The sequence below is a fragment of the Bufo gargarizans genome, chromosome 1, assembly GCF_014858855.1.
Source record: "Bufo gargarizans isolate SCDJY-AF-19 chromosome 1, ASM1485885v1, whole genome shotgun sequence".
NCBI lineage: Eukaryota > Metazoa > Chordata > Amphibia > Anura > Bufonidae > Bufo > Bufo gargarizans.
In genome coordinates, this window is record NC_058080.1 from 425446357 (window position 1) to 425590535 (window position 144179).

Sequence of the window (144179 nt, forward strand, 5' to 3'; positions counted from 1 at the left end):
AGGATTAGGACAAGCAGAAGGATATACATGTGCAGGAATTTTATATACACCTAGGTGATTTATCTGCCCAAGGGACAGGAGAGGAGCAGAAAGAGCTGGAGGACAGTCGCAAAGACGATGCAGGTAATTGTAGTCTATTGCAGCCAAGCAATAACCACAGTTTGCAGAGGCAAAGATAAAAGTAGATACAATTACATCTGACGTTGTATCAGACTGAGGGGACGGGCGAGGGGAAATGAAAAAAAAAAAAAAAAAAAAAAAGAGGAGCTTTCCATAAAAAAAATATATATATATTATATATAAATAGCAAAAAAAGGGGAGAATAAAGGATCCACGATTTCTTTCACCTGACGTTGGAGTGCTGCCTCATTTTTTTGCTATTTATATCTACGTATAGCCGTCTGAGCCTGCGGCTTTGAGGATTTTTTGCACCCGTTCTATTTTTTGTCTTGTGCTGCTGGTTTTCTCTTTTTTGGTATTTATAATATATATATATATATATATATATATATATATATATATATATATATATATATTAGAGGATGGAGCAACTTTGGTTTGGAGTGAATAGATTCGGACCCGAACTGAACTTTTTGAAAAATTCTGCGAATCCATAACAAACCATATCTTGGAAGATTCTGTCATCTCTAGACTACACCCTGCTACGCGAAGTAATAACTTCGGCTCATCAGAGCCAATACATTCTAATACTAAACGGAGCTCGCTCCGTGCAGTATTGAGATGAAGTTTTATGCAAATCGATTTTGGATGTTTCATTCGAAGTCAATTCGCTCATCCCTAACTGCCACCCGCCTGTTGCCTCTACTGCCATTACTACAATGGGGCTTCTTGGCCTATTGATATGTACATGTTACAATTTTAAAAGGATATGCATGCAACTGGGCCTTGCTATAACACCCTCCACACTCCCCACAGTCACTATTACTGCCACTGCTGCTGCAGCAACCCTCCCCACTCTGTCATGGGGCCACTATTAACACTGCTACTGCCACTGCTGGTACTGCCACACTCCCCACTCTGTCATGAGGTTGCCACTGTCACTGCTACTTCCACTTCTGCTGCCACCCTCCCCACTCTGTCATGGGGCAACTATTGTCACTGTTACTGCAACTGCTGCTGCCACCCTCCCCACTCTGTCCTGTGGGCACTATTATTACTGCTACTGCCACTGCTGGTACTGCCACACTCCCCACTCCACCATGGGGCCACCACTGTTAATGCTACTTCCACTGCTGGTACTTCCACCCTCCCCACTCTGTCATGGGGCGACTATTGTCATTGTTATTGCTACTACCAATACTGCTGCTGCTGGCCCAATCCCACTCTGTCATGGGGCCACTATTTTCACTGTTACTGCCACTGTTGCTGCTGCTGCCACCCTCCCCTCTCTGTCAGTTGTCAATACTTCCTACTACTTTTTATTAAACTTATTAGACACTTGGCCAGAACACAGGGATTGGGCCCTAAATTTGGTAAAAAAAAATACTGCATTATGCAGCTGTAACTTCCAAGCCTTCACACTTATATTGGGCCTCCAAATTGGAAGAATGAAGAATATGCCTTAGGTTTGGTTCACACCAGTGTTTCGCTGGTTTTCAGTCTTCCATCCTATGGATCTGCCTGCCTTTTCTTTAAAACTGAAACAAATTTTATTGACATTCGTTTGCTCTAATTCCCTCTGAAATCAGTTTTTATGCCAAATTTGAAAACCCTGGTTTTAAGCACATTGGCCTGGGTATACCTGATTTATAGCGATTCATGACAAATTTATTTGTAAAGAATCACATTTCTTGATCAAACTTCGGCGAAGCCGCTGAATCAAATTTTTTAAAACTTTGCTCATTTCGTCTTAAAGGGGTTGTCCGGGCTTTTACTATTGATGACGAGGGTGTCATGGTCTTACCTTCTTACTGTTCTCCTTCGTTTGACATGTGCTGGCGGCCATCTTGGTTTCTCGGTTTCTTGTAGCATCCCACCCTGCGGCTTCTCCTTCCCACTGGGAGGAGCTGGATGCCTAGCTCATATATATAGGAGGTCTGTGGCTTCAGTTCCTTGCTTGGTCCTCCTGTGTTCACATGCTTCTAAGACTGCTGCTGCTTCTGGTTCCTGATCCTGGCCTCGTCCGACTACCCCGCTGGTTCCTGATCCTGGCTTCGTCTGACTACCCTGCTGGTTCCTGATCCAGGCTTCGTCTGACTACCCTTCTGGTTCCTGACCTCTGTCTACGCAAGACCCTGCTTCGGTTTAGCCGTCCGTTTGGACTTTTGCTTACAGCTTGATTTTCAATAAAGCCTTCTTATTTCCACTTATCTCTTGTTGTACGTCTGGTTCATGGTTCCATGACATTAGGACCAAGCCATGAATTCTGACGGTACAGGGCCATCCTCGCTACCTATGCTGGTTGCCAGACTTGATCAGCAGGATCACCTGTTGGGTCGGTTCGCTGTGGCGTTGCAAACCCTGCTTGAACGCACGGCTCATTTCGCTTCCGTTGCCGATGGGTCGGTTGTCGCTCCTGGGCCCGCTCCTACTGCCGCTCCGGTTGTTGCGCCAGAGTCTACCCCGACACCTGTTGCTGCGCCTGCGGTGTCTCGGGGTATGACCGGTTCTGCCCCCCTTCCACAGCGCTTTGGGGGAGAGCCAACTCAGTGCCGAGGTTCCCCACTGGCTCTTGAGGCGATAGACGGCAGACCCCTTCTGCCGCCACACGTGACTCATGAGACCCTTCCAGTGGGGATAGCCATTGGTGCCGTTCACAGAGAGTCGGTCTGTCTCCAGGTGATTTCGTCTCCACACTACTCGGTGGTCTTGGGGTACCCCTGGCTCCAGAAGCATAATCCGACTTTCGATTGGAGATCGGCCGAGATCCTCTCGTGGTCACCGCAGTGTGGGGCTAGTTGCATCCATGGGCCTGTCAAGTTGCTGTGTACTTCCTCGGACTCTCTGTTGCCTCCTGAATACGAAGAGTACCGGGATGTATTCGATAAGGTGTGCGCGGTTGCCCTACCTCCGCACCGCCCATACGATTGTGCCATAGAGTTACAATCTGGTGCCGTTCCTCCTCGTGGCAAAGTCTATCCACTGTCGGTAGCGGAGAATGAGGCCATGGAGGAGTACGTGAGGGAGGCGCTTTCACGCGGACACATTCGCAAATCCTCGTCCCCGGCAGGGGCTGGATTTTTCTTTGTGAAAAAGAAGGGCGGTGAGTTGAGGCCTTGCATCGATTACAGGGGTCTCAATCGCATCACGATCAAGAACGCTTACCCGATACCCTTGATTTCCGAGCTGTTCGATCGCCTCAAAGGGGCCAGGGTCTTTACCAAACTCGACCTGAGGGCGGCATATAACCTGGTAAGGATCAAGGCGGGCGATGAGTGGAAGACCGCGTTTAACACCAGGACCGGTCATTATGAATCCTTGGTTATGCCCTTTGGGTTGTGCAATGCGCCCGCAGTCTTCCAGGAATTCATCAACGATGTTTTCCGTGACCTGTTGCAGCAGTGTGTGGTGGTCTATTTGGATGACATCTTGGTATATTCTGAATCCATGGAGGCCCACATTATGGATGTCAGACGAGTGTTGCAACGGTTACGAGAGAACAGGCTGTTCGGTAAGCTTGAGAAATGCGAATTTCACCGATCCCAGGTAACCTTCTTAGGTTACATCATTTCCGCTGAGGGGTTCTCCATGGATCCTGAGAAGGTTTCGGCTGTCTTACAGTGGCCCCAGCCCAGTGGTCTCCGTGCCCTGCAGCGCTTTTTGGGCTTCGCCAATTATTATCGGAAGTTCATCAGGGACTTTTCTATGCTAGCCAAGCCTCTCACGGATCTGACCAGGAAGGGCAGTAATTTCCAGGTCTGGCCGCTCGAGGCCATCCGAGCTTTTGAGGCTCTAAAGTCCGCCTTTGTGTCGGCTCCGATTCTGTCGCATCCCAACCCTGGGTTGCCCTTTGTCCTCGAGGTGGACGCGTCTGAGACGGGAGTAGGCGCCCTTCTGTCTCAGCGTAGAACACCAGAGGGTCCTCTGCTTCCTTGTGGGTTTTACTCCCGGAAACTGTCTTCCGCGGAGTGCAACTATCAGATTGGTGACAGGGAGTTATTGGCCATCGTGCAGGCCCTTAAAGAATGGAGGCACTTGCTCGAGGGTTCGGTGGTTCCGGTTCTCATCCTGACGGACCACAAGAATCTGACCTACCTTTCTGAGGCCAAGAGATTGACACCACGTCAGGCCAGATGGGCTCTGTTCTTGTCACGTTTTAATTACGTGGTCTCCTACCTACCCGGTTCCAAGAACATCAGAGCGGATGCCTTATCACGGCAGTACTCCGAGCTGTCCGGGGAGGAGTCGATTCCGACTTCGGTCATACCTCCGAATCAGATCCTGGCCGCCATTCGCACCAGCCTGACCTCTCCCCTGGGTGAGCAGATTTTGGCGGCTCAATCTGGTGCTCCCTCTGGGAGACCCAACGGCAGGTGTTTTGTGCCTGAGGAGTTGCGCACTCGGTTGTTGCGAACCTACCATAACTCCAAGGCCGCGGGGCATCCTGGAAAGAATCAGCTGTCCTGGGCTGTTTCACGTCTGTTCTGGTGGCCTTCTCTACGTTCCGACATCGCCGCATATGTAGCGGCATGCTCCGTTTGTGCCCAGAGTAAGTCCCCTCGGCACCTTCCGTTGGGCCTTTTGCAACCCATAGCCACTGGGGAGCGCCCATGGTCACACCTGGGGATGGATTTCATTGTGGACCTCCCTGCATCCCGAGGCCATACGGTCATTCTCATGATTGTGGATCGGTTTTCCAAAATGTGCCACTGTGTTCCTCTCAAGAAGTTACCCTCTGCACAAGAGTTGGCCACGATTTTCGCCAGGGAGGTCTTCCGGTTGCACGGTTTGCCCAAGGAGATTGTGTCGGATCGGGGGAGTCAGTTTGTGTCCAGGTTCTGGCGCGCCTTTTGCTCCCAGTTGGGGATTCATCTCTCTTTCTCCTCGGCCTACCACCCTCAGTCCAATGGGGCCGCAGAACGATCCAATCAGGCCTTGGAGCAATTCCTTCGTTGCTATGTCTCCGATCACCAAGACAATTGGGTTGACCTCCTGCCATGGGCTGAGTATGCCAGGAACACGGCGGTGAACTCTTCCTCTGGGACGTCTCCCTTCATGGCCAATTATGGGTTCCAACCTGCCGTGTTACCGGAGGTATTCTCTCCCCATGATATTCCGGCTGTGGAGTATCACCTTTCCGTCCTACGTGCTTCTTGGGTACAGATCCAGAGGTCCCTTGAGGTCTCTGCGCAGCGCCAGAGACTCCAGGCTGATCGCAGACGAGCGCCCGCTCCTTCCTACCAGGTCGGAGACCGTGTATGGTTGTCCACCCGCAACCTCAACCTTCGAGTGCCCACTCCCAAGCTGGCGCCTCGCTTTGTTGGTCCCTTCCGAGTGCTTCGCAGGGTAAACCCGGTAGCCTATGCCCTTGCGCTTCCTCCTGGCATGCGGAGCTCCAACGTGTTTCATGTCTCCCTGTTGAAGCCATTGGTGTGTAATCGTTTCACTTCCTCGGTTCCTCGGCCCCGTCCGGTCCAAGTGGGCAATCGTGAGGAATATGAGGTGAGCAATATCCTGGACTCACGCCTGGTCCGCGGTCGGTTGCAGTTTTTGGTCCATTGGCGTGGTTATGGTCCAGAGGAGCGTTCCTGGGTTCCCTCCGCAGATGTCCATGCTCCTGCTTTGCTCCGAGCCTTCCACGCACGCTTCCCTCAGAAACCGTTCCTTACTCCGCGGAGGAGGGGCCCTTGAGGGGGAGGTACTGTCATGGTCTTACCTTCTTACTGTTCTCCTTCGTTTGACATGTGCTGGCGGCCATCTTGGTTTCTCGGTTTCTTGTAGCATCCCACCCTGCGGCTTCTCCTTCCCACTGGGAGGAGCTGGATGCCTAGCTCATATATATAGGAGGTCTGTGGCTTCAGTTCCTTGCTTGGTCCTCCTGTGTTCACATGCTTCTAAGACTGCTGCTGCTTCTGGTTCCTGATCCTGGCCTCGTCCGACTACCCCGCTGGTTCCTGATCCTGGCTTCGTCTGACTACCCTGCTGGTTCCTGATCCAGGCTTCGTCTGACTACTCTTCTGGTTCCTGACCTCTGTCTACGCAAGACCCTGCTTCGGTTTAGCCGTCCGTTTGGACTTTTGCTTACAGCTTGATTTTCAATAAAGCCTTCTTATTTCCACTTATCTCTTGTTGTACGTCTGGTTCATGGTTCCATGACAGAGGGTTGAGCGAACCAGAACTGAAGTTCTGGTTCGGTGTTCGGGTGATTTTATTATTTTCCATGAACATAATAGACAGAATCTTTTATCTTCATTCAGCAGTACCTGTCGTGACATCACCGCCCTCGCCACGTGGTGAGCGCGGTGACGTCATCGCAGGTCCTTTTGTAGGTCCTGAAGAAAGAAGACCTGTGAGATCAAGGCTGCGCGATCAAGTGGATGAGGTGAGTTTTTTTATTATTTTTAACCCCTCCATGGCTTTTATTTAGCATTCTGTCTTAAGAATGCTATTATTTTCCGTTATAACCATGTTATAACGAAAAATAATAAAGTGACGTTCGAGTCCCCATTGACTTTAATGGGGTCCGAACGTCTACGGGTTCGCTCATCCCTATTGTTGTCCTATCCTCAGGATAGGTCATCAATATCATATTGGCGGGGGTCTGACACCCGGCACCCACGCCGATCAGCTGTATGAGGAGACGTGCAGTGTGCACGTGCTGTCTCCCTTCTCTCTTCCTGCTCTGCCTCTGCTTTGCCATAGACAGCAGCGGACAGGAAGAGAGAAAGGAGACAGCATGTGAGCACTGTGTGTGCCGTCTCTTTATACAGCTGATCGGCAGGGGTGCCGGGTGTCAGACCCCCACCGATCTGATTTTGATGACATATCTTAATAATAGCTCATCAGTAGTAAAAGTTTGGACAGCCCCTTTAAATATTGTTGAGTGAAGTGAAACATTTGAAGTGCGATTCGGTCTGAAGTTAATGCAAACTTCAATTTGCAATGAATCTGAATTTCCTCTACACTTATTACCCCATTCTGTTCCAGTGCTGCTGCTCCATTCCTCCCTGTTGCTGCAGCCATGATGTCATGTTTTAGATGCAACAAATTGCAACATGAGCATATCATGCACATACAGTATACTGCACAGGTCCACTGATGCCAGTAATTGTGGTCACATGTGGCAAACAGGTATTTCACCACCACAACCACGATAATAAAACATGGCAGGGAGAATGCAGTAACGATGCTGGAACAAAAGCGGTTTTGGATAGGGAGTATAATATTTTTTATTATTCGAGCAGCACCCCTACTTTGCATACAGTTAAAAATGGAGTTGCAAATTAAATAAAAATACAACCACATTGTTAAGTGTGCCTTTACCCCCTACAGGTTTGGGAATAACAGAACAAAAACATTGTTATTTTTTATTTGAATGTGCCATTAATTCCATGGCACTGTACATCAACAGGGATTACATATACTGTACTTAATAGTGTTGAAGTTGATGACGTGGAATTCGATCCAACTTTTAGGAAAATTTTTATTCGTCATGGATCCGAATTTCCTGGTGATTCGTATTGGATTTTTTTCTAAAATGGCTGCTGCACATGTTACAAAGTGAAAGTAAGAAGCCCACGATTTAGGGATCGCCCATAATGCCGCGCAGAAAGCCAATCAGCAGATAGCCAGCCCCTGTGATGTCACAACACTATAAAAAAAGCCTCATCTTTCCCGGTCTCTGCTATTTTCCAGTGAACTGACCATATGGACAGATGTGACAAGTGCAAGTGAAAGTAATTAGGAAAGATGTTATTTGAAAAATATTAGTTTTCAACAGTTCAGGGACAGCACTGAGATACTATAGTGAGATAATAGGGAGACTTTATCCATACTATAGAGAGAATGCAGCCACCAATAGCTTGGCTAATAGAGAAGCCACTCTATTACACCTTGCTGCACTAATTGGGGTTAAAAAGTGTTCTAATACTACTGATTTTAGGCTGTTCACATTATTTTATGCATATGTAATTCTGTTAATTCTTGGTTCTGTATTTGGGGTGAAAGAGCGGTTTGATACTAATGATTTTGGAGGTTCATTTATATATTTTACATAAGTAATTCTATTTATCCGTGATTCTTTAAATGGGGTAAAATTGTGGTCTGATACTACTGATTTTGGGTTGTTAACATTGTTATTTTACATAAGTAATTCCATTAAGTAATCCTTGATTCTGTAATTGGGATGAAATTGTGGACTTCAGATACTACAGATTTTGAGGTGTTTATGTTCTTTTAAGTAAATCTGCTCATCTTTGATTCTGTAATTGGGGTGAAATTGCAGCCTGGTAATACTGATTTTGGGGTGGTCACTTTCTTTTATACATAAGTAAATCCATTCATCCTTGAGAGCAATTGGGGTGAAATAATGGTCTGATACTACTGACTGACGATTTTAAAGGAGAGCGCTCTTTCACTCTATAGTAGAATGTTGGGCCACTGCATGGTTAAGTCCTTAAGGCTACTTTCACACTAGCGTTCGTCGGTCCGCTCGTGAGCTCCGTTTGAAGGGGCTCACGAGCAGACCTGAACGCTTCCGTCCAGCCCTGATGCAGTCTGAATGGATGCGGATCCGCTCAGACTGCATCAGTCTGGCGGCGTTCAGCCTCCGCTCCGCTTGCCTCCGCACGGACAGGCAGACAGCTGAACGCTGCTTGCAGCGTTCGGGTGTCCGCCTGGCCGTGCGGAGGCGTGCGGATCCGTCCAGACTTACAATGTAAGTCAATGGGGACGGATCCGTTTGAAGATGCCACAATATGGCTCAATCTTCAAGCGGATCCGTCCCCCATTGACTTTACATTGAAAGTCTGGACGGATCCGTCCGAGGCTATTTTCACACTTAGCTTTTATATGCCAATATAATGCAGACGGATCCGTTCTGAACGGAGCCTCCGTCTGCATTATTATGATCGGATCCGTTCAGAACGGATCCGATCGAACGCTAGTGTGAAAGTAGCCTCATACATGCTGCTAACTTTGACCTGTTCACACTTCAGTCTTTTGGTCAATTTTGGCCCCATAACTGACCAAACAAGTGAAGGGTGAACTGATCAGAGTGATATCTGTTACCCACCTGTCTTACTGAAACACAGCAAAATGGTCACTACCACAGCGGACTAGCTATGCATGTTTTTGCAACGCGCAGTGATGTACACCAATATACAGGCTCCCTGCAGCCAGGAAAAAGCTGATTTGTAACGTGCTGCGTCACAAATTAATCCAGAACTAATCAAATTTTTGGGGAAATAGCTGATTTGTAGCATGCCTCATCACAAATTAATTCCGATTTAAATCAAATTTTGGTAAAAATTCGGCGAAGCGTTGAAATCTAATTTTTGAAAACTTCACTCCTCTCTAATACTTATATAAAAATGACAAAAAGAAGAAAAATAGAATCTATTAATAGACTGGTACAGAGGGACAGATGACCCTACCCGTGAAAGCTAATAATTGACAAGAGAAGAAGGAGGAACACAGTAGGTGACGGTAAAAGCTGCTCATCTGGCTGTGTGGTAGCTGTATGTATATTACAGGTGGTAGGCTTTCCTGAAGAGGTCAGTTTTTAGGTTACTTTTGAAGGTTTGGATATTGGGGGTGAGTCTAATGTGCTGGGGTAGTGAGTTAAAGAGTAGGGGAGAGGCACATGAGAAATCTTGTTCGATTTGATTGTGTGAAGAATAGACAAGGGGAGAACAAAGAAGAAGGTCTTGTGAGAATCAGAGATTACGTGTGGGGATATATCTGGAAAGCAGGTCAGAGATGTAAAGAGGGGATAGATGGTGGACAGTCTTATATGTAGTTGTTAGTGTTTTAAGCTGAATTCTCTGGGAAATAGGAAGTCAGTGAACAGATTGGCAGAGGGGAGAGGCATGGGAGAAATTATTGGAGAGGTGGGTTAACCAGGCAGCAGAGTTTAGAATAGATTGGAGGGGTGCGTGAGTTCTAGATGGGAGGCCACAGAGGAGAATGTTGCAGTACCCCTGGCAGGAGATGATGAGCAGGGGCGAATTGGCCATAGACCTTACAAGGAAATTTCCCGGTGGGCCGATGCCCAGAGAGCTGCCTGAGCCCTCCTCACGGCCAGCCAGTGGAAGTTTTTGGGGATGTATTTTGTGATGGACTGTGATATTTGGCTTTGTTGGGGTGGTATAATGTGCCACAATATGGTATTGCTGGCCCTGCCTTCCATCAATTTAGACCTGACTACAAAATAGGGCCACTTTTAGCATTTTTACAGGTCCACTTTAACTTCCCAGTATGCCCCTGATGAAGAGGGCATGCATTAGTATTTTAGTTGACTCACGGGTGAGGATGGAGCAAATACAACAGATGTTCTTGTTGAAAACAGAAGGTGGAGGTAAGGGTTTGAATGTGTGGCTTGAGGGACCGTATAGGAATAAATGTTATCCCCAGGCAGCAGACCTGCGAGACTGGAGAAAGATGATGAATTCAGATTTCTCCATGTTGAGTTTTAAGAAGTAGGAGAAGAATGACGATATAGCTGACAGACACACTGCGATTCTGAATAGCAGGGAAAGTGACATCTGGGCCAGAGATATAGATTTGAGTTTCATCAGTATAGAGGTAGTATTGGAAGCTATGAGACTCTATAAGCTGTCCCAGACTAAATGTATAAATAAAGAAAAGTAGGGGACCAAGGACATCAACAGAGAGGGGCCATGATGAGGAGGTGGTATATGAGTGAAGGTTCTGTTATTGAGGTAGAAGATCCAGGAGAGGGCCAGGTCTTTGATGCCAAGGGAAGAGAGGGTAATAGGACAGAGTGGTTCAACAATGTCAAAGGACAGGTCAAGGAAAAAGAGCACATAGTATTGATATTTTAAAAAAACTGAATAAAGTAGTAGGGCACACCTCCACTTGATACCACACGGAGAGTTGGTATATAAAATATTTATTCCTGATTATTGTAATATATAATATTATTAAACACACTAAAATGACTACAAAAAAATCCTTAAAACATATAACATCCTTAAAACATCTGTCATCCAATAGTGGGTTAAATGGAATAAGAAGCAGTCTCTCTTAAGGGTTAATAGGCTCAGACAAAGTCTCTGGCAGGGGTAAAGAAATTAATCAAGTGAGATTGTTGAGAGGATAGTCACTTGAGTCATGTGTGGTTTTGATTACCACTTGCCAAAATCGCAACAGTGTCGCTGTAGTATCACTGCCTGCTTGCAGACATGAACCGGAATGATTTTACTCACTGTTTCAGGTGATACCAGTTTTGTTTTCTCACTCGTGGCGTCCCACGTATAGTGAAGATTTTGTAGGCTGCGGTGCGATGCGATTTGATGCGGTAATGGTGAGCAAACTTTCGGGATCCTCGGTGGTCGTATATCGCTGTGCTGTTCTGGAGATCGCCTGGTAACAGATATCTTCAGTGCGGTTTAGTTCAAGTCCGCAAGATTAGTTTACACCAGGGAAAGTGATCTTAACATAATGACAGCAAGTATCCAGCTTTTCTTTATAACAAAGCGAAAAATCACTGATCCCTTTCTTGAAGCGCTTTATATCCTCAGGTTCCGTGCTTTTTTCTCATGGGGTTAATTACCATACGCGTTTCTGAGTGAACTACAACTCCTTCTTCAGTGGTTGAATTTCCCATGGGAATGATCTGTCTTTATATACCTGGACAGGTGTGGTCTAAATCAATTAGCCACTGCTGTGTATCGGAAGTGACGTGGATTTCTTTTTAAAATTCATGAGGACAAACTCAGTTTTTTTTATTCATTTAAAAGACATTTATTTCTCATGTTAAAAATATATTAAATCGCTATAAATACATATGTTACCTAGTATTACCATTATGTAATATAGGACTAAAACTAGTGTCATAAATGTATCAGTCGGGACTGCATTTAACTATGTTTCTAAATACTTCTATGTGGACTGAGTTTACAATATATAAATTTCATCGTTGATGGTAATGTAGGGCAAACGATAGAGGCTGAGAGTGTGTATGATATTCGCAGTGCGGTACATCTGCGTTTTTTTTATTCATACTGCGTTTTCACTCCAGTTCACTTCTCTGTCCATATCGATATTGCTGTACATATATCAACTCTCATTTGGATTCTATAGTTGTATGTTAATTCTATATGATCCATACATATATGTAAAAGTATATAAAAATATATAAAAATATAAGAATATAAATATATAAAATATACAAAGATTATTATAATCAACTCTAATATATTTATTTTGTTAGAAATTAGCAGACATACTGAGAGAATTTATATTTCCCTCTTTTTATTCTTAATCCTTTCTAGACAGTAGCAAAGTTCGGAATGGAATACAGGGTGGGGAACGCAGTAGGGTATGGAGTGGGGGGGCCTCCCACCAGCGGAGGGCCCGGAGAACCTTAAAGGCTCATGGGTCCCCCCTGGTGAGGAGCCCCCCACCCCAGCAAATCACAAGAACCCATAATTTTCTATTTCTGCGTTCAATCCTGCCGGTAACAAGGTATTGAAATCGAAGATGTGTCTCGACTCAATCCTCGACATTTTTTTAATATGAGTTCCGCCCCTCCAATCTGAAAAAGTAAGTCCCTTTGGGTTCTGATTATGTACGGTTTTAAAATGGTTTGACAGAGTGTGTTTTTCATAGCCCTTCTTTATGTTTGAGATGTGTTCGGCTATCCGGACTTTGAGTTGTCTTTTAGTCCTCCCCACATATTGTCTTTTGCAGGGACATTGTATAATATAGACAACACTGTTAGAATTGCACGTGAGAAAATCTTTAATCGTGTGTTCATGAGTGTTTGTCATGGACTTTACTATAAGAGTTTTTTTGGGGAATGTAGTGTTTTTACAGCCCATTCATTTGCCGCACCGAAAAAAACCTGTGGTATTTGTCCATTTTTGTATGGATGAGTCTATTTTATTTTTATTAATTTTCGGAATTGTGGGTGCTACCATAAGTGCTAAATTAGGTGCTTTGGTGAAAGTGATCTGTGGAAATTGTGGAATTAAGTGTCCTATTACTTTGTCTTTATTTATAAAGTGCCAGTGCTTATTAATTATATATATCACTTTCTTATAGTGAGTATTAAAAGGTAAAATAATTCTTGTGTTTCCCTCTTCCTGTTCCTTTTTAGTTTTTATATAAAAAAAAGACTTACGATCCATTCGTCTAACTGTGTCTATAGCCGTCTCTAAAATTTCTACAGGGTATTGTTTCTCTAAAAACTGATCCTTCAAAGTAACAGCCTCTTCCTCAAAATCTTCTAGTTTTGAACAGTTTCTCCTAATCCGCCTGAACTGTCCTGTTGGTATATTTAGGAGCCATTGGGGTAAGTGACAGCTGTTGTATAAAATATAACTGTTCTTTGACGTTGGCTTGCGGTATGTATTACAGACTAATTTATTCTCCTCTATTTTAATTTGTAGGTCCAAAAATTCAACCATAGTTTGGCTAGTTTTTCCTGCAAACCGTAAGTTACAATCGTTTTTGTTAATGTCCTCCAAAAATATGGCCAATGATTCCTGGTTTCCTTTCCATATGAAGAGGACATCATCGATGTACCTCTTCCATAGCACCAGGTTTGTCCCCAGCTTGGGATCAATGGTTTTCCGTTCCCAATCCGCCATAAATAAGTTAGCGTAGCTGGGGGCAAACCTGGTGCCCATTGCAGTACCACAAATCTGCAGATATATATCTGAATTGAACCAAAAGTAATTGTGGTCCAGAATATATTGTGTGACTGTTTGTAGGTATTGAATCTGTTCCATGGGTAACTGGTTATTTTCTTGTAATTGCTGTCCCATGGCTTCTATACCCTGTTTGTGATTTATCACTGTATATAGGGACTGTACATCTAATGTCCCTATAATCCATTCAGGGTTGTACTGCAATTTTTCTATCGTTTGTATTATGGACGTTGTATCTTTTATATAGGACCTGATTGTTTTGACTGCCGGCTGTAGCAATTTGTCTATGTAATGTGAGAGGTTTGCTGTAAGCGAGCCTATACCGGAAATTATTGGCTGTCCTGGTGGATTGATAGGGCCCTTATGCAGTTTAGGAATGCAATAGAATACTGGCAATCTACATTGACTATTAGTAATATAATGGAATTCTTGCTGGGATAAAATTCCAGACCTCTGGCCTTCTTCGCATAAATTTATCAATTGTTTGTGGAACTCTGTGGTTGGGTCAGTACGTAAACGTTTATACGTAGTTGTATCGGACAATTGTCTGACACACTTCTGATTGTAATTATCCACATCCCACACTACTATCGCTCCACCCTTATCTGCTGGATGTATTATTATTTTATGATCTTTTTGCAATTGTTTTATTGCCTGCATCTCTGCTTTTGATAAATTATTTTCTCTATTACTACTTACTTTTATTTTTCTAATGTCGAATTCCACTGCTTGTCTAAAAGCTATCATTTCTTCACTGGTCTCTTGACGTGGGTATTTTACCGATTTGCTTTTTACATCTGTATCTACATATTTTCTTCCCCCTGTTGGGTTTAATCCGCTTGTTATAGGGTTTTTCATGAAATATTTCTTTAGGCATAGCTTCCTAATGTATTTTTCTATGCCTTTTAACGTATCGAATTTATTTAGTTGATTTGAAGGCGCAAAGTTAAGACCTTTATTTAATAAGTGAATCTGTGCAGGGGTAAGTGTGGACATGCTCAAATTTACAATTGCATCTGAATCTTTCAATTGTAATGGTGTTTGTGTTTTCTTCTGTTTGTGTCCTCTACATAATTTCCTTTTTCGTGTCTTGGTGGTTTGTATTGTTGTCTCTGTATGTTCTGAGGTTCCTCGTATCGTGTTCTCGATTGTGGGGTTTTGTATTGTTGGTGAGTCTTGTGATAGTGTTGGTCCCAACTTATATCCCTGTGTCTCAAATTGTATCGGTGTATTGGGGACTCTCCTCGTGTTGGGTATGCCTGTGGTGATCGTCTTGGTGTTTTCTGTTGTGATCTTACTTTGTGGTGGGGTGGGGTTTGGTCTAAAAAATGGTTCTCTGTGAATATTTTGTATCTATTAGAGGTTGGTATACTAAATTCTGCTGGGTCTATATTATGGGTTGTCTCTGGCTCTATAGTTGTCTTTGTGTATTGACTACTACTCTTTTTTTGCATTTGTTTGTTCGGCTCCTTTTTTGCATTCCGAATTTTCTTACTTTTTTTAGAGATTATATCGTATTCGCGTATTCGCGTTCCCCACCCTGTATTCCATTCCGAATTTTGCTACTGTCTAGAAAGGATTAAGAATAAAAAGAGGGAAACATAAATTCTCTCAGTATGTCTGCTAATTTCTAACAAAATAAATATATTAGAGTTGATTATAATAATCTTTGTATATTTTATATATTTATATTCTTATATTTTTATATATTTTTATATACTTTTACATATATGTATGGATCATATAGAATTAACATACAACTATAGAATCCAAATGAGAGTTGAAATATGTACAGCAATATTGATATGGACAGAGAAGTGAATTGGAGTGAAAACGCAGTATGAACAAAAAAAACGCAGATGTACCGCACTGCGAATATCATACACACTGTCAGCCTCTTTCGTCTGCCCTACATTACCATCAACAATGAAATTTATATATTGTAAACTCAGTCCACATAGAAGTATTTAGAAACATAGTTAAATGCAGTCCCGACTGATACATTTATGACACTAGTTTTAGTCCTATATTACATAATGGTAATACTAGGTAACATATGTATTTATAGCGATTTAATATATTTTTAACATGAGAAATAAATGTCTTTTAAATGAATAAAAAAAACTGAGTTTGTCCTCATGAATTTTAAAAAGAAATCCACGTCACTTCCGATACACAGCAGTGGCTAATTGATTTAGACCACACCTGTCCAGGTATATAAAGACAGATCATTCCCATGGGAAATTCAACCACTGAAGAAGGAGTTGTAGTTCACTCCGAAACACGTATGGTAATTAATCCCATGAGAAAAAAGCACGGAACGTGAGGATATAAAGCGCTTCAAGAAAGGGATCGGTGATTTTTCGCTTTGTTATAAAGAAAAGCTGGATACTTGCTGTCATTATGTTGAGATCACTTTCCCTGGTGTAAATTAATCTTGCAGACTTGAACTAAACCGCACTGAAGATATCTGTTACCAGGCGATCTCCAGAACAGCACAGCGATATACGACCACCGAGGATCCCGAAAGTTTGCTCACCATTACCGCATCAAATCGCATCGCACCGCAGCCTACAAAATCTTCACTATACGTGGGACGCCACGAGTGAGAAAACAAAACCGGTATCACCTGAAACAGTGAGTAAAATCATTCCGGTTCATGTCTGCAAGCAGGCAGTGATACTACAGCGACTCTGTTGCGATTTTGGCAAGTGGTAATCAAAACCACACATGACTCAAGTGACTATCCTCTCAACAATCTCACTTGATTAATTTCTTTAACCCTGCCAGAGACTTTGTCTGAGCCTATTAACCCTTAAGAGAGACTGCTTCTTATTCCATTTAACCCACTATTGGATGACAGATGTTTTAAGGATGTTATATGTTTTAAGGATTTTTTAGTAGTAATTTTAGTGTGTTTAATAATATTATATGTTACAATAAATCAGGAATAAATATTTTATATACCAACTCTCCGTGTGGTATCAAGTGGAGGTGTGCCCTACTACTTTATTCAGTTTTTTTCAATTGCTTTAGAGGGTTAGGTGAATCCTCTTGTAGGAGCACCCATACCACTCTTGAGCAGCTGGTGAGCCCTCTCTAATATTTGAGTATTGATATTTAGCTCTGGCAGCTAGCAGATCAAGGTTAGGGCAGTTACAGTCAAGGGATTGGGTCTAAAGCCATATTGCAGTGGATAAAAAAGTGTGTTGGATAAGAGGTAGGAAGACAATTCAAGATGGATATGTTGTTGTAGGACTTTTGATGCGAATGGGAGTAGTGAGATGGGGTGATAGCTGGATAAAAAGGATTGGCCCTGGGAAGGCTTCTTGATAATGAGAAGACACCAGTAGTTAGTGAAAGGTTGAAGAGGTGGGTTAGGGCAGAGTTAACTATAGTGGTGAGGTTGGGGATGAAGTGGGATGGGATTAGAGGCACAGGTGGTGAGGTGTGATTTGGAGATTAAGTTGGTGAGCTTTTCTTCTATGATGGTGGTAAACTGGGTTATGTAGGAAGAGCACTAAGCAGTTGTGTAGGAGGGTAGTGGGTGTTGTTACTTGAAGCTTTCTTGTATTTTGTCAATTTGTCTTTGAAATACCAGGCATGTACTGACCTGCTAAGACCAGGGGACTTCATCTGCCTGACATACACACATATTAAACATATATTGCAATCCAAAACATTTAGACAGATGGCTGGCTCTAATTAATCCTAACCATAATGACCTCTCTATGACACTTGAATGGCACTTCATGTTTGAAGACTAACTGACTCTGTGGTGTTAGATAGTGATGAGTGAAGCATTGGAAAATTTATATTTGGCTGCTTCACCGAATTTTATCCAAAAATTTGCTTTGTGATGAATCACAAAGCACATTTCTTTGTAAGTAGTGGGTGCGATGAAAGGGAGCTGCAATTGCGCCACTTCCCGTCATTGTATCCCTCAGATGCCGCGTTCATATATGATCGAGGCATCTGACAGTAAAAGCGCAGTGTAAAATTTATAGAACAATAAATTAAATCATACTTACCTCCTCCATTTGCTCACATCGGGCCAGCAGCCGCCATCTTAATTTAATAGATGTCATACGTCTCCACGCACAGGATTTTGTGCGCAATCTTCAATCAAGATAGCAGCAGCCGGCCTGTCGCAAGCAAATGGAGGAGGTATGATTTTTTATATATATATATATATATATATATATGTATATATATATATATTTTACACAATTTCGCGGTGAATCAAATTTATCTTGAAATTCGGATTGAATTCCACTTCGTCGGGTTCAATTCGTTCAACTTCACTTGTTTGCTAGGCCTTGTAAAAGAGCTATAATCCTTTTGTCTGTGTACCAACTTCTGCCTGTTTCCTGGATCCTGATTCTGTTACCTGACCTGACCCTGAGCTGCCTGCCCTGACTTCTGGACTGTTTCACGGACTTGAATGTACTCTGCCTGCTGTAACCGCCACCTGTTTTATGACTATGTGTACTGCCTGATCCCTCTACACTTGGTATCAGTGTCTCTAACCCCAGTGGGTCCGCAGTCAAAGATTCTAGGACCATTCCAAGAAGTAGAAGCTGGTTGGCTCCCCTACAGCGAAGACCAGATTCTATAATAGGGGGTAAAGGGTGAAACCCAGGAGACCACCATGATAATGCCCTCAGGACTAGCCAAAAGTCAAGCAGGTTTGTTGGCACAGTGGGTCCACACTCACTACCAATAACATTTATGATATGCTGTATGAAAACCAAGTACTGTACATTAATCACACAGTTGACAATAGTGTATATTAATAATGTGACATTAAAAATACACCTGTCAATTGTTTTATACAATCTGCTATGGATTCCATTATGTGTAATTGTTACTGACTTAACTTTAAGCAATACTTTAGTGCTTTTACAAATGCTTCAGAATTAGTCTATTCACAGCATATAAAATGTGACTTTATAAACCATAACGCAATAGATAGGGAAATTACCATTTCAGACACAAATGTAGCTAGGCATTGAAAATATAAAAGAACTTTGATATTCCATGAAGTGCAGTAAAATGTGTAATAAAAACAGTCAGTATCAGTAAACTAAATGAAGTGCATCTACTCTTACAGACATTTGTGTTATTAGCTAGGCTTTATAATTACTATGCAAATGAAGTAGTGAACTGTAGGCATAGAAGCCATGCAAAAGGAAATAATGTTTGCCACTTACACACAAATTGAAAACTTGACAAATCAGTTGCTTAATAAAAAAAATATATACAATAAGATTATATAATATATATATACACATACCTTGTACAAAATAGAGCAGCACTCCAAGATAAAAGTTAAAAAGCAAGGTTGTTTTATTCACCCAGGGGCGTAGCTATAGGGGGTGCAGAGGTAGCAGTCGCTACTGGGCCCAGGAGCCTGAGGGGGCCCAAAGACCTTTGTGGCACATAAGAAGACACTGGTATTATAGAAAGTGTATGCTGGTCAAGCAACACCTCTGGATGGAGGGAAGGGGTCATGTCAAGCATTTAGCAAGGGTGGGAGGAGCTGGTGGTGCCGTTTCAATGTTTGCCTCAGGCAGCGTGAAGGCAATGTACTCCCCTGCCCCTGGCCACCAAGCACTGAGGGGGAAAGGGGGGGGGCAAGCTGAACTCTTGCACCAGGCCCCATGAGCCTTTAGCTATGCCCTTGTATTTACCCAATGGTGTAGCGACATTTCGGCACTATCCAAGAGCTTTTCTCAAGCAATAATAAGAGGACAATGTGAACAATATATACCCAAATGTGATTACATCATAGTCTTACATGATCAACAGAATCCACAAAATTAACACTGTGTATAGTAAATGTCAAACCAAAAAATATAAAAAGTCTAAAATCACACGATTGTTGTGCCAAATACAAGAAATAATAAACATGATTGGTGAAAATACAATGCATGATTGTGTGTTATAACTTACTTGTGTGAAATCTAATTTATATCTGAGGTAAAGTGTATCAAGGGTTAATGAAATAAAGTGCACATGTGCAAGTGATAGAGTGTACTATTGCAGGGAAGTACAGGTGCTACATGTAAACACACTGACCAGACATATTGCGATCCCCATCACGCACTCATGGCGGCATTAGCGTGTAGTAAACTGCACAGCGCATGCTCCGGATTGTGTGTGCAACATCCAGGTCACTAAAATCATGTATACACTGTATATATGAATATATGTATGTATATACAGTATGTAATGCTCTTCTGAATGAATGGGCAACCAGCTGCATGCTGCTCCATAAGTACTTGTATCTCATGATTTGACTCAACTTTCCTGACTTGCTGTTCATTTTCCCAAGATATCAAAATTCATAAAACATCATATCTTCTAACATTTTGCCATCCATAAAAGCAACAATGTTATGCAAGTGGGTGTGGACCCACTGCGCCACTGACTGGGTATACTCCGGAGGGGTGTAACTAAGCAGCTACCTGGTATTCACTAGAGCCCCTGATAGTGGGGATAGGCTTGGGCCGTAGGGTAGCTGCCAGGTGCCACTCCAGAGTAGTCCCCAAGTCAGTGGCAGCTGACCAGGGGGTCAGAGTGCTCGGTACAAGCACCAAGGGGACGTACTAGGCCTGGAGGTATGGGTTAGGACAGGCGGCAATCAAGCAAAGTCAGCAAACAAGATTCGAGGTCAGGGGCAGGCGGCAAACAAGCAAAGTCCATAAACGAAGTCTGAGGTCAGAGGTAGGTGGCAGAAAGCAAAGTCCAGGAGTACAATAGCAGGATTCAGTACACAGGAAGGCAGACAAGATAAACACCTTTGCACAGGGACTAGACAGGCTAGACACTGAGGTTGCAGTAGGAAGTGCCTTTAAATACCTGCTGCAATCCAGCCATAGGCTGCGTGTGTGTGTTGCCTCTTAGGTCAAGAGAGACACACCCATGCAAGCTTCAACACTAATGCAAGTCTCCAGCAAGTCTCCAGCAGGAAGGCAGCTCTGGCATGGAACATACGTAGCAGAGTTAAGCAAGTTGCTGCCCATGTTTGTCAGCAGGACGACAGGAGGAAAAAGAGGGAGCCCGCCGCCCGTGCCTGTGATTAGGGGCAGTGGCGCCGGCACAGACTGTTGGCCTAACAGTACCCCCCCTTACGCCTCCTCTCCTCAGGGCTGGCCCTGGACAATAATTTTTTCAGAAGGAGAGGGGCATTGATGTTCTCTCTTCCCAAGATCTCTCCTCAGGACCAAACTTCTTCGAATCCACCAGAAACAGGGTCTTCCCTTTACTTTTCTTCATCCCCAGAATGGCCTTTACCTCGTAGACGTTTTCATCACTGACCGCAACAGGAGCAGAGACAGGTTTCTTGAAAAAACTGTTCAGGACGACGAGCTTCAGCAGGAAGACATGGAAGGAATTCGGTACCCGGAGGGAGGCTGGCAGCTAAATGAAGGAGGGTACTGGTACTTGTAGGAGGGTATTTTGAGCCGGATGTATTTGGAGGCGAGCCACACTTTATCACCAGGACGGAACTTAGGAGAATCTCTACGCTTTTTATCCGCGTACTCCTTCATGCGCACAGAAGCCTCTTTCAGAGCTTCCCTGGTCTCCTCCCAGATTTTTGATAATTCTCTTGAGGTAGCATCTGCAGCAGGGATACCGGAAAAAGAAGAGACCGGGAGGGGGATATTCGGCTGTTGGCCAAAACAATAAAAAATGGCGATTTCTTGGAAGACTCACTGACATGATTGTTGTATGAAAACTCAGCCCAAGGCAATAGTTCGGCCCAAATGTTGTGATAACTATTAGTGAAGTGGCGCAAAAAGTTAGTCAGAATTTGGTTAACACGTTCCACCTGACTATTGAACTGAGGGTGATACGCTAACGAGAAGTCCAGAGATACATTTAATAGCTTGCAGAGAGCTCTCCAGAATTTTGACGTGAACTGTACACCCCTATCGGACACAATACGTAGGGGAAAACCATGGAGACAAAAAATGTGTTTAATACATTTTTTCGTCAGCTGAGGAGCAGATGGAAGACCAGGCAGAGGGACAAAGTGTGCCATTTTGGAAAAACGATCCACCACTACCCAGATTACAGAACACCTAGAGGACAAGGGTAGATCAGTGATAAAGTCCATGGCTATCTGTTGCCAAGGTGCCTCAGGAACAGGTAGAGGAAGCAAGAGACCCACAGGACGTTGCTTGGAGGTTTTAGACTGTGCGCATGACGGACAGGCAACGACAAACTCTTGGATGTCTTGCCGCATGGATGGCCACCAGTACCGTTGAGTAACGAATTTGAAAGTCTTTCATTGTCCGGCATGACCTGCAATTTTAGAGGAATAACCCAGACTAGAACTTGCTTCATGAGGTTCTGTGCCACAAAAGTCTTTCCAGGCGGAATCTCAGACAACTTGACAGGACAAACAGCAATTTTTGTAGGGATCAATAATGTGTTGAGGCTCCTCCTCTCGATCAGTAGCATCAAAAGGACCTTGAGAGAGCATCTGCTTTGATATTCTTCTATGTGGCATGGAAATGAAAAACAAAACAAAACAAGCAAAGAATAAGGACCATCTGGCTTGACGAGGATTCAGTCTTTGTGCGGACTGCAAATAGGTTAGATTTTTGTGGTCGGTGTAAATCACCACAGGATGAGATACTCCCTCTAGAAGGTAACACCATTCTTCCAGTGCCATTTTGATGGCCAATAGCTCCCTGGCCCCAATAGAATAGTTGTGCTCAGGAGCAGAGAAGGCCCTGGAGAAGAAACCACAGGTTACCATCTTACCGTGAAGAGCTTTTTGTGAAAGCACCGTCCCCACTCCAAGAGACGATGCATCCACCTCCAGGTAGAATTGCTTGTTATCATCAGGGCGATGGAGAGACGGAGCAGTAGAAAAGGCTTGCTTCAAGGCTTGAAAGGCCGATTCAGCCTTAGCTGTCCAATTCTTAGGATTTGCTCCCTTACGGCTCAAGGCAGAGTTTGGAGCAGTCAAGGACGAGAAGTGCGGCACGAAGTGGCGATAGTAGTTGGCGAATCCCAGGAACCACTGGATTGCTTTTAAACCTGAGGGACGAGGCCACTTTAAAATTGCTGACAGCTTCTCGGGGTCCATCTGCAGGCCAGTATCGGATATTATGTATCCTAGGAATGGAAGGGAGGACTTCTCAAAGGTACATTTCTTGAATTTGGCGTACAGACAATTTTGTCTTAGTCTTTGAAGAACCAGACGAACCTGCTTCCGATGAGTAGCCAAATCTGGAGAAAAAAACAATGATATCATCTAGATACACCACAACACAAGAATATATCAAATCTCTAAAGATGTCATTCACAAATTCTTGGAACACTGCAGGGGCATTGCTTAGTCCAAAGGGCATCACCGGATATTCGTAGTGACCGTCACGAGTGTTGAAGGCGGTCTTCCACTCGTTCCCTTGACAAATTCAAATAAAGTTGTAGGCCCCACGCAGATCGAGTTTGGAGGTGAGGAGGTGATCAAACAACTCTGAGATAAGGGGAAGAGGATATCTATTCTTGACTGTGATTTTATTGAGGCCCCTGTAATCGATAATTTAATCAGACATGGCTTTAGTCTCTGCAGGTGACAGAGGATAAATGCGACCACGGGGAGGTGAAGAATCAGGAACCAGGTCAATAGAACAATCATAGGACCTGTGTGGAGGTAACATCTCAGCCTCCTTCTTATCAAAGACGTCGGCATAGGCATGGTATGCTGCAGGCATATTTTCAAGATTTGGTGGTACCCGGGGTAACCGAGCAGGCCGAACAGGAGAAAGACATTTTTCAAGGCAGTACTGTCCCCAACGAAGCACCTCTTCAGACTTCCAATCAAGAACAGGTTCATGGGTACGGAGCTATGGAAGCCCCAAAAGGAGAGAGTGAGAAAGACTTTGAAGAATCAGTAACAAAATCTCTTCTGTATGAAGAGCTCCCACCTGTAGTCTTACAGGTTCAGTACAAAATTGTACGCACTCAGATAGAGCCCTTCCATCGATGGATGACACCATTAATGGTCTCTGCAGGCGTTAGACTTGAATACGATATTGATCCACTATGGCTTGCTGCAGGAAGTTTCCTGCCGATCCAGAAGAGCCATCTTCGTGAGCCGATTATCTCCAAGCGACAAGGTTTCCGGCAGAGTCAGGGGAGGAGAGGAATTATTTTCACCTAGAGCTGCCTCTCCAATGGACCCTAGGCTCGGGAGTTTTCCAGGCTTCAGGGGACAAGCACGGAGAACATGATCAGAACCACCACAATAGAAACAAAGTCCTTTGGCACGGCGGTGATCACGGTCCTGTTAAGACAGCCTAACTCGGTCGACCTTCATGGGTTTAGGAACTGCAGATAACATGAAAGGCAGAGGGTTAGGAGCTTGCTGAAGAGATGTCAGATGACAAGGCTTCCCCTCACGTGCCACTTCTCTGGCACGTTCCTGGAACCGTAAGTCAATTGGAGCAGCCAGGGAAATGAGGTTATCCAGAGTGGAAGGAACATCCCGTCCAGCCAGCTCATCTTTAATTCTCCCACAGAGGCCTTCCGAAAAGATGGCCACCAGTGCCTTATTATTCCAGCCGGGTTCAGAGGCTAGCGTACGGAACTGGACTACATACTTGCCCACGGATTGGTTCCTTTGACACAACAGACCTCACTGCTCACTGACCAAAGCTCACCTATAGTGGACCATGTGTAGAACAACCCAAGGTGGCGCTACCCCAACGCGCGTTTCGGCGTGCCTTCGTCAGGGGGTGACGAAGGCACGCCGAAACACGCGTTGGTGTAGCGCCACCCTGGGTTGTTCTACACACGGTCCACTATAGGTGAGCTTTGGTCGCAGTTCATACCTCCACGGTCTCTTGACTTTGGTGCTTTATTGCACCTGGTCTTCATTCATTTATTTTGGTCTGTTGTTTATCCTCCATTCTTTACCTTCTCAGCTTTTTGCTCAACATACCATGTTTCTTTGCCGTGATTGGTTTTCAGCTGACCTTCGACTCACCTTATATTTTTGTATGTACTTGGTTCATAGGTTGGTCATTGTACCTAGTATTATTCCATGACCTCTATACATTACGTATTTTTGACCTATGTGTTTTCCCAGGGTGGCGCCTTTTTCTTTCCTTCCCCTGCTCCCATCCATTTGTCTATGGCATCACTTGTATGTATTTTTAATCATGTCTTGATACAATTAAATAAAATATTTATTTATTCTTTGGTACTTTGAGCTCCATTTCTCTTTTATCGCTATTGTACGTGGGAGCTTGTACCGAGTTATTTCCTACGGGTGCCCTTTGTGGTTATATTGGATGGACACTGTCCTTCTCTCCCCCTTTCGGACATCCGGGGTCTTTTTTGTTTTTCAGAGTTTATTACAAGGCAATATTTCTACATCGTATTTGCCTTTGTGCGGTGCACTTATCTGTAGTAAAGACTTTTGTGGGGTGTTTTAGCGAAAAAAGAAAAAAATATATTTGCCGAACAGTGGTGCAGTTATTTCTTTTAAAGCCTTTTGTGACGTGTATTAGCGCAAAAAGAAAAAATACCTTTGCTGCTCTGCGATGTATTTCTTGTTAAGCCTTTTGTGACGTGTATTAGCGCAAAAAGAAATCAAAAAGAAATAATACATTTGCCACTCGGCAGTGCAGTAATCTGTTGTAAAGCCTTTTGTAACAAGCAATAGCGCAAAAAGAAAAAAAAATAACATTTGCTGCTCTGTGGTGCAGTTATTTCTAGTAAGTCTTTTGTGACGTGTATTAGCGCAAAAAGAAAAAAATAAATTTGCCGCTCTGCGGTGCAGTTATTTCATTTAAAGCTTTTTGTGACGTGTGTTAGAGCAAAAAGTAAAAATATATTTGCTGATCAGCGCTGCAGTTATTTATTTTAAAGCCTTTTGTGATGTATATTAGCGCAAAAATAAAAAATACATTTGCCGCTCTGCTGTGCAGTTATTTCTTGTTAATAATTCTGTAACGTGCATTAGCGCAAAAAGAAAAAGTACATTTGCCGCACTGCGGTGCAGTTATTTCTAGTTAAGAATAAATAAGATTAAAGTGGGGCACACTCTTTAAAGTAAAGGGATCTTTAATGGTCTATACAATAATACACAGTAAGTTGATAATACAATGATGAATGAAAAAGATGAATAAAAAAGATAGTGACTTTATAAGACTAAAATAAAATAAAATTAAATTGAATTACAATGAATAAAACATAAATCCCATTAAATATGCTAAAATATTCATATAATATTCAAAAAATAATCGATGTAAGATATATAATAGCAATGAAATCCTGCACTGATAATTATAAGTGCATCTGAGAAAAGTGAATCTTGATTAAAACCAGTCTTTTGTATCTCTATTGGAAATTGAGCGAAGTCTTTCCTGATATAGATAAGTTAGTAAGGTTACAACAATGTTGCGATATACTTGTATATATTTGATCAATTCGGAGCATATAGCTTTCAACAGTTCGGATTGCAGCGTATAGCTACAAGATCATACAGCGGCGTCCCGCTGTGTTTGAAGAGAGCGATCGCTTGTGTGGGATCAATGCAGCCTTACCCGGAGGTCTTGGTACCTGACAGTGAGTCCTCGACTCGGTGAAATCAACTTGTGGTATCCCGGTCTCAAGGGCCGTTACTGAGCTGGCGTCAGTCAGGTTGTGTTCCACGCGGTCTTTGGCGTCTCCAATGACGCAGTGAGTCGGCTCTTTTTGTAACGGTGTCCAGACCTTTACCGGGGGTTGCAGTGTCCTTGCTGTCCTTTAAGGGGGATTCACACCAGACGCATTTCGGGGCTTTGAAGTATTGACCCCTTCCTCAATACTTCAAAGCCCCGAAATGCGTCTGGTGTGAATCCCCCTTAAAGGACAGCAAGGACACTGCAACCCCCGGTAAAGGTCTGGACACCGTTACAAAAAGAGCCGACTCACTGCGTCATTGGAGACGCCAAAGACCGCGTGGAACACAACCTGACTGACGCCAGCTCAGTAACGGCCCTTGAGACCGGGATACCACAAGTTGATTTCACCGAGTCGAGGACTCACTGTCAGGTACCAAGACCTCCGGGTAAGGCTGCATTGATCCCACACAAGCGATCGCTCTCTTCAAACACAGCGGGACGCCGCTGTATGATCTTGTAGCTATACGCTGCAATCCGAACTGTTGAAAGCTATATGCTCCGAATTGATCAAATATATACAAGTACAGACGTGGACAAAATTGTTGGTACCCTTTGGTCAATGAAAGAAAAAGTCACAATGGTCACAGAAATAACTTTAATCTGACAAAAGTAATAATAAATTAAAATTCTATAAATGTTAACCAATGAAAGTCAGACATTGTTTTTCAACCATGCTTCAACAGAATTATGTAAAAAAATAAACTCATGAAACAGGCATGGACAAAAATGATGGTACCCCTAGAAAACACAGAACATAATGTGACCAAAGGGACATGTTAATTCAAGGTGTGTCCACTAATTAGCATCACAGGTGTCTACAACCTTGTAATCAGCCATTGGGCCTATATATATGGCTCCAGGTAATCACTGTGTTGTTTGGTGATATGGTGTGTACCACACTCGACATGGACCAGAGGAAGCAAAGGAAAGAGCTGTCTCAAGAGATCAGAAAGAAAATTATAGACAAGCATGTTAAAGGTAAAGGCTATAAGACCATCTCCAAGCAACTAGATGTTCCTGTGAGTACAGTTGCACATATTATTCATAAGTTTAAGATCCATGGGACTGTAGCCAACCTCCCTGGACGTGGCCGCAGGAGGAAAATTGATGACAAATCTAAGAGACGGATAATCCGAATGGTAACAAAAGAGCCTAGAAAGACTTCTAAAGAGATTCAAGGTGAACTTCATGCTCAAGGAACATCAGTGTCAGATCGCACCATCCGTCGTTGTTTGAGCCAAAGTGGACTACATGGGAGACTACCAAGGAGGACACCATTGTTGAAAACGAATCATAAAAAAGCAAGACTGGAATATGCCAAACTACATGTTGACAAGCCACAAAGCTTCTGGGAGAATGTCCTGTGGACAGATGAGACAAAAATCGAAGTTTTTGCCAAGGCACATCAGCTGTATGTTCACAGACGAAAAAATGAAGCATATCAAGAAAAGAACACTGTCCCTACTGTGAAACATGGAGGAGGCTCTGTTATGTTCTGGGGCTGCTTTGCTGCGTCTGGCACAGGGTGTCTTGAATCTGTGCAGGGTACAATGAAATCTCAAGACTATCAAGGAATTCTAGAGAGAAATGTACTAGCCAGTGTCAGAAAGCTTGGTCTCAGTCGCAGGTCATGGGTCTTGCAACAGGACAATGACCCAAAACACACCGCTAAAAACACCCAAGAATGGCTAAGAGGAAAAAATTGGACTATTCTAAAGTGGCCTTCTATGAGCCCTGACCTCAATCCTATTGAGCATCTTTGGAAGGAGCTGAAACATGCAGTCTGGAAAAGGCACCCTTCAAACCGGACACAACTGGAGCAGTTTGCTCATGAGGAGTGGGCCAAAATACCTGCTGAGAGGTGCAGATGTCTCATTGACAGTTACAGGAAGCGTTTGATTGCAGTGATTGCCTCAAAAGGTTGCGCAACAAAATATTAAGTTAGGGGTACCATCATTTTTGTCCATGCCTGTTTCATGAGTTTATTTTTTTACATAATTCTGTTGAAGCATGGTTGAAAAACAATGTCTGACTTTCATTGGTTAACATTTATAGAATTTTAATTTATTATTACTTTTGTCAGATTAAAGTTATTTCTGTGACCATTGTGACTTTTTCTTTCATTGACCAAAGGGTACCAACAATTTTGTCCACGTCTGTATATCGCAACATTGTTGTAACCTTACTAACTTATCTATATCAGAAAAGACTTCGCTCAATTTCCAATAGAGATACAAAAGACTGGTTTTAATCAAGATTCACTTTTCTCAGATGCACTTATAATTATCAGTGCAGGATTTCATTGCTATTATATATCTTACATCGATTATTTTTTGAATATTATATGAATATTTTAGCATATTTAATGGGATTTATGTTTTATTCATTGTAATTCAATTTAATTTTATTTTATTTTAGTCATATAAAGTCACTATCTTTTTTATTCATCTTTTTTATTCATCATTGTATTATCAACTTACTGTGTATTATTGTATAGACCATTAAAGATCCCTTTACTTTAAAGAGTGTGCCCCACTTTAATCTTATTTATTCATTTCATACTTTCAGACTGGGTGTTGTCTGATAGTGGGAGCACCTCTTATTGGATTCCTACCTCATTCGAGTGCGACATTACCTTATATTTATTTCTAGTTAAGCCTTTTGTGACGTGCATTAGCACAAAAAGAAAAAATACATTTGCTGCTCTTCGGTGTAGTAATCTGTTGCAAAGGCTTTTGTGGGGTGTTTGAACGGAAAAAAAATGTTTTTTGCAGCTCAGCAGTGCCGTTATCTTTAGTAAAGGCTTTTGTGGGGTGTTTGAATTTCCTTTTTATTTATTTGATTTAACAGTATGTCACACAGAGAAATTCCAGGCACAGGGGAGTGGCAAAGGCCAAAATGTTTCTGGCACAGGCATAGGTCGCAGCAGAGTAAGGGGCAGTGGCAGCATGGGTCACTTCGAGAGGCCTGAGCTCCCAGTCTCAGCTAGCGGTCGTGTCATGACCAGCAACCCAGCAGTTCTTGAGTGGTTGACTCAATCTTCGACTACCTCCATAACCTGCCTCTGTCCTTTTCTGTTCCCAGAGCCACAGAAGTACAGTATCGTATTCTGTGGGCTCAGCTCCACTATACAGCAAGCACAAGGTACTAGAGGACAGTCAGCAGCTACTGCCCAGCCAAGATCTGAAGGAGACATCCACAGCTTCCTCTGCTAGGCGGGCAAGTAGTGATGAGGAGAGAGGCGTGGAGTTGGGAGACGGTTGAGGAGGACATCAGTGACGTGCAGACAATACTCGATGATGTAGCTGATCGCACTTGGGAGCTGGGTGATGAAGTGGCTTCATCATCATCAGGAGAAGAGGATGGCAGCTTGCCCGTGAGCCAGCTGCAGAGCCAGCAAGTCGCTAGCGTGGCCGGGAGTCAGCAGGGTGGCAGCAGTGGGAGGTCGGGAGCCAAATGTGCCCAGGGTAGACCACGCGCTTCGTGGGAGCCTACCTGCCCGGGAAGTAGTGGTGCAGGGGTTCAAGGAGGCAGCTGCGGTAGCAGTCATTCATTCCGTAGTGTTGGGGGTAAAATCACCTACTCGGCGGTGTGCAGTTTTTTGCTAAGTTGCTGGAGGAGGTGAACATGGCCATATGTAGAATCTGTGGGCAGAAGGTGAAGCATGGCCAGAGTGCCAATGTTGGCACCACGGCCCTACCTCAACATATGCAGCGTCACCATAAAGTGACCTGGGAGAACCGTGGCTCTGATGTGGTGGTCCAACCTGCCGCAGCAACCATTGCATCACCCAGTGGCAAGCACCCGATGCTGTCCCGATGCTCCTCATCATCATCATTCCGTCAGCAATCGATCATGGAAGAGATTGTCAAGAGACAACAGTATGCGTGTACTCATCCAATGGTGCAGAAGCTGAATGTAGAAGAAGATGCTCCTTGTCCTTCAGCAAGAAATCGTATCCTGGCTTTCTCTGCGACAACTAAAAATCAGAACCATGGTGACCGACAATGCGAAGAACATATTGTCGGCGCTGCGTCAAGGAAGGCTGAGCCATGCCGCCCTGCATTGCACATGTGTTCAATTTGGCATTCAAGCGGTTCCTAAAGTCTTCCACCCATCTGCAAGACATCATAAAAATTCAGCCACTCGTACACTGTGAAGCTCCTTGAGCTGCAGCAGCAGAACGGCATCCCCCAACATAGGCTGATCTGCAACGTTTCCACTCGTTGGAATTCCACCCTCCATATGTTGGACAGACTGTACGAACAGAGAAAGGCCATAAACGATTTCTTGATGATCCAAGCGGACAGTAATTCTCCCCTGTGTAACTTTGATGTCACCCAGTAGCAGCTCATGAGTGACACCTACCGTTAGCTCAGGCCCTTTGAGGATAACACGTTATTTGTCAGTCGCCAGGACTATGGGATGAACGGCGTCATTCCACTGCTTCATGTCCTGGAACAGATGCTGCTAAATCTTGCTGGTAAGGGGACTGAAGATGTGGCGCTAGATCTCATGGCTACATCAGCCCTGTGGAGGCTGAACTGGAGGAGGAGGACATTGCAACACAAGCAATGTGTAGTGAAATGGGTGGTTTTTCAACACAGGTGACAGGAGACGAGGAGCAGCCAGAGGAGCAAGAGGAAGATGAGTCAGATGAGCCAGGCCCACCATGGCAGTGGAGATGGAGACAGCGAGTCACGCAGAGTCACTTGCGCAAATGGCCCGCTGCATGCTCACTTACTTGGGTATTGACAGCCAAATTGTCATCATTCGGCAGAGGGATGACTTCTGGCTCTCCACCTTGTTGGACCCTTGCTACCGGTCCAAAATGGGGGCCTTTTTTACACCCGCTGAGAGGGTGGACAAACTGAACTACTGTGGAGACATCCTATGTAGTCAGTGTCCCCCGGTCATCTATAGCCTTCATCTGGACTCCTACTCCTGGAGGGTCTCGATTGAGGGACACTATATAGAAAATCTCTATTATGAGACACTGTTGCTGGAGCATCTTCCTCCTTTTCCCCTGCTGAACCAGTCAGAATATAGAGTGGCTGGGGAAACGTAACGTTGGGATTTTTTGTTCTTTCATGTCTTCTTACTATGTATTTTATGTATTTTCTCTACTTAGCATTGTATAGGATAGGGCAATACAGGGTGTACTAGGTTAGGTTCGAGGCCAGGGAATCCCTACCTTTAAGGGGTGTCCCTGGGCTTAGTCTTACTAGGGTAACAGAGGGATATATGTAGGATAGGTATTCCCTATCGACTCCCTAGAAGGGTTATTTAATTTATTGGATACTATCTCCAGGGATTTACCATCACTACTACTGCCTGATTTCATCAGTGCTAGATGACCACCTGACTGCTCTTCACCAGTGTTAGATTACCACCTGGTTGAGAAACACTTCATCCTTGGTATCTTAGCTAACCGTGAGTAATAACTGAGTATCCCTGAATTGAAAGCAACCATATTGTGTATCTGTCTATTCCATTGTGGGCTCACTATTACCAGGTGACCATTGAGCTAAAAATTAATCTGTATTATTTCAGCTGACCGTGAGCTATATTGAGTATTAGAGATGTCGCAAACATAAAATTTTCAGTTCGTGAACCGCGAACGCGAATTTCCTCAAATGTTCGCGAACGGGCAAACCGGGCGAACCGCCATAGACTTCAATAGGCAGGCGAATTTTAAAACCCACAGGGACTCTTTCTAGCCACAGTAGTGATGGAAAAGTTGTTTCAAGGGGACTAACATCGGGACTGTGGCATGCCGGAGGGGGATCCATGGCAAAACTCCCATGGAAAATTACATAGTTGACGCAGAGTTGGGTTTTAATCCATAAAGGGCATAAATCACCTAACAATCCTAAATTTTTTGGAACAACGTGTTTTAAAACATCCAGTGTGTGTATATGATCATGTGTGATGTTGTATCGATCAGGTAGTGTAAGGGTTACGCCCGCTTCACAGACATTGACAGACCAAACTCCCCTTTTAATGCACCGCAAACAACGGCAAACAGTCCATTTGCCCAACCGCAAACTTCCCATTTGCACAAGGTTGGATACCAAGCTAGCCATGTCCCGTTGATGTCATTGAAGGTACGTACAGCCAGATACAACACCAAGGGTCCCCAAAAGGTGAATTGAATTTATTTTTCGAACGGGGAGATGGTTAAAAAAATGCTGGCTCCCTCCCCTTTGTTTGAATCCACGGTCACTGCACCTGCCCTGTGCAATTTTCTCTCACACCCGATATGAGTGTTATTTTCTGTAGTTCTCTTCTCATCAGTTTAATCCCTGTTACATCCCCAATCTGGGGTCCATTTATTGAATTGATTTTTTGAACTGGGAGATGGTTAAAAAAACGCTGGCTCCCTCCCCTTTGTTTGAATCCACGGTCACTGCGTCTGCACCGTGCAATTTACTCTCACACCAGATATGAGTTACTGCCATGCAACTGCGATTATATTTATTACAGAGAAAAAATAAATTGACTTTAGTTTTATCTGCAAGGTATTGTGACACCCTGTAACAGTATGAGTGGTGGCCTGGCCAGTGGCCACAGTACAATCTGTGTGGGCCAGACACTCACTGGCTTGCAACTGTGATTATATTTATTACAGAGAAAAAATAAATTGACTTTAGTTTTATCTGCAAGGTATTGTGACACCCTGTATGAATGGTGTGCACACAGTACAGTCTGTGAGTCTGTGAGACTACGTATATAAGTGGGTAAAATGTGGCGAAGCAGGTAGCCACTGATGAAGGAGTAAGTTAATACTCTGAAACACATCTGGTTTATGCTATACCTGCACACCTTAACACCCACTTCAACTATCCATGGATAAAGATCATGAGTATTGCCCTGTCATGTAAAAAGACAAATGCTATACGGATGAATTAACCCTCCTCCCAGTGCCTTTCAGACCAACAGCGGGACTGTAAGAGTAAAACCGGCACACATGGGTAGCCAAGCTCTGGACAACTGAGCCACGTGGTATGCCGAACATGGACCTCTAGGTTCTCGGGTGATACAGCCGGGAGTAAAGGTATCGCACTTAGCGTGGTCTTCAAGAAAGAGGTAAAACTCACTCTATTACTGACCGCCACGTGAGAAGCCACAGTTTAGCGGCAGTTCATAACTGTGTTGAAAGTGAATTGATACATCCACTTCTTTAATGACAATGGGCATTTGACGTCAGAGGAACATTGGCTATTACTAACCGCATGGTCGACTAATGACACTTGTACAGCACATATAGCTAATTCACTAACAGGATTTAAGACACCTTTGAGGACGATCTGATGGTTACAATTAATTTCATTAAAATCCATTCCAATACTCAATAAACAATGTGGTGGACTAATGGGGATCTAATATGAACACTAACTATTCCGAACCTTTCATGCATGTGAATTATGTGTATTCGGGTGTGAATAGGAGATTTGAAGTACAGAATTATAGCTACTAGTATTGTTATTACAGCAGGTAAAGAATGTCATCCAGGTGTTGGTGTGCACTTTATGGACAATATCAGCATAACTGGAGGTTGTCCACTATCCATTCACACCATAGCCTTTGTTATTAACTTGTATTCATCTATCCAACTATTTTATATACAATTATTATTATTTATTTATTTTTATGTTATTTATTGATGTTATGTATTTGACTCAAGGTGTATATTAAATTATGTTTTTTTTTAACTATAATCTCTGGGTGGTCTCAGATGGTGAGTGCTGTTAGGAGGCACAGCCAGTCACAGGTCCTCATTCTTTCCTCCCTGGCTGTTAGCTTCCCTGCTTGTCCCTGTTATACACACACAATTCTTCTTTTTGTAATCCTAGCCTTTCCCTTCACTCTTCCTGGCAGTATGATACAAGCTTAATTGATTTATGACTGACCCTGATTGTTTTTTGAGGGTCCCTGACAGTTTTTCTGTTTTTCTGGCAGAAACTGTAAGACCCAACTACCCTCAATCACAGCCCAGCACTTAATCACATTCTGCTTGTTCTGCTAGGTCAACTCCCTGCCCAATGCAGCATTGCTTGGATCATACTAGCTGTCTTTCAGCCTTGGAGCCAATCAGGGTAAGCCTCCCCCTCAACCCAAATCCTCTCGGGGTCATGTGATACCCCTGCCAAAATGTGTAATAAAATGGCGCTACCCACCGTTTTAGTGGATTTGTAATAAACAAACCTGAAAAGATTCTTGTTCGTCTGCCGTCCTAAAAATAGCATAGTTAGGACCTAACCAGATTTTATCCAAACTTGTTTGCTCATCCTTAGTTTAGATCAAAGCATATTCATGTGTTCGAATGATCCAGTCAAGGTCCAGACCTAAATCCCATTGAGAATCTGTGGCAAGACATGAAAATTGCTGTTCACAGATACTCTGATACTCTCTATTTTGCAAAAGAAGAATGGGCAAATATTTTATCCCTTTAGATGTGCAAAGCTGGTAAAGACATTAGGGATGAGCGAACTCGAACTGTATAGTTCGGGTTCGTACCGAATTTTGGGGTGTCCGTGACACGGACCCGAATCCGGACATTTTCGTAAAAGTCCGGGTTCGGGTTCGGTGTTCGTCGCTTTCTTCGCGCTTTTGTGACGCTTTCTTGGCGCTTTTTGAAAGGCTGCAAAGCAGCCAATCAACAAGCGTCATACTACTTGCCCCAAGAGGCCATCACAGCCATGCCTACTATTGGCATGGCTGTGATTGGCCAGAGCACCATGTGACCCAGCCTCTATTTAAGCTGGAGTCACATAGCGCCGCCCGTCACTCTGCTCTGATTAGCGTAGGGAGAGGTTGCGGCTGCGACAGTAGGGCGAGATTAGGCAGATTAACTCCTCCAAAGGACTTGATTAACTGATCGATCTGCAGCTGTGGATCATTGAGCTGCTGATCCTCAATTGCTCACTGTTTTTAGGCTGCCCAGACCGTTTGTCAGTCACATTTTTCTGGGGTGATCGGCGGCCATTTTGTGTCTTGTGGTGCGCCAGCACAAGCTGCGACCAAGTGCATTTAACCCTCAATGGTGTGGTTGTTTTTTGGCTAAAGCCTACATCAGGGTGAAGCTGTCACACCAAGTGCATTTAACCAGCAATAGTCTGTTCATTTTTTGGCCATATACAAAATCAGGGGCAAGCTGCGCCTGTCACCAAGTGCATTTAACCCTCAATGGTGTGGTTGTTTTTTGGCTAAAGCCTACATCAGGGTGAAGCTGTCACACCAAGTGCATTTAACCAGCAATAGTCTGTTCATTTTTTGGCCATATACTAAATCAGGGGCAAGCTGCGCCTGTCACCAAGTGCATTTAACCCTCAATGGTGTGGTTGTTTTTTGGCTAAAGCCTACATCAGGGTGAAGCTGTCACACCAAGTGCATTTAACCAGCAATAGTCTGTTTATTTTTTGGCCATATCCCAGTCTAATTCTGTCACTAAATCCATACCGGTCACCCAGCGCCTAAATACTAGGCCTCAAATTTATATCCCGCTAAATCTGTCCTTAGTGCTGTAGCTGGGCGAGTTATTTAGTGTCCGTTCAAGCACATTTCTTGTTCTGGGTTGAAATACAATTCCCAATTTAGCAATTTCATAATTTAGTGGTTTCTGCTATATCAGAGCTATTTGAAATCTATCCCTAAAAGGGTATATAATATTCAAGGTGCACATTGGGTCATTCAGAATAACTTCACACACACCCGCTACTGTGTATTTCCAAGTCTAATTCTGGCACTAAACCCATACCTGTCACCCAGCGCCTAAATACTAGGCCTCAAATTTATATCCCGCTAAATCTGTCCCTAGTGCTGTAGCTGGGCGAGTTATTTAGTGTCCGTTCAAGCACATTTCTTGTTCTGGGTTGAAATACAATTCCCAATTTAGCAATTTCATAATTTAGTGGTTTCTGCTATATCAGAGCTATTTGAAATCTATCCCTAAAAGGGTATATAATATTCAAGGTGCACATTGGGTCATTCAGAATAACTTCACACACACCCGCTACTGAGTATTTCCAAGTCTAATTCTGGCACTAAACCCATACCTGTCACCCAGCGCCTAAATACTAGGCCTCAAATTTATATCCCGCTAAATCTGTCCTTAGTGCTGTAGCTGGGCGAGTTATTTAGTGTCCGTTCAAGCACATTTCTTGTTCTGGGTTGAAATACAATTCCCAATTTAGCAATTTCATAATTTAGTGGTTTCTGCTATATCAGAGCTATTTGAAATCTATCCCTAAAAGGGTATATAATATTCAAGGTGCACATTGGGTCATTCAGAATAACTTCACACACACCCGCTACTGTGTATTTCCAAGTCTAATTCTGGCACTAAACCCATACCTGTCACCCAGCGCCTAAATACTAGGCCTCAAATTTATATCCAGCTAAATCTGTCCCTAGTGCTGTAGCTGGGCGAGTTATTTAGTGTCCGTTCAAGCACATTTCTTGTTCTGGGTTGAAATACAATTCCCAATTTAGCAATTTCATAATTTAGTGGTTTCTGCTATATCAGAGCTATTTGAAATCTATCCCTAAAAGGGTATATAATATTCAAGGTGCACATTGGGTCATTCAGAATAACTTCACACACACCCGCTACTGTGTATTTCCAAGTCTAATTCTGGCACTAAACCCATACCTGTCACCCAGCGCCTAAATACTAGGCCTCAAATTTATATCCCGCTAAATCTGTCCCTAGTGCTGTAGCTGGGCGAGTTATTTAGTGTCCGTTCAAGCACATTTCTTGTTCTGGGTTGAAATACAATTCCCAATTTAGCAATTTCATAATTTAGTGGTTTCTGCTATATCAGAGCTATTTGAAATCTATCCCTAAAAGGGTATATAATATTCAAGGTGCACATTGGGTCATTCAGAATAACTTCACACACACCCGCTACTGTGTATTTCCAAGTCTAATTCTGGCACTAAACCCATACCTGTCACCCAGCGCCTAAATACTAGGCCTCAAATTTATATCCCGCTAAATCTGTCCTTAGTGCTGTAGCTGGGCGAGTTATTTAGTGTCCGTTCAAGCACATTTCTTGTTCTGGGTTGAAATACAATTCCCAATTTAGCAATTTCATAATTTAGTGGTTTCTGCTATATCAGAGCTATTTGAAATCTATCCCTAAAAGGGTATATAATATTCAAGGTGCACATTGGGTCATTCAGAATAACTTCACACACACCCGCTACTGTGTATTTCCAAGTCTAATTCTGGCACTAAACCCATACCTGTCACCCAGCGCCTAAATACTAGGCCTCAAATTTATATCCCGCTAAATCTGTCCTTAGTGCTGTAGCTGGGCGAGTTATTTAGTGTCCGTTCAAGCACATTTCTTGTTCTGGGTTGAAATACAATTCCCAATTTAGCAATTTCATAATTTAGTGGTTTCTGCTATATCAGAGCTATTTGAAATCTATCCCTAAAAGGGTATATAATATTCAAGGTGCACATTGGGTCATTCAGAATAACTTCACACACACCCGCTACTGTGTATTTCCAAGTCTAATTCTGGCACTAAACCCATACCTGTCACCCAGCGCCTAAATACTAGGCCTCAAATTTATATCCCGCTAAATCTGTCCCTAGTGCTGTAGCTGGGCGAGTTATTTAGTGTCCGTTCAAGCACATTTCTTGTTCTGGGTTGAAATACAATTCCCAATTTAGCAATTTCATAATTTAGTGGTTTCTGCTATATCAGAGCTATTTGAAATCTATCCCTAAAAGGGTATATAATATTCAAGGTGCACATTGGGTCATTCAGAATAACTTCACACACACCCGCTACTGTGTATTTCCAAGTCTAATTCTGGCACTAAACCCATACCTGTCACCCAGCGCCTAAATACTAGGCCTCAAATTTATATCCCGCTAAATCTGTCCTTAGTGCTGTAGCTGGGCGAGTTATTTAGTGTCCGTTCAAGCACATTTCTTGTTCTGGGTTGAAATACAATTCCCAATTTAGCAATTTCATAATTTAGTGGTTTCTGCTATATCAGAGCTATTTGAAATCTATCCCTAAAAGGGTATATAATATTCAAGGTGCACATAGGGTCATTCAGAATAACTTCACACACCCGCTACTGTGCATTTCCAAATCTAATTCTGTCACTAAACCCATACCTGTCACCCAGCGCCTAAATACTAGGCCTCAAATTTATATCCCGCTAAATCTCTCGTTACCGCTGTCCTGTTGTGGCTGGGAAAGTTATTTAGTGTCCGTCAAAGCACATTTTTTGTTCTGGGTTGAAATACAATTCCCAATTTAGCAATTTCATAATTTAGTCGTTTCTGCTATATCAGAGCTATTTGAAATCTATCCCTAAAAGGGTAGATCATATTGAAGGTGCACATAGGGTCATTCAGAATAACTTCACACACACGCTTCTGTGCATTTCCAAGTCTAATTCTGTCACTAAATCCATACCGGTCACCCAGCGCCTAAATACTAGGCCTCAAATTTATATCCCGCTGAATTTGAATACAATACATTGGGCCAAATAATATATTTGTTGTTGTGGTGAACCATAACAATGAGAAAAACATCTAGTAAGGGACGCGGACGTGGACATGGTCGTGGTGGTGTTAGTGGACCCTCTGGTGCTGGGAGAGGACGTGGCCGTTCTGCCACATCCACACGTCCTAGTGTACCAACTACCTCAGGTCCCAGTAGCCGCCAGAATTTACAGCGATATATGGTGGGGCCCAATGCCGTTCTAAGGATGGTAAGGCCTGAGCAGGTACAGGCATTAGTCAATTGGGTGGCCGACAGTGGATCCAGCACGTTCACATTATCTCCCACCCAGTCTTCTGCAGAAAGCGCACAGATGGCGCCTGAAAACCAACCCCATCAGTCTGTCACATCACCCCCATGCATACCAGGGAAACTGTCTCAGCCTCAAGTTATGCAACAGTCTCTTATGCTGTTTGAAGACTCCGCTGGCAGGGTTTCCCAAGGGCATCCACCTAGCCCTTCCCCAGCGGTGAAAGACATAGAATGCACTGACGCACAACCACTTATGTTTCCTGATGATGAGGACATGGGAATACCACCTCAGCATGTCTCTGATGATGACGAAACACAGGTGCCAACTGCTGCGTCTTTCTGCAGTGTGCAGACTGAACAGGAGGTCAGGGATCAAGACTGGGTGGAAGACGATGCAGGGGACGATGAGGTCCTAGACCCCACATGGAATGAAGGTCGTGCCACTGACTTTCACAGTTCGGAGGAAGAGGCAGTGGTGAGACCGAGCCAACAGCGTAGCAAAAGAGGGAGCAGTGGGCAAAAGCAGAACACCCGCCGCCAAGAGACTCCGCCTGCTACTGACCGCCGCCATCTGGGACCGAGCACCCCAAAGGCAGCTTCAAGGAGTTCCCTGGCATGGCACTTCTTCAAACAATGTGCTGACGACAAGACCCGAGTGGTTTGCACGCTGTGCCATCAGAGCCTGAAGCGAGGCATTAACGTTCTGAACCTGAGCACAACCTGCATGACCAGGCACCTGCATGCAAAGCATGAACTGCAGTGGAGTAAACACCTTAAAACCAAGGAAGTCACTCAGGCTCCCCCTGCTACCTCTTCTGCTGCTGCCGCCTCAGCCTATTCTGCTGCTGCCGCCTCGGCCTCTTCCTCCGCCTCTGGAGGAACGTTGGCACCTGCCGCCCAGCAAACAGGGGATGTACCACCAACACCACCACCACCACCTCCGTCACCAAGCGTCTCAACCATGTCACACGCCAGCGTTCAGCTCTCCATCTCACAAACATTTGATAGAAAGCGTAAATTCCCACCTAGCCACCCTCGATCCCTGGCCCTGAATGCCAGCATTTCTAAACTACTGGCCTATGAAATGCTGTCATTTAGGCTGGTGGACACAGACAGCTTCAAACAGCTCATGTCGCTTGCTGTCCCACAGTATGTTGTTCCCAGCCGGCACTACTTCTCCAAGAGAGCCGTGCCTTCCCTGCACAACCAAGTATCCGATAAAATCAAGTGTGCACTGCGCAACGCCATCTGTGGCAAGGTCCACCTAACCACAGATACGTGGACCAGTAAGCACGGCCAGGGACGCTATATCTCCCTAACTGCACACTGGGTAAATGTAGTGGCAGCTGGGCCCCAGGCGGAGAGCTGTTTGGCGCACGTCCTTCCGCCGCCAAGGATCGCAGGGCAACATTCTTTGCCTCCTGTTGCCACCTCCTCCTTCTCGGCTTCCTCCTCCTCTTCTTCCACCTGCTCATCCAGTCAGCCACACACCTTCACCACCAACTTCAGCACAGCCCAGGGTAAACGTCAGCAGGCCATTCTGAAACTCATATGTTTGGGGGACAGGCCCCACACCGCACAGGAGTTGTGGCGGGGTATAGAACAACAGACCGACGAGTGGTTGCTGCCGGTGAGCCTCAAGCCCGGCCTGGTGGTGTGTGATAATGGGCGAAATCTCGTTGCAGCTCTGGGACTAGCCAATTTGACGCACATCCCTTGCTTGGCGCATGTGCTGAATTTGGTGGTGCAGAAGTTCATTCACAACTACCCCGACATGTCAGAGCTGCTGCATAAAGTGCGGGCCGTCTGTTCGCGCTTCCGGCGTTCACATCCTGCTGCTGCTCGCCTGTCTGCGCTACAGCGTAACTTCGGCCTTCCCGCTCACCGCCTCATATGCGACGTGCCCACCAGGTGGAACTCCACCTTGCACATGCTGGACAGACTGTGCGAGCAGCAGCAGGCCATAGTGGAGTTTCAGCTGCAGCACGCACGGGTCAGTCGCACTACAGAACAGCACCACTTCACCACCAATGACTGGGCCTCCATGCGAGACCTGTGTGCCCTGTTGCGCTGTTTCGAGTACTCCACCAACATGGCCAGTGGCGATGACACCGTTATCAGCGTTACAATACCACTTCTATGTCTCCTTGAGAAAACACTTAGGGCGATGATGGAAGAGGAGGTGGCCCAGGAGGAGGAGGAGGAGGAGGAGGAAGAGGGGTCATTTTTAGCACTTTCAGGCCAGTCTCTTCGAAGTGACTCAGAGGGAGGTTTTTGGCAACAGCAGAGGCCAGGTACAAATGTGGCCAGCCAGGGCCCACTACTGGAGGACGAGGAGGACGAGGATGAGGAGGAGGTGGAGGAGGATGAGGATGAAGCATGGTCACAGCGGGGTGGCACCCAACGCAGCTCGGGTCCATCACTGGTGCGTGGCTGGGGGGAAAGGCAGGACGATGACGATACGCCTCCCACAGAGGACAGCTTGTCCTTACCCCTGGGCAGCCTGGCACACATGAGCGACTACATGCTGCAGTGCCTGCGCAACGACAGCAGAGTTGCCCACATTTTAACCTGTGCGGACTACTGGGTTGCCACCCTGCTGGATCCACGCTACAAAGACAATGTGCCCACCTTACTTCCTGCACTGGAGCGTGATAGGAAGATGCGCGAGTACAAGCGCACGTTGGTAGACGCGCTACTGAGAGCATTCCCAAATGTCACAGGGGAACAAGTGGAAGCCCAAGGCCAAGGCAGAGGAGGAGCAAGAGGTCGCCAAGGCAGCTGTGTCACGGCCAGCTCCTCTGAGGGCAGGGTTAGCATGGCAGAGATGTGGAAAACTTTTGTCAACACGCCACAGCTAACTGCACCACCACCTGATACGCAACGTGTTAGCAGGAGGCAACATTTCACTAACATGGTGGAACAGTACGTGTGCACACCCCTCCACGTACTGACTGATGGTTCGGCCCCATTCAACTTCTGGGTCTCTAAATTGTCCACGTGGCCAGAGCTAGCCTTTTATGCCTTGGAGGTGCTGGCCTGCCCGGCAGCCAGCGTTTTGTCTGAACGTGTATTCAGCACGGCAGGGGGCGTCATTACAGACAAACGCAGCCGCCTGTCTACAGCCAATGTGGACAAGCTGACGTTCATAAAAATGAACCAGGCATGGATCCCACAGGACCTGTCCGTCCCTTGTCCAGATTAGACATTAACTACCTCCCCATAACCATATATTATTGGACTCCAGGGCACTTCCTCATTCAATCCTATTTTTATTTTCATTTTACCATTATATTGCGAGGCTACCCAAAGTTGAATGAACCTCTCCTCTGCCTGTGTGCTAGGCCTAAATATATGCCAATGGACTGTTGCAGTGGTGGCTGACGTGAAGCCTCATTCTCTGCTATGACATGCAGACTGATTCTCTGCTGACATGAAGACAGATTCTCTGTTACGGGACCTCTCTGCTCTGCCTGTGTGCTAGGCCTAAATATATGCCAATGGACTGTTGCAGTGGTGGCTGACGTGAAGCCTCATTCTCTGCTATGACATGCAGACTGATTCTCTGCTGACATGAAGCCAGATTGTCTGTTACGGGACCTCTCTGCTCTGCCTGTGTGCTAGGCCTAAATATATGCCAATGGACTGTTGCAGTGGTGGCTGACGTGAAGCCTGATTCTCTGCTATGACATGCAGACTGATTCTCTGCTGACATGAAGCCAGATTGTCTGTTACGGGACCTCTCTGCTCTGCCTGTGTGCTAGGCCTAAATATATGCCAATGGACTGTTGCAGTGGTGGGTGACGTGAAGCCTCATTCTCTGCTATGACATGCAGACTGATTCTCTGCTGACATGAAGCCAGATTCTCTGTTACGGGACCTCTCTCCTCTGCCTGTGTGTGTGCTGGGCCTAAATATATGCCAATGGACTGTTGCAGTGGTGGCTGACGTGAAGCCTGATTCTCTGCTATGACATGCAGACTGATTCTCTGCTGACATGAAGCCAGATTGTCTGTTACGGGACCTCTCTCCTCTGCCTGTGTGTGTGCTGGGCCTAAATATATGCCAATGGACTGTTGCAGTGGTGGCTGACGTGAAGCCTCATTCTCTGCTATGACATGCAGACTAATTCTCTGCTGACATGAAGACAGATTCTCTGTTACGGGACCTCTCTCCTCTGCCTGGGTGCCGGGGCCTAAATATCTGAGAATGGACTGTTCCAGTGGTGGGTGACGGGAAGCCAGATTCTCTGCTATGGAACCTCTCTCCAATTGATTTTGGTTAATTTTTATTTATTTAATTTTTATTTTAATTCATTTCCCTATCCACATTTGTTTGCAGGGGATTTACCTACATGTTGCTGCCTTTTGCAGCCCTCTAGCTCTTTCCTGGGCTGTTTTACAGCCTTTTTAGTGCCGAAAAGTTCGGGTCCCCATTGACTTCAATGGGGTTCGGGTTCGGGACGAAGTTCGGATCGGGTTCGGATCCCGAACCCGAACATTTCCGGGATGTTCGGCCGAACTTCTCGAACCCGAACATCCAGGTGTTCGCTCAACTCTAAAAGACATGTCCCCAAAAGACTTACAGCTGTGATTGCAGCAAAAGTGGGTCCTACAAAGTTTTGACTCAGGGGGGCTGAATTAAAATGCACACCACAGTTTCCAGTTTTGTATATATCATTTTCTTCTCTTCACACATACTTGCTTCTTTGTGTTGGTCTATCACATAAAATCCCCCAAAAATACATTTAAGTTTGTGGGTGTAACGTGAAAAAATGTTAAGGGGTATTAATACTTTTTCAAGACACTCTAGACAGTTCATTAAAACGTAACAATTTGTATAAACATGTTGGACTTCTTTATTAGAATTGATCTTGATGCTTTGCTTACTAGAAGTTAAATTGTAAAATCGGCCATATATAAAAATTCTATTGCACTTATTAAGAATCAAAATTAACCAATAAGCGGTAAGTAGTGTATAGTGTAAGTGACACCTAGTCTGTAATCTTTTTTTCTTCACACTCACTTTCATTCCAATGCTGTGCTCCCACAAACCAGCAGTGAAATGCATTGAGGGGACTCCTGTGCTCACACACATAATGGAGAGGACTCAAGACACTATAGAGCGCACTCCATTTTGGTGATTGTTTTGAAGCTGGTACGTTCACTTTAAAGAAGTGTTCAAAGAATCTTATGGCATATGAGCCACCATGCTGCCTGTGTATATGTAGCAAAAATGTGAGCACTAAGATGTTGATTACTGAAACGTATACCATATATAACAAAGGCATGAACCTCCTTAATGTAAAAAGGTATTAGCAACTGAAGTTGAGTGTTTCATTAAGGCCCTGCGGTGAGACAGATATTAGGATCCATCTACAGCTGTTTGTAACATTTTACGGTTCCTGTCAACCTCCCCTACGATTGGAGGGACCAGGGTTATGTCAATAAAGGTTATGAATTTGACATCCCTCCCGTGTTTTTGTTTAACAAGGCTGGAAAACAGGGTGTTCGTTTATTGAGTATGAAATCCTCTTGTGGATTTCCCTTTATTGTCTTGCCCATGTAATCTTGTGGGCATGAACATATAAGGAGATATGCAATTCAGATATGGTAAAGGTTTGAGCTTTCGCGGAAATGCACTTTGATTGACAGGAAATGCTGTAAAAATATAATTTTGCCTGCCTGGTCCGGTCAATCAAAATGCAGAGAGAGCAGATCCTCTAGGAGTAATGGCAATTTCACCTTTGCTCCTAGAGGCACATTTGCAAATATTAAAACATCATTTTTCTCAGCAATGTGGACACATATGAACATAGGACCAACACAGATGTCTTCAGCTGCCAAGTGCCCATACAGAAGATCAGACAGTTTCATAGGTACAAATCTATGCAGACAGATGCCCTTTAAGTTTATTTACTGCAAATCATTGCGCAGTAAAACAATTACTTACTATATCACACATATGTACACTAATGTATACATACACTTTTAATTAACTACAACAAAATATTTTAAGATTGTCTCTTTTTCTAATTTGTGCTTTATTATAGATGTTCACTTGAGTAAACAATGAGAGTAGGAAGTAACAAACGTTTGTCTGTTCTGCCTTAAGGGAAACATTTTAATTAAAGCATTCAACAAATCATCACCCACACTTAAAAATATAAACAAAATGCCAGGCTTTTTGCCAATAATTACTGTAGTCTCAGTTTCCAGTCCGTTGAACTTCTAAATGATGGTGCTAGCAGTGCTGTGAATCCTCAAAGAATCAACCACGATAGAAAATATTTTAATGAGTTTTACAGAAAAGACTAGCAAAAGGACCCGGCTTTCCACGGGTATATTTCATCTATTTCATTTAATGTTTGTGTGTGTCGTTAAAAGATATCAACAGTATCCACTATAACAGTGACATGTACAGTACACCGCCCCCTTAACAGTAACATCCACAGCGCCCTCTCCTTTAACGGTGACCTACACAGCAGCCTCCCCTTTATTAGTGACCTCCACAGTACCCCATCTCCTTTCCAGTACATCATCTTTGATTTCCACAGCACCCCATGCCCTTTACTGTGACCTCCAGAGCAGCCTGCCCCTAGGGTGGCCAGAGGTCTGGTTTTAGGCCAGACAGTCCGGCTTTCAGACTCCCTGTCCTCCATTTGGTGCAGGGCCTGGACGGACACAGGGATGTCCTTTTGAACAGCTCACTCTCAGACAGCAGCATTGTGCTGTCTGAGTGTGAGCTGCAAGGAGAAAGTCACCCTCTCTCCCACCCCTGCAGCTGACAGAAGTAGATTTTGACCTTCATTTTTTCAATCCCCGTCGGCTTTGGAGTGGGAGTGGGCGTGGCCTAACCGGATCAGGGTGGGCTTAGTGGGACCTGGGGCAGGGTTTTTAAGTCAGTCTTTTGAGAGTGGCCTGAATGGCCACCCTACCTGCCCCCTGAACTGTGACCTCCACAGAACTCCGCTCCCTTAACAGTGTCATCCACAGCATTCTGCCCCTTTAAAGCTGACCTACAGCAGTAAAGAAAAATGGCTGGGTTGTTATGGAAACCTGGTGTAAAACTGTGTGCATGTGGAGACTAAGGGCCTGCGAGCTTCTATTGGCTGATAAGGGTCATGTGACCAGGCTTCTATTGGCTAATGCATTTTTTTTTATATCTCAGGAACGGTACGTGCTAGAGAGGTACCTGATGTACCTATGTGCCAAATTTCGTGATTGTAAATGCGACGGTGAGGATTCCTTTATTGGACATAGACACATACATACACTCAGCTTTATATATTAGATAGTAATGCTTTAAATGTTAATATGATCTGCGATTTGCTGCTTCAATTTCATTTCTCTTATATGTAAATTAAAATCTGAATTTCAAAATTCTTAATCAACAGTATGATAACACAGGTCTGCAAAAAAAATGTTTTCAAGATCTGTTTTGGTTATTCCACATAATCTTTATGTTTTTTGGTGCTCTGAATCCGAAAATGACCTCCATTTTGTCATATGACATCACGTTTCCTGACAATTTAGTTACTATGTTAAATAAGGCAATACCTCAAAATAAATGGAAATAGACTTATAAAATTAAAGTTTTATTACAATTTTTTCATGACAATCCTTTTTTGAACTGAAATGAGCTCACCTACACACACTAAACTCGATTCTTCTTCCCTGTGAGGCTCTTCTTGGTGCATTTACGCTTGTGAGTAGCATCTGGAATGTCTCTCTGAAGCATCCAACAGTAGTCTGCTATTATTGTAATGCTCCATTTTCCCTGGTATCTCCTTTCCATCTCTTTAATGTCTTGGTGGAATCGTTCACCTTGTTCCTCACTCACAGCTCCCAAATTTTCAAGAAAGTAGTCAAGGTGGGACTGGAGGAAATGCACTTTCAAACTCATCAGGAAACCTAAAGCTTGAAATGCTTTTAGCATTTGTCCGGCAATCTTTTTGTAGTGAGGATCTTTGTTATTGCCTAAAAATTTCTGTACGACTTCCTTGAATGCAAACCACCCTTCTTTTTGAGGATCCGTCATGGTATTGACAAACTCTTGATTAACTATAAGCCTTCTAATGTCTGGTCCGACGAACTGACCTTCCTTCAATTTTGCCTCAACAGGCCTGGAAACTTGGTGACCAAGTATTTGAAGCATTCTCCATCTCTTGGAAGTGACTTTACAAATTGCTTCATCAATCCCAATTTTATGTGGAGAGGTGGTAGAACTTTATGGGAAGGTACCAAAGTTTCTCAAAGGACATTTTTTTCACCGACTGTTAGCAACCTCGGCTGCCAACTCTTTTTGGTCCAGTGATTTTGTCGGTCTCGACTGTCCCATAGACACAGAAAACAAGGGAATTTGGTATGCCCAGCTTGTTGCCCGAGCAGCATGCACTAGACATTCAAGTCCCCACACACTTGCCAACCATGGTCTTCGTATTTAAGTTTACGAAGAACCAATTCCAAGTTCTCGTAGGTTTCCTTCAAGTGTACGGAATGACCTACAGGTATGGAAGCGTAAAAACCACCGTTGTGGAGTAAAACTGCTTTGAGACTTCATTTTGAAGAATCTATAAAAAGACGCCATTGCTCTGAATCATATTGGATTTTAAATTGACCCATCAGACCTTCGACATCAATGCAATAAACCAACTTGTCTTCCTGGGCGAAGTAAGGAACAAACTCCTTTTCACGATGTCTGAACCATGAAGATGACACTCCTGGCAACAATAAATTCCTGCTTTTCAGCCTTGATCCGAGTAACTCAGCGGCATTTTTGAAAAGATTCAAGTGTCTTAGCAAATCATACCCTAAAAAGGTTCTGCATCAAGCCTACAATAGAGCTAAAAGCACGGATAGAGAAGAACTCCTTGTTGAAAGACAGAGAGGTAATGAAAAAACGATCAGGTGCATAGGGACATTCGATATCCAAAACAAACAAGTGTACAACATCCTAAAAAAACATTGGCATGTTTTAAGAGCAGATAGGGATTTAGGATTGATACTCCCAAGGAACCCGAGCATTACATACAGGCGTGGTATGAACCTTAAAGAGATGGTGGTAAGAAGCCACTTCCAAAAAAACATCCAGAAAAAGGAAACATGGTTAGAAACTAAAGGATCGTACCCCTGTGGTACATGCACTTTTTGCAAATATATGATGGTGAAAAAAGAATTCATCAACCCAGTTGATGGCAAAAAATATAAAATCAGGGAGTATATCAATTGCAGAAGCAAGGGCCTCATTTATGCAATACAATGTGAATGTGATCTACTTTATATTGGGAAAACGATTCAGGAATTTAGAAGGCGAATATCGAAGCATTTTAGTGTCCTAAATACAGATGAAGAAACACCCCTTTCGAGACATCTAAAAAGATTTCACAGGGGGCAAACAACTGGCCTCAAAATTTGGGGAATACAAAAATTAAAAGGAAATCCTAGACAAGGAAGCATTGACAAAAAGTTACAGCAAGAAGAGACTAGGTGGATACACCGTTTAAAGTCATTAGCACCGAATGGTCTCAATGAAGGATTTACGTTTGCTTCCTTTTTATAATCAAGAAAATGAACGGCATAAAATAATTAAATGGAAAATAAAAAATAAAAATAAGAACAAATAGTAACTCAAAAAGAAAAATTTTAGGAGGGATCCCTTTGAAGAAAACATGACTTACCGTAATGGACGGGCTGAGAAGTGAAAGATACCTGAAAAAGAGAAGAGAATAAGTATGAATTATCTTCACAAATTAAAAATAGGAAGTCAGATAATAAAAGGAATAAAATAAGTGACATCTGAAAATTGAGGGACCTGTACACACACTCTGGGAGAGTTCTTCAGGACCAAGATAGCCCAAGAGGGGAAGCATTGCTGGTGAGGATAAAATTGTAGCAATTTGAAAAATAAAAAATGATAGAATAAAAGATATCCCTAGAAATAAAAGAAATAAAAGTAGATGGTAAAAACAAGTGGAGAATTATTTTATATATATATAAAAAACAAATAGAAATGAAAAAGAAAAAAATAGAAATCGGTATTCTTTCAAAAGAACGGTATACACACAACAATTTCAATCTCCGGGGGTGTGAAAAAATCAAAAATTGATTATCGGGTATAAAATAGTTAAATTTAAATAATTTAAATAATAAACTGATTAGCTATAGGTAAATATATAAATCAAATATCACTATTTTGGAGGTGTAGGTAGTTTATAAGAAGACCAGACCAAAATAATTTAGTAGAAATAATGAAGACACGAGTACTAGTGTAGTATAAAAAAAAGAATTTTCTGAATAAAATTGGATTATAAATTAAAAAATATTAAATAAAAATAAAAAAATAAAAAATAAAAATAAAAAATATAAATAAATAAAAAATAAAATAAAAAATAAATAGAAAATAAAATAAAATAAAAACAAGAACACATTTTCAGGGTTTGGTATGTTTCGGAGTGTAGAACAATTAATGATCATTGGGAGAATATTTAAATAATATAAAGATGGATATATGGTAAAGTATAGTAGGGAGTTAATAATTCACTTAAATAATATTTGATATATACTAAAGCTGATCAATAAAGTATGTAATATATGATTGATTGGAAGATATAGGACGAGATCGAATAGAATATATAATATTTGAAGGCTCCAAAATGTGCAGTGTATCCTGGACATATATACAAGATTTATATGTAAATCATATTATTTATTCCATAATAATTAACCCGTGCTTTTGAAAGAACAAGTGATATAAGAGGTAGAATCTGAGTGCTCTCCCAGGGTATGTGTGTTAGGCCCGTTCATAAGGTATAATACCTGAAATACTTGACAATCTATTCTGTAAATATTCCAAGTTACAGGCGCATGCGTAGATATAATAGAAATGGACGATTGTAAATAGACGTCATCTCCAAGCGCTGGACGCGGGGGTAGGTGTCATCAGTAAAGGACGTCTAATTGAGATACCCATGCACCAGAACCTTTCATCACAGGATGCTCCACCAATCGGAGGCCCGCTCACGTCACAGGTAGAAGAGGAAGTGACGCGGGCAAGTGGGAGTGCCTGAGACCACGTCACCAGGGATGGAGACGTGGCTAACTGACATTGGAAGTGACGGTAATTCGTAACAAGCTACGCCAATCATAGAAAGTCTAGTTCTGATTGGCTATAGCCGCCCGACCTCCATTAAACCGAACCCATAAAACATAGGGACCGCCCCCTCCAATGCAAACCTGCATATCTGTCATGGAACCATGAACCAGACGTACAACAAGAGATAAGTGGAATTAAGAAGGCTTTATTGAAATCAAGCTGTAAGCAAAAGTCCAAACGGATGGCTAAACCGAAGCAGGGTCTTGCATAGCCAGAGGTCAGGAACCAGAAGGGTAGTCAGACGAAGCCTGGATCAGGAACCAGCAGAGTAGTCAGACGAAGCCAGGATCAGGAACCAGCGGGGTAGTCAGACGAGGCCAGGATCAGGAACCAGAAGCAGCAGCAGTCTTAGAAGCATGTGAACACAGGAGGACCAAGCAAGGAACTGAAGCCACAGACCTCCTATATATATGAGCTAGGCATCCAGCTCCTCCCAGTGGGAAGGAGAAGCCGCAGGGTGGGAGGCTACAAGAAACCCAGAAACCAAGATGGCCGCCAGCACATGTCAAACGAAGGAGGACGGCAAGAAGGTAAGACCATGACAGTACCTCCCCCTCAAGGGCCCCTCCTCCGCGGAGTAAGGAACGGTTTCTGAGGGAAGCGTGCGTGGAAGGCTCGGAGCAAAGCAGGAGCATGGACATCTGCGGAGGGAACCCAGGAACGCTCCTCTGGACCATAACCACGCCAATGGACCAAAAACTGCAACCGACCGCGGACCAGGCATGAGTCCAGGATATTGCTCACCTCATACTCCTCACGATTGCCCACTTGGACCGGACGAGGCCGAGGAACCGAGGAAGTGAAACGATTACACACCAATGGCTTCAACAGGGAGACATGAAACACGTTGGAGATCCGCATGCCAGGAGGAAGCGCAAGGGCATAGGCTACCGGGTTTACCCTGCGAAGCACTCGGAAGGGAGTGGGCACTCGAAGGTTGAGGTTGCGGGTGGACAACCATACACGGTCTCCGACCTGGTAGGAAGGAGCGGGCGCTCGTCTGCGATCAGCCTGGAGTCTCTGGCGCTGCGCAGAGACCTCAAGGGACCTCTGGATCTGTACCCAAGAAGCACGTAGGACGGAAAGGTGATCCTCCACAGCCGGAATATCCTGGGGAGAGAATACCTCCGGTAACACGGCAGGTTGGAACCCATAATTGGCCATGAAGGGAGACGTCCCAGAGGAAGAGTTCACCGCCGTGTTCCTGGCAAACTCAGCCCAAGGCAGGAGGTCAACCCAATTGTCTTGGTGATCGGAGACATAGCAACGAAGGAATTGCTCCAAGGCCTGATTAAATCTTTCTGCGGCCCCATTGGACTGAGGGTGGTAGGCCGAGGAGAAAGAGAGATGAATCCCCAACTGGGAACAAAAGGCGCGCCAGAACCTGGAAACAAACTGACTCCCCCGATCCGACACAATCTCCTTGGGCAAACCGTGCAACCGGAAGACCTCCCTGGCGAAAATCGTGGCCAACTCTTGTGCAGAGGGTAACTTCTTGAGAGGAACACAGTGGCACATTTTGGAAAACCGATCCACAATCATGAGAATGACCGTATGGCCTCGGGATGCAGGGAGGTCCACAATGAAATCCATCCCCAGGTGTGACCATGGGCGCTCCCCGGTGGCTATGGGTTGCAAAAGGCCCAACGGAAGGTGCCGAGGGGACTTACTCTGGGCACAAACGGAGCATGCCGCTACATATGCGGCGATGTCGGAACGTAGAGAAGGCCACCAGAACAGACGTGAAACAGCCCAGGACAGCTGATTCTTTCCAGGATGCCCCGCGGCCTTGGAGTTATGGTAGGTTCGCAACAACCGAGTGCGCAACTCCTCAGGCACAAAACATCTGCCGTTGGGTCTCCCAGAGGGAGCACCAGATTGAGCCGCCAAAATCTGCTCACCCAGGGGAGAGGTCAGGCTGGTGCGAATGGCGGCCAGGATCTGATTCGGAGGTATGACCGAAGTCGGAATCGACTCCTCCCCGGACAGCTCGGAGTACTGCCGTGATAAGGCATCCGCTCTGATGTTCTTGGAACCGGGTAGGTAGGAGACCACGTAATTAAAACGTGACAAGAACAGAGCCCATCTGGCCTGACGTGGTGTCAATCTCTTGGCCTCAGAAAGGTAGGTCAGATTCTTGTGGTCCGTCAGGATGAGAACCGGAACCACCGAACCCTCGAGCAAGTGCCTCCATTCTTTAAGGGCCTGCACGATGGCCAATAACTCCCTGTCACCAATCTGATAGTTGCACTCCGCGGAAGACAGTTTCCGGGAGTAAAACCCACAAGGAAGCAGAGGACCCTCTGGTGTTCTACGCGGAGACAGAAGGGCGCCTACTCCCGTCTCAGACGCGTCCACCTCGAGGACAAAGGGCAACCCAGGGTTGGGATGCGACACAATCGGAGCCGACACAAAGGCGGACTTTAGAGCCTCAAAAGCTTGGATGGCCTCGAGCGACCAGACCTGGAAATTACTGCCCTTCCTGGTCAGATCCGTGAGAGGCTTGGCTAGCATAGAAAAGTCCCTGATGAACTTCCGATAATAATTGGCGAAGCCCAAAAAGCGCTGCAGGGCACGGAGACCACTGGGCTGGGGCCACTGTAAGACAGCCGAAACCTTCTCAGGATCCATGGAGAACCCCTCAGCGGAAATGATGTAACCTAAGAAGGTTACCTGGGATCGGTGAAATTCGCATTTCTCAAGCTTACCGAACAGCCTGTTCTCTCGTAACCGTTGCAACACTCGTCTGACATCCATAATGTGGGCCTCCATGGATTCAGAATATACCAAGATGTCATCCAAATAGACCACCACACACTGCTGCAACAGGTCACGGAAAACATCGTTGATGAATTCCTGGAAGACTGCGGGCGCATTGCACAACCCAAAGGGCATAACCAAGGATTCATAATGACCGGTCCTGGTGTTAAACGCGGTCTTCCACTCATCGCCCGCCTTGATCCTTACCAGGTTATATGCCGCCCTCAGGTCGAGTTTGGTAAAGACCCTGGCCCCTTTGAGGCGATCGAACAGCTCGGAAATCAAGGGTATCGGGTAAGCGTTCTTGATCGTGATGCGATTGAGACCCCTGTAATCGATGCAAGGCCTCAACTCACCGCCCTTCTTTTTCACAAAGAAAAATCCAGCCCCTGCCGGGGACGAGGATTTGCGAATGTGTCCGCGTGAAAGCGCCTCCCTCACGTACTCCTCCATGGCCTCATTCTCCGCTACCGACAGTGGATAGACTTTGCCACGAGGAGGAACGGCACCAGATTGTAACTCTATGGCACAATCGTATGGGCGGAGCGGAGGTAGGGCAACCGCGCGCACCTTATCGAATACATCCCGGTACTCTTCGTATTCAGGAGGCAACAGAGAGTCCGAGGAAGTACACAGCAACTTGACAGGCCCATGGATGCAACTAGCCCCACACTGCGGTGACCACGAGAGGATCTCGGCCGATCTCCAATCGAAAGTCGGATTATGCTTCTGGAGCCAGGGGTACCCCAAGACCACCGAGTAGTGTGGAGACGAAATCACCTGGAGACAGACCGACTCTCTGTGAACGGCACCAATGGCTATCCCCACTGGAAGGGTCTCATGAGTCACGTGTGGCGGCAGAAGGGGTCTGCCGTCTATCGCCTCAAGAGCCAGTGGGGAACCTCGAGGCTGCAGAGGAATGGAATTGGCGGCAGCGAACACACTATCAATGAACAAACCACCAGCACCAGAGTCCACCAACGCCTGGGTCGTCACCGAGCCCCCGACCCAGGAGAGGACAACAGTGATCAGTGGTTTGTCAACACGGGAAACCGGGGACGAGGAGACTCCACCCAAGATCTGCCCCCGACAGGATCTCAGGTGCGAGCGTTTCCCGGACGGTTCGGACATGCCAACCGAAAATGCCCACCGAGACCACAGTACATGCATCGGCCCTCGCGTCTCCGGAGTACCCTCTCCCCCTCGGACAGGCGAGCAAACCCCAGCTGCATGGGTTCACCCCCAGACAAGTCATCCCCAGGAGGCGTGGGAGGAGAGGGAGGCACGGGTGGGACAGAAAACGTAGGCGCCAATCTGTTAAAAGACCTCCGCAGGCTCTCCTTAAAGGAAGGTCTCTCCCTGAGTCTGGTGTCAATCAAAATCAGGAAAGAAATAAGAGACTCGAGCTCCACTGGTAGGTCCTTAGCTGCAACCTCATCCTTCAAGGCATCCGAGAGACCATGAGAGAAAGCAGCGACCAGAGCCTCATTATTCCAGCCCACCTCTGCTGCCAGGGTACGAAACTCAATGGCGTATTCAGCTACGGATCGTGAACCCTGTCTGATGGACATAAGGAGCTTCGCAGCAGAGGCAGCACGAGCCGGCACATCGAATACCTTCCGAAGAGAAGCAACAAAACCGGAAAACTCAGCAACCACCGGATTGTTGTTCTCCCATAAAGGGCTGGCCCAGGCCAAGGCCTTGTCCGAGAGCAGCGAGATCAAGAAGCCCACCTTTGATCTCTCAGTAGGAAAGGCATGTGGCAGCAACTCGAAATAAATGCCCACCTGGTTAAGGAAAACTCGGCACTGAGTTGGCTCTCCCCCAAAGCGCTGTGGAAGGGGGGCAGAACCGGTCATACCCCGAGACACCGCAGGCGCAGCAACAGGTGTCAGGGTAGACTCTGGCGCAACAACCGGAGCGGCAGTAGGAGCGGGCCCAGGAGCGACAACCGACCCATCGGCAACGGAAGCGAAATGAGCCGTGCGTTTAAGCAGGGTTTGCAACGCCACAGCGAACCGACCCAACAGGTGATCCTGCTGATCAAGTCTGGCAACCAGCGTAGGTAGCGAGGATGGCCCTGTACCGTCAGAATTCATGGCTTGGTCCTAATGTCATGGAACCATGAACCAGACGTACAACAAGAGATAAGTGGAATTAAGAAGGCTTTATTGAAATCAAGCTGTAAGCAAAAGTCCAAACGGATGGCTAAACCGAAGCAGGGTCTTGCGTAGCCAGAGGTCAGGAACCAGAAGGGTAGTCAGACGAAGCCTGGATCAGGAACCAGCAGAGTAGTCAGACGAAGCCAGGATCAGGAACCAGCGGGGTAGTCAGACGAGGCCAGGATCAGGAACCAGAAGCAGCAGCAGTCTTAGAAGCATGTGAACACAGGAGGACCAAGCAAGGAACTGAAGCCACAGACCTCCTATATATATGAACTAGGCATCCAGCTCCTCCCAGTGGGAAGGAGAAGCCGCAGGGTGGGAGGCTACAAGAAACCAAGATGGCCGCCAGCACATGTCAAACGAAGGAGGACGGCAAGAAGGTAAGACCATGACAATATCCCCTGAGGACGCCGAAGGCTCGGCGAAACATGTAGGGAAGCGGGCGCACACATTTTAGAATCAGACTGAGCGGAGTGAGCCCTCATAGCAGAGACATAATGCAACTAAACATAAAGTTGCTATAAAGATTTAGGGATTTGGGCAAGCCCTGAGAATTGTATCAGGAGCTATCCCATCCAGTGACATATACCAAGAGGGGTATATAAACATATACAATAGTCTCACCGCTCATCCTGAGGACTTTTAATCAAATTTAGAGTTCAACTTTTAAATAGAAATAATAAAGATATAAGTTTTATGCACCTAAAATAAAAAATTAGTCAGTGGGTGGTTCAAGCCACGCTTAGGTCGTACGACCCTTGAAAAATTTAGCAAATCATTCATCTCCTACTGAAAAAACAATTTTGGTGTTGTATCATCTTCAAAGTCAGATTCTTCAGGAAATATTAACCCCTTCTACCAATAGAAGCACAGCCTCAGGGCTGAGACTTACACATACAGCATGCTGCTGAGTATCCCAGTAGTCAGACATGCCACTCAGAGCAGCACCTGTATTAACCCCCTTTGCGGGGGGGGGGGGGGGGTTAGGGATTGTTAACCTGCAAATAACATCAAAGGGCCAAGAAGAGAACTAGGGAAAATACCTACCTGCAGGAAAATATCTGTCCTGGAACAGTGTGGGTATTTTCCTGCAGGTAGACAAACACACCTGCCAATTAATTAATTAAATAATGACACTGGCAAACTGAACTTGAGGTGTATACACACTCACCATTTAATCTTTAATTGGATACATACCAAACCTTACTGATTTTACTACTTCACGTATTTTAACCCCTTTATGTGAGAGGATCAACTGATATTACATTGCAATATATCACCACATTTATTAGGATCCATTTAATGCAGAGTTTATTTTAGGACGTATATGTCCGTATTTGTTAAATATGTCAGTTTTATATTGCTTTTTTGTGTATGCTTTGCAGAGAATAAATATTATTAATTTATTACCTTATATATGCAGTATTCCAGTATTTGAGTGCTCAGCCCAATCTTTTTCTTTCTTTACAGGATTAAAATGTAACTGTCGGCCAGTACAGGCCCCAAAAATAGCCAAAAGACATTCACCTGACAGCAAAGAACTTTTGATTCTGTGGCTGGAGGTGCATTAGGCGGTCACAGGATAAATATGTAACTGTCGGCCAGTACAGGCCCCAAAAATTAGGCATTCACCTGACATAAAATGCCTTTTATGCCGCTGTATATACATAAGGCAATGCCAATTCTTTGTTCTGGGTGGTGGCGGATATGTGTAGACTAGAATGAGGAAATTCAATTACACGTTGTCATCACGGGTGATGAATTCATCCGAGATCTATGCCTCATTAATTTAAAAAAATGTAAGGTAGTCCACACTGTCCTGAGCTAGGCGAGTGCACTTATCGGTCACGATCCCCCCTGCTGCGCTGAACGTCCTTTTGGACAGGACACTCGACGAGGGGCAAGCCAAGAGATCCATGGCTAATTGTGCCAGCTCTAACCAAAGGTCAAGCCTACACACCCAGTAGTCCAGGGGTTCCTCGCTTCTCAGAGCGTCCACATTGGCCGTTAACCTGATGTAGTCGGACACCTGTCGGTCTAGGCATTCCCTGAGGCTGGATACGGAGGGCGTCTCTTGATGATTTGGCTGTAAGAAAGATCTCATATCTGAAGTGACAAACAAATCTTCAAACCGCCCTCTTTTTGCAGGCGCGGTAGAATTGGTACCCGCACCTGTTTCGCTGTGGGTGGAAATACCTCTGCCAGTGCCCGAAAAATCAGAATGCATCATCTCTCGCAACAAGGCCAGGAAATTCTGCATTCTGACAGCCCTCTGTGTTTGTATCGAGGGTCTAAGTACGTTGCCACCCAGTACAGGTCCTTGAACTTTATGCTTTTCATATGGGGGTCCCTGTTTAAACACTGGAGCATGAAGGCCCCCATTTGCACTAAATTGGAAGTGTTAGAGTGCCCTGGCTCCTGCTCATCGCCCAGGAGAATGTCATCCTCGGTCTCCTCCCCCAGCCACGGACAACACCAGGGATCCCCCAAAAGTTTAAAGCCTGCTCTTCTTGCTCCTCCACCTCCCCCCAGCCACCATCCTCCTCTGACTCCTCTTCAGATGGAAGTAGCCCAGCACCTTGTCCCAGATAGAGTAGCCTTACCTGGGAATTAATTCAACATTGCAACTTTCCCATCTTCCAGCTCCGGCTCCTCGACGGCTTGATCAATGACAGGACACAATGCACACTCCAGGAAGAAGGCGTAAGGTACAATGTCACTGATGGCACCCTGGCTGCGACTGACCAGTTTGGTGATCTCATCAAATGGCCGCAGAAGTCTACATGGCGCGGTGGAAAAAAAACAAGCTCCCTTGAAACTGTCCTGCCGCAGAGTTCGTACAGGTAGTCATTAAAGGCACGTTTCTGCTGAAGCAGCCTATCAAGCATATACAAGGTAGAGTTCTAGCGCATCGGTCAGTCACAAATCAGAGGTCTGACGGGCAAGTGGTGTTGCCGCTGAACGTCAGTAAGGTGAGAAATGGGCGTGTAAGATCTTCTAAAATGGCGAGAGATTTTCCTGGCCTGCTGCAAGACATCCTGTACCCCGGGGTATTTGGCAACGAATCGCTGCACAACTAAGTTCAGGACGTGTGCCATGCATGGCACGTGTGTCATTTTACCCTGTTTTAGCGCGCTTAGCAGATTGGCACCGTTGTCGCACACCACTTTATCAACTGTCAAATAGAGCTGGGTTAGCCACTGATCAGCCTGTGACCGCAGAGCTGAAAGGAGTGCAGGACCGATGTGGCTCTTGGCTTCCAGGCACAACAGCCGCAGCACAGAATGGCAATGTCTCACATGGCACATAAAATAGGTTCTGGGGAGCTTGGGGGTGCAGCGGAAGAGGCGGTAACAGTGGAAAAGGATGAGTCAGCTGAGGAGGAGAGGGAGGATGGAGTAGGAGGAGGAGGAGGAGAAGAAGAGGCAGGCCTGCATGCAATCCGTGGCGGTAACACCAAATCCACACAGGTGCCACAGGTTACATGCTTGACGGCCGTCAGAAAGTTCAACCAGTGGGCAGTAAAAGTTATGTATCTTCCCTGCCTGTGTTTGCAAGACCACATGTCTGTGGTCAGATGTATCTTGGCACCGACACTGTGTGCCAGAGATATATTAACTTTCCGCTGAACGTGGCCATATAGTACGGGGATGCCCTTCTGGGAGAAATATTTCTTTCCGGGGACCCCAAATTTTCTAAAGGCCTCCGAGTCCACCGATTTATATGTCAGTAGTAGAGATGTCCCGAACTATTCGCTGGCGAATAGTTCCCGGCGAACATAGCTTGTTCGCGTTCGCCACTGCGGGCGAACATATGCGATGTTCGGTCCGCCTCCTATACGTCATCATTGAGCAAACTTTGACCCTGTTCCTCACAGTCAGCAGACACATTCCAGCCAATCAGCATACCCTCCCACCGCCTTTCAAAAAGCAAGGACAGCATCCATCTTAGATTAATTCTGAAGCTGCAGTGTCACAAAGTTGTAATCGCAAAGCGATTAATACAGGTTATATTATTCGCATTGTGATTACAACTTAGAGCTGGGTTCCTAATGGTTGTTGGTGACAAATATACCGAATATAGCACTATATTCTCAATCGTCGTTATATACTAGCAATACAACCATTAGGAATCCAGCAGCTCTAAGTTGAATTCGCAATGCGATTAATATAACCTGCATTAATCGCATTGCGATTACAACTTTCTCAAATCCGACAGTACATTCTAGCATGGAGTCGTTCCCATGGTGATGGGGACGCTCCATGAGCACGGAAGTCAGCAGAAGCTCTAAGTTGAAATCGCAATGCGATTAATTCAAGCTCTATAAATCGCAATGCGAATAATTCAAGTTCTATAAATCACATTGCGATTTCAACTTACCACGCTCTGGGTCAACTAAATAATTTTCCATGGGAGTTTTTCCATGGATCCCCCTCCGGCATGCCAAGTCCAGGCGTTAGTCCCCTTGAAACAACTTTTCCATCACTATCTTGGCCACAAAGAGTCCCTGTGGGTTTTCAAATTCGCCTTCCTATTGAAGTCTATTGCGGTTCGCCCGGTTCGCACATTCGCGAACATTTGCGGAAAATCGCGTTCGCTGTTCGCGAACGGAAAATTTTATGTTTGCGACATCTCTAGTCAGTAGTTAGCGAGCTAGCAGTTCTGACTGGCCAGCGGTCAGCCATTGGGCAAGAGGATTATCCAGCGTCATAATTTTTTTACGCTCTAACATTTGGACCACGGAAGCCTGCCTTGTGCCAGATGAACGCGATGATGGCACGGTGGAAGGTGGAGTGGAGGACAAATGGGAGCAGAGAGGAGAAGAGGCAGGACATGGAGCACTGGGAGTGTGGCTTTGTGGGTTCTGACAGCATTGCTCCCACTGGGCTCGGTAATGGAAGACCAAGTGCCTTCTTAAGGTTGTCTTCCCTAGGTGAGTTTTGGGCTTACCGCAACTTATGCGTTGACAGCACTATCTGCTGCTCCGTCTCTCCCTCTGAACTCCCCTCCTCTTCCTCTCTTGAAGGCACCCACGTGACATCCATCGACACATCATCATCGTCACCTTCACCACCACTGACATTAAAGATCTCGCAGTAGTTAGCAACAGCGGGGGCCACCCTCCTTGGGCTGATCTGGATGCTGCCAACAGACCTCTTGGTGGCAGCCGTTGCTACCTCCTCTTCCTCATCCGATGCCAAGAATGGCTGCGCATTGGTAACGTCTGAGAATGAATGGGAAAATAATTTCTCTGACTCGAGTGGAGGTGCTATGGAGGTGGTGGTAACTTTGGGGGTGCACACAGCAGAGAGTGATGAGGGTGAAGATACAGAGGATTATGAGGGTGCAAAAGCGGAAGGCTTGGTGAGCCACTCAACTAACTCTGGTGCCCCCTTTGAAGTTATTATAAGCGCCTTCTCCAACTTCCCACGTATGCTCTGGCCTGGTGCACCTGCCCGAACCCCTAACATCCCTGCGGAATGGTCTGCCTCTTCCTCTGCCTGTCATTTTCTAAATGACCCTCTGCCTAAGTCCGCCGAGAAGAGCAGTATTTGTGGAAGGTGGTATATCGCAGCCCTCAATAAGTATTTGGTGGAACAAGGTATATAGCAATAGCACCCCTCAATCAGTATTTTGTTGAAGAAGGTATATGGAACCCCTTAATCAGTATTTGGCGGAAACAGGTATATAGCACCCCTCAATCAGTATTTTGTTGAAGAAGGTATATGGCACCCCTTAATCAGTATTTGGCGGAAACAGGTATATAGCACCCCTCAAATCAGTATTTGGCAGAAACAGGTATATGGCACCCCTCAATCAGTATTTTGTGGAAGCAGGTGTATTGCAGTGTAGTCAGTATTTGGTGTAAGAAGGTACAGTTGTGTTCAAAATAATAGCAGTGTGTTTATAAAAGTGAATAAAGCTCAAAATTCTTCTAATAGCTTTTATTGACATGAAGAAAAGTATATAAAATGTGTGTTGTTCCTCAAAAAAAAAATTGAAGAAAAGTGAATATTAGACTGTTCAAAAATATAGCAGTGTTTGTATTCTTCTTTATAAACTCAAACATTCCCTATATAAACTGAAAAATGTTTGAAGATGTTGCTTTCCTTTGAATCACTTAACTAATATTTTGTTGTATAACCACTATTTCTGAGAACTGTTGTACATCTATGTTGCATGGTGACAACCAACTTCTGGCACCTGTGAACAGGTATTCCAGCCCAGTATGATTGGACTACATTCCACGGTTCTTCTCTAGTTCTTCGTTTTGCCTCAGAAACTGAATTTTTTATATCACCCTACGAGTTTTCTATTGGAATAAGATTCGGGGATTGGGCTGGCCACTCCATAACGTCAATCTTGTTGGTCTGGAACCAAGATGTTGCACGTTTACTGGTGTGTCTGGGGTCGTTGTCTTGTTGTAACACCCATTTCAAGGACACTTTCTCTTCAGCATAAGGCAGCATGACCTCTTCAAGTATTCTGACATTTTCAAACTGATCCATGATGCCTGGTATGCGATAAATAGGCCCAACACTTTAGTATGAGAAACATCCTCATATCATGATGCTTGCGCCACCATGCTTCACTGTCTTCACAGTGTATTTTGGCTTGAATTCAGTGTTTGGGGGTCATCTAACAAACTGTCTTCGGCCACTAGACCCAAAAAGAACAATCTTACTTTCATCAGTCCACAAAATGTCTCTTTAGGCCAGTCAATGTGCTCTTTGGCAAATTGTAACCTCTTCAGCACATGTCTTTTTTTCAACAGTGGGACTTTGTGGAGGCTTCTTGCAGATAGCTTGGCTTCACATAGGTGTCTTCTAATTGTAACAGTGCTCACAGGTAACTTTAGACCTTCTTTCATCTTCCTAGAGCTGATTGTTGGCTGAGTCCTTGCAATTTTGACTATTCTTCCACCCATTCGAATGGGAGTTTCTTTTCGCTTTCTTCCTCGTCTTTCAGGTTTTAATTGCCATTTCAAAAGCATTTGCGATGATTTTAGCTGAGCAGCCTATCATTTTCTGCACTTCTTTATATGTTTTCCCCTCTCCAATCAATTTTCAATCAGTTTTCCCCTCTCCAATCTTCTGATCAATGTCTGGAACAGCCCATTTTCCTCACAATGCACTGTAACCAGCATGTACAACATGTGCATGTGCTGCCTTCCTTTCGTAAATAAGGGCAATAACTGCCACCTGTTTTTCAAAGAATGAATGACCTCACTCACACTGCTATTATTTTGAACATGCCCCTTTCAATAAGTAATTGAATTACAGAGAATCAGCAGCATGCATGTCATGACTGTTGGGTCTGTTGGGATTCTATTACTCTACTACACCTGCTAGTAAATGATTTGCCATGTAGAAATGTCATATATACCAAAAACAGTGATTGATCAGGTTAGTGATGTCTGACTGCTATTATTTTTAACACAACTGTATTATAGCAATAGCAGTCCTTAATCAGTATTTTGTGGAAGCGGGTGTGTCGCAGCCCTCAATCAGTATTTGGTGGAAGAAGGTATATAGCAATAGAACTCCTCAATCAATATTTTGTGGAAGAAGGTATATGGCACCCCATAATAGTGATGGACGAACGTCGGCCGGGATGGTTCGCGAACACGATCAAATGTTCGCGAACCGCAAGTTCGCGGCGGGCCCCACTTACTTTAATGGCAGGCGAACCTGAAAAACCTTCAGCTCATATTTTCAGCCACCAAATACTTAGTAGAAGTGCACAAATAGTCCCACAACATGGACAGTGACATACTAGAGGGGGATCAATGACAAAAATTCCAACAAAAATATGTATCTTATTGAGGGGACTTTTTTTGCTTCTTAAAAGGGAAATTTTCAGAAATGTGCCCTGTTGGAGTCTAGAAAAATTAGGCATTCACCTGACATAAAATAAATTCTGATTGTGTGGCTCGAGGTACATTATTAGGCATTCACAGGACAGAAAAGATCAAGTGATTATGTGGCCGAAGGTATATTACATGGTCAATTGACATCAATTTTAATGCAGGCCGGTACAAATACATGTTGAATACATATGCTTAAAGGAACTAAAAATATAAAATTGGATTAAAAGCATGGCTAACAAAATCCACCCTCTTGAAAAACCTCTAATGATAATAGTTGAAATTTGATAACACGTGGTCATCACTGGTCCCCAACAATTATTAATTCACCGTGCACAAACGAACAAGTAAGTATGTGGCTGGAAGTAGATTACACGGTCATTGGATATCAATTTTGCAGCAAGCCAGTGGACTACAGACCCCAAAAATTATGCATTCACCTGACAGAAAAGAACAAGTGATTATGTGGCTGGAGGTATATTAGACTGTCAGTGGATAACAATTTTACTGTAGGCCAGTACAGGTGCCAAAAATTAGGCATTCACCTGACAGAAAAGAACAAGTGATTATGTGGCTGGAGGTATATTAGACTGTCAGTGGATAACAATTTTACTGTAGGCCAGTACAGGTGCCAAAAATTAGGCATTCACCTGACAGAAAAGAACTAGTGATTATGTGTCTGGAGGTACATTAGGCGGTCACTGGATAACAATTGTGGTGGTTGATATGTGTGGGCTGGCATGAGGAAATTTAATTACACGTGGTCGTCCCAGGTGTTGAATACCTCAGAGATCCATGAATCATTAATTTTAGAAATGTGAGGTAGTCCACACTGTCGTGAGCTAGGCGAGTGCGTCACGATCCCCCCTGCTGCGCTGAACGTCCTTTCGGACAGGACATTAGACGAGGGGGAAGCCAAGAGATCCATGGTAAATTGTGCCAGCTCTGGTCACAGATCAAGCCTGCACACCCAGAAGTCAAGGGGTTCCTCGCTTCTCATAGCGTCCATAACGGCCGTTAACCCGATGTAGTTGGGCACCTGTCGGTCTAGGCGTTCCCTGAGGCTGGATCCGGAGGGCGGCTGTCGATGGGTTGGCTGCAAGAATGATCTCATATCCGAAGTGACCAACACATCTTGAAACAGCCCTCTTCTTGCATGCGCTGTTGGATTGGTACCCGCAGCTGTTTCTATGTGAGTGGAAATTCCTCTGCCAGCACCCGCAAAAGCAGAATGCAGCATTTCTCAAAGCAAGGCCTGGAAGTTCTGCATTCTGATAGCCCTCTGTGATGCTTGTAACATGTCCGCCATTTTGTGTTTGTACCGGGGGTCTAAGTATGTTGCCACCCAGTATTATTACCTCAGGGGTCAGTATTACCTCAGGGATCAGTATTGGGCCCTACTCTCTCCAATATATTTATTAATGATCTTGTAGAAGGCTTGCATAGTAAAGTAACATTTTTCGCAGATGACACTAAACTGTGGAAAGTAATTAACACTAAAGAGGACAGTATTTTACTACAGAGGGATCTGGATAGATTGGAGGCTTGGGCAGATAAGTGGCAGATGAGGTTTAACACTGACAAATGTAAAGTTATGCACATGGGAAGGAATAATGCAAGTCACCCGTACATACTAAATGGTAAAACACTTGGTAAAACTGACATGGAAAAGGTTCTAGGAATTTTAATAGACAGCAAACTAAGCTGCAAAAAACAGTGTCAGGCAGCTGCTGCCAAGGCCAATAAGATAATAGATTGTATCATTTGCACTAAACTGGAAGCAGTGGAGTGGCCTGGCTCCTGCTGATCGTCCGGGATAATGTCATCCTTGGTCTCCTCACCCCCAGCCACGGACAACACCAAGGATCCCAGAAAAGTTTAAAGCATGCTCTTCCTCCTCCTCCCCGACACCATCCCCCTCTGACTCCTCTTCAGACTCCTGTTGACTTGTCTCAGATAGAATAGCCCTCCCCCCCCCCCCCCCCCCCCGGGAATTCATCCAACATTGCGACATCCTCATCTTCATGCTCCTGCTCCTCAACGGCTTGATCAATGACAGGATGCAATGCATGGTCCAGAAAGAAGGCATAAGGTACAATTTCACTGATGGCGCCCTGGCTACGACTGACCAGTTTGGTGATCTCATAAAATGGCCGCAGAAGTCTGCATGTGTCGCGCATGAGCAGCCACTGGCGCAAGACGCCCTGGACACCGGTGTATTTGCCAACGAATCACTGCACAACTAAGTTCCGAACGTGTCATTTTGCCCTGTTTCAGCACGCTCAGCAGATTGGCACGGTTCTCGCACACCACTTTATCAACTGTCAAAATGAGTGGGCTTAGCCACTGATCGGCCTGTGTCTGCAGTCCTGAAAGGAGTGCAGGACCGGTGTGGCTCTTGGCTTCCAGGCACAACAGCCGCAGAACAGCATTGCAACCTCTTACCTAGCACTTCGAATAGGTTCTGGGGAGCTTAGGGGGCGCAGCAGAAAAGGCGGTAGCAGTGGAAAAGGATGAGTTAGCCGAGGAGGAGATGAAGGAAGGAGTAGGAAGAGGAGAATAAGAGGCAGGCCTGCATGCAATCCTTGGTGGTAACACAAAATCCACATGGGTGCCACTTGTTGCATGCTTGACCATCAGAAGGTTCATCAAGTGGGCAGTAAAAGTTATGTACCAAACATTTGGGCACGGAAGCCTGCCTTTTGCTAGATGAACGGCATGGTGTTAAGTGGAGTGGAGAAGAGGCAGGACGTGGAGCATCAGGTGTGTGGCTTTGTGGGTTATGTTGGTGTTGCTCCCACTGGGCTTGGTGATGGGAGGCCAGGTGCCTTCTTAAGGTAGTCATCCCTAGGTGAGTGTTGCGCTTATCGCGACTTATGCGTTGACAGCACAGGCTGCAGTTGGCAAAACTATTGTCAGCAGCAGACACGTTAAAAAAAAAAAAAAACACACTTCGGACCCACGTGCCGGCATCCCAGGAGCACCAGATGTGACCGTGCATGGTGTACGGCTCATTCCAGATACATTAGCAGTCTGCTTTTTGCCTCATGTGCACTGTAAGTTCTGCTTGCTTCTCCTTCCTATTTGCTACTGCGTCTCTCCCTCTGAACTCCCCTCCTCTTCCTCTCTTGTGGGCACCCATGTGACATCCATCGACACGTCATCATCGTCACCTTCACCACCACTGACATTGTAGATCTCGGAGTAGGCAGAAACAGGGGGGACCAACCTCCTTGGGCTGATCTAGGTACTGTCGTCAGACTGCTGGGTGGTGTTCGTTGATACCTCCTCTTCCTGATCCGATGCCAAGTATGGCTGCGCATCGGTAAGGTCTTGGAATGGATGGGGAAAATAATTCCTCTGACTCGAGCGGAGGGGATATGGTGGTGGTGGTGGTGTATTTGGGGGTGCACACAGCAGAGAGTGAAGAGGGTGCAGATAGAGAGGATGAGGAGGGTGCAGAAGCGGAAGGCTGAGTGAGCAATTCAACCAACTCTGGGGCCCTCTTTGAAGAAATCACATGCACCTTCTACATCTTCCCACTTAGGCTCCGGCCTGGTGCATCTGTTCAACCCCTACCATCCCTGCGGAATGGCCTGCCTCTTCCTCTGCCTGTCATTTTAAAAATGACTCTGTGACAAAAGTCCCTATAAAAGAGCAGTATTTGTGGAAGAAGGTATATCACACCCCTGCCTCAATCAGTTTTTTTTGGAGGGCAGCTGGTATATCACACCACTTGAAATAATTTGTTCCAATAGTGTTTGTCACTGTGTGTAGCTGTGGTAACGCAACAGAACTGCAAATGTAGTGTCCCACTAGGTAGGGGTGGGCACTACACAAGGGTCAATTGGTGTGCGCGTTACTCCTACTCACAAGGGACAGAAATGTTATATTTAATTGTGCATTTAATGTATTTTCTAATGTGTTTTTATATGCAAGGTTCCCCTGTATGATGCAATAGCAGGCCTAGTTGGGTGTAGTTAGACATCCCAGACACTAGAGGGAGATAGGGAGCTCCTAGTATAAATGTCCAGGCCTAGACAGGGAGAGTTGGTGCTAGTGCAGTGCAGAGTCAGGAGTCTGAGAAGACAGAGGTTAGAAAGCCTCCTCCTGACATGCAGCTTGATAGCCCTGGCTGCTAGCTATGACCAGGAGGCTAGTGAGGAGATCCAGCCTGCCTGAAGCCAAGAGAGCCTTAGTTAGCTCTGAAGTCACCCCAGTAGCAGGACAGAACCTCCTGGGAGAAACCCACAGTCAATCACCAGCCAAGTAAGGAAATTCCAGGGAAAGATAAGTACCCTGATGGGCAGATGCAAATAGAAAGTAACGCAAGGATTTAATTAATACCAGAGGAAGATATAATTACCAAGGATTTAAGCCACCCTTTAGGCATCCGGGCCTTGGGATAGAAAGCCAGACAGGAGTTCTAGAAAGAACAGTGTACACTATTTCTGAGGAAAGGTACAACCTGCTTCTGAGTGCATTGTGAATTTACCCTCTGCGTATCTTGTATAATTAATACCTGCCATTTTGTGGAGAAAGCCTACTTGTGAAACTGTGATTTAAGAGACTGTGTTACCACCTGCTTGTACAAAGTTGGACTGTTCAGTAAAGTAACATTTGGTTCACTATACTACCTGTGTACCTCCATCATTCCAACTACCAACCGGTGTGCCACTGGCACTGGCGTCACGAATCCAACAGGGACCTTGCCCCAGGCACTCAAAATACCTGTAACATCCAGGGCACCTCATCCACCATCAGGCCTGGTCCCTACATACAGAGTGTGCCCCAGAGGAACCGTGTCTACCTCTCATTCACTGCCATGCGCCTGCCCAGGGTTCTCCAATACAGTGAGTAACCCTCGATTGCCCATAACCGTGACCTCACTTCGCTATACCCTGCAGGTCTGGCGTGTTGCACAAACAAATGCTGCACTACCCAAATGCACTATAATGAAAGTATATTTTTGGTATATAACACCCCTGCCTCAATCAGTCTTTTTGGGGAGCAACTGGTATGTCACACCAGTTGAAATTATTTGTTCCAATAGTGTTTGTCACTCTGTGTAGCTGCAGTAACGCAAACAACTGCTGCACTACCCAAATGCACTATATAGAAAGTTTATTATTAATAAATCACACCTCTGCCTAAATTTGTTTTTTTTTTGGGGGGGGGGGGGGCAGCTGATATATCACACCAGTTGAAATAATTTGTTCCAATAGCGTTTGTCTGTGTAGCTGCGGTACCGCAGCAGAACCGCACACAAATGCTGCACTACCCAAATGCACTATATGGAAAGTATATTATAGCTATATCACACCCCTGCCTCAATCAGTTTTTTTGGGGGGGCAACTAGTATATCACGCCAGTTGAAATAATTTGTTCCAATAGTGTTTGTCACTGTGTGTAGCTGTGGTAACGCAGCAGAACCGCACACAAATGCTGCACTACCCAAATGCACTATATTGAATGTATATTATGGGTATATCACACCCCTGCATCAATCAGTTTTTTGGAGGGACAACTGGTATATCACACCAGTTGAAGAGCTGCACACAAATGCTGCACTACCCAAATGCACTATATTTAAAGTATATTATAGGTATATCACACCCCTGCCTCAATCATTTTTTTTTTTTTTTTTTTGGGGGGGGGGGGGTCAACTGGTATATCACACCAGTTGAATTTATTTGTTTCAATAGCGTTTCTCATTTTATGTAGCTGTGGTACCGCAGCAGAACCGCACACAAATGCTGCACTACCCAAATGCACTATATGGAAAGTATATTATTGGTATATCACACCCCTGCCTTAATCAGTCTTTTTGGGTGGCAACTGGTATATCACACCAGTTGAAACTATTTGTTCCAATAGCGTTTGTCATTCTGTGTAGCTGCAGTAACGCAAACAAATGCTGCACTACCCAAATACACTATATAGAAATTATATTATTGATATATCACACCTCTGCCTCAATGAGTTTTTTGGGGGGCAACTGGTATATCACATCAGTTGAAATTATTTGTTTCAATAGCGTCAGTCATTCTGTGTAGCTGCGGTAACGCAGCAGAACCGCAAACAAATGCTGCACTACCCAAATGCACTATATAGAAAGTATATTATTGGTATATCACACCCCTGCCTCAATCAGATTTTTTGGGGGGCAACTCGTATATCACATCAGTTGAAATTATTTGTTCCAAGAGCTTTTGGCCCTTTGTATAGCGGCAGTGTAACAGAAGAAACGCAGACAACTGCTGCACAATACAAATGCACTATAATATACTTTCTATGTTAGCACACCCTTCAATAAGTCACACCTATAGATAGCACACCTATACCAGTCCTTAAATGGACTTTTGGGGCCTTATTAGCTAGTGTTTGGTGTCTCTAACAGTCTGTCTCTGCTCCACACAGCAACCTCTCTGTACACTGGCAAAAGACTGAATGTAAAATGGCTGACAGATCGGGTTTATTTATAAGGTAGGGGGTGTGTCCATGTGCTGAAACGTCTCAATTGGCTGTACTGTACCACCTGATGGATGTGTCTTGGGTAGGGATGAGCGAACTCGAACTGTATAGTTCGGGTTCGTACCGAATTTTGGGGTGTCCGTGACACGGACCCGAACATTTTCGTAAAAGTCCGGGTTCGGGGTTCGTCGCTTTCTTCGCGCTTTTGTGACGCTTTCTTGGCGCTTTTTGAAAGGCTGCAAAGCAGCCAATCAACAAGCGTCATACTACTTGCCCCAAGAGGCCATCACAGCCATGCCTACTATTGGCATGGCTGTGATTGGCCAGAGCACCATGTGACCCAGCCTCTATTTAAGCTGGAGTCACATAGCGCCGCCCGTCACTCTGCTCTGATTAGCGTAGGGAGAGGTTGCGGCTGCGACAGTAGGGCGAGATTAGGCAGATTAACTCCTCCAAAGGACTTGATTAACTGATCGATCTGCAGCTATGGATCATTGAGCTGCTGATCCTCAATTGCTCACTGTTTTTAGGCTGCCCAGACCGTTTGTCAGTCACATTTTTCTGGGGTGATCGGCGGCCATTTTGTGTCTTGTGGTGCGCCAGCACAAGCTGCGACCAAGTGCATTTAACCCTCAATGGTGTGGTTGTTTTTTGGCTAAAGCCTACATCAGGGTGAAGCTGTCACACCAAGTGCATTTAACCAGCAATAGTCTGTTTATTTTTTGGCCATATACTACATCAGGGGCAAGCTGCGCCTGTCACCAAGTGCATTTAACCCTCAATGGTGCGTTTGTTTTTTGGCTAAAGCCTACATCAGGGTGAAGCTGTCACACCAAGTGCATTTAACCAGCAATAGTCTGTTTATTTTTTGGCCATATACTACATCAGGGGCAAGCTGCGCCCGTCACCAAGTGCATTTAACCCTCAGTAGTGTGGTTGGTCAAGCTATCACACCAAGTGCATTTAACCAGCAATAGTCTGTTCATTTTTTGGCCATATACTAAATCAGGGGCAAGCTGCGCCCGTCACCAAGTGCATTTAACCAGCAATAGTCTGTTCATTTTTTGGCCATATACTACATCAGGGGCAAGCTGCGCCCGTCACCAAGTGCATTTAACCCTCAGTAGTGTGGTTGGTCAAGCTGTGACACCAAGTGCATTTAACCAGCAATAGTCTGTTCATTTTTTGGCCATATACTACATCAGGGGCAAGCTGCGCCCATCACCAAGTGCATTTAACCAGCAATAGTGTGGTTATTTTTTGGCCATATCCCAGTCTAATTCTGTCACTAAATCCATACCTGTCACCCAGCGCCTAAATACTAGGCCTCAAATTTATATCCTGCTAAATCTCTCGTTAACGCTGTCCTGTTGTGGCTGGGAAAGTTATTTAGTGTCCGTCAAAGCACATTTTTTGTTCTGGGTTGAAATACAATTCCCAATTTAGCAATTTCATAATTTAGTGGTTTCTGCTATATCAGAGCTATTTGAAATCTATCCCTAAAAGGGTATATAATATTCAAGGTGCACATTGGGTCATTCAGAATAACTTCACACACACACGCTTCTGTGCATTTCCAAGTCTAATTCTGTCACTAAATCCATACCGGTCACCCAGCGCCTAAATACTAGGCCTCAAATTTATATCCTGCTAAATCTCTCGTTAACGCTGTCCTGTTGTGGCTGGGAAAGTTATTTAGTGTCCGTCAAAGCACATTTTTTGTTCTGGGTTGAAATACAATTCCCAATTTAGCAATTTCATAATTTAGTGGTTTCTGCTATATCAGAGCTATTTGAAATCTATCCCTAAAAGGGTATATAATATTCAAGGTGCACATTGGGTCATTCAGAATAACTTCACACACACACGCTTCTGTGCATTTCCAAGTCTAATTCTGTCACTAAATCCATACCGGTCACCCAGCGCCTAAATACTAGGCCTCAAATTTATATCCCGCTGAATTTGAATACAATACATTGGGCCAAATAATATATTTGTTGTTGTGGTGAACCATAACAATGAGAAAAACATCTAGTAAGGGACGCGGACGTGGACATGGTCGTGGTGGTGTTAGTGGACCCTCTGGTGCTGGGAGAGGACGTGGCCGTTCTGCCACATCCACACGTCCTAGTGTACCAACTACCTCAGGTCCCAGTAGCCGCCAGAATTTACAGCGATATATGGTGGGGCCCAATGCCGTTCTAAGGATGGTAAGGCCTGAGCAGGTACAGGCATTAGTCAATTGGGTGGCCGACAGTGGATCCAGCACGTTCACATTATCTCCCACCCAGTCTTCTGCAGAAAGCGCACAGATGGCGCCTGAAAACCAACCCCATCAGTCTGTCACATCACCCCCATGCATACCAGGGAAACTGTCTCAGCCTCAAGTTATGCAGCAGTCTCTTATGCTGTTTGAAGACTCCGCTGGCAGGGTTTCCCAAGGGCATCCACCTAGCCCTTCCCCAGCGGTGAAAGACATAGAATGCACTGACGCACAACCACTTATGTTTCCTGATGATGAGGACATGGGAATACCACCTCAGCATGTCTCTGATGATGACGAAACACAGGTGCCAACTGCTGCGTCTTTCTGCAGTGTGCAGACTGAACAGGAGGTCAGGGATCAAGACTGGGTGGAAGACGATGCAGGGGACGATGAGGTCCTAGACCCCACATGGAATGAAGGTCGTGCCACTGACTTTCACAGTTCGGAGGAAGAGGCAGTGGTGAGACCGAGCCAACAGCGTAGCAAAAGAGGGAGCAGTGGGCAAAAGCAGAACACCCGCCGCCAAGAGACTCCGCCTGCTACTGACCGGGCACCCCAAAGGCAGCTTCAAGGAGTTCCCTGGCATGGCACTTCTTCAAACAATGTGCTGACGACAAGACCCGAGTGGTTTGCACGCTGTGCCATCAGAGCCTGAAGCGAGGCATTAACGTTCTGAACCTGAGCACAACCTGCATGACCAGGCACCTGCATGCAAAGCATGAACTGCAGTGGAGTAAACACCTTAAAACCAAGGAAGTCACTCAGGCTCCCCCTGCTACCTCTTCTGCTGCTGCCGCCTCGGCCTATTCTGCTGCTGCCGCCTCGGCCTCTTCCTCCGCCTCTGGAGGAACGTTGGCACCTGCCGCCCAGCAAACAGGGGATGTACCACCAACACCACCACCACCACCTCCGTCACCAAGCGTCTCAACCATGTCACACGCCAGCGTTCAGCTCTCCATCTCACAAACATTTGATAGAAAGCGTAAATTCCCACCTAGCCACCCTCGATCCCTGGCCCTGAATGCCAGCATTTCTAAACTACTGGCCTATGAAATGCTGTCATTTAGGCTGGTGGACACAGACAGCTTCAAACAGCTCATGTCGCTTGCTGTCCCACAGTATGTTGTTCCCAGCCGGCACTACTTCTCCAAGAGAGCCGTGCCTTCCCTGCACAACCAAGTATCCGATAAAATCAAGTGTGCACTGCGCAACGCCATCTGTAGCAAGGTCCACCTAACCACAGATACGTGGACCAGTAAGCACGGCCAGGGACGCTATATCTCCCTAACTGCACACTGGGTAAATGTAGTGGCAGCTGGGCCCCAGGCGGAGAGCTGTTTGGCGCACGTCCTTCCGCCGCCAAGGATCGCAGGGCAACATTCTTTGCCTCCTGTTGCCACCTCCTCCTTCTCGGCTTCCTCCTCCTCTTCTTCCACCTGCTCATCCAGTCAGCCACACACCTTCACCACCAACTTCAGCACAGCCCGGGGTAAACGTCAGCAGGCCATTCTGAAACTCATATGTTTGGGGGACAGGCCCCACACCGCACAGGAGTTGTGGCGGGGTATTGAACAACAGACCGACGAGTGGTTGCTGCCGGTGAGCCTCAAGCCCGGCCTGGTGGTGTGTGATAATGGGCGAAATCTCGTTGCAGCTCTGGGACTAGCCAATTTGACGCACATCCCTTGCTTGGCGCATGTGCTGAATTTGGTGGTGCAGAAGTTCATTCACAACTACCCCGACATGTCAGAGCTGCTGCATAAAGTGCGGGCCGTCTGTTCGCGCTTCCGGCGTTCACATCCTGCTGCTGCTCGCCTGTCTGCGCTACAGCGTAACTTCGGCCTTCCCGCTCACCGCCTCATATGCGACGTGCCCACCAGGTGGAACTCCACCTTGCACATGCTGGACAGACTGTGCGAGCAGCAGCAGGCCATAGTGGAGTTTCAGCTGCAGCACGCACGGGTCAGTCGCACTACAGAACAGCACCACTTCACCACCAATGACTGGGCCTCCATGCGAGACCTGTGTGCCCTGTTGCGCTGTTTCGAGTACTCCACCAACATGGCCAGTGGCGATGACACCGTTATCAGCGTTACAATACCACTTCTATGTCTCCTTGAGAAAACACTTAGGGCGATGATGGAAGAGGAGGTGGCCCAGGAGGAGGAGGAGGAAGAGGGGTCATTTTTAGCACTTTCAGGCCAGTCTCTTCGAAGTGACTCAGAGGGAGGTTTTTGGCAACAGCAGAGGCCAGGTACAAATGTGGCCAGCCAGGGCCCACTACTGGAGGACGAGGAGGACGAGGATGAGGAGGAGGTGGAGGAGGATGAGGATGAAGCATGGTCACAGCGGGGTGGCACCCAACGCAGCTCGGGTCCATCACTGGTGCGTGGCTGGGGGGAAAGGCAGGACGATGACGATACGCCTCCCACAGAGGACAGCTTGTCCTTACCCCTGGGCAGCCTGGCACACATGAGCGACTACATGCTGCAGTGCCTGCGCAACGACAGCAGAGTTGCCCACATTTTAACCTGTGCGGACTACTGGGTTGCCACCCTGCTGGATCCACGCTACAAAGACAATGTGCCCACCTTACTTCCTGCACTGGAGCGTGATAGGAAGATGCGCGAGTACAAGCGCACGTTGGTAGACGCGCTACTGAGAGCATTCCCAAATGTCACAGGGGAACAAGTGGAAGCCCAAGGCCAAGGCAGAGGAGGAGCAAGAGGTCGCCAAGGCAGCTGTGTCACGGCCAGCTCCTCTGAGGGCAGGGTTAGCATGGCAGAGATGTGGAAAACTTTTGTCAACACGCCACAGCTAACTGCACCACCACCTGATACGCAACGTGTTAGCAGGAGGCAACATTTCACTAACATGGTGGAACAGTACGTGTGCACACCAATCCACGTACTGACTGATGGTTCGGCCCCATTCAACTTCTGGGTCTCTAAATTGTCCACGTGGCCAGAGCTAGCCTTTTATGCCTTGGAGGTGCTGGCCTGCCCGGCAGCCAGCGTTTTGTCTGAACGTGTATTCAGCACGGCAGGGGGCGTCATTACAGACAAACGCAGCCGCCTGTCTACAGCCAATGTGGACAAGCTGACGTTCATAAAAATGAACCAGGCATGGATCCCACAGGACCTGTCCGTCCCTTGTCCAGATTAGACATTAACTACCTCCCCATAACCATATATTATTGGACTCCAGGGCACTTCCTCATTCAATCCTATTTTTATTTTCATTTTACCATTATATTGCGAGGCTACCCAAAGTTGAATGAACCTCTCCTCTGCCTGTGTGCTAGGCCTAAATATATGCCAATGGACTGTTGCAGTGGTGGCTGACATGAAGCCTGATTCTCTGCTATGACATGCAGACTAATTCTCTGCTGACATGAAGCCAGATTGTCTGTTACGGGACCTCTCTCCTCTGCCTGGGTGCTGGGCCTAAATTTATGACAATGGACTGTTGCAGTGGTGGCTGACGTGAAGCCTGATTCTCTGCTATGACATGCAGACTGATTCTCTGCTGACATGAAGCCAGATTGTCTGTTACGGGACCTCTCTGCTCTGCCTGTGTGCTAGGCCTAAATATATGCCAATGGACTGTTGCAGTGGTGGGTGACGTGAAGCCTCATTCTCTGCTATGACATGCAGACTGATTCTCTGCTGACATGAAGCCAGATCGTCTGTTACGGGACCTCTCTGCTCTGCCTGTGTGCTAGGCCTAAATATATGCCAATGGACTGTTGCAGTGGTGGCTGACGTGAAGCCTCATTCTCTGCTATGACATGCAGACTGATTCTCTGCTGACATGAAGACAGATTCTCTGTTACGGGACCTCTCTCCTCTGCCTGTGTGTGTGCTGGGCCTAAATATATGCCAATGGACTGTTGCAGTGGTGGCTGACGTGAAGCCTCATTCTCTGCTATGACATGCAGACTGATTCTCTGCTGACATGAAGCCAGATTCTCTGTTACGGGACCTCTCTCCTCTGCCTGTGTGTGTGCTGGGCCTAAATATATGCCAATGGACTGTTGCAGTGGTGGCTGACGTGAAGCCTCATTCTCTGCTATGACATGCAGACTGATTCTCTGCTGACATGAAGACAGATTCTCTGTTACGGGACCTCTCTCCTCTGCCTGTGTGTGTGCTGGGCCTAAATATATGCCAATGGACTGTTGCAGTGGTGGCTGACGTGAAGCCTCATTCTCTGCTATGACATGCAGACTGATTCTCTGCTGACATGAAGCCAGATTCTCTGTTACGGGACCTCTCTCCTCTGCCTGTGTGTGTGCTGGGCCTAAATATATGCCAATGGACTGTTGCAGTGGTGGCTGACGTGAAGCCTCATTCTCTGCTATGACATGCAGACTGATTCTCTGCTGACATGAAGCCAGATTCTCTGTTACGGGACCTCTCTCCTCTGCCTGTGTGTGTGCTGGGCCTAAATATATGCCAATGGACTGTTGCAGTGGTGGCTGACGTGAAGCCTCATTCTCTGCTATGACATGCAGACTGATTCTCTGCTGACATGAAGCCAGATTCTCTGTTACGGGACCTCTCTCCTCTGCCTGTGTGTGTGCTGGGCCTAAATATATGCCAATGGACTGTTGCAGTGGTGGCTGACGTGAAGCCTCATTCTCTGCTATGACATGCAGACTAATTCTCTGCTGACATGAAGACAGATTCTCTGTTACGGGACCTCCCTCCTCTGCCTGGGTGCTGGGCCTAAATATATGCCAATGGACTGTTGCAGTGGTGGCTGACGTGAAGCCTCATTCTCTGCTATGACATGCAGACTAATTCTCTGCTGACATGAAGACAGATTCTCTGTTACGGGACCTCTCTCCTCTGCCTGGGTGCCGGGGCCTAAATATCTGAGAATGGACTGTTCCAGTGGTGGGTGACGGGAAGCCAGATTCTCTGCTATGGAACCTCTCTCCAATTGATTTTGGTTAATTTTTATTTATTTAATTTTTATTTTAATTCATTTCCCTATCCACATTTGTTTGCAGGGGATTTACCTACATGTTGCTGCCTTTTGCAGCCCTCTAGCTCTTTCCTGGGCTGTTTTACAGCCTTTTTAGTGCCGAAAAGTTCGGGTCCCCATTGACTTCAATGGGGTTCGGGTTCGGGACGAAGTTCGGATCGGGTTCGGATCCCGAACCCGAACATTTCCGGGATGTTCGGCCGAACTTCTCGAACCCGAACATCCAGGTGTTCGCTTAACTCTAGTCTTGGGTCAAAGTTCTTCACAATGTAAAAGAATATGGAGCCGGCGGACATCGCCATGTGTTCTCCGTTTCGGCAAACGAGCAAAGTTTGCCACGAAATGACCGCCGGGCGAAACCGCAAGGCCATCTCTACCCCTCAATCAGTATTTGGCGGAAACAGGTATATAGCACCGCTCAATTAGTATTTGGCAGAAACAGGTATATAGCACCACTCAATCAGTATTGTGTAGAAACAGGTATATGGCCCCCCTCAATCAGTATTTTGCGGAAGCAGGTGTATCGCATCCCTCAATCAGTATTTGGTGGAAGAAGATATATAGCAATAGCACCCCCAATCAGTATTTTGTGGAAGAAGGTGTATAGCACCCCTCAATCAGTATTTTGCGGAAGTAGTTGTATCGCAGCCCTCAATAAGTATTTTGTTGGAAGAAGGTATATAGCAATATCACCCCTCCATCATTATTTAGTGGAAAAATCTATATGTCACCCCTCAATCAGTATTTTGAAGAAACAGGTATATAGCACCCCTCAATCAGTATTTGGCAGAAACGGGTATATGGCACCCCTCAATCAGTATTTTGTGGAAGCAGGTGTATTGCAGCCCTCAATCAGTATTTGATGGAAGAAGGTATATAGAAATAGCACCCCTTAATCAGTATTAAGTGGAAGAAGGTATATGTCATCCCTCAATCAGTATTTGGCGGAAACAGGTATATGGCACCCCTCAATCAGTATTTGGCAGAAACAGGTGTATAGCACCCCTCAATCAGTATTTAGTGGAAACAGGTATCTAGCACCCCTCAATCAATATTTGGCAGAAACAGGTATATGGCACCCCTCAATCAGTATTCTGTGGAAGCAGGTGTATCACAGTCGTCAATCAGTATTTAGTGGAAGAATCTATATGGAACCCCTCAATCAGTATTTTGAAGAAACAGGTATATAGCACCCCTCAATCAGTATTTGGCGGAAACAGGTATATGGCACCCCTCAATCAGTATTTGGCAGAAACAGGTGTATAGCACCCCTCAATCAGTATTTAGTGGAAACAGGTATCTAGCACCCCTCAATCAATATTTGGCAGAAACAGGTATATGGCACCCCTCAATCAGTATTTTGTGGAAGCACGTGTATCATAGCCCTCAATCAGTATTTAGTGGAAGAAGGTATATAGCAATATCACCCCTTAGTCAGTATATTGTGGAAGAATGTATATGGCACCCCTCAATCAGTATTTGGTGGAAACAGGTATATAGCACCACTTAATCAGGATTTTGTGGAAGAATGCATATTGCAGCCCTTAAAGGGAACCTGTCACCTGGAAAAGACAATTTACACTAATCACAATACCTTAAAGTATCTCTCATAGTGTGCCCAAAGATGTATTCATATCTTCTTTCTGCGTTGTGCTGTCTCATAAAATCGACTTATAAAAATGTGTTTGGCACCGTTTTGAAGTCGTGCTGAAGTCACGGGGGCAGCAACCTCCTTGACTTAACTGTCGGATAAGCCCGCCCCTATGCCGCTCCTCCGCATATTGATGCCACAGCATGATCCCGGCTACGGCTCCATCCCTCCCTGGCATCCTCTTGTTCACTGCGCCTGCGCCGTTCCTATACAGCATGCTCGTGCCCATCGCTTCTCCCCTGCGGCATGAGCATGATCACTGTCTGCTTGCACTTCAGCGCAGGCGTAGTGAACATGCAGATGCCAGGGAGGGAGCCATAGCCGGGATCGCGCTGCGGCAGGACGCGCACGGCGCATGCGCGAGAAGAGCACGGTCACGGCTACAGGGAAAAATGTCCATCAATATGCGGAGGAGTGGCATAGGGCAATTAGTTACTCCAATAGCATTTGTCCCTCTATCTAGCTGCGGTATCGCAGCAGAACTGCACCCAACTGCTGCACAATACAATTTCTGTGTTATAATATACTGTACTTTCTAAGTATGTCACACCTATCTATAGCACACCTATATGAGTCCTTAAAAGGACTTTTGTGGCCCTTTTAGTTAGTGTTTGGTGTCCCTGCTCCAAAATGCAACCTCTCCCTACACTATAGCTGTGTATACACATAAATCGGATCTGGAATGCTGCTGTTATATCCTTTTAACTATCTTTGTACTAACTTTTTACTAATTTTAATCAACTGAATCCATCTCGGACTATTGACTATATTTGTCTAATATTTTATAGTTCTACATACCATGTTTCTGGACTTATAGCCCAATACAGGGTGTTTTATCATCACTTTTTCACATTATTTTTCTTTATTCATTTATCCATTTTTCTATTTTACACCACCCACTCCTCTCCCTATACATTGGGAGTGACCTATATTGATAACATTGTTATTACTACTACTGCTGTCTTCCTATGTTCCTATACGCCTGCCTTTTCTGACTGGGTGAGTCAGCTTAGACACGTGCATCTTGCATATTGCCCACACAGGAGAGTCACAGTATTTCCTCCAAAAAATTTCTACAGTCACCTCCAAGTTTTCTACTTTGCACCCCCCCCCCCCCCCCTCTGGTACTCTCTACTCCAATATATCAGATTCTCACCTATGGTGGTAACCTATAAAAGAAACCTAAAAACCCACCTCTTCAGACAAGCCTTCAACTTAGGCTACTTTCACACTAGCGTTCGGGCGGATCCGTTCTGAACGGATCCGCTCATAATAATGCAGACGGAGGCTCCGTTCAGAACGGATCCGTCTGCATTAAAATGGCAAAAAAAAAGCTAAGTGTGAAAATAGCCTAGTACGGATCCGTCCAGACTTTCAATGTAAAGTCAATGGGGGACGGATCCGCTTGAAGATTGAGCCACATTGTGGTATCTTCAAACGGATCCGTCCCCATTGACTTACATTGTAAGTCTGGACGGATCCGCACGGATCCGCACGCCTCCGCACGGCCAGGCGGACACCCGAACGCTGCAAGCAGCGTTCAGCTGTCCGCCTGTCCGTGCGGAGGCGAGCGGAGCGGAGGCTGAACGCCGCCAGACTGATGCAGTCTGAGCGGATCCGCTCCATTCAGACTGCATCAGGGCTGGACGGCTGCGTTCGGGTCCGCTCGTGAGCCCCTTCAAACGGAGCTCACGAGCGGACCGACGAACGCTAGTGTGAAAGTAGCCTTACAGTGACCCTGTATCACTATACAGCCATGACCAACTTTACTCTCACCTACTATGTCCTTCACCCATCTCTTGTAGATTGTAAGCCCTCGCAGCAGGAACTTTTCGCCATCTGTACCAGCTTATTACTTGCTATGTTCCTGCTAATTGCAATTGTTTTGTATTGTGTATGTATACAACTTTTCATACGTATAGTGCCATGGAATGAATGGTGATTTAATAATAATTATTATAATAAAAATAATAATTAGCAGTTTTCCTATGGAATTCTGCCCCCTGCAGGTCTACATGGGAACTAAAGTTATAATAGAATAGCCTAGGTTCCTTCAAAGAGACCTAGGCTATTACAGAGAATGAACAGCTTCCCCAATCTCCGCACAGAGCAGCTGTCCTGAGGAAAACTGCCTCAGATACTATGGTCACAATTAACCAAAGGCATCTGAGGGGTTATACAGTATGTCTATGATCGGCATTATCACTGATTGCAAACAATAGCACCAGGTGTCTGCTATTTAAAAAACAGACTTCCATTGTACATATATGGTGGCGGTCCTGAAGGGTTAACATTGTGCAATTACTCAGTTATTACTTCAGAAGGTGTATGGATTAATTTAAAACTTGATGTGTCAACCTTTGTCAATAGAGTGTGTCCATACACAGTCTGACAGTATCAAATCAGTACTCACAATATTGGATTGTGTAGGGACACATCAGGTTTTCAAGCTATCCACAAATTTCCAAAAGGAATAACAGAGCAACTGGACCAATGTAGAGCTCCAAGAAAAGTTATTTAGAAATGTTTTTAATGGACAATAGAAAAGTGTTTACTAAAACTGGTCCACTTTAATAATATAGATTACCTTATATTTTTTCTTCATCATCAATTGTTAGATTAAAAACACTGCTTAAAATAACCTATAATGTTTCAAGGGTAAAAATCTGTTATACAACAGTATTACAGTGCATTATTTAATTCTCAGTTCTTGTTCATAAACTGATTATATAGAAATCTTAAAAGATTCAGCTTTGATAATGATCAAGAGATCATGTGGAAAAGTAACAGTCAACAAAGTTCAGAAATTGCACCAGATGCTTAATTGAGCAGTTAGGAGGTATTAGAAAATATAATGAGATCTGATCAACACTAATTATCCATTGCTGGACCTTTCATTATGTCATTTCATACAACTTATCTGGAATTGTCTTATTTTAATGATAGAAGGCCTCAGAGATAAGATGCCTAATGTTATTCTTGGAGACAATTATAATTTATGATGCATTAGTTTAAAGAAATTATCAGTTTGAATAATTGACAGACCAGCAAATGAACAGCAATTAAATACTGACGAGTATTAAAATTGAATAGTTATATTTTTTTCTGTATAAACAATGTGTCAAGTTTATTTGCTTAGTTTTACTCTTCATTTGTTTTCTTACACTTTTTACGCTTACAGATTAATGTTTATGTAAGGTCAAAAAAATGGCATCTCTTGTAAATTGTTTTACTTTTCTCATCTGTTGGTCAACTTTTTTTTCTGTTACATCACCTTTGCATTTGTATAAAAATTCCGTAGGCGGCGCTCACCTGGTCAGTCTTGCAGTGGAAGCACGGACGGTGCTTGGAAGGGGCACCAGTTGCAAACTGTATGAAAATAAGACGGGATGTCCAGCTTTCCAAAAAAGACGTTGTTCTTTATTCCAAAATAACACAGGATAAAAGACAATCCAACACGGCAAGCAGGTCTACATGTTTCGGAGCTCTAATACTGATCCTTATTCATGACACATTGGTTGCTGAATGGCTACATACTTAAATAGCTGAACTTCCTAGCACTCGCAGATGGTTTGGATTAGCAGGAGAGGACACACAAATTGGGTTCCGCCTACTATCCAAATGCCATGTGAGTATAAGGGCAAAGATGCATATAGAAATAAAAAGTTGGATATGTCAAAAAACACAAACTGTTTTAAAAGTATATCTGAGCAAAGATCAGTAATGCAGGATTAAATCATGTTTGCGATTTAACCCTGCTGGAACCCGGGATCCCATACAAAAAATCCAGTAGGATTCCCTGTTAAGGAGCTTTCTCTTATAGTCACCACCTCTAGCAGGAAGATTAACCCTTTCTAGGGCCTGTACCTGAAAACCTGCGGTATCTCCCTGATGAGAGACCGCGAAATGTAGACTGGCCGCTGAAACATTTCTTTCTCTGGTATGTGGGATGTCTGAAAGATGTTTACAAATTCTGACTTTTAAACTATTGGTTGTACATCCAATATATTGCAGACTGCATATAGTGCAGGTAATGCAATACACCACATAGTTCGTGTTGCAATTTACATATTGTTTGTTATTAAAAGAATTATGAGTTGCTGTTGAGACAACTGCTGAGCCTGTTTTAATGTAATTGCAGCACGTACAGATGCGGTGGCCGCATTTAAATGTGCCTTTGTGTCTCAACCAAGCACTTTTTTCTTTTTTACTGGTGTCACTGTCAGTGAAAAGACTTGGGCTAATTCTTTGCGCAATAGTCGGTGCGCGACGTGCAATGCATCTGACACCTGCTGAGCTGATGTCAGACCACTGTTCGTCACCATTTAGAACAGATAGGTGTTTAGTAACTATTGCGCAAATTTGTGAAAATTCCAAACTGTAGTTGGTGACGAAACAGGGAACATTTTTTGCGGCTGCATTAGTTTGTCTATTAATGCATGAAGGTAGGTCGGGTTGTGCTTTGTCCGGAAAAACAAGCCTGTCTCTGGGTCTATTTAATGTCTTGGCCCTAGCTCGATCTAAAGTCCAGGGAGGGTACCTGCGCTCCGCAAGTCCCATGGCCACTATCTCCATCTCCATTTTTAATTTGTCATCTTTAGAACAATTTCTTTTGGCCCGAATAAATTCCCCTTTAGGGATATTATGGACCACATGTGGAGGATGGCAAGATGTGGCCATGAGAGTTGTATTACCTGACGTATCCTTGCGATGGGTACTAGAGTGGACTTGATGAGTCGCAGAGTCACCCTCCAAAGAGCGATCAAGAAAGGCAATGGTGGTGATGTCATGTGAAATGGTAAATTTTAGACAGCAATGGTTATTATTGAGAAAGGTCCCAAAAGATGGCACGGCCGCAGTATCGCCTGACCACACGAACAGCAGGTCATCGATATAACGACCGTACCATCTCAGGGAGCCGCTCCAAGGGTTATCTGCTGAAAATAAAAAGTGACATTCCCACCATGCCATATAAATGTTTGCCATGGAGGGCGAAAATTTCGGCCCCATGGAAACTCCCGTCGATTGCAAGAAATAACGTTGCGAGAACATAAAGACATTATGTTTTAGCAGAAAGAACACAACCCGACAAACAAAATCCTGGAAGGTAGGAGAAAAGTCAGAATAGACATTCAAAAACCAAACTAAGGAAACCATAGCCAAGTTGTGACGGATGACCGTATATAGGGATGTAACATCCGCTGTGATCCAAGAGAAGTGCTGTTCCCATTTAAAATCATAAAATGCTTGCAGCACTGCTCTAGTATCCTGCAGATAGCCAGGTATGGATTGTACCAGCGGCTGGAGGATACTGTCCACCCAGGCGGACAATCTTTCTGTGAAGGAGCCTATGCCAGCGACTATGGGCCTCATGGCTGGAGGAGAACCTCCCTTATGGATTTTTGGTAGGGAATGGAAAATTGGAACCACTGGATGTTGGATAAATATATAGTCCAGTTGTTTTTGGTTAATGAAACCATGTTCCAAGCCATGAGTCAATAGTCGCAGCATCTCCTGTTGATAGGTGGGGGTGGGGTTGTGGTCGAGCTCAAGGTAGGTACTATTATCCTCTAACATAGCAAGGTTTTGCTTTTTATAAATGTAACTATCCAGGACCACCACAGCCCCACCCTTGTCTGCCTGTTTAATGGCAATATCCTTCAGAAGCATCAGCTCTTTAAGAGTAGTGTTGAGCGCGAATATTCAAAAAGCTAATTTCTTTCGTGAATATCGCAACTTCGCGATTTCGCGAATATTTCGAATATAGTGCTATATATTTGTAAAAACAAATATTTGTTGTTTTTTTTTTTCTCACAAAATTACAGTACACATATAATTGATTGTTTCCCAAAGGTCCAAAAGCTCAGATCTTACTCACATTGCCTAGAAAGTGATTGAGGCGCGAATCTTCGTAAGGCGATTTTATTAGCGCACATGCGAATATCGGCACTTGTCCCAGAACAGAGGCAAAGGGCTTTGCATTCATACATTAGTGATTGAATTGAGTTGCGAATCTTCGTAAGGCGATTTCATTAGCGCACATGCAAATTTTGCATAGCATAATATGTATTATGCGATGCGAAAATTCGAATTATCGCATATGCGAAATAATAACGAATTTGAATATTCGCGAATATTTTACGAATATTCTTTCGAATATTCGCGAAATTTCGTGAATTCGAATATGGGACATGCCGCTCAACACTATTTAAGAGCCCTATTTTCTTTGTAAGACAAATTGTCACATTTCTGAGCAATATCCTGTGAGGACACTTTATCATTTAGGGTGACCAAGTCCCTTTCTACAAGTTCCTGGAAACGATCTAACACAGGAGACCGTGACTGCACAGGATAGAAGTCACGGTTAGATGTAACAAAATTGTGTGCAAAATTGTTATTTTCTTTTTCTTCATTCTGTAGGGGACAGCATTGTTGCATATAAGATTAGAAAGTTCCTCAAAGGAAAGAGCCGAGGTGCTGTGCGTGCCGGTTGAGTCATTTTCATGCGGTGTGGCCCCCCTGGGATCCTCACATTTGGATGGATCTGATTGATGAAAGTGTTTTTTCAGAATAAGATTACGAGCCAGTCTATTGATGTCAAGAATGGTGTGGTACAGGTTAAAATGGTGAGTTGGAGAGAAGGAGAATGTCTATTCTGACTTTTCTCCTACCTTCCAGGATTTTGTTTGTCGGGTTGTGCTCTTTCTGCTAAAACATAATGTCTTTATGTTCTCGCAACGTTATTTCTTGCAATTGACAGGAGTTTCCATGGGGGCGAAATTTTCACCCTCCATGGCAAACATTTATATGGCATGGTGGGAATGTCACTTTTTATTTTCAGCAGATAACCCTTGGAGCGGCTCCCTGAGATGGTACGGTCGTTATATCGACGACCTGCTGTTCGTGTGGTCAGGCAATACTGCGACCGTGCCATTTTTTGGGACCTTTCTCAATAATAACCATTGCTGTCTAAAATTTACCATTTCACATGACATCACCACCATTGCCTTTCTTGATCTCTCTTTGGAGGGTGACTCTGCGGCTCATCAAGTCCACTCTAGTACCTATCGCAAGGATACCAAGGATTAACCAAAGACCCGACCAAATCTGTGACAGAGAAAATACAATCAGTCTTACAACATTACCTTGGATTGGGGGTAATTGACGAGTCGATAGTGACCTTCCTATCCAAACCTAATCCCATTATGCCTGTCATTTATGTACTACCCAAAGTACATAAGGATCTTTTGAATCCCCCAGGCCGACCTATAGTGGCCTCTACCGACTCTGTACTTTCACCCCTATCCATCCTGCTGGAAAAAGTATTTACTCCCATCATTAGAAATACTAAATCATTTTTACTCGACACATCCTCTTTTTTAACACTACTTGACAATCTACCCCCACTATCCACTAATACCCTCCTAGTCACATGGGACGTTGTAAGTCTATACACATCCATTCAACACTCAAAAGGCCTACATGCAGCTCGTAAACTCCTTTCCTCACAAGACATACAACCCAAGTTAATTGATTTCTACATGGATCTACTTGAGCTCGTCCTACTGAATAATTTCTTCCTATTTCAGGACAACTACTACCTACAGCAACAGGGTACCGCTATGGGGTCCAATGTGGCGCCCCCTTATGCAAACTCATATATGTCAGATTTTGAAGAGACCTATGTTTACCCACACTCATCTTTTACACAAGTACTTACATGGAAACGTTATATCGACGATATTTTTTGCATATGGGATGGCACATTGGACTCCCTAGTGGAATTTCACACATTTCTGAATTCTATACACCCGGAATTACAATTTACTATACACTACCATTCTGATTCCATCAACTTCCTTGACACCATGGTTACCAAACTTCCAGATGGTTCCCTTACCACAGATCTATATAGAAAATCAACAGACCGTAATAGCCTATTACACTTCTCCAGTTTCCACTCTATAAATACAAAAAAGTCACTCCCACATTCTCAATTTGAACGGATACGCCGCATAGTCAAAACAGTCCCACTTCAACAAATCAGATTAACGGAAATGAAACAGCGATTCCTAACGCGTGGCTATCCACAACACCTTCTCCATGAAACAATTAAACCCAAAATAAAAAAACAATCAGGAATAACCAATAGGATACCATTTGTCCACACCTTCCACCCAAGTGTTAACAAAATAATCAATAGCATTAGGAACCACTGGCCCCTGTTACAAAAAGCCTACCCAGATATTAGTGAATTTAAAAACCCTATACTACCTTGTACACGCCGGCCCAAAAATTTACGGGACCTAATTGTGAAGGCTGATATAGGCCCGACTAAGACCATCCCTAGACAGACTTTTATACAGAAACAAAAGACAGGAACTTTTCCCTGTATACATTGCTCCCAGTGCTCGAATGTATTAAAAGGACCCCAATTTCATCACCCACAGTCAGGCAAAAGCTTTCCAATTCGCGGTTTCTTTACATGTGAAACCAATTTTGTAGTGTACCTATTAAAGTGTCCCTGTGGTAAGATATATGTAGGGGAAACAACCCAAAAAATACGCGATCGCATATGCCAACACAAATCTAATATCAGACGAAAAAATCTATTACTTCCGGTACCAGCACATTTCGAATCAGCAGGCCACAATCTCTCACAACTCAAATATCAAGTAATCGAACAGGTGACACCCAGTAGGAGGGGAGGTGATAGAATCAAATTATTGAAAAAGAGGGAAGCATATTGGATTCATACACTTGACAGTCTGGAACCCAAAGGATTAAATAGGGACTATGAAATACATAGCCTTATCTGAACTAACCGTTACATAATAACAGATACCAGACCTTGATACCCAGCAGTGTATACCCAAGTTGTCCCTCCTTACTTCCCATTTGACAATTTTAATCCGTTTCTTAAAAAAACCCTCCCCCCACGTCCGGTTACTTTGAAACCTAGACACCTCTATATTTTAATATATGCCTATCTATATCAACAGTAGTATGTGGTAACATGGTCTCCACCACTTTCTTATGTATTCTGTTGTTCCTTTTTAGATGAATTAGTCGCACCACCCTTCACTACGTTGGGTCATCCATAGTATCCTTTTCACATTATGGTATAGTATCCATGTTTTCATGTTATTATAGGTTATCTTCCTGATATCTCCTATGACTGTCTAATGTCTTTTGTCTATATGTCCATACGTCATATATCATTATCATCTATCCGTAGTTATGTCCCTTATGTCCTTTTATCTTTTATCTTCTATGTCTTATTCTCCCCCATAGATTAGTCCGTTTTCATTCCATCCTATTTTACCCTACATCAGGTATTGCGATACTGTACTCTTCAAATATCCCGTACACTCATAATGACACTCACAGCGAGGCTTGATACGCACCTATACCATCTGCGCATGCGCAACACTAACACCTCAAGCGAGGCTTGAGGCGCATTCATACCAGACATACCGGATCCTACCTATAAACAGGAGTGAGACGTGACACGCAACGGAACCCAGTGCGCATGCGCCATGACCCTCATTACCGGACACACTCCTTCAAATAAGGGCGCGCGTCCTGGATCTCAGAGGCGCATCCCAGATAGTGCTACTGCACATTTCACACTACGCCCACATCCTGGACATCCATCCCTAAGCGGCAGAAGGTAGGACAATACTAGTCCACTTATGACAAACTGCATATATGACCTGTAGCCATGCTTTATATAGTATGTATTCTCCTTACCTCATCTCCAGCCTTGTGCTCTCACTCTCTCCCTCCCCCTTCTCCGTTCCCTTCCATCTATCCATGGGTCCACTGCCAATTCACTTTATCCAGGTTAGATCTATATACTGGTACTTAATTGCAGCATAGGGATATCTTATCTTAGTACTGTTGAAATTATCTTTTATCATGACAATATCTGTGCTCCATTTCTATAACGCTGCTGATGCCCACGGACTTGTAAGCATTCTATGGACTGCTGTTCACATGAACATTATATTCCTTAACATGTTCTCATTGAAGATGGGATCGGAATACATTACCTGCACCAAGGATATGTCTGAACACGGATTGTTGGACAAAATTACAGAATTCTCTGGACCTTAATTATTGTTTTTTACCTGAATCACTGCTTTATACTTATGTGCCACATTCTATGTCACTTGCCATGGCACACTTTATAAATATGTATATATAAGATGTGTTCATAGTATTTTCTTTTCTTCCTTTTGTTTTGCTGTAGTCTGATGAAGGCTAATGTATGGCCGAAACGTCATGAATTTTACACAGCCGCATATGTCTATTAAAAGATTCCTTTTTGCAACGCTATTTGCTGGAGTTTTTACATTACTATCGCAAGGATACGTCAGGTAATACAACTCTCATGGCCACATCTTGCCATCCTCCACATGTGGTCCGTAATATCCCTAAAGGGGAATTTATTCGGGCCAAAAGAAATTGTTCTAAAGATGACAAATTAAAAATGGAGATGGACAGGGGCGGAGCTAGCGCCGGAGCCGGATGGCTGTGTGAAGTGAAGCTCTGCTCGGAACGATTCCCTCAGAAGCTCTAATCTTCAGCTGTTTATGCCCAAAATGGTCAAGATAGGTGGCCCTAGACCTGCTGAGGCCCCTGAACCTCCTAAATCGACTGCTCAAGCGGGAGGAATGGAGAAGTTTATTAAAAAAGCGGCGCAGACTTATGCAAGCAGAGAATCCAAGATGGCGCTGGAGCCTCCGCGCACGCCGAGAAGCAAACAACAAGCCGAATGCTCTGCTGAGAAGGTGAGAGAGGACTCCCCTGAGGCAGATACACTTGCACTCTCCCGATCCTTCTTAAAGAGAGCGCTGTCTGAGGCATTAGAACCGCTCAAGACCGACCTCAGTTCCATTAAAGAGGACATGAGGCACATAGGGAGAAGAGTGGAGGCGCTTGAAGAGGCAAACGTTGCCCTTACCTCACACCAAGCGGTGGTCTCTGACTACCTAGGGGCCCACCAGAAACATCTCAATGCCCTCTATTTACAACTTGAAGATCAAGAAAACAGAAGCAGGAGAAACAACCTCCGCTTCAGAGGAATATCTGAGTCAGTGGGCACGGAGGAGATTTCTGAGACGGTGACGCAAATATGTCTGCAGCTTCTGGGGCCCGACTCAACGCATGAAGTTCTTATTGAAAGAGCACACAGGGCATTGCGCCCCAAGCCTCAATCCACAGAACCTCCCAGAGACATAATTTGCAAGTTCTTGCACTTCCCTGCTAAAGAGGCAATCTTGAATGGAGCCAGAAACGCCCCTCAATTGACATGGGATGACCACCCGATCTCCATATTTCAGGACTTAGCCCAATCCACACTTAAAAAGCGTAAATCCCTGAAGCCGCTTACAGATCTATTGAGAAACATGAAAATCATGTACAGGTGGTTGTTCCCATTTGGACTGTCCTTTTTTCACTATGGTCGCAGAATATCCATTCAATCTTATGCAGATTTGGATAAAGCGTACGACATCCTGCAAATTCCGACGCTCCCTATTGAGAACTGGGACTTAGTGAGAGATATCTCTGGATTACCAACTCTGCCTTCAGATGGCCCGTGGGAGACCCCTCGCACTCAAAGATCTCAAAAGATCAGAAGAAAACGCCAATCATCGTCCTCAAAGAGACTGACACTCACGGACGACTGATGCATACTATGTGATTTCTCCCGATCTGCTTTTGGGGAAAGGTCATATTGTTTTGTTTCCACGTAGTCATTCTCTTGACAGTTATTTGTGCCTCTTAGTTCTAGTATAATGTAGATAGAATCTTGTCATTACATACTTCTACCATTTACTCTTGCTTAGAAGTGTCGCAATGCTCCCCCTATCTTTAAGATTTTGTTTGAGCAGACAATGGTGCTTAAACTTTTCTCCTTAATGAGGGATCGTCATGGTTGCACTCTAGTGAGAGTAATGCAATCCCCCCCCTTGCCGCTGACTTCAGTTGGCTATCATAGCTTAGTACCAGCTTGGTGCTATTGTTGGTTCTGTTTATGTTTTTCTTTTTCTTTTTATTCTGTTAATTTTTTTTTGTCTTCTGATAGGTCTCAAGAACACTCTAAATTGTATGCTTCATTTGCGGCTATGCATCCTCTGATCTGCGAAAACCTCTGCCTTAACTGGAATCAGTACTTACCTCGAGGCGGCATCCTCCCCCCACTCTGGTTGGTTGATATCACACATTTTTCACCCACATTTTTAGCTTCGCCCACTACTTTTATCTCTTATGACCATGTCTGATTTGAGAGTGGTGACTTACAATGTCAAGGGTTTGAGATCCCCGTCTAAGAGGTGCCAAATCCTATCCCAATTAAACAGAGAGAGATGTTCTGTGGTGTTCCTGCAGGAAACACACTTTAAACATGGAAATTATCCAAATCTTTCCTTCTCTAAATTTCCTACCTAGCACCACTGTGGGGCTGGGGGTGCCGCCTCGAGAGGAGTTAGTATTGGCTTTCATAGAAGCTTACCCTTCCAATACAATTCGCATGTTCAAGACCCTGAGGGCAGGTTCCTAATTCTTAAAGGCGTGATAGGCTGTTCACTTTATACCCTTGTGAATGTATACGCTCCTAATACGGAACAGATAGACTGGCTAACTAAATTAATCACACTAGTAGAAACCCATAAAGAAGGCATCCTAATTGTGGCCGGAGATTTTAATTTAGCCCTCAACCCGCTGTTGGACACTACCTCCAAAAAATCATCCGTCTCCCAAAAAGCCCTTAGTTTTCTTCAGACTAAACTTCTCGAGCTAGGGGTCACAGACATATGGCGTTGTCTTAACCCACAGGGACTAGACTACTCCTTTTACTCCCCCTCTAACAGATCCTACAGTAGGATTGACTACATCCTTATTTCTAAGGAACACCTACAGCTATGCTCGCTTGCCAGGATCGGGGATATAACACTGTCTGACCATTCTCCTATCTTCTGTGACATACACCCTCCTATTAGATCACATAAGAGATCCAACTGGAGATTTAATGAATCCTTGTTAGGAAATGAGAAACATGTTGCCAGTATCTCCGCCTACCTGGAGGAATACTTTTCAGTCAACAATACTGAGGATATCTCCCCCCAAACACTTTGGGACGCCCACAAGGCCTTTATAAGAGGCAAGCTGATTAGCCTTTGCTCCTTTCTTAAAAAGCAGTCTGATAAAAAACTTTCCACCCTATTATCTAAAATACACACCCTGGAAAAAACTCATAAGCAATCGCTGATGGCCCTACACCTCTCAGAACTTACCTCCTTAAGGACTGAATTAAAAAATCTACTTAATGAAAAGTCAGCTAAGTACTATCTATCTGCACAGCAGAAAGTCTTTGCCCATGGAAATAAGGCTTCTAAATTTGCGATGCAAAGGATTAAGCAGAGAAAGACCTCTCGCTATATTCAAAGCATTAGATCCTCACAGGACACCTTATTATTCAAATCTAGTGAAATTGCTGACCAGTTTAGGAAGTTCTATGAGTCTTTATATAATCTCCCCCCCTCTGCTCTCCCGGACCCTTTACTGAGTAGAACCTGTAACATCAATGTCTTCTTAGCCTCTCTTAAATTGCCATCGTTATCTACGTCCCAAAAGGAATCCCTGTCTGCACCCTTTACTATCTCAGAATTACTAGCTGCTATCAAATCGACCCCCAAAGGTAAATGCCCAGGCCCAGATGGGCTTCCCATAACTTATTATTCGACGTTTAAAGACACCCTCCTCCCCTTCTTGCTCCCAATCTATAACCTGGCCTTAGACAAACACCCACTTTCAGCTGACATGACAAGAGCCACCATTACAGTTATCCTCAAACAGGGCAAAGACCCTACTTCCTGTTCAAATTATCGCCCTATTTCCCTGTTAAACGTGGACCTTAAGTTACTTTCCAAAGTCTTGGCCACTAGACTGCAGAACCTTCTACCCCAGCTGATTCATTCAGACCAGGTGGGTTTTGTGAGGGGTAGGGAAGGAAAAGACAACACCACCAAGGTTTTAAATGCATTGTACTACGCCTCTCGTAGATCCACTCCCCTAGTTTTGCTCGGCACAGACGCCGAAAAAGCATTTGATAGAGTGGATTGGACATACATCTCTTTGACTTTATCCAAATTTCAAATACCGGTACCATTTATCGATGCTATCTTTTCCATGTACACCCACTCTTCGGCGTCTGTGTCGGTAAATGATACCCTTTCATCTAGCTTCCCCATTAGAAATGGGACAAGACAGGGCTGCCCACTTTCCCCTCTTATTTTCTTCCTAGTGATGGAGACGTTACTTCAGTCCTTTAGGCAGAATTCTGATATTAAAGGTCTGCAGGTTGGTGGCCATGATTTCAAATTGGCTGCGTTTGCAGACGACCTATTAATTATCACTACCAACCCCCAGATATCCATACCTGTAATTTTATCTAGTCTTACCCACTTCGGTGCCCTGTCTAACTTCAAAGTGAATGCCGCCAAATCCCAAATAATACACACAGGCCTCTCCCCACAAAAAATCCTTTCACTACAAAAGAATTCCCCTTTTAATTGGCAGACTCAGCAGCTGACTTACCTGGGAGTGAAATTATCCCCAAATCTGGGAGACCTATTCAATATTAACTATAAGCCTCTCTTATCTGCATTGATAACCCAAATGGATTCCTTAAACTTTCCCTACCTGTCCTGGTTTGGGAGAAAAAACATTCTTATGTCCCTGGTAATACCTAGACTCACATACTTGATGCAAGTGCTTCCCATCGAAATCCCCAAATCCTACTTCTCCTCTCTTAATAAACACATCCGTAAATTTATCTGGCAAGGCAAAAAAACACGTATTTCTTTTGAGACCCTAACTAAACTGAGACCAAATGGAGGAATAGGGCTTCCTGACCCAGAGACATATATGAAGGCCATTCAACTAGCCAGGGTTGTAGACTGGATTAGAAACCCTCCCCACAAACAGTGGTTGGTTTTGGAGAATGCTTTCCTACCCTCCCCCATCAGGGCCCTCATTCTGGCCGACAGACCCCCTCCGGCCCTCAGCTCTATAAGAAACCCTTTGATTCGGAATACTTTAAAGGTTTGGAGGTGGTTCTCGACCAACTTGGGGGCTCTGACTCTCCCTTCTCCTTACGTCTCTATAAAAGATGTAGTGGCCCTAGCTCCCAAGGATCTTAGAGATAGCTGCCCCCCTTCCCTTGCAAACCTAGGGCTTGAGGTTTCAACTCTACTCAACGAAGATGGAGGTATCCTTTCGGATCACGAAATATGTAACCTTTTTAAGGTTACTATTAAAAACCCCTTTTTATTAAGTTTTATTAGAAAGGAATCGCTCCTTATTGCAAAAAAAACCTCATCGACCCAGGACCTCAGATGGTTCGACAAAATGATTGGGGCTCCACTATACCCCTCTAAGACCATATCGAATATATATATATATAAGCAGCTCAAATCTCCCTCCTCTTCCGTCAAACCAGCTGCGATTGGGCTCTGGGAAAACGACCTACAGCGAAAATTCACTTCTTCTGAGATATCCAGTATATTGATCGCTCCGCACAAGATTTCTAGGTGTATTCTTATCCAAGAGAACAGCTATAAAATCTTGATGCGCTGGTACAAAACACCAGACAAGACCTGTCTCTACACTTCCAATCATACTGACATTTGCTGGAGATGTGGTAAAGAAAAGGGTTCCTACTTTCATATTTGGTGGTCCTGCGACCTAATTAAACCTTGGTGGTCCAACATTATTATTCTCTGCAACCAGATTTGCCAGACCTCTTTCCCCTGCACCCCGGAGGTTGCGCTGCTTGGCCTGGGTCTAGGAGGATCTAAGTCTCGCAAATCTACCCTATTTTCATTTATGATAGTCGCTGCTAGACTGTTGATCCCCAAATTTTGGCTATCTGCAGACAATCCTAGTCAAGACCATTGGGTCAATAGACTCGATCAGATATATAGATTAGAGGAAATCTCCCATTGGGAACAGCGGACCAGACATATCTTTCTCCAGATCTGGACCCCATGGAGGGTATATAGAAAGTTTGCTTAATTACCAGGGGTTGACCTTTGCTTTATTAATTCCGATTGGGTGAGCGACCTACAAACTCACATGACCTGAGCAGCCTGTCTTAAAGAGGTTCGCAGGTCATTATCTTCCGTTATCGAGATTTTCGCGTGAGAATACGCTTAACTTTAATTCATGATGCTTGCATAGAGATGTATCTTGATTGTTGCTCTACCTATCCCGTAGAGACCTGATTGGTCCCTTCCTTATCTTATGTATATTTTTGTTTTCATTTTTATGTTTATTTTTACTTTATTTGATTTTGGTTCACATTTATGTCTTCTGTTGTTTTACTGTACTGTTTCTATTTTTATAGAGATTGTGCTATCTAGACACCCGGTCTAGTATTGTGGACTTCTTATGATCATTTGTACAATCTCATCAACCGTAATAACACATATACATGTGTGTACGTATATGTGTATGTGTTTATGTGTACTATGAAAAACAATAAAAATTGTTAATATAAAAAAAAAAAAAATGGAGATGGAGATAGTGGCCATGAGACTTGCGGAGCGCAGGTACCCTCCCTGGACTTTAGATCGAGCTAGGGCCAAGACATTAAATAGACCCAGAGACAGGCTTGTTTTTCCGGACAAAGCACAACCCGACCTACCTTAATGCATTAATAGACAAACTAATGCAGCCGCAAAAAATGTTCCCTGTTTCGTCACCAACTACAGTTTGGAATTTTCACAAATTTGCGCAATAGTTACTAAACACCTATCTGTTCTAAATGGTGACGAACAGTGGTCTGACATCAGCTCAGCAGGTGTCAGATGCATTGCACGTCGCGCACCGACTATTGCGCAAAAAATTAGCCCAAGTCTTTTCACAATATATTAGATGTACAAACAATAGTTTAAAAGTCAGAATTTGTAAACATCTTTCAGACATCCCACATACCAGAGAAAGAAATGTTTCAGCGGCCAGTCTACATTTCGCGGTCTCTCATCAGGGAGATACCGCGGGTTTTCAGGTACAGGCCCTAGAAAGGGTTAATCCTCCTGCTAGAGGTGGTGACTATAAGAGAAAGCTCCTTAACAGGGAATCCTACTGGATTTTTTGTATGGGATCCCGGGTCCCAGCAGGGTTAAATCGCAAACATGATTTAATCCTGCATTACTGATCTTTGCTCAGATATACTTTTAAAACAGTTTGTGTTTTTTGACATATCCAACTTTTTATTTCTATATGCATCTTTGCCCTTATACTCACATGGCATTTGGATAGTAGGCGGAACCCAATTTGTGTGTCCACTCCTGTTAATCCAAACCATCTGCGAGTGCTAGGAAGTTCAGCTATTTAAGTATGTAGCCATTCAGCAACCAATGTGTCATGAATAGTGTTGAGCGGCATGTCCCATATTCGAATTCGCGAAATTTAGCGAATATTCGAAAGAATATTCGTAAAATATTCGCGAATATTCGAATTCGTTATTATTTCGCATTTGCGATAATTCGAATTTTCGCATCGCATAATACATATTATGCGATACATTTTAACTCTAAGGCTGAGTTCACACGGGCGAGATTTCCGCGCGGGTGCAATGCGGTAGGTGAACGTATTGCACCCGCACTGAATCCGGCACCATTCATTTCTATGGGGCTGTGCACATGAGCGATTTTTTTCACGCATCACTTCTGCAATGCTTTAAAATCGCAGCATGCTCTATATTCTGCGTTTGTAACGCAGGACAGGCCCCATAGAAATGAATGGGGCTGAGTGAAAATCGCAAGCATCCGCAAGCAAGTGCGGATGCGGTGCGATTTTCACTCATGGTTGCTAGGTGACAGTCTATTCACTGTATTATTTTCTCTTATAACATGGTTATAAGGGAAAATAATAGCATTCTGAATACAGAATGCTTAGTACAAGGGCAATTGAGGGTTAAAAAAATAAAAAATAAATTAACTCACCTTGTCCTCTTCATCGTGCAGTTCCCGGTCTCTTCTGATGAGCTGTCGGCTAAAGGACCTTTGGTGACGTCAGATCACATGCTCCAATCACATGGTACATCACCACGGTGATGTACCATGTGATTGGAGCATGTGATCTGATGTCACCAAAGGTCCTTTAGCCGACAGCTCATCAGAAGAGACCGGGAACTGCGCGATGAAGAGGACAAGGTGAGTTAATTTATTTTTTATTTTTTTAACCCTCAATTGCCCTTGTACTAAGCATTCTGTATTCAGAATGCTATTATTTTCCCTTATAACCATGTTATAAGGGAAAATAATACAATCTACACTACAACTAACCCAAACCTGAACTTCTGTGAAGAAGTTCGGGTCTGGGTACCACAGTCGGTTTTTTATCACGCGAGTGCAAAACACATTGCACCCGCGTGATAAACACTGAACATCGGAACGCAATCGCAGTCAAAACTGACTGCAATTGCGTACCCAATCGCGCGGGTTTGCCGCAATACACCGGGATGCATCCGGACCTAATCCGGACACGCCCGTGTGAACTCAGCCTAAGGCTAGGTCTACACGACGACATTTGTCGCGCGACATTTTGTTGCACTAATGTCGCGCGACAATTTTTATAATGGCAGTCTATGGTGTCGCACTGCAACATGCGACATGATGCGACTGCGACGCGACAGTCGCAGAAAAATCCATCGCGAATGGATTTTCAGCGACTGTCGCGTCGCAGTCGCAGCATGTCGCATGTTGCAGTGCGACACCATAGACTGCCATTATAACAATTGTCGCGCGACATTAGTGCAACAAAATGTCGTGCGACAAATGTCGTGCCCTATCTGTCGCGCAACTTTTTGTCGCGCAACAAATGTCGTCGTGTAGACCTAGCCTAACCCGACAAGCATCACTTCACTGTGTTGTCAAAATATACCATCGGATCTAAGTTTTCCGTACGTTAGTGAAAACTCAGTTCCGATGGTATATTTTAACTAACTAGGGTTAATAGCATTTTTCAAAAATTCGCCTATTAGCTGGCTGTTAGATAATTCGCCTATTCGCTATATTCGTTTATTCGCTACATAACCACCTAAAATATGAAGTGTGATGAGATTGTTCGCGCGCACGTGCGCGCGCATTATAGGCGTGGTTTATCGCGAGTACGTCAGGGTCAATCAATAGCATTTTTCAAATATTCGCCCAACCGCTGCCTGTTAGATAATTTGCCTATTCGATATATTCGCTTATTCTCTCTATTCGTTTATTCGCTACATACACCACCTAAGTCAGTGTGTTGAGATTGTGCGTGCGCACGTGCGCGCGCACATGCGCGCGCATCATAGGCGTGGTTTATCGCGAGTACGTCAACTCCATTTTAAAAGTGAATCTTCAACTCCGAGTCCTCACAAGAGAAAATGGTGGGCACAAGATTCCTTGACGAAGAGGATGAACTGCTGCTAACCGTAAGTACAACACTTCATGTCATAACATTTTGAATGCATGTTCGCACCATATCTGTATAGTATAGTAATTATTAAGCAATAGTATGTTTACATATTCGCGCATGCGCAGTTATGCGCATATATACGCGCACTAAATATAACTTTATTTTTAATCATGTCTGATTAGATAATCATCATTATTGTAATAAGTATTGTTTTGACATCACAGCACTTTGTAAGAAGTATGTATGTATGTATGTATGGACAGCAAAGAAATATCATGCACATTGCATATACATTTTCCTGCCACACACTGCATACCACACACAAACACATAGTGCCAGATTTATGATCATCCCTTTTTACGGTAGCAGTTTATCCGTCAGTAAGCAGCTTTACAAAGTTTGCACGTCCTTACGAAAAAGTCGCATGTTCTATTAAAAACTCTCATAAGGCCTCTTTCACACTTGCGTTGTCTGGATCCGGCGTGTACTCCACTTGCCGCAATTACACGCCGGATCCGGAAAAACGCAAGTGTACTGAAAGCATTTGAAGACGGATCCGTCTTCAAAATGCTTTCAGTGTTACTATGGCAGCCCGGACGCTATTAAAGTCCTGGTTGCCATAGTAGTAGCGGGGAGCGGGGGAGCGGTATACTTACAGTCCGTACGGCTCCCCGGGCGCTCCAGAATGACGTCAGAGCGCCCCATGCGATCACGTCATCCATGCGCCTGGGTCGCCCTGACGTCACTCTGGAGCGCCCCGGGAGCCGTACGGATGGTAAGTATACTGCTCCCCCACTCCCCGCTACACTTTACCATGGCTGCCAGGACTTTAGCGTCCCGGCAGCTATGGTAACCATTGAGAAAAAGCTAAACGTCGGATCCGGCAATGCGCCAAAACGACGTTTAGCTTAAGGCCGGATCCGGATCAATGCCTTTCAATGGGCATTAATTCCGGATCCGGCCTTGCGGCAAGTCTTCAGGATTTTTGGCCAGAGCAAAAAGCGCAGCATGCTGCAGTATTTTCTCCGGCCAAAAAACGTTCCGTTCCGGAACTGAAGACATCCTGATGCATCCTGAAGGACGGACTGTCCATTCAGAATGCATTAGGAAAATCCTGATCAGTATTCTTCCGGCATAGAGCCCCGACGACGGAACTCTATGCCGGAAGACAATAACGCAGATGTGAAAGAGCCCTAAGATAAGCATGGTCCTCACTGGAGTGAACTAGCGCATTTTTTTTTTTTTTGCAACTTTTTAAATTGTTCCAATAGTAAATGTGTCTAGAGATTCATCTACATAAGAAAACACGTCCACTTTCATAAAACTGGCGAGCATAGTGCAGAGCAGGAGAAACTCGCAAATTTGTGCGCAGTTTTAGCGTTTGCTCATTTTCTTGCGACTTTTTCACTCCATTATTCTGACTTGAGCTAATGATAAATCTGGCCTCATGTCTTATTGGTCTGGAGAAAAATTACAAATTTCTTCCTGCCATTATTTGCTGGTTCATTTAGCGTTACCCAGGGTGCACCCCATATCGTACCGTCGCTTCACTAGACAGGTACATATCAGCTCAGCTGGCCAATGTCACATTGCTCATACCCCACCCACATTTAATCGCAATACAATCCGATCTTATAACGTGAACATTAAATATAATATTTCCACCTTCTAACAAATACTTTTTGCTGTGTTTTGGATGATATCTATTAATAATCCTTGTATTTCCTAAATTTTGTAATACATGTTTGCATCTTTATCCTGCAGCGCATGTTGAAGAAGGGTTATGACCGGACCCGGAAGCAGGCCGAGAAGAGGGCGATTGTCGTGGGGGTCGTCAAGGCCTTACAAAAAAAATTTGGGCGGACCCACGACGAAATGCAAATAGTAAAAAAATGGTCTGACCTGAAAAGGAGGCACCCGGACTGGGTCAAAGAGCACAGTCAGAGAGTCTGCCCTGGTACTTTTTTTTTTTTTTTTTTTTATCACCCGTTACAAATTATTACTTATTTTTACCTGTTGTGAAACATAGCAAATCATCCCTTTACCTCATATATCTCTATCTCGCTGTGTGTGTGTGTGTGTGTGTGTATATATATAATAAAATATATATATATATATATATTTATCCACACAGTGCGGTAGTGATGTATGATGTAACCGGCTGATTTTGTACTTTGCACACACACACACACATAATAATAAATATACAGGGAGTGCAGAATTATTAGGCAAGTTGTATTTTTGAGGATTAATTTTATTATTGAACAACAACCATGTTCTCAATGAACCCCAAAAACTCATTAATATCAAAGCTGAATATTTTTGGAAGTAGTTTTTAGTTTGCTTTTAGTTTTAGCTATTTTAGGGGGATATCTGTGTGTGCAGGTGACTATTACTGTGCATAATTATTAGGCAACTTAACAAAAAACAAATATATACCCATTTCAATTATTTATTTTTACCAGTGAAACCAATATAACATCTCAACATTCACAAATATACATTTCTGACATTCAAAAACAAAACAAAAACAAATCAGTGACCAATATAGCCACCTTTCTTTGCAAGGACACTCAGAAGCCGCCATCCATGGATTCTGTCAGTGTTTTGATCTGTTCACCATCCACATTGCGTGCAGCAGCAACCACAGCCTCCCAGACACTGTTCAGAGAGGTGGACTGTTTTCCCTCCTTGTAAATCTCACATTTGATGATGGACCACAGGTTCTCAATGGGGTTCAGATCAGGTGAACAAGGAGGCCATGTCATTAGATTTTCTTCTTTTATACCCTTTCTTGCCAGCCACGCTGTGGAGTACTTGGACGCGTGTGATGGAGCATTGTCCTGCATGAAAATCATGTTTTTCTTGAAGGATGCAGACTTCTTCCTGTACCACTGCTTGAAGAAGGTGTCTTCCAGAAACTGGCAGTAGGACTGGGAGTTGAGCTTGACTCCATCCTCAACCCGAAAAGGCCCCACAAGCTCATCTTTGATGATACCAGTACTCCACCTCCACCTTGCTGGCGTCTGAGTCGGACTGGAGCTCTCTGCCCTTTACCAATCCAGCCACGGGCCCATCCATCTGGCCCATCAAGACTCACTCTCATTTCATCAGTCCATAAAACCTTAGAAAAATCAGTCTTGAGATATTTCTTGGCCCAGTCTTGACGTTTCAGCTTGTGTGTCTTGTTCAGTGGTGGTCATCTTTCAGTCTTTCTTACCTTGGCCATGTCTCTGAGTATTGCACACCTTGTGCTTTTGGGCACTCCAGTGATGTTGCAGCTCTGAAATATGGCCAAACTGGTGGCAAGTGGCATCTTGGCAGCTGCACGCTTGACTTTTCTCAGTTCATGGGCAGTTATTTTGCGCCTTGGTTTTTCCACACGCTTCTTGCGACCCTGTTGACTATTTTGAATGAAACGCTAGATTGTTCGATGATCACGCTTCAGAAGCTTTGCAATTTTAAGAGTGCTGCATCCCTCTGCAAGATATCTCACTATTTTTGACTTTTCTGAGCCTGTCAAGTCCTTCTTTTGACCCATTTTGCCAAAGGAAAGGAAGTTGCCTAATAATTATGCACACCTGATATAGGGTGTTGATGTCATTAGACCACACCCCTTCTCATTACAGAGATGCACATCACCTAATATGCTTAATTGGTAGTAGGCTTTCGAGCCTATACAGCTTGGAGTAAGACAACATGCATAAAGAGGATGATGTGGTCAAAATACTCATTTGCCTAATAATTCTGCACGTAGTGTATGTGTGTGTGTGTATATCTAGATAAACAGCAATCATCAATCTGTATTAGGGCTGTTTCACACGAGCAGATGCCGTGCGTGACATCCGCTACGTGAATGACAGCCAAGACCCGATTCACAAGTGCTCAATTTCATAATTTATTTTTCTGAACTGACTTGAGGACCCATTCATCTCTAAGGGGGCCGCACGATGTGCGTCCCGTCTCCAGAAAAGCGGACCCGCACTTCTGGGTCCACATTTCAGTTCTTTTTGCACTAAATATAACTTCGTCTTTTATGATGTCTGATTAGATATTCATCATTGTTGTAATAAGTACCCTAGACAGGTACATATCAGCTCAGCTGGCCAATATCCGATTGATCAGACCCCACATACAATCGCAATACAATCCGATCTTATAACATGAACATTAAATATAATATTTACACCTTCTAACAAATACTTTTTGCTGTATTTCTGATGATATTTATTAATAATCCTTGTATTATTGTCCTCAATTGAGGCCAAGAATAGTCATATTATATTATTGACATTGACGTGCGGTCTTAAATGCGTCACGCACATTGCCGGTGTCCTTTTTTTTTTTTTTTTTTTTTTGTGTGGGTGGATATGAAAAAGACATTCCGGACGTTTAAATTGAGCCTAAATCCAAATGTTGTGTGATTTCAGGGCTTCCAGCGCCAACGGTCCGCCGCCGTCTAACCACGGCGGATTTGGATGTAGTGGAGGTCTCCACAGAGGAGGATGAGCAGGCGGGCCCCTCCCACAGTCCTCGAGGTGCCACCAACCCACCTGATGTGGGGATTGTTGTGGAGGTGTCTGACGAGCCCGGACCCTCTCAAGGGCCAAAAACGTCTGGCCCAGCTCCTGCTGAGGAGGATACCACCACCCCAGCTCCTGAGGAAGAGGATCAGGCGCTGGTTACCACCCCGCACCAGGAGGGTAAATATGTGCACACATCATTGTAATTATGTATACATCACATATTTAGAAACATTAACCCTCAATACCCAATGCCCATTTCTACTTTAACGCTAATTAAACATTTTTCTTAAATGTTAAACGGTATCTATGTTTGTGCTAATAACTTTAAAACGAGTTTACTGTTCACGGGCATAGTTCTATCTTATCGTTACACATTGTACTTCATGACAGTGGTAAAACATAGTCAAAATTTTAATGGCATCTTTGTTAACGAAGTAACTAATCTAAAAAAATATTAGAAATAAAATGATATAATCAAAATTAAAATTTCAAATGATACTACAATATAGATTAATAGAGATTAAATAAATGTATACGTTTACAATCGCCATATGCCTATATCATGTTTATATAATTTATTAACAGAAATATAATTAACAATAACAGTTTGGTTATGCAGTCACTTTTTAAAGGCCTACATAGTGTCAGCGACAAATAAATAACCCCATTTCAGAAACCACACACCCTCTATTTAATCCAAATTTATCCTATAAAGTCTGTTAACGATTTAATTGTCCAACGGTAATCTATTAAAATGTTAAAAAAATTAAAATAATTTGAACAAATTATAAATTACGAACTATTTTATTTGAAAACATTGTAGTGTTTAAATCATAAAAAAATCTTAAACGTATTACAAACAATATGTATATTTACAAACAGTTGTGCACAAAACCCTTAACTTTGGTCGCACAGCAGGCTTCAGACTGCAAGTAGCACAATATGGCTTTAGGCTAAAGGATTTAAATTAATGGTAATTGGAAGCTATGTCGCATGTTAAGAGAAGACGCCCTTATGTGACCCTAGAGTTGAAAACAAAAAAAAGTTATTTAATTAGGCAAACTACACCCCTCAATGAATATGCTAAGCAATTAGATCAATCCGCAATTTTACATAATGAGCCAACGATTGTCTTCTAGAAAAAAACGTTCAAATTGACAACAAAAAAATAAATTATGAATTTACACACATTTTTTTTATTAAATAAGTGGTTACAGGACTAAATGCACCCCAGTGCAGTTCCACTTTTAGCATATAATTCACCTGAACACCACCACATATGTGAATTTATTTAATTGGCTGTAGAGTTGTAACAGCCAATATCAGCGCTTGCAGGGGAACAAAACACTGGTGTCCCCTGCTTCACCTCTAAGGCGACAGGTGCTGTCGTACAGTCTTTTTTAGCATTTGTCACCTCCACATGACACCTACTTACCCCCCCCCCCCCCTTCAGCTACGTAGCAGCAATGCTTATGTCTTTGAAATACGTCCAATAGGAGAGATCTAGACAGCAGGTGTTTGACAAATACCTGAAAAGGCCTTATTTTATATAATTGGCTAGCTGCTCTGGACTAGTAGATCGGCTATTAGACCACGGTTAATGAGCAATTTTGTCCCCAGGGCAAATATTTTATATTTGGCACAAAAATAGTACGGAGCAATTTTGAAAGTCATGAAACACTGCACCCTACAATTATATAGCAGGTGATGAAGATCATAAAAGTAACAATAATAATGGGACAACAAAAACCACAGTAATATCAAACAACAGACATGCACAATAACTCTTTAATCTACATAAACTAACATTATAAAACACAACAAATTATCTTTAAAACTACTAAAATGTCACTAAATAATCTAATATAGAACTACATTTATTATGGTATACTTTAAAAATGACACTCAAATTCTCTGCACTTAACTACATACCACACAAAATTCAATAAATGACTTATTGTTAATTGATATATTTATCTCTTGTGTTTTCATAACAGTAATAAAGAAAATTTCAGCTAAAATTGCTCTAATGCAAAAGAGGCATGGGAAAATCAGGCAATTAAGAGCCCTCATTCAAAAATCCCAAAGAATGCTGCAGGAATTTGAATGCCAATATGGGGAGGACCTAAAGGAGCTCGCAAGCCTGCAGGAAGAACTGCAAAAGTTCCCTTAATTTTATTCTAATTTTTTTGTTATTAAAAAAGTTTTCTTAAGTTATATTGATTCCATACTTTTTTTTTTCTATAAGGTTATGTTTTTGTATAATTTTAACTGCAGACTTATCAGTAAAGGAGCCTTTAGTCCACGTTGAAAGTCAGCAGGGTTCGGACAGACAACAGCAGTAAGTACATCTTAATAGTGTAGTATAAGGCCTACACATAAATACGTTTTTTCATGACAGCAGCAGCAGGTAGTGTTGTATTATGAGGCATATACATAACAAATCAACTTGATCAAGACAGCAGCAGGTAGAGCTATAGTATTCTGAGGGCTACAAGTCACCTTTAAATGTACAGCAGCAGGAGCAGCAGGTATTTATAGTGTTTTATTATAAGGTATATACATAACAAATCAACTTGATCAGGACAGCAGCAGCAGTTATAGCTAATGTTATATTCTGAGGCATACAAGTCAGCTTCATCTGGACAGCAGCCGTTGGTAAAGTTAACATTGTAGGTTGATTTGTAAATTGAAAAAATCAACTTTATCAGGACAGCTGATGGTGTTGTATAAGAACTTCACATAGCTACAAAGGACAAACAACTAGCTTGACATAACTCTGTATGATCATGACAGACAGCATCTGCAGCTGGTAGATATTAACGGTCGAGTATAATCTCATCCTAACTCAGCAGGACATGCTGCAGCGGGTAATGTGTATTCTCAAAAGGCTGAATGCTAACTCGCCATGATCAGAACAGACCGCAGCAGAATCCACAGTAGCTAGATATTAACAGTGGATTATACGGCCTACACATAACTCTCAATAATCAGGACAATAAGAAGTCAATGCTAACGGTGGAGTATAATGACTACAGAGAATTCTGAAGTATCAGGCCAAGATCAGCATGCAGTAGGTAAGTTAAAGTAGTATTCTAATTACTACACAAAGTTTGGCATAACTAAGCAGTACTAGAGAGTGTCAAGTTATTTTATTTCAGCAGACAAAAATTTTTAACAGATGGGGATGTGGAAGACCGATTATAAAAGTATAAAAAAACAGATTGAACCCCCAAGTACAGCATGTGTATTCATCGCTTACATATACAATGTTGTCCTAATAAAATAAACTATCTAGATCAAAAAATTATAACAGTTCATTATTATTATATTTTATTGAAAAGGCCAATATAACATTGTACAAGGATAAACCAGGTGGTTGACGAAGTAAAAAAGCCATTGTCTATTCAAGATCTTCTCAAGGTTTTGTCTGAAACCTTAGATAACATTTATTGCTAGTATATTAGATAAGAGAAAGAAGTGAGTGATTCGATTTTTGTATGGAATACTAGTGCCATCTAGTGTTAGGGTAAAATACTAGAGGGAGGTTATATTGATTATAAAGTGAGGTCACTAGTTAATGATAAAACTTGGCCAAGCCCTTTCTAAGATAGGATAAAAAGATGGTATGGGCTGACAGAAGGGATCGATCTCTAGAGCTCTCTAGCTCTCTCTCTCTGAACATCATCAAAAGACCAGATCCAGCCCTGACCACCTTTTCAGTCATTGGAGGCAGCCATCTTAGAACCATTGAAACTGATTTTTGGTAGCTGACATTTTGGTATAGTATAACCTTACCTATATTTTATAGGATAATTAATTTAATATAATACATATCTATCTATCTCTCTCTATATATATATATATATATATATATATATATATATATATATTCAATTAACCATACTTTGTGTACAGTATCTGTTTTGGAATAAGATGGGGGTGTACCTGCAGCATCATCCTGAAAATTAATCCAATACAGGGATATTGAAAATATACTAGTGAAAGCACGGTATTATCTCCAAGGAACTGAATTCAGTTCTAGACCAGTATGGTTGATAATATATATATATATCTTTATATAGATAAAAGATAAACCAGATTTGGGTTTAAACAAACATTTGTCGACTGAGAGAAATCAAGTACTAAATTGATTTTAAATATAATTGAGGGGTATTATTATAAGAAGGCATAGACTGTCGGAATATTTATGCTGTCTCCGATTGACAGAGTCAGTTTAAAGATCTTCAGGAACCAGAAGCCATAATTGTTGCTCCTACCAGAGAGCTGATCAATCAGATTTACCTAGATGCTTGGAAATTTGCATACGGAACTGTCGTTCGTCCAGTTGTAATCTATGGAGGAACACAAACGTCTAATTCACTGCGCCAGATATTTCAAGGCTGCAACATCCTTTGTGCGACACCTGGGAGGTTACTGGACGTTATTAACAAGGAGAAGATTGGGTTGAGCCAAGTGAAATACCTTGTTCTGTATGAAGCTGATTGTATGCTGGACATGGGTTTTATGGAAGATGTAAGAAAATTGTTGTCAAGTCAAGGAATGCTCTGAAGACACCCCAGTAGCAGGACAGAACCTCCTGGGAGAAACCCACAGTCCTTCAACAGACAAGTAAGGAAATCCCATGGAAAGATAAGTAACCCTGATGGGCAGATGCATTAGAAAATAAAGCAAGCATCTAATACCTGAGGAAGATATATTTTACCAAGGATTTAAGCCACCCTTTAGGCATCCGGGCCTTGGGATAGAAAGCCAGACAGGAGTTCTAGAAAGGACAGTGTACATTGATTCTGAGGAAAGGTACAACCTGTCTCTGAGTGCATTGTGAATTTACCCTCTGCGTATAACCAAGACCTAGAATCTGTTACGGTTTCGTGACTCATTGTGGCCGCGGCGGTCGCAGTTCGTCACAGGCTAAACTGCTGGAACTTTTACAACTCATAGGCCATGAGCGCACGATGGTTTTTGTGAAAAACAAAAAGATGGCGGATTTAATTGCAACATTTCTTTGTCAAGAAAAAATCCCCTGCACAAGCATTCACGGGGACAGAGAGCAAAGAGAGCGGGAGAATGCTCTGGGCGACTTCCGCTCTGGACAGTGTCCTGTGATTGTTGCCACGTCTGTTGCTGCCAGAGGATTAGATATCGAGAACGTCCTTCATGTGATAAATTTTGACATCCCTGGCGATGTTGACGAATATGTTCACAGGATCGGCCGAACCGGACGCTGCGGCAACACTGGAAAAGCCATTTCTTTTTTTAATAAGATTGGTGATGACGAGCAAAAAATTGTCCGTGGACTAGTGAAAGTTTTAACCGATGCTCACCAGGAGGTACCTTGTGCCGGCATACATAATTCCTCTGGGTAGCCATCTTATATGCTTCTGGCATATGTAAAAAAACTGTGAACTCTCATCTTCCTGAAGCCGGGGTCACCTATGATATAGATGGACACTTTTATTACCACTACTCTGTGATGCCGGCTATAAAAGGTCATAAAGGCTATACCAGGCCCAGCTCATCCTGTCCTTTTAAGATACACCCCGGTCACGTGAGGTCTCTGTGTGTGCGCAGACTCTGTCACAGACCACTAGGTCACAGCTCAGGGATCCGGAGCAATCGAATCCATAGTTCGTGACAGTACCTGCTTGGCTTGAAGAGATGGCGTTCAGTGCCCATGGCATGCCAACATTTAGTTCACAGCCAAGCAAATTTGCTTCAGTGGATAGCAGGAAGAGAGGTGACTTCCAGGAGGACAACGGTTACAGCAATGCTGGCATTTCACAACCTGCAGCGCGGGCGGCAGCGGAGGAGGACGAAGATTGGGGCTAGTCGGACGTGGTTAAGCAGATGAGACATTCTTACAGATTCAGTTTTACATGAAACAATATGTTGTATGTTTGTAAAAATGAGAATTTTGTTTATCGCACTCCAGTATTTAAGGTAGTAATTTGCCGTTAGGAAATTTACTTATTTTGGTTCATTGTAAATGGCTGCTCTGAAAACTTTAGAGCACTAAATTAAAGTTTTCTTTACTTTGAAAAAAAAAGACCGTAATTTATAATAGAAAATTATTGTTTAACGCACATTAATTAACCTTTGTGTGAACACACTATTACCTTTCAAATGTATTATTGAACAAAACTTTAGATTACAAAATACAAATCTACATTCAAAATGTATAATAAATATATATAGAGTATCAACCAAATTTTAACAAAAAATAAATTTATACTTTTGAAAAAGTATCTTTATATAAAAAAAAGTATCAAATTATCCATACTGTGATCCAAATTTCAACCTCAATAATACAATATTGCATATTAAAGTTTTCTTCAGTTATATTAGTTCCATTATTCTAAAAATTTTGAAACATCAAATGTGTCTGAAAAAAAACCCAAAAAAAAACAATTGATGAGTCAGCAAAGAAATAACTAGCATGATTCTGATATAGTGTCCGTTTGTTAAACTGGACATGTTGGAGCATAGCTTCCTCAAAAAAGACATCAACATGTGATGCAATGAGTAGAATCACTCACAAAATGGTGACATGGCTTCAAGATTATTATTCTGTCAGCAGGTAATTTTGAAAGATTAAAGTCTATTATATTACACTAGCATGTGAAAATAATCATTATATAATTGTCAAGAAGTAAGATTACATTTAAATGTATATATCTATATATACATGTGGCAATAACGCTCCATTACCAAAACCGGATTACCACACGGATGAGTATAACGCCAGTAACACCCAACCATGTAGAGAGGTCAACACGGAAGCCAGGCATCCTTTCCAGGACAACCGACAACACCATGTTAGAACCTAAGTCCGCATTAAAATAATAAATAAAACAAAAAACTTTTATTAGGGTTATCAATCAGTCTTGTACAATGTTAAGTGCACAAAACCTTTTGAAAATGGAAGCCCACATGCGGTCCCCACCTTGCTAAAGTAAGAACCACAACATGGACGCCAACAACCCAATTAAAGCAAAATTAAAATTTTTAAAATAAAATAAAACAAAATAAATTATTTTGGTGAATGAAGCGTAAAACCACATGAATGTATTAAACGAAAAATTTTTTATTCTATCTATATTCCAATCAAATTCTTGACAATATACGATGAATAGTGCACATTCGCAAATATTAAACATGAACACCATTTTATGAAAATAATAATACTCAATACTTGTCATATTACAAGGGCTAATAAGTGGTCCATGCTGGTTCTCCTTTGCATGATCTTGAAAAAAAAAATTCCACAGTTAGATTTTAATAATTTAGTATATTTCAGACACATTACTTGGCAGCATTAGGCCAGACAGTAGCAGTAAAATAGTAACGCAACAGTAGAAGGCATACAAATCAAAGGGCCAAACAATTAAGGATAACTACTGAAACTACCATTAAAACAGAAAAATCTGTTGTCTAAAGGCCACACATAGCTAAACTAAACTCTGCAGGAACAGGGCAGACAAAAGCAGGTAAATGTAAACACCATAGTAAAAGGTCTACACCAAGTTCGCCTAACCCTGCAGGATAGGCAGCATCATAATTTAATCTTAAAATTGGAGAATAAAGAGTAATTACAAATACATGTTCAGGACAGACAGATGCAGCATCAACTAGATGGAATTTTGAAATGGTTGAGCATAAGGTCTACACATAACTTGGCACAACTCAGTAGGAAATGCATAATCAACATTTAAATATAATGATGTAGTGTAAGGACTAAACAAAAATCAGCCTGATCAGTAAATTCAATAGCAGCATCAACAGGATGGAAGATGGAAAATGTCTAGTAAAAGGCCTAAACATAGCTCCGAATAACATATCAGGATAGTCAGCAGCACGTTCAAAGTTGGCAGCAGCAATGAGTACTGCTGAATGGGAAACCAACAGGCCATGGGAAGCCCATAAATTAAATATGACATGTCAGTCAGCAGCACGTTCAAAGTTGGCAGCAGCAATGTGTAATGCCGAATGGCAAACCAACAGGCCATGGTAAGCCCATAACTTAAAAAAAATGCAACTCTGACAGCAGCAGGTATTCAGTGTGCTGAGGAAATTTGATGACATGCATGATAATTAAAAAATTTGGCATTCTAGAATGATTATTTTGATTATATTAAGATTTTGCTTCATAAATAAAAATGTATAATATATAAATAAGTAAATATATAAATAAATATTTAAAAATAAAATAAAAAACAACGTAGTTTTGGAGGGAGAGACAAGGAGAGGGATGGACAAGGGACCCTTCAACGGCCTGAACCGACAGCGGGGGCCAAGAAGTCACTGCCGATCCAGGACTCGTTCATTTTAATGAATGTAAGTCTGTCCACTGAGTCTGTGGACAGACGGGTCCGCTTGTCCGTGACCACCCCACCTGCCGCGCTAAATGTCCGCTCAGACAGTACGCTGGAGGGTGGGCAAGATAGTAACTCCAGCGCATACTGAGCGAGCTCGCGGCAGGTGTCCAGCCTGGCAACCCAGTACTCCATGGGGTCGTCGGTGCTCATGCTGTCGGAAGCACCAACGGACCCCATGTAGTCTGCCACCATGCGGGCCAGCCGCTGGTGGTGACTGCTGCTGCTGCTGCTGGTGGTACTGGGTCGCGCAGACTGGTAGAACGACCGCATCTCACCCATAAGGTCACCTGCTCGGCTGGTGCTGCTGGGGCCAGCCACCTGCTGGGTGAGATGGGCGGGGAGAACTAGAGCGTGAGGCCGAGGGTTGGCCTGCTCCAGACGCTTGATCAGACAGGCCCGCAGTTGATCCATACGGGCCTGTCTACGGCTGGCTGGGATGAACTGCTCCAGTTTCCCCTTGCAGCGAGGGTCTAAAAGGGTGGCCAACCAATAATCTTCCCTCTCCTTGATTCTCTTGATCCGGGGGTCCCTTCGGAGGCATCGCAGCATGTGGGCAGCCATAGGGAAGAGGACAGCCCGCTGTGACTGTTCATGGCTGCCCAGGACCATGACTTCTTGGTCCTCCTGCTGCTGTTGCTGCTGCTCCCGTTCGGAGCTGCCCCACCCCCGGACTAACGGTGCCCCCAACACCGTCTCTCCCTCCTGACCAGGCCCAGACTGCTGGACGTCTACAAATTCTTCCTCCTCCTCCTCGTCTTGGGCCTGGTCTTGTTGGAGCATTGCTGCCTCCTCTTGCTCCAACAAGGCACTCTCCCCAGCCTCGAGCAGGCGATCTAGTGTCCTGTCCAGCAGGAACACTAAGGGGAGCATGTCGTTGAGGCCGACATGCTCCCCGCTGACCATCTTGGTCGCCTGCTCGAATGGAGCCAACACGTGGCAGACCTGCTGTATCTGCCCCCACTCCGCATTAGTGATGTATGGGAGTGGTTGTGCTGGCCCTGGAGTGCCTTGGTCCAGCAGGTATTCCCTCACCGCCCTTCGCTGCTCCCACAACCTCTCCAGCATGTGGAGGGTGGAGTTCCACCGCGTCACACTGTCCACAATCAGCCTGTGAGGTGGCAGGCTGTTGTCCTGCTGTAGTTTGGACAGGGACGCGGCAGCAGTTGGGGAGCGTCTAAAGTGGCTGGCAATCCTCCGTACCCTTGGCACAATGTCACTCAACCCTTCGTATGTCCGGAGGAATTTCTGCACAACTAGGTTGAGGACATGTGCCATGCAGGGCACGTGTGTCAGACTGCCAGCTTGGAGGGCGGCGAGGAGGTTGCTGCCGTTGTCACAGACAACCATACCTGCCTGGAGCCTTCGGGGTGTCAGCCACTTCTGGACCTGATCCTGTAGTGCGGCCAGAACGTCAGGTCCAGTGTGTCTCCGTTCCCCTAAGCTCACAAGCTGGAGCACGGCCTGGCAGCGGACGTGCACCACACTCGCGTAGCTACGGGGACGCTTGCTGGGGGGCTCAGCAGTGGTGGAGACAGTGGCTTGTGGGGGGAGAGCAGCAGTTCTCCCCTGGACACCCCGGGGCGGCACCACAAACTCAGATGCCGCCGTTCCCTCCCCGGCGCCTCGGAGGGAAACCCAATGGGCAGTAAAACTGATATAGCGTCCCTGCCCATGCCTGCTGGTCCAAGCATCCATTGTCAGATGCACCCTGTCACTGACAGCATGATCCAGCGACAGGGATACCTTCTGCACAATGTGCTGGTGTAGGGCAGGGACGCCAGTCCTGGCAAAGAAATGGCGGCTGGGGACACGCCATCTGGGTTGTGCCTGCTCCAACATCTGCCGGAATGGATTGCTGTCCACAAGATTGAAGGGCAGCAGATGTTGGGCGATAACCCTTGCCAGGAGCCCATTGAGTGAACGCACTTGTCGGTCCCCTGGGGCATAGGGCGCGGTGCGTTCTAAAAGGTCAGCAACCGTGGGCTGGCGCCGGACGGCAGTGGAGGACATAGAGGAGGGTGCGGTGGAGGCAGAGGTCTGGCTGCCGGTACCAGTACCTCTAGGAGAGGGAGCGGGGGAGTGGGAACGCCTTGTTAGAAGTGGTTGGGGTGGCTGCAGAACAGTGGCAGGAGCTGCTGTCCCCTGCACACTGCTGGTGGCGCCACTGCTATGACCACCCCGCATCTGTTCCCACTCCCGCCAGTGGTTGACTCGTAAGTGCTGGGTGAGGGCAGTGGTACCCAGCCGAGCCGCAGACCTCCCTCTACTCACCCTGGCATGGCACAGATTACAAATGCCAATTGTGGCATCATCTACTGCCAGGGTGAAGTAAGCCCAAACAGGCGACTTACGTACCACCCTCCTGTCAGATGGGGCGGTGCTGACTTGCGCCTGCTCGGGCTCGATGCGGACAGGTGGATCTGGCTGCTGCTGCCTCCTCCTATTGCCATTACCAGTGGAGCCCCTGACGCTGGGCTCACTGGCAACCTGTCGCACCATTTGTCTCTGGTGCCTACCTTCCTCTTCATCAGTGCTGCTGATTCCTGACAAGGGAGGTGGCACCCATTCTCTGTCACCCTCCTCTTCATCCCCCGATATGTCAGACACAGGGCCAACCAGTGGTGCACTGAGGGGAACAGCAGACGTGGGGCCCCTGACCTGGCTCCTCTGTCCCCTCGCTGACGCCTGGGTCTGACTAGGTGTCGGGTTTCGCTGGCTGAAACCGCCCGCACCTGTTGGAAGGGATGTCACTGGGGTGCATACAGGTGGTACCCCCTCCATCTCCTCCTCCATCCCTTCCATAAGGTCCTGACCCTCAGGACTGAAGTGCAAATCAGCCTCCTGCATTACCTCCCCCAAGGTGTCCCTCTCACTGTCGCTGTCAAACAGGAGCAGGGACGATTCTTGGGGGCTGGGGGTTGGTCCTACAGGAGACGAAGTGCAGCTGCTGCTCGGAGCCGGGGCAGAGGACTCTGTGGCACTGGCTTGTGCCACGAGAGACACAACTTCCTCGGCATCCTGAGAGGAAATTCTCCTGCTGCCAGTGGCAAAAAAATCCCGAATAAGGCGGACGCCCCTGACACCTGTGTCCGCACCTCGGTGGGTAGAGGAGCGGCCCCGTGCTGGCAGCTGTCCAGCACTGGGACCAACTACTCTCCTACCCCTGCTGTTCGATCGTGAAGACCTCATTATTATTTTTTTTTTATTTATACCAAAATTAAATTATATGATTTAGGGAACAAGTTTATTGGGATGGGGACTGTCGCACAATAAAGAAAACCAAATTTATATATGGTAAATCAACGTAAATATATATTTTATTTTAAACTAACAAAGGACGTAGACACTGACAATACACCGAATAACCAGTAAAAGAAAAAAAAAGAAAACTAATAAACTTTTAGACACTGACGCGGACAAAAAACACGGAATAACCAGAAAAAGAAAAACACTAAAACTAATAAACTTTTTTTTGTCTTTTTTTTTTTTTATCTAACAAAGGACGTAGACACTGACGCGGACAAAAAACACGGAATAACCAGAAAAAGAAAAACACTAAAACTAATAAACTTTTTTTTGTCTTTTTTTTTTTTTATCTAACAAAGGACGTAGACACTGACGCGGACAAAAAACACGGAATAACCAGAAAAAGAAAAACACTAAAACTAATAAACTTTTTTTTGTCTTTTTTTTTTTTATCTAACAAAGGACGTAGACACTGACGTGGACAAAAAACACGGAATAACCAGAAAAAGAAAAACACTAAAACTAATAAACTTTTTTTTGTCTTTTTTTTTTTTTATCTAACAAAGGACGTAGACACTGACGCGGACAAAAAACACGGAATAACCAGAAAAAGAAAAACACTAAAACTAATAAACTTTTTTTTGTCTTTTTTTTTTTTTATCTAACAAAGGACGTAGACACTGACGCGGACAAAAAACACGGAATAACCAGAAAAAGAAAAACACTAAAACTAATCTATTCACTAACCTAAATAATTATATTTCTCCTAACTATGCCCTACACTGCACCCTGCTCTAGAAACTATCAGCTAATCTATTCACTAACCTAAATAATTATATTTCTCCTAACTAGGCCCTACACTGTACCCTGCACTAGAAACTATCAGCTAATCTATTCACTAACCTAAATAAATGATTATATTTCTCCTAACTCTGTGCCCTAATCTTTAACCTATCAGCTACACTATTACCTAACCTAAATAAATGATTATTTTTCTCTAACTAGGCCCTACACTGCACCCTGCACTAGAAACTATCGGCTACACTAATCTAGATAAATGATTATTTTTCTCCTAACTCTGTACCCTAATCTTTATCCTATCAGCTACACTAACCTACCCTATCTAAAACTATGAGATTAAATCGTTTTACAATTTGCTTTTAAAAAAGCAAAGCACTGCACAGTTCCAAGATCCTCTCTCAATCACCACCACATGAAACTGCACAAAATGGCTGCCGTGACAAAATCTTATATAGTAATGGGGTGGGCAACTTTCTGATTGGTTGCTAGGGATGTTGCTAACCTGTTGGACTCCTTCTCATTGGCCCACAATCTAAAATGAGGGAGGGATTAGTGTCCTCACAAAGTGCCGATATTCGCATGTGCGCTAATAAAATCGCATCACGAAGATTCGCAGCTCAATTCAATCACTAATGTAAGAATGCAAAGCCCTTTGCCTCTGTTCTGGGAAAAGTGCCGATATTCGCATGTGCGCTAATAAAATCGCCTTACGAAGATTCGCAACTCAATCACTTTCTAGGCACTGTGAGTAAGATCTGAGCTTTTGGACTTTTGGGAATCAATCGAGATACAGTGGGGGGTGATGACAGTAGTTGACAGAGTACAGATCAATGTCATCTGTAAGGTGGAAAGTAAAATAAAAAATACGAATATTCGTAAATCGAATTTTACGAAGTTCTACGTATTCGCGAATATGGTGCTATACTATATGAATGCACAGGCCTTTGCCTCTGTTCTGGGGACAAGTGTAGATATTCGCATTTGCGTTAATAAAATCGCCTCACGAAGATTCGCAGCTCAATTCAATCACTAATGTAATGCAAAGCCCTGTGCCTCTGTTCTGGGACAAGTGCCGATATTCGCCTGTGCGCTAATAAAATCGCCTTACAAAGATTCGCGCCTCAATCACTTTCTAGGCAATGTGAGTAAGATCTGAGCTTTTGGACTTTTGTGAATCAATCTAGATACAGTGGGGGGTGATGACAGTAGTTGACAGAGTACAGATCAATGTCATCTGTAAGGTGGAAAGTAAAATAAAAAATACGAATATTCGTAAATCGAATTTTACGAAGTTCTACGTATTCGCGAATATGGTGCTATACTATATGAATGCACAGGCCTTTGCCTCTCTGTTCTGGGGACAAGTGTAGATATTCGCATGTGCGCTAATAAAATCGCCTTACGAAGATTCGCAACTCAATTCAATCACTAATGTATGAATGCAAAGCCCTTTGCCTCTGTTCTGGGACAAGTGCCGATATTCGCCTGTGCGCTAATAAAATCGCCTTACAAAGATTCGCGCCTCAATCACTTTCTAGGCAATGTGAGTAAGATCTGAGCTTTTGGACTTTTGGGAATCAATCGAGATACAGTGGGGGGTGATGACAGTAGTTGACAGAGTACAGATCAATGTAATCTGTAAGGTGGAAACTAAAATAAAAAATACGAATATTCGTAAATCGAATTTTACGAAGTTCGACGTATTCGCGAATATGGTGCTATACTATATGAATGCACAGGCCTTTGCCTCTCTGTTCTGGGGACAAGTGTAGATATTCGCATGTGCGCTAATAAAATCGCCTTACGAAGATTCGCAACTCAATTCAATCACTAATGTATGAATGCAAAGCCCTTTGCCTCTGTTCTGGGACAAGTGCCGATATTCGCCTGTGCGCTAATAAAATCGCATTACAAAGATTCGCGCCTCAATCACTTTCTAGGCAATGTGAGTAAGATCTGAGCTTTTGGACTTTTGGGAATCAATCGAGATACAGTGGGGGGTGATGACAGTAGTTGACAGAGTACAGATCAATGTCATCTGTAAGGTGGAAACTAAAATAAAAAATACGAATATTCGTAAATCGAATTTTACGAAGTTCTACGTATTCGCGAATATGGTGCTATACTATATGAATGCACAGGCCTTTGCCTCTCTGTTCTGGGGACAAGTGTAGATATTCGCATGTGCGTTAATAAAATCGCCTCACAAAGATTCGCAGCTCAATTCAATCACTAATGTAAGAATGCAAAGCCCTTTGCCTCTGTTCTGGGACAAGTGTAGATATTCGCATGTGCGCTAATAAAATCGCCTTACGAAGATTCGCAACCAATTCACTAATGTATGAATGCAAAGCCCTTTGCCTCTGTTCTGGGACGTGCCGATATTCGCATGTGCGCTAATAAAATCGCCTTACGAAGATTCGCGCCTCAATCACTTTCTAGGCAATGTGAGTAAGATCTGAGCTGTTGGACCTTTGGGAAACAATCAATTATATGTGTACTGTAATTTTGTGGAAAAAAAAAAAAACAAAAAAAAACGAATATTCGTTTTTACGAATATATAGCACTATATTCGAAATATTCGCGAAATCGCGAAGTTGCGAAATTCGCGAAAAAAATTCGCTTTTCGAATATTCGCGCTCAACACTAGTCATGAATAGGGATGAGCGAACTCGAACTGTATAGTTCGGGTTCGTACCGAATTTTGGGGTGTCCGTGACACGGACCCGAACCCGGACATTTTCGTAAAAGTTCGGGTTCGGTGTTCGTCGCTTTCTTGGCGCTTTTGTGACGCTTTCTTGGCGCTTTTTGAAAGGCTGCAAAGCAGCCAATCAACAAGCGTCATACTACTTGCCCCAAGAGGCCGTCACAGCCATGCCTACTATTGGCATGGCAGTGATTGGCCAGAGCACCATGTGACCCAGCCTCTATTTAAGCTGGAGTCACATAGCGCCGCCCGTCACTCTGCTCTGATTAGCGTAGGGAGAGGTTGCGGCTGCGACAGTAGGGCGAGATTAGGCAGATTAACTCCTCCAAAGGACTTGATTAATCGATCGATCTGCAGCTGTGCATCATTGAGATGCTGAAATTCAATTGCTCACTGTTTTAAGGCTGCCCAGACCGTTTGTCAGTCACTTTTTTCTGGGGTGATCGGCGGCCATTTTGTGTCTTGTGGTGCGCCAGCACAAGCTGCGACCAAGTGCATTTAACCCTCAATGGTGTGGTTATTTTTTGACTAAAGCCTACATCAGGGTGAAGCTGTCACACCAAGTGCATTTAACCAGCAATAGTCTGTTTATTTTTTGGCCATATACTACATCAGGGGCAAGCTGCGCCTGTCACCAAGTGCATTTAACCCTCAATGGTGTGGTTGTTTTTTGGCTAAAGCCTACATCAGGGTGAAGCTGTCACACCAAGTGCATTTAACCAGCAATAGTCTGTTTATTTTTTGGCCATATACTACATCAGGGGCAAGCTGCGCCCGTCACCAAGTGCATTTAACCCTCAGTAGTGTGGTTGGTCAAGCTGTCACACCAAGTGCATTTAACCAGCAATAGTCTGTTCATTTTTTGGCCATATACTACATCAGGGGCAAGCTGCGCCCGTCACCAAGTGCATTTAACCCTCAGTAGTGTGGTTGGTCAAGCTGTCACACCAAGTGCATTTAACCAGCAATAGTCTGTTCATTTTTTGGCCATATACTACATCAGGGGCAAGCTGCGCCTGTCACCAAGTGCATTTAACCCTCAGTAGTGTGGTTGGTCAAGCTGTCACACCAAGTGCATTTAACCAGCAATAGTGTGGTTATTTTTTGGCCATATCCCTGTCTAATTCTGTCAGTAAATCCATACCGGTCACCCAGCGCCTAAATACTAGGCCTCAAATTTATATCCCGCTAAATCTGTCGTTACAGCTGTACTGTTCTGGCTGGGCAAGTTATTTAGTGTCCGTCAAAGCACATTTTTTGTTCTGGGTTGAAATACAATTCCCAATTTAGCAATTTCATAATTTAGTGGTTTCTGCTATATCAGAGCTATTTGAAATCTATCCCTAAAAGGGTATATAATATTCAAGGTGCACATAGGGTCATTCAGAATAACTTCACACACACGCTACTGTGCATTTCCAAGTCTAATTCTGTCAGTAAATCCATACCGGTCACCAAGCGCCTAAATACTAGGCCTCAAATTTATATCCCGCTAAATCTGTCGTTACCGCTGTACTGTTCTGGCTGGGCAAGTTATTTAGTGTCCGTCAAAGCACATTTTTTATTCTGGGTTGAAATACAATTCCCAATTTAGCAATTTCATAATTTAGTGGTTTCTGCTATATCAGAGCTATTTGAAATCTATCCCTAAAAGGGAATATAATATTCAAGGTGCACATAGGGTCATTCAGAATAACTTCACACACACGCTACTGTGCATTTCCAAGTCTAATTCTGTCAGTAAATCTATACCGGTCACCCAGCGCCTAAATACTAGGCCTCAAATTTATATTCAGCTGAATTTGAATACAATACATTGGGCCAAATAATATTTTTGTTGTTGTGGTGAACCATAACAATGAGGAAAACATCTAGTAAGGGACGCGGACGTGGACATGGTCGTGGTGGTGTTAGTGGACCCTCTGGTGCTGGGAGAGGACGTGGCCGTTCTGCCACATCCACACGTCCTAGTGAACCAACTACCTCAGGTCCCAGTAGCCGCCAGAATTTACAGCGATATATGGTGGGGCCCAATGCCGTTCTAAGGATGGTAAGGCCTGAGCAGGTACAGGCATTAGTCAATTGGGTGGCCGACAGTGGATCCAGCACGTTCACATTATCTCCCACCCAGTCTTCTGCAGAAAGCGCACAGATGGCGCCTGAAAACCAACCCCATCAGTCTGTCACATCACCCTCATGCATACCAGGGAAACTGTCTCAGCCTCAAGTTATGCAGCAGTCTCTTATGCTGTTTGAAGACTCTGCAGGCAGGGTTTCCCAAGGGCATCCACCTAGCCCTTTCCCAGCGGTGGAAGACATAGACTGCACTAACGCACAACCACTTATGTTTCCTGATGATGAGGACATGGGAATACCACCTCAGCATGTCTCTGATGATGACGAAACACAGGTGCCAACTGCTGCGTCTTTCTGCAGTGTGCAGACTGAACAGGAGGTCAGGGATCAAGACTGGGTGGAAGACGATGCAGGGGACGATGAGGTCCTAGACCCCACATGGAATGAAGGTCGTGCCACTGACTTTCACAGTTCGGAGGAAGAGGCAGTGGTGAGACCGAGCCAACAGCATAGCAAAAGAGGGAGCAGTGGGCAAAAGCAGAACACCCGCCGCCAAGAGACTCCGCCTGCTACTGACCGCCGCCATCGGGGGACCGAGCACCCCAAAGGCAGCTTCAAGGAGTTCCCTGGCATGGCACTTCTTCAAACAATGTGCTGACGACAAGACCCGAGTGGTTTGCACGCTGTGCCATCAGAGCCTGAAGCGAGGCATTAACGTTCTGAACCTGAGCACAACCTGCATGACCAGGCACCTGCATGCAAAGCATGAACTGCAGTGGAGTAAACACCTTAAAAACAAGGAAGTCACTCAGGCTCCCCCTGCTACCTCTTCTGCTGCTGCCGCCTCGGCCTCTTCTGCTGCTGCTGCCTCGGCCTCTTCCTCCGCCTCTGGAGGAACGTTGGCACCTGCCGCCCAGCAAACAGGGGATGTACCACCACCACCACCTCCGTCACCAAGCGTCTCAACCATGTCACACGGCAGCGTTCAGCTCTCCATCTCACAAACATTTGAGAGAAAGCGTAAATTCCCACCTAGCCACCCTCGATCCCTGGCCCTGAATGCAAGCATTTCTAAACTACTGGCCTATGAAATGCTGTCATTTAGGCTGGTGGACACAGACAGCTTCAAACAGCTCATGTCGCTTGCTGTCCCACAGTATGTTGTTCCCAGCCGCCACTACTTCTCCAAGAGAGCCGTGCCTTCCCTGCACAACCAAGTATCCGATAAAATCAAGTGTGCACTACGCAACGCCATCTGTGGCAAGGTCCATCTAACCACAGATACGTGGACCAGTAAGCACGGCCAGGGACGCTATATCTCCCTAACTGCACACTGGGTAAATGTAGTGGCAGCTGGGCCCCAGGCGGAGAGCTGTTTGGTGCATGTCCTTCCGCCGCCAAGGATCGCAGGGCAACATTCTTTGCCTCCTGTTGCCACCGCCTCGTTCTTGGCTTCCTCCTCCTCTTCTTCCACCTGCTCATCCAGTCATCCACACACCTTCACCACTAACTTCAGCACAGCCCGGGGTAAACGTCAGCAGGCCATTCTGAAACTCATATGTTTGGGGGACAGGCCCCACACCGCACAGGAGTTGTAACGGGGTATAGAACAACAGACCGACGAGTGGTTGCTGCCGGTGAGCCTCAAGCCCGGCCTGGTGGTGTGCGATAATGGGCGAAATCTCGTTGCAGCTCTGGGACTAGCCAGTTTGACGCACATCCCTTGCCTGGCGCATGTGCTGAATTTGGTGGTGCAGAAGTTCATTCACAACTACCCCGACATGTCAGAGCTGCTGCATAAAGTGCGGGCCGTCTGTTCGCGCTTCCGGCGTTCACATCCTGCCGCTGCTCGCCTGTCTGCGCTACAGCGTAACTTCGGCCTTCCCGCTCACCGCCTCATATGCGACGTGCCTACTAGGTGGAACTCCACCTTGCACATGCTGGACAGACTGTGCGAGCAGCAGCAGGCCATAGTGGAGTTTCAGCTGCAGCACGCACGGGTCAGTCGCACTGCGGAACAGCACCACTTCACCACCAATGACTGGGCCTCCATGCGAGACCTGTGTGCCCTGTTGTGCTGTTTCGAGTACTCCACCAACATGGCCAGTGGCGATGACGCCGTTATCAGCATTACAATACCACTTCTATGTCTCCTTGAGAAAACACTTAGGGCGATGATGGAAGAGGAGGTGGCCCAGGAGGAGGAGGAGGAGGAAGAGGGGTCATTTTTAGCACTTTCTGGCCAGTCTCTTCGAAGTGACTCAGAGGGAGGTTTTTTGCAACAGCAGAGGCCAGGTACAAATGTGGCCAGCCAGGGCCCACTACTGGAGGACGAGGAGGACGAGGATGAGGAGGAGGTGGAGGAGGATGAGGATGAAGCATGGTCACAGCGGGGTGGCTCCCAACGCAGCTCAGGCCCATCACTGGTGCGTGGCTGGGGGGAAAGGCAGGACGATGACGATACGCCTCCCACAGAGGACAGCTTGTCCTTACCCCTGGGCAGCCTGGCACACATGAGCGACTACATGCTGCAGTGCCTGCGCAATGACAGCAGAGTTGCCCACATTTTAACGTGTGCGGACTACTGGGTTGCCACCCTGCTGGATCCACGCTACAAAGACAATGTGCCCACCTTACTTCCTGCACTGGAGCGTGATAGGAAGATGCGCGAGTACAAGCGCACGTTGGTAGACGCGCTACTGAGAGCATTCCCAAATGTCACAGGGGATCAAGTGGAAGCCCAAGGCCAAGGCAGAGGAGGAGCAAGAGGTCGCCAAGGCAGCTGTGTCACGGCCAGCTCCTCTGAGGGCAGGGTTAGCATGGCAGAGATGTGGAAAAGTTTTGTCAACACGCCACAGCTAACTGCACCACCACCTGATACGCAACGTGTTAGCAGGAGGCAACATTTCACTAACATGGTGGAACAGTACTTGTGCACACCCCTCCACGTACTGACTGATGGTTCGGCCCCATTCAACTTCTGGGTCTCTAAATTGTCCACGTGGCCAGAGCTAGCCTTTTATGCCTTGGAGGTGCTGGCCTGCCCGGCGGCCAGCGTTTTGTCTGAACGTGTATTCAGCACGGCAGGGGGCGTCATTACAGACAAACGCAGCCGCCTGTCTACAGCCAATGTGGACAAGCTGACGTTCATAAAAATGAACCAGGCATGGATCCCACAGGACCTGTCCATCCCTTGTGCAGATTAGACATTAACTACCTCCCCTTAACCATATATTATTGTACTCCAGGGCACTTCCCCATTCAATCCTATTTTTATTTTCATTTTACCATTTATTGCGAGGCTATCCAAAGTTGAATGAACCTCTCCTCTGTCTGGGTGCCGGGGCCTAAATATATGCCAATGGACTGTTCCAATGTTGGGTGACGTGAAGCCTGATTCTCTGTTATGACATGCAGACTAATTCTCTGCTGACATGAAGACAGATTCTCTGTTACGGGACCTCTCTCCTCTGCCTGGGTTCTGGGCCTAAATATCTGACAATGGACTGTTGCAGTGGTGGCTGACGTGAAGCCTGATTTTCTGCTATGACATGCAGACTGATTCTCTGCTGACATGAAGCCAGATCCTCTGTTACGGGACCTCTCTCCTCTGCCTGGGTGCTGGGCCTAAATATCTGACAATGGACTGTTGCAGTGGTGGCTGACGTGAAGCCTGATTTTCTGCTATTACATGCAGACTGATTCTCTGCTGACATGAAGCCAGATCCTCTGTTACGGGACCTCTCTCCTCTGCCTGTGTGCTGGGCCTAAATATATGCCAATGGACTGTTGCACTGGTGGCTGACGTGAAGCCTGTATCTCTGCTATGACATTCAGACTAATTCTCTGCTGACATGAAGACAGATTCTCTGTTATGGGACCTCTCTCCTCTGCCTGGGTGCTGGGCCTAAATATCTGACAATGGACTGTTGCAGTGGTGGCTGACGTGAAGCCTGATTTTCTGCTATGACATGCAGACTGATTCTTTGCTGACATGAAGCCAGATCCTCTGTTACGGGACCTCTCTCCTCTGCCTGGGTGCTGGGCCTAAATATCTGACAATGGACTGTTGCAGTGGTGGCTGACGTGAAGCCTGATTTTCTGCTATTACATGCAGACTGATTCTCTGCTGACATGAAGCCAGATCCTCTGTTACGGGACCTCTCTCTGCCTGTGTGCTGGGCCTAAATATATGCCAATGGACTGTTGCACTGGTGGCTGACGTGAAGCCTGATTCTCTGCTATGACATGCAGACTAATTCTCTGCTGACATGAAGACAGATTCTCTGTTACGGGACCTCTCTCCTCTGCCTGTGTGCTGGGCCTAAATATATGCCAATGGACTGTTGCAGTGGTGGCTGACGTGAAGCCTGATTCTCTGCTATGACATGCAGACTAATTCTCTGCTGACATGAAGACAGATTCTCTGTTACGGGACCTCTCTCCTCTGCCTGTGTGCTGGGCCTAAATATATGCCAATGGACTGTTGCAGTGGTGGCTGACGTGAAGCCTGATTCTCTGCTATGATATGAAGACTGATTCTCTGCTGACATGAAGCCAGATTGTCTGTTACGGGACCTCTCTCCTCTGCCTGGGTGCTGGGCCTAAATATCTGACAGTGGACTGTTGCATTGGTGGCTGATGTGAAGCCTGATTCTCTGCTATGATATGAAGACTGATTCTCTGCTGACATGAAGCCAGATTCTCTGTTACGGGACCTCTCTCCTCTGCCGGGGTGCTGGGCCTAAATATCTGAAAATGGACTGTTGCATTGGTGACTGAGGTGAAGCCTGATTCTCTGCTATGACATGAAGACTGATTCTCTGCTGACATGAAGCCAGATTCTCTGTTACGGTACCTCTCTCCTCTGCCTGGGTGTCGGGGCCTAAATATCTGAGAATGGACTGTTCCAGTGGTGGGTGACGTGAAGCCAGATTCTTTGCTATGGGACCTCTCTCCAATTGATTTTGGTTAATTTTTATTTATTTAATTTTTATTTTAATTCATTTCCCTATCCACATTCGTTTGCAGGGGATTTACCTACATGTTGCTGCCTTTTGCAGCCCTCTAGCCCTTTCCTGGGATGTTTTACAGCCTTTTTAGTGCCGAAAAGTTCGGGTCCCCATTGACTTCAATGGGGTTCGGGTTCGGGACGAAGTTCGGATCGGGTTCGGATCCCGAACCCAAACATTTTCGGGAAGTTCGGCCAAACTTCTCGAACCCGAACATCCAGGTGTCCGCTCAACTCTAGTCATGAATAAGGATCAGTATTAGAGCATCCGAAACATGTAGACCTGCTTGCCGTGTTGGATTGTCTTTTATCCTGTGTTATTTTGGAATAAAGAACAACGTCTTTTTTGGAAAGCTGGACATCCCGTCTTATTTTCAATCACCTTTACATTTATATCATGTTGAAGTGAAGATAAACTATTTGTTACAATTGTGCCAGCCATTGCCTCTCTAATTTGGGTGGGCATGAGTGCTGGTGCACTTACCCTGTGTCTGTCACAGGTCCAGAACTCCAACAGCAAGCCCGGGCGACAGTATCCTGTGTGTCTATTGGGGAAAATGTATTTTGATTTGAACCTCACCTCATTTTGCAGTATTGCAAGGGTTAATCCCAAATGTATTCCGTTCTGCTTGATTGCGCTACCATCGAGGACAGAATAAAAATGCAAGCAGCGTTTTTCTGTCCGCAATGTGGAGCGGAGCAAGATGGATCCGTCCTGACACACAATGTAAGCCAATGAGGATGGATCCGTTTTCTCTGACACAATAGAAAACTGATCCGTTCCCCATTGACTTTCAATGTTGTTCATGACAGATCCGGCCGATAACGCTGATGCCGGTGTATTAACCCCTCAAATGCAGCGGTCAGCGCTGACCGCAGCATATGGGAGGTTTGCGCTCCCTCGCCTTATGCATCGGGTCCCCGTGCTTCTGTGGCGGGGACTTGATGGTTGCCATGGCAGCCCCAAGCCATTCCAAAGCTTGGGGCCTGTCATGTACGGAAGCCTAAGAGGCCCAGCCCCCAGGCTGGGTCTCCTAGGCAACTTTTTGCGTCTTACAGTGTAAGATACTAACAGTTCAATACGCTTCATTTTCTACAATTTTTTTTTATAAAAAGTGATCAAAAAGTCATACACACTGAATGGTATCAATGAAAAGTTCAGTTCACCCCGCATAATGAGCTCCGTACACATAATTACAAAAAATTTATAGGAGTCAAAATATGGCGAAAAAAAATAAAACCCACGTTTTATTTTTTTATCACTATCAAAACACAAGAAAAACTATACATATAAGGTATCACCAGATTCGTACTGACTTGTAGAATACAAGTAACTGGTCTGTTTTATTGTACATCGAATGTTGTAAATTTAAAACCATTACATCTATTGTGGAATTGCTTTTTTTTGCAATTATTTGGAATTTTTTCACGCTTCCCACTACATCATATTCAAAATTAAATGGTGGCGTTGGAAATTACAACTTGTCCTGCAAAAAACAAGCCGTCACGTGAATAGACAAATAAAAAAGTTATGGCTCTGGGAAGGCAGGGAGCGCAAAACGAAAATGCAAAAAAAAAAAAAAACTCGCAGCCTGAAAGGGTTAAATCATTGATTGACATTGTTCTTTATTTACTTTAGCACTTATATAGTGCTGCTACATTCTGAGGTGCTTTACAGACATTAGCATCACACTGTCCCCAATAGGGCTCACAAATTAAGTTCCCTATCATAATGTCTTTGGAGCAAACAGTGGAAGAACATACAAATTCTATTTAGATGTTGTCCTTGGTTGGATTTGAAATTAGGACCCCAGCGCTGCAAGGCACCAGTGTTGCCCCATTACTGAAGAGACACACATGCTGCCTTTTCTCATTGTGCTGCATTCTATTTACCTGGATCCCTTAGGCTAGGTCTACACGACGACATTTGTCGCGCGACATTTTGTTGCACTAATGTCGCGCGACAATTTTTATAATGGCAGTCTATGGTGTCGCACTGCAACATGCGACATGCTGCGACTGCGACGCGACAGTCGCAGAAAATCCATTCAAGATGGATTTTTCTGCGACTGTCGCGTCGCAGTCGCAACATGTCGCATGTTGCAGTGCGACACCATAGACTGCCATTATAAAAATTGTCGCGCGACGTTAGTGCAACAAAATGTCGCACGACAACTGTTGCGCCCTATCTGTCGCGCGACTTTTTGTCGCGCGACAAATGTCGTCGTGTAGACCTAGCCTAAGGCCTCTTTCACACGACCGTTTTTTTTTTCCGTTTTGCGGGCCGTTTTTTGCGGTCCGTATACGGTCCGTATACGGAACCATTCATTTCAATGGTTCCGCAAAAAAAACGGAATGTACTCCGTGTGCATTCCGTTTCCGTATTTCCGTTTTTCCGTTCCGTTTAAAGATAGAACATGTCCTATATTTGGCCGCAAATCACGTTCCGTGGCTCCATTAAAGTCTATGGGTCCGCAAAAAAACGGAATGCATACGGAAATGCATCCGTATGTCTTCCGTATCCGTTCCGTTTTTTGCGGAACCATCTATTGAAAATGTTATGCCCAGCCCAATTTTTAATATGAAATTACTGTATACTGTATTTGCCATACGGAAAAACGGAACGGAACAACGGAACGGAAACGGAACCACAACGGAAGCAAAAAACGGAACAACGGATCCGTGAAAAACGGACCGCAAAACACTGAAATGGACATACTGTCGTGTGAAAGAGGCCTTAGGCTGAGTTCACACAAGCGTGACAGATTTGGTCCGGATGCGTTCAGGGTGCGTTCAGTTAAACTCGCACCATTTTGCAAGCAAGTTCAGTCAGTTTTGGCTGCAATTGCGTTTAGTTGTTCCGTTTTTTCCGCGCGGGTGCAATGCGTTTTGATGCTTTTTTCACGCGCGTGATAAAAAACTGAAGGTTTACAAACAACATCTCCTAGCAACCATCAGTGAAAAACGCATTGCATCCGCACTTGCTTGCAGATGCAATGCGTTATTAACGCAGCCCCATTCACTTCTATGGGGCCAGGGCTACGTGAAAAACGCAGAATATAGAACATGCTGCGATTTTAAAGCATTGCAGAAGTGATGCATGAAAAAAAATGCTCATGTGCACAGCCCCATTGAAATGAATGGGTCAGGATTCAGTGCAGGTGCAATGCGTTCACCTACTGTATTGCACCCGCGCGGAAATCTCGCCCGTGTGAACTCAGCCTAAGGCTACTTTCACACTAGCGTTCGGGCGGATCCGTTCTGAACGGATCCGCTCATAATAATGCAGACGGAGGCTCCGTTCAGAACGGATCCGTCTGCATTAAAATGGCAAAAAAAAGCTAAGTGTGAAAATAGCCTCGGACGGATCCGTCCAGACTTTCAATGTAAAGTCAATGGGGGACGGATCCGCTTGAAGATTGAGCCACATTGTGGCATCTTCAAACGGATCCGTCCCCATTGACTTACATTGTAAGTCTGGACGGATCCGCACGGATCCGCACGGATCCGCACGCCTCCGCACAGCCAGGCGGACACCCGAACGCTGCAAGCAGCGTTCAGCTGTCCGCCTGTCCGTGCGGAGGCGAGCGGAGCGGAGGCTGAACGCCGCCAGACTGATGCAGTCTGAGCGGATCCGCTCCATTCAGACTGCATCAGGGCTGGACGGAGGCGTTCGGGTCCGCTCGTGAGCCCCTTCAAACGGAGCTCACGAGCGGACCGACGAACGCTAGTGTGAAAGTAGCCTTAGAATGCTCCAGGGTGCTACATAACGACTGCATTTCCATGTTAAGCCTCATGCACACGTCCGTGGACTTCGGACAGTGTAATACCAGCCTGGATTTCTTCTGACTGCAGGAGTGCACAGGGCATCATTGGTTGCTATGACGCCGTGCGCTTCCTGCTGCCGCCACAGTACGGTAATACACTGGTATAGATCATACCTGTGTATTACTGTATGCAGCGGCAGCAGGAAGCGCACAACATCATAGCAACCAATGACGCCGTGCGCTCCTGCAGTCAGAAGAAATCCAGGCCGGTATTACACGGTCCGTGTTCCACGGACGTGTGCATGAGGCTTAATAATGTGTTTTCTATAGACTTTATTGACTATCTGTAGTCATAGAATCATTTCCTCTGGTGGACCCAAGAAACCCCAGTCTGATGCTTAGAATATTTGTGTTAGGCCTCTTGCACACGAACGTATTTTCATTCCGTGTCCAATCCGTTTTTTTGCGGACCGTATATGGAACCATTCATTCCAATGGGTCCGCAAAAAAAACGGTGTGCATTCCATTTCCGCAATTCCGTCCCCCCCAAAAAAAATCCTATTATTGACCACATTACGGACAAGGATAGGACTGTTCTGTTAGGTGCCAGCTGTTTTGTTCCGCAAAATCCGGAATACGGACTTCAAAATACATACGGCCGTGTGCAAGAGGCCTTCTGATGAAGTCCAAAATGAGTCAGATGTTTCTGATGATAATGTTGCAGATAACATGATTTTTTCAGGCAGCTTTCTTTTTCAAGAACAAACAGTTATTGCTAAATTGTCGGATTTGCAATCTGAAACCTGTTTTATCCCATAAAATCTAAAGTACAAGCACTTGACGATTTTAAGTTTTTGCAGGACACCTTCTCTGCCTCGACATATCGCAAATCTTACAATTTAACAAAAAATAAACTTATGCTATAAAGGAAATAAGATATACTCCCATGTGAATCTAGAAGCAGATAAGGCCTCTTGCACACAAAAGTAATTTTTTCCCGTTTACGTTCCTTTTTTGCGTTCCGTATATATGGACTGTATACGAAACCATTCATTTCAATGGATTCACAAAAAAAAAGTACTCCGTATGCCTTCTTTTTCCATATTTCCGTTTTCCTATTCCGTTCAAAGATAGAACATGTCCTATTATTGTCCGCATAACGGACAAGGATGGTACTGTTCTATTAGGGGCCAGCTATGCAAAAAACGGAATGCACACGGACATCATCCGTATTTTTTGCGGATCTGTTTTTTGCGGACTGCAAAATACTGACCCGCAGCTATAAGACAATGGGGGCATATCCTAGCATATTAGTTTATTATTTATTTTTATTACAGTATACATGATCCCTCCCTTTTTATAGCTTGTGGGCCAATGAGAAGGCTGCAAGAGCTTAGCAACTTCCCTAGCAACCAATAGGAAAGTTGCCTACCACTTACTATATAAGAACATCTCCAGCAGCCATTTTATGCTGATTCATGCAGTTGTGAGAGAGAGAGGAGTGTGACAATTGTGCTGTGCTGAATTGCTGTTTTAATACTTCTGATACCTCATATATAGAGTTGAGCGAACACCTGGATGTTCGGGTTCGAGAAGTTCGGCCGAACATCCCGGAAATGTTCGGGTTCGGGATCCGAACCCGATCCGAACTTCGTCCCGAACCCGAACCCCATTGAAGTCAATGGGGACCCGAACTTTTCGGCACTAAAAAGGCTGTAAAACAGCCCAGGAAAGAGCTAGAGGGCTGCAAAAGGCAGCAACATGTAGGTAAATCCCCTGCAAACAAATGTGGATAGGGAAATGAATTAAATTAAAAATTAAATAAATAAAAATTAACCAAAATCAATTGGAGAGAGGTTCCATAGCAGAGAATCTGGCTTCCCGTCACCCACCACTGGAACAGTCCATTCTCAGATATTTAGGCCCCGGCACCCAGGCAGAGGAGAGAGGTCCCGTAACAGAGAATCTGTCTTCATGTCAGCAGAGAATTAGTCTGCATGTCATAGCAGAGAATGAGGCTTCACGTCAGCCACCACTGCAACAGTTCATTGGCATATATTTAGGCCCAGCACCCAGGCAGAGGAGGGAGGTCCCGTAACAGAGAATCTGTCTTCATGTCAGCAGAGAATTAGTCTGCATGTCATAGCAGAGAATGAGGCTTCACGTCAGCCACCACTGCAACAGTCCATTGGCATATATTTAGGCCCAGCACACACACAGGCAGAGGAGAGAGGTCCCGTAACAGAGAATCTGGCTTCATGTCAGCAGAGAATCAGTCTGCATGTCATAGCAGAGAATGAGGCTTCACGTCAGCCACCACTGCAACAGTCCATTGTCATAAATTTAGGCCCAGCACCCAGGCAGAGGAGAGAGGTCCCGTAACAGACAATCTGGCTTCATGTCAGCAGAGAATTAGTCTGCATGTCATAGCAGAGAATGAGGCTTCACGTCAGCCACCACTGCAACAGTCCATTGGCATATATTTAGGCCTAGCACACAGGCAGAGGAGAGAGGTCCCGTAACAGACAATCTGGCTTCATGTCAGCAGAGAATCAGTCTGCATGTCATAGCAGAGAATGAGGCTTCACGTCACCCACCACTGCAACAGTCCATTGGCATATATTTAGGCCTAGCACACAGGCAGAGCAGAGAGGTCCCGTAACAGACAATCTGGCTTCATGACAGCAGAGAATCAGTCTGCATGTCATAGCAGAGAATGAGGCTTCACGTCACCCACCACTGCAACAGTCCATTGGCATATATTTAGGCCTAGCACACAGGCAGAGCAGAGAGGTCCCGTAACAGACAATCTGGCTTCATGACAGCAGAGAATCAGTCTGCATGTCATAGCAGAGAATGAGGCTTCACGTCACCCACCACTGCAACAGTCCATTGGCATATATTTAGGCCCAGCACCCAGGCAGAGGAGGGAGGTCCCGTAACAGAGAATCTGTCTTCATGTCAGCAGAGAATTAGTCTGCATGTCATAGCAGAGAATGAGGCTTCACGTCAGCCACCACTGCAACAGTCCATTGGCATATATTTAGGCCCAGCACACACACAGGCAGAGGAGAGAGGTCCCGTAACAGAGGATCTGGCTTCATGTCAGCAGAGAATCAGTCTGCATGTCATAGCAGAGAATCAGGCTTCACGTCAGCCACCACTGCAACAGTCCATTGTCATAAATTTAGGCCCAGCACCCAGGCAGAGGAGGGAGGTCCCGTAACAGACAATCTGGCTTCATGTCAGCAGAGAATTAGTCTGCATGTCATAGCAGAGAATCAGGCTTCATGTCAGCCACCACTGCAACAGTCCATTGGCATATATTTAGGCCTAGCACACAGGCAGAGGAGAGGTTCATTCAACTTTGGGTAGCATCGCAATATAATGGTAAAATGAAAATAAAAATAGGATTGAATGAGGAAGTGCCCTGGAGTCCAATAATATATGGTTATGGGGAGGTAGTTAATGTCTAATCTGGACAAGGGACGGACAGGTCCTGTGGGATCCATGCCTGGTTCATTTTTATGAACGTCAGCTTGTCCACATTGGCTGTAGACAGGCGGCTGCGTTTGTCTGTAATGACGCCCCCTGCCGTGCTGAATACACGTTCAGACAAAACGCTGGCTGCCGGGCAGGCCAGCACCTCCAAGGCATAAAAGGCTAGCTCTGGCCACGTGGACAATTTAGAGACCCAGAAGTTGAATGGGGCCGAACCATCAGTCAGTACGTGGAGGGGTGTGCACACGTACTGTTCCACCATGTTAGTGAAATGTTGCCTCCTGCTAACACGTTGCGTATCAGGTGGTGGTGCAGTTAGCTGTGGCGTGTTGACAAAAGTTTTCCACATCTCTGCCATGCTAACCCTGCCCTCAGAGGAGCTGGCCGTGACACAGCTGCCTTGGCGACCTCTTGCTCCTCCTCTGCCTTGGCCTTGGGCTTCCACTTGTTCCCCTGTGACATTTGGGAATGCTCTCAGTAGCGCGTCTACCAACGTGCGCTTGTACTCGCGCATCTTCCTATCACGCTCCAGTGCAGGAAGTAAGGTGGGCACATTGTCTTTGTAGCGTGGATCCAGCAGGGTGGCAACCCAGTAGTCCGCACAGGTTAAAATGTGGGCAACTCTGCTGTCGTTGCGCAGGCACTGCAGCATGTAGTCGCTCATGTGTGCCAGGCTGCCCAGGGGTAAGGACAAGCTGTCCTCTGTGGGAGGCGTATCGTCATCGTCCTGCCTTTCCCCCCAGCCACGCACCAGTGATGGACCCGAGCTGCGTTGGGTGCCACCCCGCTGTGACCATGCTTCATCCTCATCCTCCTCCACCTCCTCCTCATCCTCGTCCTCCTCGTCCTCCAGTAGTGGGCCCTGGCTGGCCACATTTGTACCTGGCCTCTGCTGTTGCCAAAAACCTCCCTCTGAGTCACTTCGAAGAGACTGGCCTGAAAGTGCTAAAAATGACCCCTCTTCCTCCTCCTCCTCCTCCTCCTCCTGGGCCACCTCCTCTTCCATCATCGCCCTAAGTGTTTTCTCAAGGAGACATAGAAGTGGTATTGTAACGCTGATAACGGTGTCATCGCCACTGGCCATGTTGGTGGAGTACTCGAAACAGCGCAACAGGGCACACAGGTCTCGCATGGAGGCCCAGTCATTGGTGGTGAAGTGGTGCTGTTCTGTAGTGCGACTGACCCGTGCGTGCTGCAGCTGAAACTCCACTATGGCCTGCTGCTGCTCGCACAGTCTGTCCAGCATGTGCAAGGTGGAGTTCCACCTGGTGGGCACGTCGCATATGAGGCGGTGAGCGGGAAGGCCGAAGTTACGCTGTAGCGCAGACAGGCGAGCAGCGGCAGGATGTGAACGCCGGAAGCGCGAACAGACGGCCCGCACTTTATGCAGCAGCTCTGACATGTCGGGGTAGTTGTGAATGAACTTCTGCACCACCAAATTCAGCACATGCGCCAAGCAAGGGATGTGCGTCAAATTGGCTAGTCCCAGAGCTGCAACGAGATTTCGCCCATTATCACACACCACCAGGCCGGGCTTGAGGCTCACCGGCAGCAACCACTCGTCGGTCTGTTGTTCAATACCCCGCCACAACTCCTGTGCGGTGTGGGGCCTGTCCCCCAAACATATGAGTTTCAGAATGGCCTGCTGACGTTTACCCCGGGCTGTGCTGAAGTTGGTGGTGAAGGTGTGTGGCTGACTGGATGAGCAGGTGGAAGAAGAGGAGGAGGAAGCCGAGAAGGAGGAGGTGGCAACAGGAGGCAAAGAATGTTGCCCTGCGATCCTTGGCGGCGGAAGGACGTGCGCCAAACAGCTCTCCGCCTGGGGCCCAGCTGCCACTACATTTACCCAGTGTGCAGTTAGGGAGATATAGCGTCCCTGGCCGTGCTTACTGGTCCACGTATCTGTGGTTAGGTGGACCTTGCTACAGATGGCGTTGCGCAGTGCACACTTGATTTTATCGGATACTTGGTTGTGCAGGGAAGGCACGGCTCTCTTGGAGAAGTAGTGCCGGCTGGGAACAACATACTGTGGGACAGCAAGCGACATGAGCTGTTTGAAGCTGTCTGTGTCCACCAGCCTAAATGACAGCATTTCATAGGCCAGTAGTTTAGAAATGCTGGCATTCAGGGCCAGGGATCGAGGGTGGCTAGGTGGGAATTTACGCTTTCTATCAAATGTTTGTGAGATGGAGAGCTGAACGCTGGCGTGTGACATGGTTGAGACGCTTGGTGACGGAGGTGGTGGTGGTGGTGTTGGTGGTACATCCCCTGTTTGCTGGGCGGCAGGTGCCAACGTTCCTCCAGAGGCGGAGGAAGAGGCCGAGGCGGCAGCAGCAGAATAGGCCGAGGCGGCAGCAGCAGAAGAGGTAGCAGGGGGAGCCTGAGTGACTTCCTTGGTTTTAAGGTGTTTACTCCACTGCAGTTCATGCTTTGCATGCAGGTGCCTGGTCATGCAGGTTGTGCTCAGGTTCAGAACGTTAATGCCTCGCTTCAGGCTCTGATGGCACAGCGTGCAAACCACTCGGGTCTTGTCGTCAGCACATTGTTTGAAGAAGTGCCATGCCAGGGAACTCCTTGAAGCTGCCTTTGGGGTGCTCGGTCCCAGATGGCGGCGGTCAGTAGCAGGCGGAGTCTCTTGGCGGCGGGTGTTCTGCTTTTGCCCACTGCTCCCTCTTTTGCTACGCTGTTGGCTCGGTCTCACCACTGCCTCTTCCTCCGAACTGTGAAAGTCAGTGGCACGACCTTCATTCCATGTGGGGTCTAGGACCTCATCGTCCCCTGCATCGTCTTCCACCCAGTCTTGATCCCTGACCTCCTGTTCAGTCTGCACACTGCAGAAAGACGCAGCAGTTGGCACCTGTGTTTCGTCATCATCAGAGACATGCTGAGGTGGTATTCCCATGTCCTCATCATCAGGAAACATAAGTGGTTGTGCGTCAGTGCATTCTATGTCTTTCACCGCTGGGGAAGGGCTAGGTGGATGCCCTTGGGAAACCCTGCCAGCGGAGTCTTCAAACAGCATAAGAGACTGCTGCATAACTTGAGGCTGAGACAGTTTCCCTGGTATGCATGGGGGTGATGTGACAGACTGATGGGGTTGGTTTTCAGGCGCCATCTGTGCGCTTTCTGCAGAAGACTGGGTGGGAGATAATGTGAACGTGCTGGATCCACTGTCGGCCACCCAATTGACTAATGCCTGTACCTGCTCAGGCCTTACCATCCTTAGAACGGCATTGGGCCCCACCATATATCGCTGTAAATTCTGGCGGCTACTGGGACCTGAGGTAGTTGGTACACTAGGACGTGTGGATGTGGCAGAACGGCCACGTCCTCTCCCAGCACCAGAGGGTCCACTAACACCACCACGACCATGTCCACGTCCGCGTCCCTTACTAGATGTTTTTCTCATTGTTATGGTTCACCACAACAACAAATATATTATTTGGCCCAATGTATTGTATTCAAATTCAGCGGGATATAAATTTGAGGCCTAGTATTTAGGCGCTGGGTGACCGGTATGGATTTAGTGACAGAATTAGACTTGGAAATGCACAGAAGCGTGTGTGTGAAGTTATTCTGAATGACCCTATGTGCACCTTGAATATTATATACCCTTTTTGGGATAGATTTCAAATAGCTCTGATATAGCAGGAACCACTAAATTATGAAATTGCTAAATTGGGAATTGTATTTCAACCCAGAACAAAAAATGTGCTTTGACGGACACTAAATATCTTGCCCAGCAACAACAGTACAGCGGTAACGAGAGATTTAGCAGGATATAAATTTGAGGCCTAGTATTTAGGCGCTGGGTGACAGGTATGGGTTTAGTGACAGAATTAGACTTGGAAATACACAGTAGCGGGTGTGTGTGAAGTTATTCTGAATGACCCAATGTGCACCTTGAATATTATATACCCTTTTAGGGATAGATTTCAAATAGCTCTGATATAGCAGAAACCACTAAATTATGAAATTGCTAAATTGGGAATTGTATTTCAACCCAGAACAAAAAATGTGCTTTGACGGACACTAAATATCTTGCCCAGCAACAACAGTACAGCGGTAACGAGAGATTTAGCAGGATATAAATTTGAGGCCTAGTATTTAGGCGCTGGGTGACAGGTATGGGTTTAGTGACAGAATTAGACTTGAAAATACACAGTAGCGGGTGTGTGTGAAGTTATTCTGAATGACCCAATGTGCACCTTGAATATTATATACCCTTTTAGGGATAGATTTCAAATAGCTCTGATATAGCAGAAACCACTAAATTATGAAATTGCTAAATTGGGAATTGTACTTCAACCCAGAACAAAAAATGTGCTTTGACGGACACTAAATAACTTTCCCAGCTACAACAGGACAGCGGTAACGAGAGATTTAGCAGGATATAAATTTGAGGCCTAGTATTTAGGCGCTGGGTGACAGGTATGGGTTTAGTGACAGAATTAGACTTGAAAATACACAGTAGCGGGTGTGTGTGAAGTTATTCTGAATGACCCAATGTGCACCTTGAATATTATATACCCTTTTAGGGATAGATTTCAAATAGCTCTGATATAGCAGAAACCACTAAATTATGAAATTGCTAAATTGGGAATTGTACTTCAACCCAGAACAAAAAATGTGCTTTGACGGACACTAAATAACTTTCCCAGCTACAACAGGACAGCGGTAACGAGAGATTTAGCGGGATATAAATTTGAGGCCTAGTATTTAGGCGCTGGGTGACCGGTATGGATTTAGTGACAGAATTAGACTGGGATATGGCCAAAAAATAACCACACTATTGCTGGTTAAATGCACTTGGTGACGGGCGCAGCTTGCCCCTGATGTAGTATATGGCCAAAAAATGAACAGACTATTGCTGGTTAAATGCACTTGGTGTCACAGCTTGACCAACCACACTACTGAGGGTTAAATGCACTTGGTGACGGGCGCAGCTTGCCCCTGATGTAGTATATGGCCAAAAAATAAACAGACTATTGCTGGTTAAATGCACTTGGTGTGACAGCTTCACCCTGATGTAGGCTTTAGCCAGAAAACAACCACACCATTGAGGGTTAAATGCACTTGGTGACAGGCGCAGCTTGCCCCTGATTTTGTATATGGCCAAAAAATGAACAGACTATTGCTGGTTAAATGCACTTGGTGTGACAGCTTCACCCTGATGTAGGCTTTAGCCAAAAAACAACCACACCATTGAGGGTTAAATGCACTTGGTGACAGGCGCAGCTTGCCCCTGATTTTGTATATGGCCAAAAAATGAACAGACTATTGCTGGTTAAATGCACTTGGTGTGACAGCTTCACCCTGATGTAGGCTTTAGCCAAAAAACAACCACACCATTGAGGGTTAAATGCACTTGGTGACAGGCGCAGCTTGCCCCTGATTTTGTATATGGCCAAAAAATGAACAGACTATTGCTGGTTAAATGCACTTGGTGTGACAGCTTCACCCTGATGTAGGCTTTAGCCAAAAAACAACCACACCATTGAGGGTTAAATGCACTTGGTGACAGGCGCAGCTTGCCCCTGATTTTGTATATGGCCAAAAAATGAACAGACTATTGCTGGTTAAATGCACTTGGTGTGACAGCTTCACCCTGATGTAGGCTTTAGCCAAAAAACAACCACACCATTGAGGGTTAAATGCACTTGGTCGCAGCTTGTGCTGGCGCACCACAAGACACAAAATGGCCGCCGATCACCCCAGAAAAATGTGACTGACAAACGGTCTGGGCAGCCTAAAAACAGTGAGCAATTGAGGATCAGCAGCTCAATGATCCACAGCTGCAGATCGATCAGTTAATCAAGTCCTTTGGAGGAGTTAATCTGCCTAATCTCGCCCTACTGTCGCAGCCGCAACCTCTCCCTACGCTAATCAGAGCAGAGTGACGGGCGGCGCTATGTGACTCCAGCTTAAATAGAGGCTGGGTCACATGGTGCTCTGGCCAATCACAGCCATGCCAATAGTAGGCATGGCTGTGATGGCCTCTTGGGGCAAGTAGTATGACGCTTGTTGATTGGCTGCTTTGCAGCCTTTCAAAAAGCGCCAAGAAAGCGTCACAAAAGCGCCAAGAAAGCGACGAACACCGAACCCGAACCCGGACTTTTACGAAAATGTCCGGGTTCGGGTCCGTGTCACGGACACCCCAAAATTCGGTACGAACCCGAACTATACAGTTCGAGTTCGCTCATCCCTACTCATATATAATCCAGATATTTAGTGGTAGATAGCGTATGATAGCTAGTGTAGCTGATATGTTCCAGTGTAGGGTGTTAGGTACATTAGTCATCTCAGTCATATACAGTTGCAAGAAAAAGTATGTGAACCCTTTGGAATGATATGGATTTCTGCACAAATTGGCCATAAAATGTGATCTGATCTTCATCTAAGTCACAACAATAGACAATCACAGTCTGCTTAAACTAATAGCACACAAAGAATTAAATGTTACCATGTTTTTATTGAACACACCATGTAAACATTCACAGTGCAGGTGGAAAAAAGTATGTGAACCCTTGGATTTAATAACTGGTTGAACCTCCTTTGGCAGCAATAACTTCAACCAAACGTTTCCTGTAGTTGCAGATCAGACGTGCACAACGGTGGTCAGGAGTAATTCCTCTTTACAGAACTGTTTCAGTTCAGCAATATTCTTGGTATGTCTGGTATGAATTGCTTTCTTGAGGTCATGCCACAGCATCTCAATCGGGTTGAGGTCAGGACTCTGATTGGGCCACTCCAAGAGGCTTATTTTCTTCTGTTTAAGCCATTCTGTTGTTGATTTACTTCTATGCTTTGGGTCAATGTCTTCTTGCAACACCTATCTTCTGTTGAGCTTCAGCTGGTGGACAGATGGCCTTAAGTTCTCCTGAAAAATGTCTTGATAAACTTGGGAATTCATTTTTCCTTTCATGATGGCAACCCGTCCAGGCCCTGACGCAGCAAAGCAACCCCAAACCATGATGCCCCCACCACCATACTTCACAGTTGGGATGAGGTTTTGATAATGGTGTGCTATGCCTCTTTTTCTCCACACATAGTGTTGTGTGTTTCTTCCAAACAACTCAACTTTGGTTTAATCTGTCCACAGAATATTTTGCCAGTACTGCTGTGGAACATCCAGGTGCTCTTGTGCAAACTGTAAACGTGCAGCAATGTTTTTTTTGGACAGCAGTGGCTTCCTCTATGGTATCCTCCCCTTGAAATCCATTCTTTTTGAGTGTTTGCAAGCCTCTCTAAAGCGAACTAAATCCTCACTACCCCCGGAGAACGTATCCAGAAGTGAGATCTTAGGCTCGGAACAAACTCCATGAACGCCAGCAGAACCGGTCACCTGAAACTGAGACACAGTTTTACGGAGATCTGCTATCTCTAGCGAAAGACCCTGCATGGGGTCAAATCAAGGCTGAAACCGGATCCATGCCTAAGGCGGTTATGGCGGTTTATAAGGTCACGGATGGTGTTGCAGAAAGCTGGAACTTATAAATAAACATCCGACTGGATTGATCCCAAACTAAGGAGCATATGGGTGAGCCCTATAAAACCCAAAGAGCTCTCCCTGACTGCTATGACCATGCAAAGGTCTTTATGGTAGACCATTGCATGTCCATGTACCTCATACTATGTGACAGCTGAAAACCCTATAATAGTGAGGGGACACGACCACCGGCTCCCTGCACTTAATACGGACGGAGTCAGGGTCACCTAGAATCAAGCCAGCAAGGAAACACAAATAAAGGAAACAGACTTATCTGAGGAATCAGCAGAAGCAGCATCCAGCAGTTAACACAATCCAAGAAGTATAAACCGCAAAGTGAGGCAGTATGGGAGGGAATATAAAGGGAGACAATTAGTGTAAATAGGTGACAGCTGGGAGAAGGAAAGGAGATGACAAAGTGAAACCAAAACAAGAACTTCATGCAGGTAGAGAAGAACATCTAACAGACCTTCTCACAGAAGTGACGGTGACAATTAGAGGGTTTTTTCACCCTAACCAAAAAGATGTATTTCTGTCCTAAATGTGACAGTCACTTATGCATGTGTAATCCCAGATGTGCAGTATATGAGAGGCTTTTTTCACCCCAGTAACCAAAAAGCCATATTTATGGCCTAAATATATGACCTATAGTCCTATATAAAAGCACAGGTAACACAGTGATAACTATCTGAGTACTGATAATGTAGTAGATGCTACCTATAGTCCTATATAACATTCTAGTCCAACTGGACAATCAATATTGTGTAACAATATACAATGTATACTATGGCAGCAACAACATAACACTTTTAGCAGCACTAATACATGCAACAGTGCAACACAAAGTGGCAAAAGATAAAGGTGATAAATCGCAATCGATATTTTAAACCAAAATAAACCGAAAGTGTGGCTAAGGAATCAGGTTGATCGCAAAAATAGCAGCAAAGATAGTTCCTTATAAAGAACCGTAAGGTAATCTTTATAGTGTTCTCCAAATCCAGGAAGTTTGGGTGTACACAATTCCGCTCCTACCTCGTTATGCTGTAGAAGAGGTTGGAGGTTTACTGATCTTTTCGGTCTTTGCAATCTGACCACAAATGCAAAACTGTAAGCGCTCGTGGTGGCGTCCCACTCACTTGCGCAGTATTACCTTGTTCTAGTCGCTTTGTTTCTCTTAAGACGTTGACTCCCCGATCTGCAAGCAAGTCTGTATCAGCTGACTCTGCATCCAGTATCGTCAGCGTACTTAGTAGAATCGGGTGAGGAAGATTTTTCCAGCATGCCGGTACAAGGTTCGTCCCATACGCGTTTCGGGGGTGTGCCACTTAGCCACACTTGCGGTTTATTTTGGATTAAAATATCGATTGCGATTTATCACCTTCATCTTTTGCCACTTTGTGTTACACTGTTGCATGTATTAGTGCTGCTAAAAGTGTTATGTTGTTGCTGCAATAGTATACATTGTATATTGTTACACAATATTGATTGTCCAGTTGGACTAGAATTTTATGTCTTTTTATCACTGTATGTAATAAATATTTCATTTTGGCAACATATATAGAGTGCCTGGTCTATCCCTTTCATATTACACATAACACAGTGTTAACTCTTTGAGTACAGATAATGTAGTAGATGTTTCCTATAGTCCTATATAACATCACAGATAACAGTGATAACCCTCTGAGTGCAGATAATGTAGCAGATGTTACCTATAGTCCTATATAACATCACAGATAACACTGTGATCACTCTCTGAGTACAGATAATGTAGTAGATGCTTCCTATAGTCCTATATAACATCACAGATAACACAGTGATAACTCTCTGAGTACAGATAATGTAGTAGATGTTACCTATAGTCCTATATAACATCACAGATAACACAGTGATAACTCTCTGAGTACAGATAATGTAGTAGATGTTACCCATAGAGTCCTATATAACATCACAGATAACACAGTGATAACTCTCTGAGTACAGATAATGTAGTAGATGTTACCTAGAGTCCTATATAACATCACAGATAACACAGTGAGAACTCTCTGAGTACAGATAATGTAGTAGATGTTTCCTATAGTCCTATATAACATCACAGATAACACAGTGATCACTCTCTGAGTACAGATAATGTAGTAGATGTTACCTAGAGTCCTATATAACATCACAGATAACACAGTGATACCTCTCTGAGTACAGATAATGTAGTAGATGTTACCTATAGTCCTATATAACATCACAGATAACAGTGATACCTCTCTGAGTACAGATAATGTAGTAGATGTTTCCTATAGTCCTATATAACATCACAGATAACACAGTGATAACTCTCTGAGTACAGATAATGTAGTAGATGTCACCTATAGTCCTATGTAACATCACAGATAACACAGTGATAACTCTCTGAGTACAGATAATGTAGTAGATGTTAACTAGAGTCCTATATAACATCACAGATAACACAGTGAGAACTCTCTGAGTACAGATAATGTAGTAGATGTTTCCTATAGTCCTATATAACATCACAGATAACACAGTGATAACTCTCTGAGTACAGATAATGTAGTAGATGTCACCTATAGTCCTATATAACATCACAGATAACACAGTGATAACTCTCTGAGTACAGATAATGTAGTAGATGCTTCCTATAGTCCTATGTAACATCACAGATAACACAGTGATAACTCTCTGAGTACAGATAATGTAGTAGATGCTTCCTATAGTCCTATGTAACATCACAGATAACAGTGATAACCTTTTGAGTGCAGATAATGTAGCAGATGTTACCTATAGTCCTATATAACATCACAGATAACACAGTGATATCTCTGAGTACAGATATTGTAGTAGATGCTTCCTATAGTCCTATATAACATCACAGATAACCCAGTGATAACTCTCTGAGTACAGATAATGTAGTAGATGCTTCCTATAGTCCTATATAACATTACAGATAACACAGTGATAACTCTCTGAGTACAGATAATGTAGTAGATGTTTCCTATAGTCCTATGTAACATCACAGATAACAGTGATAACTCTCTGAGTACAGATAATGTAGTAGATGTCACCTATAGTCCTATATAACATCACAGATAACACAATGATAACTCTCTGAGTACAGATAATGTAGTAGATGTCACCTATAGTCCTATATAACATCACAGATAACACAGTGATAACTCTGAGTACAGATAATGTAGTAGATGTCACCTATAGTCCTATATAACATCACAGATAACACAGTGATAACTCTCTGAGTACAGATAATGTAGCAGATGTTACCTATAGTCCTATATAACATCACAGATAACACAGTGAAATCTCTCTGAGTACAGATAATGTAGTAGATGTTTCCTATAGTCCTATATAACATCACAGATAACACAGTGATAACTCTCTGCGTACAGATAATGTAGTAGATATTACCTATAGTCCTATGTAACATCACAGATACCACAGTGCTAACTCTCTGAGTACAGATAATGTAGTAGATGTTACCTATAGTCCTATATAACATCACATATAACACAGTGATAACTCTGAGTACAGATAATGTAGCAAATGCTTCCTATAGTCCTATATAACATCACAGATAACACAGTGATAACTCTCTGAGTACAGATAATGTAGTAGATGTCACCTATAGTCCTATATAACATCACAGATAACACAGTGATACCTCTCTGAGTACAGATAATGTAGTAGATGCTTCCTATAGTCATATATAACATCACAGATAACACAGTGATACCTCTCTGAGTACAGATAATGTAGTAGATGCTTCCTATAGTCCTATATAACATCACAGATAACACAGTGATAACTCTCTGAGTACAGATAGTGTAGTAGATGTTACCTATAGTCCTATATAACATCACAGATAACAGTGATAACTCTCTGAGTACAGATAATGTAGAAGATGTTACCTATAGTCCTATATAACATCACAGATAACACAGTGATAACTCTCTGAGTACAGATAATGTAGTAGATGCTTCCTATAGTCCTATATAACATCACAGATAACACAGTGATAACTCTCTGAGTACAGATAATGTAGTAGATGTCACCTATAGTCCTATATAACATCACAGATAACACAGTGATAACTCTCTGAGTACAGATAATGTAGTAGATGTTACCTATAGTCCTATATACATCACAGATAACACAGTGATAACTCTGAGTACAGATAATGTAGCAAATGCTTCCTATAGTCCTATATAACATCACAGATAACACAGTGATACCTCTCTGAGTACAGATAATGTAGTAGATGCTTCCTATAGTCCTATGTAACATCACAGATAACAGTGATAACCCTCTGAGTACAGATAATGTAGTAGATGTTACCTATAGTCCTATGTAACATCACAGATAACACAGTGATAATTCTCTGTGTACAGATAATGTGGTAGATGCTTCCTATAGTCCTATATAACATCACAGATAACACAGTGATAACTCTCTGAGTACAGATAATGTAGTAGATATTACCTATAGTCCTATGTAACATCACAGATAACATTGATAACTCTCTGAGTACAGATAATGTAGTAGATGTTACCTATAGTCTTA